The sequence below is a fragment of the Lissotriton helveticus genome, chromosome 10, assembly GCF_964261635.1.
Source record: "Lissotriton helveticus chromosome 10, aLisHel1.1, whole genome shotgun sequence".
NCBI classification, from domain to species: domain Eukaryota; kingdom Metazoa; phylum Chordata; class Amphibia; order Caudata; family Salamandridae; genus Lissotriton; species Lissotriton helveticus.
In genome coordinates, this window is record NC_136071.1 from 53,880,962 (window position 1) to 54,025,140 (window position 144,179).

Sequence of the window (144,179 nt, forward strand, 5' to 3'; positions counted from 1 at the left end):
TATTGCTTCCTAAATAGAGATATCCTTCACACTATTTATCTGCACACTGGTCAAATTGTACACAACCTCTACTATTCCACTATTGCCGGCTAAACAGCAGATATAAGGTACTGTTTCCCAGCCACTGGCGAAATAGCAGAGATTTTGTACAAATTGGCAATCAGTGGTAGAGAAATGTAAACATGGGGTTAAGCGAAGGAAGTTGCAGTCAGAAGGAAAGTGGGAATTCAGAGACTGGAAAACATAATGTAATCGGAGAGCGATCACAGAATAGCAATGTTTACACTTTAGCTGGCTTCATAATCTTGCTCTGTCCTGTTTTAAAATCGCTGGCTACGGGTCACCACTCCCGGTGGCTATCCGGTGCACTACACTCACTATGCGCCGACAGAATCTTCTGAGTCTCCGAAACAAGGCGCTGTATTGTTCAAATCCTACTTCGCCAATCCTAGACTTGTGATGTTACAAACTGACGCAGATGGACATAAAGCAAAAACCCCACAGTAGACAATGGGCAGCATCCCGTGAGTGCTGTGTGAGGCTGCCACTATTGTGAAACTTAAAGCATGCATGGCGCACTGAAAGAAAAATAAGAATAAAGTGTTTCACATAGTGCCTTGCACCTCACTCAAGCTCTCTCTGGGCGGTGTAAATTAGTTACTATGCAATTAAAAAAATTACACGTGAAAAAGACGACTTTTTAAAGTGAGGAATGGATTTATAGCACAAGTCCTAAAAAAAGAAGTAGGGGGACGCTGTCAGCGGAAGTGACGTCACGACAGGAAGTGACATCACGAAAGTTGGCTTGCACCATCGGGCTCATTGCCTCCCCTCGCTCAACCCTTAGATGCGATTGCATCTGAGAAGCCAGCGCGTGTGCAGCGTGCTCTGAGCACCTATCTCGTCCCAGAGAGGCCAAAGAGTGAAGTCCAGCTGTTTGGCAGGGGGGACGGCGTCCACCCGATAAAATAAGTGGGGGGACGCCATCCACCCGCGTGGTACCCCGACTCGAGCCCTGCATGGATTATTCCAATTGCGTGCAGGCCTTGAAAACTGCGGAGTTTGAGCCTTGCTATCAGAATGCAGTGGCTGAATGCTGCTAAACTATTACAATGATCTCCTATGCTGTACTGAGGAGGTTCATGATTGCCTGCAATCTTTTTGCAAGCTCTGTTCGGGCCTTTGCAGGTGTGGCTCTTTGTACCAGTGGGGAAAAATCCATTACAATGGCATGATAATAATTACCTTGGGAGTAAATGCGACACCTTCGCAAACCCTCGGAACAACCGGAGGCTTTTGGATTGTAGTTGCGGGTGTCTGAAAAGCGCTGGGGCCTTCTTTGAGTTAAAAGCGGTCTGCGTGGTCTCCGGCGTCACAACCTTGAGGTGAAAGCTGCCTCTGTTGTCTTGGAGGCGGCACCCTGCACTGGATTGCAGTGAGCCTCGAGCCGTCCTGCCTGCAGGAGCTCTTGAATTAAGTTACCGTCATGTTGCTCTGAAGGCGCCTAGTATAGAGAGCAGAATACTCAAGCTCTCTCTGGGTGCTGTAAATGCCAGCCGCCATTGACCCGGCTGCTTACTGCAGGCACGGCCTACTTTGCTTACATTCAAACACATAGTGCATGCAGTAAGGGAAAGTCAATAATAGTGCTCACAGAATAAAACAAGCTGTCGCCATTGCACAAAGGCAGGCGCTTGTTTACATCGCTCTTTCACTTTAATGAAAAAACAAAGTGCCTACACCAACTAATGAAGGAGAGAGTGTAACGCTGCAAGTAACCGATCCAGTCCGGATGGGTGGTCCCAAAAGGAGACAGGGCGGTAACAAGGAGGGACTAAGAAGCCTCATTCTCAATCAGTAGCCAGCGTTTACCATGGGTTATGACACCAGCCAATGAAAAAGATGGGCGGGGCTTCCATGCCACTTCTAAAACATACCCTAATATAATATAACTTGCAGAACGAGCAGGGCATGCACACTGCAACGTTAGGCTAGACCGACAAAGCTTGATGTTTAAAAATTGTCACTAATAAAACAGTACATAAGTTTGGTTTTTTTAATAAGGGGGTGGGCAAAATGTTTAGTTCCACCCATGGAATTGGCGGAATTTTGGTTACTTCCTGTTACTCTGTAAAGCAGACTTCTGGCCAAATTCAGCTAATCGCCGTTTGGCAGACTTTTTCTCCTAAAGATTTGGCATCCCCAGGCGCGATTTTCTTACACAGGACGCCGTTGTCAGAGGGCTGTCAATCAAGTACATTTGCTGACGCTCTAGTAGATTTTCCACTTGAGCTGCACCAAAATCAATTTATATGGCTGCATGCTTTTGTGTAACGCATGGTGCCATTCGCTCTGATTGTCAGGGCTGCTCTTGATACTAGCGCTAAATTGAAGCGCGGGCAGCACGAGCTGCATAATTTCTGCCAATTGGTGAAACTGCAGAATTCCATGGAGTGAAACTACCCACAAGTTCTGCCCACCCTTATTTTCCATTTAATTTTTTTATTGCAAACATGTGGAAGCCACGTTTAGGTGGCTGCATTTTATTTCTATATGTAACTAGCTGTACTCGGCCGTGCGTTGCTGTGGCTCAGTCTGGTTAAATGGAAGAGAAAGAAAAGAGTAAGCGCACGTTTCTAGTATGTTTAATTTCACAATGCTTGTGGGTATACAATATGTTTTTGTCCATCCTAATATATGTAGACTATTGTCTATATGCGTCCCTTGTATTTGTTGCGCAGCAACCAAATCGATAGGGTCTGTTTGGGTTGCAAAGGGAACCAACTCCTCCCCCTCCCTCCACCCACTTCCCAGTCTGCCATCCTGACACCAACTGTCCATCCTAATATATGTAGACTATTGTCAATATGCGTCCCTTGTATTTGTTGCGTAGCAACCAAATCGATATGGTCTGTTCGGGTTGCAAAGTGAACCAACTCCTTCCCCCTCCCTCCACCCACTTCGCGGTCTGCCATCCTGACACCAACTGTCCATCCTAATATATGTAGACTATTGTCTATATGTGTCCCTTGTATTTGTTCTGCTGCAACCAAATCAATAGGGTCTGTTCGGCCTTTCGATAAAAACACGCGCATATTGGACACGCGCGTATTTGAATCCAACGTTGTGTATATATAAACTTGCGCTAATGTTGCAAAGTGAACTAACTCCTCCCTCCACCCACTTCCCGGACTGATGCGCTAACGTTGCAAAGTGAACCAACTCCTCCCCCCTCCCTCCACCCAATTCCCGGTCTGCCATCCTGACACCAACTGTCCATCCTAATATATGTAGACTATTGTCTATATGCGTCCCTTGTATTTGTTCTGCTGCAACCAAATTGATAGGGTCTGTTCGGCCTTTCGATTAAAAACACGCGCATATTGGACACGCGCGTATTCGAATCCAACGTTGTGTATATATAAACTTGCGTTAATGTTGCAAAGTGAACCAACTCCTCCCCCCTCCCTCCACCCACTTCACGGACTGTCTTTTCTTAATGTTGCAAAGTAAACCAACTCCTCCCTCCTCCCTCCACCCACTTCACGGTCTGCCATCCTGACACCAACTGTCCATCTTAGTATATGTAGACTATTGTCTATATGCGTCCCTTGTATTTGTTGCGCAGCAATCAAATCAATAGGGTCTGTTCGGCCTTTTGATTAAAAACACACGCGTATTGGACATGCACGTATTCGAAAGCAAGATTGTGTATATATAAACACGTGCTAATGTTGCAAAGTGAACCAACTCCTCCCCCCTCTTTTTCAATTATCCCCTGATGATATCGGCCCAATTCACAGAACTAACTTAAGACAAAATCCTAAACTTACTACTATTTTGGTATTCACAGAAGGCACTTACTCATTTTGGTATTCACAGAAGGCACTCCTGTATTTCGGTATTCACAGAAGTTAGGAGTCCTAAATTTAGGACTCCTAAATACCTTCTGTGAATACCGAAAGTCTAAAAATAGGATTTTTCTCAGTTTAGGACTAGTAAAGTTAGGACTCCTAACTTTAGTACTCCTAAACGGAGAAAAATTCTAACTTTAAGTCTTAAAGTTAGGATTTTGCTTAGTTTAAGAGTCCTAAAGTTAGGAGTTCTAACTTTACTACTCCTAAACTGAGAAAAATCCTAACTTTAAGACTTTCGGTATTCACAGAAGGCATTTAGGAGTCCTAAAGTTAGGAGTCCTAACTTCACTACTTCTAAACTGAGAAAAATCCTAACTGAAGATATTCAGTTCATACATGCCAACAGACCTGATTCAGGTGGAATACTCCTTATTTTTTTAAGACAAAAATGGCTTCTTTGTAGCTGTCTCCCACCTGAACTTGCCTCTGATTCAATAAACGTCAGTGGGGGAAATAAATTCCACCGATTTATTTTATATACATCTCCCACTTAATTAGTCTAAAATGTTGGCATGTACGATAGTTTCCTGTAAAATATTAAAAATCCATCAATGCCAACAGACCCAATTCAGGCTGGAGACTCCTGATTTTTAGGCCAAAAATTGCTTCTTTTTGGGTGTTTCCTACTTGAAATTTACGTTTCAATCGAAGTCAATAGGGGGGATAGATTCTCCCGATTTTTAAAAAAAATTTTTATCTCCCACTTACCTCTTTTACAATGTTGCCATGTATGCAAAGTCCTCTACTTTTTTGTGGTATGCTTCACCATCAATGCCAAAAGCCGGCTTTCTCATTCTTTTTGGCCTGTTTAAATTCAAGTCTCAACAATGCTTTCTCTGACAAACTCAGATTGTACCAAATGTTGTAGAGTGTCTGTTGACCCTGTCTCTCTATATTGCAAAGTCATTAGTTGAATTTGCTGTTCATCACAGCACTCTGAAGGGGTGTTCACCCATTTTTATTGTCACTTTGTAAAACTGTTGACAGAAGAGAGGAAGAACACAGCTACTGACTGCACACATGCCAACAGACCCAGGGGGGACTCCCAATTTTGTAAGTCAAAAGTCTTTCTTTTAGTTGTCTGACATTTTCTCTGTTTCAAACAATCCCCCAATTTGTTTTTCAAAAATCTCACTCTTTCATGTTGTAAAACGTTGGCATGAATGTAACCCGAAGACTGTGAGAGGCCTCGGGCTGACCAATAATTATTATTTTAAGTCTGTTTTGACAAGTAGTGCTTGGAGACGCATCGTCGGTGGGGCGCGCTGAGTCAGACAGCGCCTACAGGTTCCAGGAGTCAGCGGGAGCCACAACGGACTGCCAGCCCCTCCCCTTCCCGCCGGGGCTTTGAAAACTGCTCGCGCCTCCCGCTCCGCGGGAGACGCATCGTCGGTGGGGCGCGCTGAGTCAGACAGCGCCTACAGGTTCCAGGAGTCAGCGGGAGCCACAACGGACTGCCAGCCCCTCCCCTTCCCGCCGGGGGCTTTGAAAACTGCTCGCGCCTCCCGCTCCGCGGGAGACGCATCGTCGGTGGGGCGCGCTGAGTCAGACAGCGCCTACAGGTTCCAGGAGTCAGCGGGAGCCACAACGGACTGCCAGCCCCTCCCCTTCCCGCCGGGGGCTTTGAAAACTGCTCGCGCCTCCCGCTCCGCGGGAGACGCATCGTCGGTGGGGCGCGCTGAGTCAGACAGCGCCTACAGGTTCCAGGAGTCAGCGGGAGCCACAACGGACTGCCAGCCCCTCCCCTTCCCGCCGGGGGCTTTGAAAACTGCTCGCGCCTCCCGCTCCGCGGGAGACGCATCGTCGGTGGGGCGCGCTGAGTCAGACAGCGCCTACAGGTTCCAGGAGTCAGCGGGAGCCACAACGGACTGCCAGCCCCTCCCCTTCCCGCCGGGGGCTTTGAAAACTGCTCGCGCCTCCCGCTCCGCGGGAGACGCATCGTCGGTGGGGCGCGCTGAGTCAGACAGCGCCTACAGGTTCCAGGAGTCAGCGGGAGCCACAACGGACTGCCAGCCCCTCCCCTTCCCGCCGGGGGCTTTGAAAACTGCTCGCGCCTCCCGCTGCGCGGGACGCGCGCGGGCTAAGCCCGGGCAAAGGGCGGGCCCTCTGTGGCCCTCGGAGGCCAGAGGAGGCCGGGGCGGGCCACCCCACTTGGTCCTAACATAAGAGGTACAGAGACACCATACAGTTTACATATTTATGTTCCATTGTCCAGTGTCGTCGACGGGCCATACATAGTCCTCCCATGATGTCTTATTGGGAAGAGCTCAATGCCGTGTGCGGCACTAACTATGTCCCTGATATATTAACCCCCCCCAGACTGGGCAAAGACAAAGATCTCATAAACTGTACCACCCAGATTGTGCCTGTATCCCCTGATTTAATCCAATTCAACAATGAGGAAACTCCATTAAATGTTAATCTAATGTGTTGTAGCTCCCCATCCCTCCCTGCCAATCCAATTGTGTTAACGCCACACAAAGCAGGGTCTACATTAAATAATCCTGTTTCCCCCTTTCTATCGACCCTATTGGCCGAATTTGAGCGATTGTTGAATGCTGCTTTGTTACCCCTGGTCACTAAAATTAAGGAGTTGGGAGACAGGTTGACCAGTGTTGAACTAATAGTAAAAAGGTCTTACCTACCAACTGTAAATTCTGCTGTTTCCCCACGTTCCACGCTCTGTATAAACCCGGACAAGCCTACTCCTATTGAACTCAGAAAAGCACGAACAATTGACCCTGCCCTGAGTATACCCTTCCAAAGGGGCCATAATAACACTCCTAACCCCACAAGTGCCTCTTTTAAAGCCCCTAGATATCCTCAGCCAAGAAGGCATAGAATTAATTTACCCCCTGAAGCTGCCCCCTATGTGTCCGTTCTTTCTGGGGTGCCTGAACTTGGTCAGGGAAATTACGAAACAAGCGAGGAGCTGCTAAATAAGACCATCTTTTGGCTTCACAACAACAGACCGCTGCCGCCCGCCCTAGATGGCGGAATTGTGAGCGTCAGGAGGGTGGGGTGGTTAGGCAGACTGCCTAAAGACATCTCGGGAGATCTGATATTGATCAGATTTAAACACAGGAACATTGTCCCCTTTTTAAGACTTTCTCAACCAAAACCCGGTGATGCCCCTATTTCTACTTGGGACTTGTTCGATTTTTACCCGGGTCCCAGAGTAATGAACAATAACAATTGGTGAAAGGGGACTCTGGCCACCATGTGTTTTATCATTTTCATACTCAGACATGTAAAATGGAAAAAGCCCATCATGTTTTTAATAATTGTATATATGTATCTTGTCGTACATGCTATGTCATTTTGTAAGGCCTAATTGATTGCTCCTTTTCTAGTTAACTTTTAATCACTCTAAGATTGGTTTGCCAGATCTTGCTTTTTAATTGGTTACCACTTACTTATTTTAATGAATTGACCAAATTGTTTGTTTTAAATTATTTTTGTAATTGTATGTTTGTATGATATTTTATGAAACTCTTCGCTTATATGATATTTCATTGCTGAATATCGAATAAAGCATATTTTGAACCTTTGAACCTTTGAACCAAGTAGTGCTTTTTTAACCTAAATATATATTTCTATGAAAATTGTGTGTGACTTAAAGGAGCACTGATGAAGCAATCACACGAAAAACAGAACTATGATCCCAAAACAAACTGCCATTTCTACTTGCGCCATGATTGGTTTCGTTTAATATACGTTTGACAATAAATAAGTTTCAGCTTGTGCTGATCAAATCAGAATACATTGCTACTGAGAAACACAGTCAACGTTCACAGCAGCAAAAACGGATGTACCGATCTTGCTTTAAAACTGCCTAATGCCTAATTCGGCCCAATTCTGAAAAATAACGTTTTGTAGTAATGTGTAACAGAATCAACGGGGTGCTGCAGCTACTGCCACACCCCTACTTCCACTGCCACTGCTATGCAGAGCGGAAGAATTATAGAAAAATGCAGCCATCTTGGAATGGCCTAATTAATTGAAATTATATCCCGACCTGGATCATTAGAACAGTGTTTCCCAAACTGTGGGTTTTTAAATGTCTTTAAATGCTATATTTACTTTGTCACGTTTTCTCCACTTCAAAGACACAGGTCAAATGTCAGGCAATGCTGTCTCACAATTTGCTGCTTATTTTTTAACTCCTCTCACTTTATGTTCATAAAAAGGAAAGTAAAAGTGAATTATGTGACAATCTTGCTGAGGTGCATGGAATATTAAAAGGAAAGAATGTAGGATGCCACCTCTGTGAGTAAGAGTATGGAACTGAAGCAGCGGAGGATTTGAGTACCTCAGGGGTTTAAATTAAGCAGATGCGGTGAGCATGGACGTGCCACTCTAGAAGAATGGTTTAGGGATGGTTAGAGCAAACCACAAAACATTTCTTTATAGTAAAGATGTTGAATGCATTGAGCAAGATTTCACTATTGTTATATGGCCATTAGGTTCATTGTCGACATTGCTAAGTTAGCATGAGCTCTGCTGCCATGATGCTGCTTTTGCACACATTACTGCATGACTTTATTTTGCAAGACTCTGTTTATGCCTTTCACATGAGAACTGTCTGCCTTTTGCATTCTCTGCTAGTTCCTGGAGTTTAGTCTGAACACGATGTGCAAGGTCGATAAACAATGCCCCTTGTTTTCCTGTTCTGGTCAGTCCCTAGCACCTAGACAAAACATGCTAAACACAGCTGCACTGCTGGAAACACGTGCTTTGATATTACTGGGATGCATGTTGTCCATACACACACTTGGATCTGACCTTTCCAGGGAGGAAAACTATGCTGTTCCCTTGATATAAAACTTCCATCTAGGCACTAAGGTATGGGGTCTGCTGACAAAGCCCAGAGATCTTCCTTTATATAATAAACTTCACCTCACCGATGGGAGAGTGCTTGGGCCTTATAGTAATTTTTCCACTGCCTCTATATGATGACATCCCCCTTTATATTCTAGGAATTATAACAATGCTAACTGTTTTAACGTTTATGCATTTCGCTGCTGGTAGTGGCTAAGATACTGCATTATAGTGACACAATAGTTAAAATAAAAGTTTTGAACTATAACAGTGACCCTGTCAATTCTTATTGTGGACAAGTACAAGTGAGTGAGCGAAAGGGTATGTCTTGCTACCGCAATTCCTGAGAGAGTCGGGAGTGTTGTGTTCTGGGTTGTCTAATCATTTGTAGCATTGTGATTATGTAATAGAACAAATGAGACACTATAGCTAGTTGGTTTGGGGACTTTAGGTGCCAAGGTGGTAGGAAGGTACAATCCCTATACATCGAGGTCCTGTTTTCCTGCACATAGTTCTGCGTATGTACAGAATCCCGGCAACACCATGTGTGGCAGTGATGCAGTCAATAGTAATTTTAAAAGCAGCCTAACAAGAGCCAAAAAGTGAGCAAAATCATTGTGAGAAGTGCACATTTAGTTTGGTATTCAAAACATTATTACTGAGGTGTTCAGAACATTTTTATGTGTTGTGATGTTCTTCTTGATACACTTTGGCAGACATTTGTTTGATTTGATGCCTTTAGATGAAATACCACTGTGGGGTGAGAAATATTAAAGAATGTTCTAGTGCACAGAGCATGTCATACATCCTTCATTTGGCAAATACATTGCTGCACCTAAACATTGTGAATAAGGTGTCACATCATAGTAGAGAATGCCTTTTGAATGATTTATGGAATGAAAATTGTCTTTTTCCAATGATGATGTGTGTTTTTCTAGGATTTTGTTGTTGCACCTCCTGATGATTGAGCCTGGAAGATAATAATACTTAACAGAGATAATTGGCATGAAGAATCTTGAAGACACATTTATTGAGAGAAATTCTTTATTGATGAAGACGCCTACCCACTCGCTTTGCAACCAACCAAGCATGCATTCAATCCTCCAGCAGCTCTGAACAGGGGATAATAACAAAATACCCGTAACCAGCCAAATAATGTAAACAGGAGGGACAGCCTTTGAACAGTGAGTTGTCTCCGGGAACAGTGGTACCCACAATGATGGGACTCTTGCCTGAGGTTAAAGCTCTGCCTTCAGAATAATTTGAGCCTTGCGCATGTTGCTGATGACTGAAAGAATAAAAAAGAAATAAAGTATACTGAGCAATGGTAAAAAACAAAGAATTTATCCACCGTGCATAGAAAGCCCAACACTCAGTTTATGAATTAAACAATCAATCAGACCTCATGTGTGAAAGCCCTAATTATGAATGGCCAAGAAAATTGTGGGTATTTATCACTCTTGATTCCCTCCAGAGTTTCAGATACAGATTTTTTCATTTTCCTCTGTCCTTCTCCCAGAGGTTTCACCTGGTTGGAGAAGGTGAGTAACTGGGAGGTAAAATGGATCCTAAATAAATCCATGGCCCTTCTAACCCCAATGAAGTATTAGTATTACTTATTAGGAGTTACTGGCCCCATCCAAATTAAGGGACAAATGATCAAACCAAGGGGTATATTTACAAGAATTGGCGCTAACCCATTTTTTAGCGTTAGTTAGCGGCAATTTTATTAACACTGTCTTTCACCGAAAGCTATCGCCCTGTTATCGACGTATTTTCAAACGTCACTACATGTCGATAGTATCAGCTAGCCGCTGTGAAAACTGCCACTAACACTAGCATCAAGGCAATAAAAAGTTGATGTAAGCAGGAGAAAAGGGATGAAAGGCCAATGAGCTGCAAAAAAACTTCAGCCTCTGGAGGCAAAAATCGCATATAAATACACCTCTAATGAAAAAAAGAAAATACAAATAATGGAATGCTGAATGGAGCAGCCAGGGCCAAGTTTAGCACTGGTCAACAACGCCAACAAACCCCCCAACAGCCAGGATGACCTGCCAGACTCCCAGGGGAAGATAAAATGCAGAATCAGGGCCTCATTTATGAAAAGAGGCACATCCCCGGGGAAAAACAGTGTTCCAGCATTTTGCCTTGCTCCATCCCTGCAAAACCATGGCAGATTATGCCTGGAAGGGTGGCAAGTCTCTGGGACTCAGACGCCTCACTGAGCCTGCGTCTGAGACCCAGAGTGGGAGGCAGCGCTGCTGTGGAGTCGTTCCAGCCTGAGGGTGGAGGCAGGTCATGTCGGGCCCAAGCCTGTTGTCTGTGGTGGTAGACATTGGGGCATCGGCGATTGCCCTTACCGGGTGTCGAAGTGTGGCAGGTCGCTTTGAGACCCATTGCTTACCTGTGTGAGAAGATTGCCTGGCACCCCTTGAAACTGGGATGGGTAGAGGGGCTCCTCCGCACCGACTTAGGGAGGGCTGTATTGCATAACATGCTACACCCAGTTGCATGGAGGATATTGCCAATGGTGGGCTGTGCCTCTCAGCATCGCAGCCTGGAGGATGTGGCACGGCCCATACGCTGTGGGGGGTGAGACGCCTGAAGTGCATCGAACTTGTGTGGCGAGAGCACTGCAACTTCACGCCTAAGGGGCCCTGTTGCATCACCTGCATTGAGAGGTTCCCTAGCAGACTTGGAGGCGACTGCTGTACCCAGGCTTGTGAAATCCGACCTGGCTGAGCCTTCTGCTGGCTTTGTCACAGATTCGGAGAGAGTGCAGTAGATTGAGCGCCTGTGTTGATGTCCGGGTGAGGATATGGTAGGACGCATAGCGGAGGAGGCCTGGGAGTCGAGTCGGGCCCAGGCCTAGAGCCTGTGGGTGGCGCACACCGTGCCCTGAGCAATCCCTGAGCGGCGGCTGACCTGTATCACCGAGGGCACTGCACAAGACTGGTGAGGGACTCTACCAACTGGTTCTAGTGGCTGATATCGGCCATTAGTGGGGGAAGGTGCCAGGGATATGGGGTCATTTTAGGCCCAGGCCCTCGGGCATACAGCTTGATCTGCCATCACTCACTGGGGCACTGGGGAACACGGAATCTTGTCACCACAGTTATATGGGAGGAGGGAGCCATGTGATGCTGCCTTTTCTCACCCCCTGGTAGTGAGCTCTTAGGTGTATGGTGGATTTCCATTGGTGCTGCCCAAACGGAGATTCCTGGCTAGTATACACCTGACTGGAGGAGAGGGGTTGGCTGGCCACACTGCCTTGCACCATATGTCATACATAGTGCCAGAACGTCCGGCACAACAATGGCCTTCCTGCAGATGGGGGCAGCGTCGACATTTGGCCGCCCCTCCGTGTCAGTGAATCTAGCGGCTGGTGATCTCTGGCCGCCGGGTTGGGTGACAGTGGACAGCCTGGACTCCAAACTGCACTCTGTACTCACAGTGGGTACCTCCCTCGAACAAACGGGCACTTACTTTGAGGACCGCATAGACAAAATCACAGTCAACTTCATCCAGGAGGGGGAACATCCTTTACAACGCGGATTTTACACCGCAGTTCCCTTACGACGCAACTTTTACAACGCAAGTTGTAACAACGAATTGCGCTGGGGGGCGCTCCAGGATAGTAAATAGTTTAATTTACTATCCAACTCCTTCCCTACTATCCACGGGGACTGGAGTTGGAATAGTAAATTAAACTATTCACTATCCAACCCCCAACAACGCAAGTCGTGGTAACGACTTGCATTGTAAAACATGCGTCGTAAAGTACAGCGATGTAAAACATCGCATTGTAACGACGTACACCCTCCAGGAGCGCACAGATTATCACAATCCGACTCAGAAGGTACATGACATTGAGCAAGAACTGGCCAAAGTCCCCCGACTACCCTTAGCACAGCGTTGGAGGTGCAACAGCTAATGGCACATGTGAAGTCACTGGCAAGAACTGCTGAGGATGTGGAGGGCCGCTCCTATCATAACAACGTGAGGGTGTTGGGTCTGCCTTAGGGAGATGAAGGAGCTGATGAAGTGGCATATACTGAGACATGGGTCCGTGACCTACTGCCAGCTGGTGCACTCTCGACATTCTTTGCTGTGGAGCTGGTACATTGAGTGCTGGTGAGCCACCCACTGCCGGGGACAGGTCCTAGACACTTTCGCTTCCACCTCCTACAGGGATCGTGACGCTGTCCTGAGGGAGCTATGCCAGCTGGAGGAGGGGAAAGTAGATAAAGCCACAGTTATTTTCATGTACGTCATTGGGATGCAGAGGCAATGGGGCTCATCTGAAGTGGTTAAGTGATGCCTCTCATAGTTGGGCATCAAATATTCCCTCCTCTAGCCGTAAAGGCTGTGAGTGATCTCAGATGCTGAAATGCTGACACGCAAATCATTGAACAGGTCTGGACCTGGCTGCAAACTACTGGTCTCCAAGTGCTGCGGACAGGGAGCAGGAGTCCCCGCTACAACTACAAGCCAACCCAAATCTGCACTAGTTTATTCAAGAGAGAGGTAAGGTGCCGCTTGGAGCAGTGATGATGTGCAATTGCACTCAGGGACAAAATCCAGACACTTCACCTGAACGCTCCCCCAGCGACGTGGGGTCCAATGTGATGTGCTCCCCCGGTGCAGAGTCTGTGCAACCCCCGGATGTGACTACTCAGAGTGCAAATTTGATGTTGACTGACTGTGCTTCTCTCCTTCTTCCACACTAACAAACAGCTCTGGGGGGTCTCTGGTTTTCTGTGGTTTCTGGTCTCTAGCTTCCTGTTGCTGAAGTTCTAGTGTACAGAAGTCAGTATTTAGAGGGGATCAGGCGCAGTTGTCGTCCAAAGTGAATGGAGCAGTTGTTCATGTGAGCGATTCCTGGCATTTCAGGGGTGGTGGTCTCCTTGATGTCCAAGCTGTAATGGCAAAAGGCCCCTGGTGCTGTTGACCTTGCCAAGGATGAAATATGGTAGTTCTTCTTTTATCCAAGGGCCTCATTTATGAGGCCCTAGAGGTACTCTTGCAATGCCTTGACATCAGGTGTATGACGTTCTGGTTGCAAAATGTGCCACAGCATGTTTACAAGGCCATGCAAAGTCAGTTTACGTGGCTTTTCATCTAATTATTAATATGTGCCCCTTTCACACTTTAAACAGTGCGGAAGGGGCATTCAATGGCTGTTGCTTTGGGCCTTCCCACACTAAACCAATGGAATCTGAAGCTTTCCCAGGCTTACGAGAAACTGGCAACTTTCGGAATGCATCAGAATCTAATACCGCCATAAGGGTGACATTAGGGAGACGCTACAAAAATAAATGTTTTCATTTCTCCTCTTTTTTAACTTTTTCTAAATGTGCAGCATTCTGCAGCACACAGGGAAAGAGAAATACCCTGGATTAGTAGGTTTTATGCAGGTAGGTGTCCCTTCTTGCACAACACCAATCAACTCCGCAACACAGTCACCTTTGCACCATGGCACAAGGGTGCCTACGTTGGCGCATGGCAGCCATTGTGTGTCAACGTAGGGGAAAAATACAGGGGGGCTTATTCATTAGCCCCTTCGGACAGTTTAACGCCACCAGTGCATAATTTTCTTGACGTACTGGAAGTGTGAATATTGCTCCACGTTGCACCGTATTTACAAAGTGACGCATCTAGGCATATGCGTGACAATGCAAAGCACTGTGGCCCATTATACCTGCATCACGTATGATGTATGCAGGGTGGACGTTCCCATGCAACAAAGCCTCGTAGGAGTGACAATTCTAGGACGCCACTGCGTCTAATTCTTATGCCAGTCTCACAACAGGCATAAGGGTAACGCAGTGCCATAGGGATAGGCTGGCCCTATGCATTGCTGGAATCACATCATGCTTGCGACACAACTGCAGCAATGTGTTACTTTAACACTGACAGATGCATCAGGATTCCAGACATATCCGTCATTGATTGTGACATGGAGCATCATACAGTAAATACAGTGGAGCCATGGTGTCGCAAGGAGGCCGCAGTGAAAGTGTCCATTCGCTGTTTTATCACAGTGATGCAACACTTTTTATGAATCGGGCCCAGGAATGCACCTTATCTTATTGATAATGCACATTCCTGACCTTTTGCTTTAGCGCAGGGCAGCTCAGCAATATTTCTTGCAGCCCTGTCCTGCATTCAGACTTCGTATGTGTGGACCCAACTGCCTTTAATTGAACTTTGTGGCAGTTTTTAGGGTTTATCGACTACTGGGATATCCTTATAAATTCTGTGTTGTGTGTTTAGCTGCAGTTTTTTCATGGGAACGCCTACCTTGCATCTCATTTTTGTTAAGTCCCTCTAACAAAAGTGGCGATCTTGAAAATTCAAGTTTCTGCTGGAAAACTGCCACTAACTGGAGTCAGCGGCAATTTGTAAATACAGTGATAACATATAAAGCCGCTGTAACATCAAAACATTTGATGATATGGCGGCGTTAAGTTCTTGTAAGTATGCCCCAAAATGTTTCAAACTGTTTACCTAGACATTTGCGAGACCATTAGATCATAGAGCACAAGTAACCATTCCAAAAATTATACACTGCTTTACTAGACATGACCCCCCTCCATCGGAATTGGATGGCAATGGAGCATGTCTTGATTAGACCTTACACAACAATACTTTAGGCAACTATATTTTAATTTCAACCATGGGTTTCCTCTTAGATTCGCTATTTCAAGAAACTCATTGTCTCTTCAGTACCAGCTTTACCTACAGTTCCAGGTTTAAGGAGGTTACAATTTTTACAATCCAGATGTACGTCAGTACAACGCGATCAAAATGATTGCGCTCCTTTACGATGCAGCCATTACAAAGCAAGTCGTTACAACCTCTTGTGTTGGAGGGTGCTAGATTGTGGATTAGTTTAATTTTCTATTCCAACTCCAGCCCACATAACAGTAGGGAAGGTGTTGGAATAGAAAATCAAACTATTCCTTTACCAAGAGCGCCCTCCAGCGCAAGTCGTAGTAATGACTTGCGTTGTAATGGCTACGTAGTAAAGGACGTGCGGTGTAAACACCACGTCGTAAAGGATGTTTACCTCCCTGTTAGACTACTGTATGATCCTGCAGATCCAACTATAAGTGGGTGTTGCTGGTCTGTCTCAAACAACTAACAGGTATATGCAATTCTACCTCCCAGGAAGATTTACCAGGATATATAGGAATTGTTATGAAGAAATAAAAAAAAATATCTAAGCATAATGTTGTTGTCACATTGTGGCAGCTACCAATCACACATGATTATACTACCATACCTTTTATGCATATGACGCAAACATTCAGTATTACATCCTTAGTCAAGTTTATGGGCTTTAAGAGCCTGTTTATGTATTCTATTTTACCTGTCTTCGTAGTCTGTTTCCCAGTGTGGGGAGTTATCTTATGTGAATATTTCCACTTAATAAGAGATGAAAGCCCTGATCTTTGGCTATATAATACCTATTGCTCTTAGTTTCTAATGTGTACTCTTTTTACACAAATCCACTTTTTCTCGAATGTACTTATTTTTAAAAAGGAGAATTTCCTTACTTTCAATCTTTCTTTCTGCATCGCTCAATGCTCTCAATCATGATATATTGGGAAAAGAATGAAAAAAGGTACTACATTTCTCATTAATCCATGAATGTCTACATATGTGCATATGTGCTTGTACCCCAATGCTAAATATTTGTGGATGAGTGCATTGTTCTAATGCATCTAGCTACTAACGGGCACATGCATCAAAGGAAATTGCATTCGCAAACGGTGCGAATCGCTAAATTCGGCCGTTTGCGAATGCAATTTCCATTTTTGGGATGCATTATGCATTTTGTAATTTTCGCAATTTCAGAAATCGCAAAATTGCGATTTCTTAAATTGCGATTGCATTTAAGGAATATCAAATTGAGATTCCTTAAATGCAATGCATCAAACTTTTAAAAATTGCGAATTCGCAAATAAGGGGTGCAAATTACCATGAAGTTTACCTTCATGGTAATTTGCGAACATTTTTAAAAATCCACAAAAGTGCATTTTTGAAAGTGCCATTTTACACACACACATGCCCTTGGGGCATGTGTGTGTGAAAAATGTACTTAATGGCAAATTTCAGGGGTGCAGCAGGGTGTCCTTTGGACCCCCCCCTGCACCCTTGAAATTGCATTCTCATTTTGCGATTCCTTAATTGCGATTTGCAAAATGAGAATGCCTTCCCATTCATTCCTATGGGGCTCTAGGCCCATAGGAATGAATGGGAAGGGATTCCTTGATTGCTATTCTTAAATTGAGAATCGCAATTAAGGAATTTTAGGAAATCGCAATTTATTTAGCGATTTCTTGATGCATTGCAGTTTGTGATTCCTTAATTGCGATTCCTTATTTTTCGCAATTAAGAAATCGCAAACTCCAATGTTGATGCATGTGCCCATTAGAGCATTATGTGCTGGATGTACAAAACCCTTTCATGCTGCAAACCCAATGAAAACGTAAATAAACGTGTAACACAAACAGAAAGTGGATATCTATACAACTAACACAATTTATTAAGAGAAAGGTGTTTTTACGGCATCAAGAAATGCGGCTATACTGCTCCGCTTTATTGAAAATGTGTACTTTTTACCCCTCTAGGGTATGTGGAAAAAATGCAGAAATATCATTTTCATATGGCTTTCTCCACTTCAATCAAAATCTGCAGTTATATCATTGATACCATATATGGCTACAAAATTACCAGAGTGTAGGTTTTACAACAAATGGAGAGACATAATAAGGGCCCAAATGTTTCTAACTAAAGGTGTTTCAAACTAAAGGTTTTAAAGAGTTCCATTTATGATAATGACTGTGCATTTCTTTTTAAATATAGCTTCCTTATTCTTTGTTTTCCATAAACAGCAATCACCTACTTTAACCTAAATGATGGTGGGATTTAATGCCCCCACCAAACCTCCAGAACTCACATACTTTCTGAATCTAATCATCTTTTGGATTTTCCCCTTGTTAAAAATGTATCTAGTGGACTGGATAGTCTCCAAATGTATGCTTTGTAATTTGACAAGCAGCGGAAATAAGGTAGCAATCAATAAAGGGGATTGGGGGTTCCGGAAGTCTTGACAACATTGCTTACATCTAGTGGGGATTTACATCTGGAAATTACAGAATTTCTTCCTTGCAAATATTCAATCTGAGGTCTTCAAGCTTTCAAGTAAGCAGTTCAGCCAGTAGACTTAATCTCAAACCTATCTTCGCCAACTCCTATAGCACCACTCTGTTAGAATTTTAGCACACTGCCACTATGTGACTCTCATGAAGGCCCTCTGTGGCCCTGCATTACATTCTAAATAGTAGTAACTACACTTACTTCTACATCTTGCAGTTCCAGATCCACATCATATTCCAGTAGAGACTTCTGCACCAGCTTCCTGATGCATCATGGCCCCTGTAGTCCTATCTGTCTCCAAACCCTGCCCCGGTCACCTCCTGGTGGTGGTACTTTATTCCTTCTCTTGATTCGTGTATTCTACAGCCTTTTTGGCCTCTTTATACCCGCCTTCTGGACTTTTCACCTTTTTTGCCTCTGACCCGTGCACTGTTTCTGAATTTCACATGTCCTATCTTGTGTCTACTGAGTTCCATGGTCTTCCCCTTTTCAAGTCCCAGTTCTGCTTTTGCATAATTAGTGTTTCCCTGATTCCTTCCACCAGGTTTGTTCCCTGTACCTGGCTATCTACCTGTACCTGTGCTCCTCCCCTGGGCCTTCAGCTATTTCAGTCAAGTGAGCCCATAGTGCAGTGGCTGGCAACTGACTTCTGTTGTGTCGCTTTGTGCTCTGCAGTGTTCCTACTGCTGCCATTCCAGGCTTGTTCTTTCAATATGTTCCCCTTATTTCCTGAACCTATGTCCCTTCTTTTTGGCTGTTTCTGTCTGTCTCTTGTTTTCCTGCATCTATGTTCCAGTGTTAGCATTTATTCCTAGTCTCTTGTCTTCACTCTTCGAGATCTACCCTGTTATACGCAGACACCAGTCCTGTTTTCCCTGAGCCCAGCTTCTCTTTTGTTGGTCCTTGTTCTGTTCCCTCTGATCTTGTCATGTGTACTATATAACAATCTTGATTATCATACTTACTAAGGGTGCCAGTATTATTTTGAGTTTTTATATAGCGCTAGCTATACCCGGAGGTATCTGAGCGCTTTACATAAGGTTCCACAAAATTACAAAATTACATGAGTTACAAGTTACATCAGTTACTAGAAAAACATTTCAAGAGCGTAGAAGAGGAATACAATGGAGCTTAGAAGGGTAAGAGGGTGGGGTAAAGGGGTAGGAGGGAGATAGGATGGAGAGACGAAGGAGAGTCTGCCCAAAGTCTGGATAGGTAGGTGACGGCCGAAGGGGAAGTCCACAGCCCATCTCCTCTTTAGCTATCAGGTAGCTCCACCGGGCATCAGCTAAACAGATAGGTCTCAAGGGGAAAACAATTAAAAAGCAAAGAGTAGGGATGAATGGAGAGTAAAGGAGAAAGGGGGTGGAATAAAGGGGTAGGAGGGAGAATACAACGGAGTATGTTTTTGCTGTCCTGTGCCCCTGATACAGATATCCACCCAGTGCTCTTTTTCTATAAGAGCTGCTGGGTATCTCCCAGAACTCTGTCAGATTAATCTTCTCCTTGGCTTCTTATAAGATCTTCCTCTGCTCACAGAGAGATCACTTCCGAGAAGCAGACAAACTATCATTCATGATCGTTTGTCTATCCTTTCCCTGTTTTACTTTCCTGTTGTTTGTACATGTGTTATCTATGTAGTTTTCCCTTTAGACTTCCAGTTGCCTAATCACTGACTGATCCAACCTGCTTCAGCCCTCTGCTTCTGTATTGCTTCCCTTCCAGCCTTCAGGTACTCTGAAGTTCCTATTACACCCCTTCTGAGGAAATCCCTCTTCCTTTAGAGAACACAAACAACCCCAGTTACCCAGCCTCACCCCAATCGCGCCCAGCTAGTTCCCCGACACTCTCTGCAGAACTTCCAGAGCTTCAGAGACCCCTTATCTTGTAGAGCATTATCCCCAACACCAGAAACACTGCATCTCCCACAACATTATAACATGACTTGAGGCGAATACTCCAGATACCCACAGAGAGATCTCAATTATACTTTACTTACGCAGCGGTAGGTCCTTTGGCTCATAGGCAAACTGGCGGTTAGAATATGGCCCAGTGATGTCAGCTCGCACAGTCAAAGAAGGGTCTGAAATCATATGAAAGCACCATGAGTTTTACCAAACAAAAATGTTTCCCAGTTTTTGTTGCAATCTTGATTCCTAGTCTTTGCACCTGATTTTGAATTTGCAGGATTGTACTACATCTATCAATGTGGCAGAGAACACAACCTCTGCCATCCTGACAAACTACAGTCAGTTACATTTAGTTATAATCGCCTCCCAAGCAGCTAGCTCTATCCACTGAAAGGAACTGCTGTGCCAGTCCATATGCGAAAAGGTTGGTGCACAACTGGCATCAGTTTTGACAGACATGAAAAAAATTGCAGCACCCAATCTAAACATGCAAGGTTGGCACAGGTAAGAGTGGTGGGGCAGTGCGGTGGGGGGAGTTGACAGATGGCGGGACTTGGCGATGCCGCGAGCGCAAGGAAAGTGGTTTTATTTATTTTTTTTCATTTAATTTTTCCTATCCCATTGTCTGTCGACTTCCCCCCACCCCGTCCCACCCCGCCGCTCTAACCTGTGTCTTGGTCTGTGCAGGTAACAGCGGTGGGGCCAGGTAAGGGGGATTGCGAGGGACGATGCCGAGGGAAAATTGATTATTTATTCAATTTTCCCTCTGAATCGTCCCTCAAAATCCCCCCTTACCCAGCCCTACCGCCGCACTGCTGTTACCTGCACTGACCGCAGCTGACGCCTGACTAAATACGGCAGAAGGTGGTGTAATGTCCTTTGTGTTTGCAAAGTTTCACAGTTTAGCTTTGCCAAAACTAAGAATTTTCTTAATTAAAAATATATATTTTTTGCAAATACTTAAATATTTTCACTGTAGGTGATGTCAGGAAAGCTGGAAAAGGTACGCACAATGTTTCTCTGCAAGTTTAACTTTTGTGAATATTTTTTATGAACAATGAAACTGCAGGAAAAGAGCACTATGGCTCTCTTTCTGACTCTCAGTTTGGGGTCAAACTCCATTTTAACTTAAATTGGGATTTTTGACTGCGAGATTTTCATCAGATAAAAATGTTGGGTCAAAAAGCGCATATTTTGGCTTTGTGAACCTTGTAATGAAGAAAAATGTCTACTATTAGTTTGTTATTGCACACTGAGAGGTGAAAATGGTGTTGTAAATTGAACAGCCACTACTTATAGTACCCCAACGGTACTGTATATTGTTGTTGCACCTGAGCCAGAATGAGGGCCTAATTTCTTCTGAAAATAAAATAATGTTGTTAATGATAAGGATGTGTGTGAAATAGATAGTTACCAAAGTCACAGTTTCTAACATCTTTGTAGTAAAGTGAAAAAAATTGCAGCTTTTGCATAGTTGCACATTTTTCAGTAGACCGTCATAAAGGTTACAGAAACACCTCTGTGCACATTGCTAATCAACTCACACATTTAGGGGCCGATTAGGATGGAGGATTTTCCGCCACCTCCGGCCCGGAGGAGGCGGAAAATCCTCTACGGAGACCCACTGCCGCATTACGATGGCTGGTGGGTCTTGGTTTCTGTCCGCTGCTTTTCCGCCGTGGTCGGATTACAACCGCGGCGGAAAAGCTCTCATTTGGCTGGCAGTGTCTATCAGACACCGCCAGCCAAATTAGGAAACATTAGTAAACATGCTTTTCCGCGGTGGTTTTTCCGCCGTGGAAAAGCATGTGTACTTTTGATTTTGGGGGCCCGTTGCGGGCCCCCAGGGTGTGGACGGGTGGGGGGTGCACATGGGGGGTACCTATGGTACCCCCCAGCATTTACATGCACAAAGCGGCAGGCACCGCGCGGTGCCTGCCGCTTTGTGCATGTAAATGTAAAACATGCACTTTTAACATTGCGGCGGGTGCTGCTTGAAGCAGCACCTGCCGCAATGTTAAATATCCAGGATGTGACCGCCAGGGTGGCGCTCACATCCTAATTTGCACGGAGGGACCGCCGCAGCCCATGCGGACGGTCCCTCCACCTCTGGGATGGCGGACGGACGCAAGTCCGTCCGCCATCCTAATCGGCCCCTATGTGTCTACAGCATGAAATAAAAGGATGAAAAGCTTGTGATCTCTGATGTAGCTTCCGGGTGGGGATGGAGGATGTTTGGGGTGCGACACCCTCCACAAATAAATGCATTCTTGGCTTGGTAGTTGGGTATGGGGGGGAGTGGGGGGGCTAAGTCAGATCTGCAATGGCTGTGTAATTTTGCTTCTCATTGATGTCATTTCACTAATAGGTATTAACTTGTTCATTTTTTGGACCGGGAACATAAATATAGGTAGTCACAGGTTTTCAAAATAAAGTCGTAAATCTGCACCCACAAATGTACACTTGAAAAGGAGCAAACTTTCAAGATTTGGGAACTTTTAAACATTGGCAGGAGGAGGCCTGAAAAGCTGCTCCATTCTCAGGGTTCCAGGCATACTACTGGTAATCAAGCCACCAAAAGGTGATGGGACAAATGCTTGCAAATAGTCTAACCACTTACAATTGCTCAAGGTAGCATTTCAAGACATCATTATTCACCCACCGTGCCACTATAGACAGAGGCCCATCTAATGTAAATCACTACTCACCCTATTACTCATGGGAACCGTCCATCCCAAGCCTTGGTCATGTCACCCTTCCATCCTGCGACCCCCTGTTTCGAGTAGGGAATTTTGAGATTCAAATCCCCTGTATCTCACTGACTAAGCTCCATGTCTGCTTGCAGTGCAGTGTGTAAGGAACCCACCTCACTGCCCTCCAATCTACTAGAGCTGATCATGTCCCTCTGATCCAATGTACGCTTGTTGCTGCTCAAATGTATTTCCTCTTTGAGATCTGTACAGCTATGTTCCATACAGTCATACAAGTTATCTGAAGTACACCATGTCCTTGTACAGGGGCTCATAGTGGTCAAACTTTATTATACCACCTCTGAACCATGAAAGACCAAAACTACCGGTGACTGCACTTCAGGTATCAGAAACTAAAACAAGACATTCAGTGATACTAAGTAAAAACCCTAGAGGGGCCAAAAAAACTGGAAAAACATTAACATTCAGCTTCATGAAGTCATTCTTCCCCAGTGGAACAGTGACAAACACAATGCACTTGGCACAGTCTTAATCAGGTGTATCTTGTTTCCAGAAAAAATGGGCCGTGATACATTACTCCTCCACACTGGCTAACAAGTGCTCTCTGCACATGCTCACCAAGGTGCATTTTATAATCAGAAAAAAGGGGCTTGCTTATAAGCCCATTCCGCAGCGGGTGTGTCACTTTTTTTGATGCACCGGCCACGCAGTGTGCCTTCCCATATTTACAAGGCCGCATAAAGCCACCCTGCGTGACTTTTCATGACTTTGTAAATATGGCCCCCTTTTACGCATTACTCTGCGTGAAAAGTGCGTTCTATGGGATTTCCCAACCAACATTCTTGGGGCCTGATGCATTCCCAGATTTACTAAGTTTCCGACAGATCGCTATGCCTTTCCAGGGGAAGCGTAAGGGAGGCACAACGAGAATAAATACCTTTATTTCTCCTTGTTTTTCCTTTTTCTATGTGTGCTGCAGAATGCAGCACACATAGAAAAAAAGAGGAAACCCTCTTGTTTTTGTGCCTTACAATGCAGACAACCTTGCACCATGGCGCAAGGGTGCCTGTGCCGGTTCATGGCTGCCCAATGTGCGCCATTGCAGGGGAAACGGACAAGAATGCACTGTATCTTGCAGATACGGCTTATTGCTGACTTTTTCTTTTGAGGCACAGCAGTGCAGCAGGAAAGCCTGCTGCACTGAGCGGCATCCGGATATTATAAATGAGGCCCGAAAGGGTCTACTCACAACAGCATTTTGGGGCATACCTTTATGAATTGGTTCCAAAACTTAGAAAATTTGAATAAAAAGGAGAATTTGCACAATATCCATATACCATTAGAAGAAATAAAAAGAAGGGTGCCTTACAAGCAGGGATATAGATGTGCCATGACGGCTTCCCAAAGGAATGTTAAGAGTATGAAAAAGTACTCCAATAGTATCTTTCCCGCACTCATTAAAGCTCCTGTGAATCAGTCCTTTAGAGTCCTTACTTTAGTTCCACACTCATCAAGATTTTTCCTGACAAACACATGCTACCACACCTGGTCAACCTTAGAAACCTTGTTCAACCCAAGCAGTGTCTTGCAAAACCATCAAATAAAGTTTACAGATCTCTAAATAATACCAAAGAGCAGGGCCAAGACTAAATCTGGAGGTAACCAGGGCACCAAACTATGGCGACACACTCTCCTCAGAGGTCACTCGACTCCGAAACGAACACTCATCCTGGAACTTGTGCATCAAACAATGTAACACGTGCAGTCTTCCATATACCAAGTGTAATGCACTCAGGAGTCTTACTACCAGAAGTCACGTGAACAAAGAACACTTTGATAGAAGCAGGAAACCAATTGGATAAATCACATGAACAAGAAGTACCAAAAAATAAATGACTGAATTTTGATCACAAGTCATGAAAAACTATAACTGACAAACTACATAAAACACAATAACTAAGACATTTCCACTTTTTAAAATATAGATAAGAAACACATGTACTCTAGGATAAGTGCATTTTATATCATCCCAAAATAGACCTCAACACATTGCAGCTTAAGAAATGTATAAGGCAGGAAGACCACTATTAAGCTGGATAGACTCCTTTCAATACTTTTGAAGCCGGAATAATAAGAAATGTGGCAGTAGTATCCTCTTACACTACACTGGCCACTCAGTACACATGGCCTAAAATGTCTTAATGCCCTCGCTGGTGAGGCATGCAGAACCTTACCGTGCATGTGTTTGTGTAAGAATGTGTTGGGACTGAAGAAAAAGTATCTTCTGTGTGTGTACTAACTAGTGAACCCTCTTACACACACAGCACTATGAATTGTCTTAAGTAAAAGGCACAAATCTGCCATCCACTCCTTTCTTTGTCCCTGAAATTTGCTTCCTTTCCTCCTTCTCCTCGCCTTGGCCAACTATACTGTCTTGGTATAAGACAGTGTGGGTGACTCCTGTGTAGTGACATATTCCATGTGCGGGAGTCTGTCATGAAGTCTTTGAACCATCCCTGTACTTGGACTTGCATCCTCTTCATTTGGGAGATGTGCTCCAATCCAGAGATGTCAAATGTCTTCTTCTTCATGTTTCTGGTACCTTATCAGCCAGAGTAAACGGATGTATGACGTTACAACGCATGCTATTACAACGCATGCCTTTACGACGCAAGTTTTACAACGCAAGTCATTTCAACGACTTGCGTTGGGGGCGCTGGATAGTGAATAGTTTAATTTACTATTCCAACACCAGTCCCCGTGGATAGTAGGGAAGGTGTTGGATAGTAAATGAAAACTATTCCCTATCCTAGAGCGCCCCCCAGCGCAAGTCGTTGTAATGACTTGCGTTGTAATGGTTGTGTTGTAATGGTAGTGCGTTGTAACAGTTGCGTTGTAAAGGATGTTTCCCAGAGTAAACTGATGGCAAGACCTTCCACCCAACCACTAGCTGAGGCATGGCTATCCCAGTCTACTTTCCATCTGCGCTGGTGATACCCTCAGGTATTGACTTGACACATATCACTACTTGGGAGCCGCCATTTTCAATGATAAGTTCAGCACAAGGTTAGGCCGGCAATTGTGACACTAGTATTTTCCCAAAGGGTTCATGTTAGGGCAATGCTTTGAGAACAGGATGGGCTTCCATGAGCCAGACACAAAAACTTGCATGGTCACATTATAGTCACAGCCTCAAGGAGTGTGGTTCTGTCCTGGGATTAAGAGAATTTATTTTGGTTTCCTTTCTGGCTGTGTTTAACATAATTCTTGTGTTTGTAAAAGGTCCTTTGCACTAATATTCGCCACAAAATTGATCTTGAAACTAGAATGTTTACTGTCATTATTCATTTTGAGTCATTGAAAGGTACTGTTCAAGGGTAAACAACATGTATAGATTTTCAAGCAAAGGTGGTCTGCTCTTTCTAAGATCTTGAAACTTTGTTAAAAAGAATGGTAAAGTGAGGTAACAGTGAGTTACTTGTCAGCATGACCACCTGACACGTGTCTGATTTTGGCCCAGCCCTATCAAATCTCCACTAGCTCTGGAAGGCCAAGACATTTATTTTTTGTAGCACATTTTAAAATAGATTTTGAATGTGAAGAGTACAGCAACTCATCATGAATGGGAATTGGGCACCGTTTTAGATAACACAAAAAGAATATCAAAGATCCCCCCTTGTTCTTCAAAATGTATATAAATTGCAGACATTTTTTTCTCAACTAATCGAAACCTCTCCAGGAACAATGCAAAAGGAGCATTTATTAACACTGACAGAGTCATGAGTAATTATTTGCCGGATGTACCAGTCAAATAATACTTTGTAGTGCACTTCCAAAACCCAGCACACAACACTGTACAATGTTTTACTTAGATCTCTCCATGAGTGTGACCATTCTTGATCCATAGGCATTGTCCCCAGTAATCCAGACGATCTATCAGCATGGGGATGTGTTGGAGATGCCATTTCATTCAGGAGTGTCTGGCATAACTCAGAGGTGGTCCCCTCTGTGCCCTTAGCCACTCTAAGAAACTTCTCCATTAGTGTTGAGTCCCTGGAGATATTCTCTTTAACCCCTCCCCTGCGGGTCTAATTCCCCCGCTGTGTTAAGGGGCGGGGGAGCGCGCAGCGCCCCGGTGCTCATGACGAGCTCGGCTCGTGATGCAGCACGGTGGCGCTGTGCTCATGATGAGCTGAGCTCGTCATGACCACTCCCGTTCCAATGGAACACCCAGCACAGCAGGGGAAGTATCTCTACTTGAATTATCTCCACAACGGTCATGACGAGCTGAACTCGTCATGAGCACAGCGCGACCGTGCCTCATGACGAGCTGAGCTCGTCATGAGCACGCAACGGGTTAATAGTTGGGTGGGGTAGGCAGTGTCTGATTTGAGCATAATGTAATTTGTCTGATTTTTCAAGAAGAAAGTCCTCCTTACAGTCCTCAAATGACTTAATGGTCCCGTTATTGAGTAAGTCTCTCACCATAACCAGTTCCATGCACGCCACTTGTTAAATTGTCCAGAAGTATAGGCCGAGTGAAGGATGGGTTGAACTTGATGGGCTAGTCGGAGGAAGGATATGTAGTTACAGGAATTTTTTATACATCCCAGACCTGTAGTGTAGTGTTTGCCCAGGTACTTAAGTAGACATTATGATGTCTTTTCATTGTAGGAACCTACACTAGATCCCAGAGATATCGGCCCACCAGATACCTGGCCACATGGAGACACGTTTTTTAAGAAACCCCGGTACTCTGGTCTGCCAAAATGTGATGTTGGCATACTGCACAGTACGTGCGGATACTGGGTAAGGCTAACCCTCCCTACTTTGGAGAACATTGTACCCTATATGCCACTCTCGGTCTCCCAACTCCCCAGATATATTTTAGGAAGCGTTTTTCAGGGATTTAAAGATGTTGTCTTGGATGAATATTGGAAGTGCTTGAGCTCATATAGTAGCCTAGGTAATATGTCCATTTGACATTTATTTTTTAAAAAGACGTATCTGCCTTTGTCATCTAGTTCCTTTAAGAGCTGAATGGCAAAATACCCAGTGTAGTCATGTAAACAAAACTGTAGCGATATGACACGTCTTTGTAGCCTAAGTCACATGTCAAGAAGAGCCATTACCTTCCTCCATCTTTAGTGTCCTATGGGTGCTTCTTATAGTGCAAATTGAAGAAACATTAATGATGGCAGAAGAACAGAGATCCCAAGATTGAAACTCTTTTAAAGCTTTCCATCCATTCAAGCAGGATTACTTTGGCAGAGGTCCTTCCCTACTGCTGGCCTTATTTTGTGTCGATCAGATCACATACTCAGCTTCCACTCACCTATGAACATAATCCTGGGTACATATTGGCCATCTGGAGACAGGTTCTTGTCTGTTGTTTCATACTGTGGGAATTACAAAGAGAAGAGATAAAGAGTACAGAAAAGGAAGAGGATCCCTTAGCAGTATGTACAGATAAAGGCATGTTTGCTGCATTCAGAAGGTCCTCCTTTAACTAAGAGACTGAGATACAGTTGGACAAAAGGAGACATTTAATCATTAGTTCCAAGTGGCTACAGTATAACGAATGTGTCAGCAGGAGCATACACCCTCCTAACTAAGCCTCCCTCAGTTACTATCAATTGGTCCATGTTAGCTTATTCACTGTATTTCAATTTGCATCACAGAATCCCAAAGATGAGCAAGGGACACACAGGGGGACAGAAGGCCGGGTTAAAATGCCTTTGCATTCTGTTCTTATAAAACATGTCCTTCCGAAGGGTAGGGAGAAATATTCGATACCCCATTGTAATATCAATGTTGGAATATCACCATGTCAGTAATTGGGAAGGTGGTGCTGCAGGTGTTGACTGACTGATGTATTGGTTATTTTGATTAAAGTGGGAAAATTACTGGATTTTTACATAAATAGAAAGGGTGTGAAATTGTTTAGGTATTTTTTCTTCCTGACGAAAACCTGCAAGGTGAGTGTTGGCGTTATCGTCCTCTTCTGTGGATTTCAATTTAAGTATGGTAAGAAGTATGGGCCACAAATGAGAATGTCTATTTCAGCTTTACATGTTGAACCTGAGGTCGAAGCTGATTGCTTCTCAATACCTACTTGGGTCCAATCAATGATCAGGTCCTTCTATCATGTCTCTCAAGCAACATTGTTTGCCTAACCACCTATTATACACAGCTGTGAGCCAGTAAAAAGATTTTACACTAGTATGGCTGCCCCCATCCTGATGAAGTCCCATTCAATGTTTATCTACGTGTTGAAAAATATCAGCACACATTTAAATTGCCACATTTCCAAATTGTTTAACTAAATATTTTTGACATAATAATGTCTGCATGTTTTTTTTTTAAATTTGTATTTCAGCTGCTGTGCAATGTCCTTGATGGATGGCCGTGCCAATAACAGCACAACTTAGCAGTCCCATTGGGAAGATATTCTGGATTGTTGATGATTTCTGGAAATACTCTATCGTGGTTCATTTTGCAATTATATACTTATCTTTAGAGTGATGCTTTTTCACACATTGATGAGTGTTTAGCTTTTTCAATCATGTTTACCTGATTCTCAAAAACAAAGAAACCTTTTCGGGTTTTTGATATAGCATATATATATATTATTTTTGAAATGCATTTTAACAAACGTTTTAACATAAACATGAATGCCCAACGCAGACTCTGTTACCTGACCATGGAAACTGGCATACCAGCCAATTACTCATTAAGACCCAATTGTTAAATCTGGTACTGAAATATCCCTGTGATACAGCTTGTATCTCAAGTGCTCTCAGTATATTTTTACCCAAACAAAGAAATAACATTTATTAATGGGTAATCACATACTCAATGGTATTGGCATTCATGCTGCATGTGTTATCACTCCTAGCACTGTGGCATGGCCAGGAACCACCTGGTGGCAGTTACCTAATAAAACACATTCTTGAGAACCATTTGCTTCAAACTACTTTCCCACTCATTTTACCACAGAGCTCATTGACTTTGTATTTTCACTACAAACTTGCATGAGTTTTTACTCACGGTGAGGTTGATGAGAATGAAATCTTCTGCCAGTTTCTGGGCTTCCTGGCTTTCAACAAACACCTTCTTCAGGGCTATGAGGGAAAAATACACTTAGTTAGCCACATCATTGCAGAATAGCATTATCCAAAGTTTCTCAAACAATTGTTTTACTTCACAATCCCTATTAAATTCACAAGGTTCTAATGATGTGCAATAAACTAATGACGTTGGAATGGACCGACCATTCTAAACTCTAATCACTGGTCACAGCTTGACCTGGTCAGTTCTTTGCCACTTCTTGTCAAACAGCTGAATTTTGCTATGGGTCGTCTGTAAATGTCTCTTTATTTCACACATCAATAGCTTCTGTAGATAATGACTCTTGTGACTTTGTAGACTGGCACATGAGCTAGGTTGACATAAGAGGCTGACTGGGTCATGAAGACTGGAGCAGTAGAGTTGCTTGGTTTGAGCACTAACATTCATTAGGAGCTGAGCACAACGTGTGCTCCTGAACTGAATCCAGCAGGCACCATTAGACACCACTAAAATTAATGTGCTGCGTTACATACTACTTGCCATATGCCTTAGTTAGACATTTTCCACAAAAATAGAGTAGATGTTAAAAAATCATATACCAGCAACAAAATCTAATGAAACTATTTGTAACTGGTCAACTGGAATTGGCAACAGGTTTGCATACCAAAACCCTAAACTGTAAATGAGGCTCATGAATTTAACATAGACAATGCAGACATGATGATGATAAGAATTTTACAGCTTATTGCTTCACTCCAAGGGTTGCATACCATAGAAAATACATTAGGGTAGAAAATGAATTATATACTTCACAAATGTTTGAAAACATGTAGTTTCCCTCCATAACTGTTCACTTAGTGAGATTTAACAAGAGAGAATCCTGGGTGTCCACAGTTGTAGTGTGTTCTGAGCAGGGTCCATTATAAGTGAGGTATCATCTCATCTCATTTCAGCCTGGCAAAATAAACCTTTTGCCGGTCATAAACCCTCCTTTTTATTACAGTTACGTCACCCCTAGGAAAAACCCTAAAAAGCCTATTGAGGAGGGTGCAGTGTATTTACAAAGTTGGAAGTGTACTTTTAACTTGTACTTGTCCAGCTAGTGAAAAACTCTTAAAATCTTTTCGGTGGCTGTGTAACTCACCATGCATTGATGCCAAACTGAGATGGCGCTGTGTTTTTTATCACAAATGCCATGATTTGCAATTCAGTTTCTACGGCGATACTTGAAAGTGACACTACTTATACCCTAGGCCTGTAACTTAGATGCTACTAGTGGGCCTGCCACACTCATTGTTCCACCTACTTAAGCAACCTTTTAAACATGCCTTGGGCCTGCCTTGCAGCCTGTATATGCAGGTCAAACTGCCATTTCAGCCTGGCAAAATAAACCTTTCGCAGGGCATAAACCCTCCTTTTTATTACAGATACGTCACCCCTAGGAAAAACCCTAATAAGCCTATTGAGGAGGGTGCCGTGTATTTACAAAGTTGGAAGTGTACTTTCAACTTGTACTTGTCCTGCTAGTGAAAAACTCTTACATTTGTTTTTCCCTATTGCAAGGCCTACCTCTCCCATAGGATAACTTTGGGTTACCTTATTACATTTCAAAAAAGTGGTAACTTCTAATTGGGAGCTGCTAGGAAAGTTTAGTTTGGTCTCTATAGAATTGCACTTTTAAAACTTCTTGAATGGTAAAGTTGGATTTTAAGTCACAATTCTGAAAATGCCACTTTTTGGTAGCTGTGTAACTCACCATGCATAGATGCCAAACTGAGATGGCGCTGTGTTTTTTATCACAAATGCCATGATTTGCAAGTCAGTTTCTACGGCGATACTTCAAAGACGCTTTGTGCTTTGTTCTAACTCAATCAAATATTGTGGCATAAATTTCTCAGGACTTGACAGTCTTTGAGGACAAATTGCCTTAAAGTTTCAATTTTGCTTGATTTCTTAAAGGATCCATTTTCAAATTAAGAAATCATCTTGTCCTGGAGATTGTCTTGTAGATGGACAACATAATTAGACCAAAAGGTCAGCCAACATACCCATTTTCATAATTGAAATATTATTATTGTACAAAAAATTCTTACCTGATGTATATGGACATTTCTGTGTAAATAGGTACTAGAAATGAGTTATTGACATGAGTCACAAGCAGACATTTTGTTGAAGAATTGTTAGTCTCTGTTACTCTTGTTTATGTGAATATTGTTCTGTACCCTTAAACTGAATCTATTTGAGAATAAACCTTAACCAAAGAATACACCTGGTCCTTATTTTTGTTATTGATCTATTTCGTTTGTGATTAAGTAAATTGATTTTCAGGATTCATGTTTTTGAGGCCACTATTTGGGCACTCACAAGTGTAACTAAAAAGTATTAATTATTTTTTGCATATCTAAATCAAATCCCTTCTAGGCACCTTTACTAGATAATATATTTTGTTACCCAAGCTCACAAGGGTTTATCGGGTTGCCCAATAAATATAAATAATCCTTTTAGAAAGTTGGCATTTTCCTTTCGCATCCATTTGGTGCCTACAGCCTATATCCTGTGACACATGATAAGGTGCAGCTGGCAGTTGGCCTTTGTGTGTTACTCCCAGACAGTGAGATGAAGGGGAAATAGATTTGCCACCCTGCCAAATAGATTTGGCAGGGTGGACCATCTCTGACATGATAGGGAGGCAGAGCTGTCATCTCCCACACTTGCAAATCCCAAAGACTCTGCCTCAAAACACTCACAACGGGTTTCACACCAGTCTTTGGTGAACCAAGACAAACTGGGCCCAGGGCAGGGGGACAGAAAATTACAGACACCTCTGTAGGGGAGGACTCTAGAAGCTTCTCACTTTTCAAAGTGGGCACCAGGTTTAATTAGCAGGCCCTCACACCCAACTCTTCAGATCACTTCCGGACCTGTGGAAGACTTAGAAGAAGGACTGCTGTGATACTCTGCAGCATGAAGGATAGCTAGTCTGCTGCCCTGCTGCCTAAGTAAGAAGGGCTAGACGGGCATCTTGAACCTCGGTCCACTCCAATGGCTTGTTGACTAGCCTCCTGATCAGAGCTCAAGGACAGAAAAGGCTCCAACCACTTTTACTCCTGCACCTTGACTCTGCTTGCTGTGAGTCCTATTCCCCCCCCAAAGTACTGTCTTTCCAGTCTTGTACCCTTAGAAGTCGGTCTGAAGGTTCTCTGCCAGCCTACCTGTGGTCCCCATCAGGAACCAATGTAGTGTGATGTATCTCCTCGCAGCTCCACATCAGAATCGCTGCTGCGTGACACATCACAGACACAGGACCTCGCATCACAGCCCCACAGCTCTTCATGACTGCCTCAACACGACACATCCCTGATGCTGGATTTTGCATCATCTGCAATGATGCAAGAGCTCACTCCTGAGCCCTGCTGATAGCTTCATTGACCTCGCCGGTGCGCGTCGCATCTCGACACCAGACACCAAAACTCGATACCCAGACCACGAGGTACTGCCTAGTGGCCTAACCTGACCCTTTATGCGGCCCGCGGTCCATCACAGTTGGTCTGAGCTTGTGGCTTTGTCCCTGTCCAGCATGACTAGATAACCACAATTGGCCCATTGTGCTTTGAAGCAATAGTCTTACTTGAATCTATAAAATTGCATATCTCTTTTTCCACTCATTTAATTTAGGCTGTATTGGTGTCAAATAATTTATTAAATTCCACTCTACTTTTTGAAATTGGGGTGGGATTTTTCTTGTGTTGTGTTTTCACTTTATTACTGTTGGAAGTGCTGAAAAAATACTTTACACATTGCCTCTAATTTAAGCCTAACTACGTTGAGCTATGCTAGCCGAGGGTTAAGCACAGGTTAGTTTTGGGTGTCTTGTGTGTCACCCTAAGGGGAATTGTGTTTGCTGCTTGAGTAGGTTTTCAACCCCCTTCAATCTGGAACCCAGTTTCCTACATGAGTTAATGAGGGTTTACCTTTGCCTTCTTTGAAAGGTGTTCACCGCAAGACTAACCAACTTCCCTATGCATGTGCACTGTGTAGAAATCATGGGATGCCATAGTCCCAGTTCTGATCTGTGAATGCCCTGACTCCAAGCCTTGCCTTACCTTGGCTGTGTTTGCAGTCCTCAAGATGGTGGATGACCATCAACGGCTTTTGGCTGAAAAGTAAGAAAGGTACAGTGTGAATTGTGACAGGACCACCAGGATTAATATGCCAGAGTTTATATAAAATGCACTGAATTGAGCCAATCTCTCTCTATATACCTACAATTTCTTAAATAAAGGCCTTAAAACAAGTAGGGGCCGTGTTGGAGATAGGACTTCAGGAGACTACATTACACCCCTGGTCTTAAGGAGGGTAGATTAAGGTAGCATGTGATAGTGACAGTAAAGCGCAGATCAGTTTAGGAATCCTTAGTATCCAATATGGCCTGCTGGACCTTATAACCCTCACCACATGGGCAGCAGATGTCCTTTAAAATGTCTACATGCCCACAGCAATTCAGCAGTTTATGCAGATCAACACATGTTCTTTAAAACTATACAGACTACATCTAAAAAATGGTCCTAGCTTCATACTCCCCTGGGGAGGTCCATTATTCTGGGAAGTAGGGAACATGTTTTTATGAGGAGTAGTGGTACCATCTGCTCAGATTAACCTCTCTTCTAGTTGCCCCTTTGAAATGTGTTTGATTGGTACAGTCACTCACTAGAGTTCTCTTGTGACTGACCAGAGACATTCAGCCACAATGGGGGCATCTACAACAAAAAACAGAATCGCCAGCCCCTGCCAGCACCCAGTATGATCCAGCTTGTATACCGCAGTACAGAGGAAAATTAAGGGTAGGTGTCTGTGGGGTTTGCTTGACCATAAGGGGATGGGTGGCGATGGGGCTAGGCCATTGCCAGGTTGTTGCCACCCAAACCATTGGCCATGCACAGATTGGGTTGACTACCTATGGGACGATGGGCACAGGGCCTGGCTGCAGGCCAGTCCCAGTGTCCACACCTCCACTGCTTATAGTGAAAAGGTATGCTCAATGAGGGAGCTGGTAGAATCCAATAAAAAAACAGAAATTCATTAAATTGAGGTTATAGTGAAGTATGGTAATAATATCTAACTTTAAGTGTAAAAATACTAGAAATTCACTGTAAAAAACAGAGTATATGTGTGTGTGTGTGTGTGTGGGTGGGGGGTGGGTGTGCGTGGGTGTGGGTGTGTTTTTGTGTGTTGCAACATTGTTTGCAGCACTGTGTACTCAGCGAATATGTATTTAGTTGCCGATGAGGCTACATTGACATAGTGTTCACTTTTTGACTTGCTTGTTCATCATAATTATCATCAACATGTTACTCTATGATGGGAAGACGTATTTTTTACCTGAAAGAAGTGGTTTGCTTTGAAATATAGTCATTTATAATCTGGGACATTAAAAGCTGCTTTTTTGTTTATTAATTGCTGATTGCTCTCTTAGAATCACCTCTACTCTTGCGTTTACCAGAATTTAAATGAGCATCCTAACTCCTCCCCAGACACAACCTTTGTTTAGTGATGCCCTACCCATCATGCTTGCCCCCTGCCTACAGAACACAAAAAGAGGAGTGAGGCCTCAGCATTTGGCTGTGATCAATAGAGACAAAAGACTGGATTTCACCTAACTGGTCCCCTTCACCTTGCATAAACAGCTTATGCAGACCCAAATCTTCCCCTTCCGTTTACTACAGGACAATGCTTCAGAAGTATATTCTGCTGCCTCTTTCTAACAAAGTCTTCAATTAATTTATACAGGGAGCCTGGTCATCATCATCCTCACCCCAGGGTCTGGATCTCTACCCATTTAGCCATTAGAATGAAGGCAGTACACTTCTGCTGTATGAGGAATCTGCCCTTGCCCTCCATCTTTTGCTGTGCTACAAAGAAAAGCATAAAAAATGGATCCGTATTTGCATTTATAATGAAACCTGTTAGGCACACTTAAGGATGAAAATCACCAGCTATATACTCCAGCATTTGCAGAATCTCCTTCTCGATGTTTCCTTTATTTACCCTTTCCTTTTCTCACATTGATATGATCTTGAGGTTACTACTACCTTTGAACAGAACTTTAAAGCTCTCCGTATTTCCATGTGTATTTGTCAATCCATTGTAAATGTTTCCAGGTCCTCAGATGGACAGCAGTCCTTGCTGTGCAGTAGACTAGTGTTAGCAGAGAATATTGGTTGCCTAATTGTAGTGCATATCAAAAGCACCCAATATTTCACCTTCTTTAAATGCAAATAATGCAGTTCCTTTCTACTGTCTTGCATCCCAAAAATGAATGGTATCTCAAAAAGCATCCTTTACATTTCAAATTCTGACTTAGAAAAGTGAACCTTACCTGAAACATATGATTACTGCCTCTCCTTTTTTTCTTTCAAATGTCCCTCTTATTGCTTTCCATCCTCTGCATGCGTCCTCCATCTGAGCACAACTTTCTCAAAGTCACATGCATGTTTACCTTAATCTATGATTGTTTTTCTGCAAATAACCCACACAACCTCTCCTCTTTGAAATTCATACCTATGCAACCTAACAATACCTAATCTCCTCAAGATCATCAACTAACATCACCAACCATCTCAAATGTCACTGACCATGTCATGAGTGATGTAATATGTGAGATCATAAGCAGTGCATTGCGGTGGCATAAGTTATAGTTAGCACAATGAACTATAACTGCTGAATTTTACTTGTTTTGTATGAGAGAAATCTGAGCCTAACTATAACATCCCTGTAACTTTTGTTTTTTTCAGTGAATTTCTAAGTTTTTTTAATTCCATTTCCTAACTATAACATCCCTGTTACCTTTAGTGTTTTCCATGAATTTCTAAGGTTTTTTAATAGAAAAATGTGTAACTGGTATTCACATTTGCAGAGTGGTGGAGAAAGGGGGTGGGGTCCCTGACTAGTTCGCAGGAATACCGCTGTAAGCTACTTACTGGAGGTGCCAGAAGGGCTACTTGGTCCATAGGTCCCTCAGCATCCAGGAGTACTATGTTCCCCTGACCAGTATGGCACCAGGAGGCGTGTTTGCAGAGTGGTAGAGAAAGGGGGCATGACCTCTGTAGTCTTCACTGTATTTGTACTCTGTGGAACTTACTGGAGGTAACAGGAGAGCTAGTTGGTCCCAAAGGACCCTCTGCAACCAAGGGGCTTCATCCCCCAACCAGCAGTGCGCCAGGAGGTGCATTTGCAGAGTGGTGGAGAAATGGGACGGGAATCCAGTGACTTGCTGGTTGTTTTTGGTTCTTTAAGGGATGGGGTGCGTGGCCCCCATTCCATGGGCCAATTTGTGCCCCAAGGACCCCTTCCCCCAGGGCCCAATCTCTTTTTAAAATTATTATTAATAATAATAATAATAATAATAATAATAATTGGAGGGGGCGTGTCCCCCTCCTCGTCCAGTTTTGGCCCTGGGTCTCCATCCACTGGCAGCTCAGCCTCTTTTGTGGCTGCTAAGTCACTCTCTTAGCAGTGTTGGGGACCACGGGGGAGCCTCAAGATCAAGACCCCTAGGGTCCCTGCCAGCTTGCCATCTCCTGTGAAAGTGAGTATTGCTTTTACACATAGGGAGCTGCTATCATGCAACTTCCTGTGTGTAAAAACAATTGTACTCCACTTTGAGAAAGCGAGAGCAAAATGCTCATGCTTGCGCAAAGTGGAACACAGTTTGCTATGGTTTAGCAGAAGTGGTAAAACTCTCGCCAAGCTGTAGTAAACAGCTATGTTCATGGAGTGGGCACCCCAAGTCGTAGCAGGGCCATGTATGGATTCAAGAGAGGGGCCGTGAGGCTCCCCTCTTTTCTTAGAATTTGCATGGGGGTCTCTGGGGAGGTGGTAGTCCCCAGGGCTGAGGGGATCCATGCGCCCACCCATTAATTACAATTAAAGCCCAGGGATGTGGCAGCCCCTAGGCTGCAGGGGGTCAATGCAGCCCCCAGCATTCTGTAAACAAAAAGCCCCTGGGCGGTGTTAGTCCCTGGTACTGGGGGGTCCACGTGGCCCCCAATTAATTACAGTTACAGCCCTAGGGAGGAGGCGGTACCCGGATTGTAGGGGGAGGTCTGTGCTGCCACCCACATTTTTACTTGTAAATCCCCGGGAAAGTGGCAGTGTCTAGGTCTAGTAGGGGTCCAAGAGGTCCCCATTTAACAAATAAAGAAGCCCCGGGGAGGAGTGGTCCCTTGGGTTTGATTAAACCCTAGGAGGGGGCCCCATGCTCACCCCTCCTTTATTTTATATATGCCCCCGGGATTTGGCCAGTCCGGGTCCTTCCTATAAAGGACGCGAGGGAATCTATTCTGGTTTTTTTCCAATTTTGCCATGAATCCACAGATCCACCCGCTAATTCGTGGCAACATTGGAAAAAATATCTTTTTTTAATGCATGGCAAGGTCCCTGTGGGGACCCCTCACCATATTTGGGAGTTCAGGGTATTCCTACCCTGCCCCCTTTTGTTCATATTTTGCTTTTTTGTGAGACTCGGATTCATGCCAAGTTCCAAGATGGCGGCCAACACTTCCTGGATAAAATGTTTGCAGCCAATCAAATTTCAGTAGGATCCGCGAGTCCCATGCAAGGACACACATGCCCAGATATCTATATTTTTCAAACTTAAATATCTCTGAAAGTCTAAAAACAGCTAATATGAATAATCCTTGCAAGTTCAAAAACAGCTAAAATGAACAATCCTTGTAAGGACTGTTCATATTAGCCATTTTTGAACTTGCAAGGATTGTTCATATTAGCTGTTTTTGAACAGTAATACTTTATTCAGGTTCTTGCAGAAACAATGGAGTATAAAGAACTAATTTTTACACTCGAGAAGCATTTTATTAGCGAGCACTGAGTGACGTTGGTAAATGTTTGTTAAAAGTCTGTCTGACAATTGTAGCCAAGAGTGTGGTGACTTCAAGCACTGGAATGTTGACAGAAATAGGTTTCACTAATTGCGCCTTTCGAGCGTGTGTCTGGAAAAGCATTCAGACAATATTTTGGCCATTTTTGTTGGGAAACAAGAAATACACTCATAATGCACTTTTAAAAGAGGAAGTCAATATGTGGATATTTAAATGTTGATTGACACTCAGGGTATGAACTTGCTATTGTAGCATGACACGTAATTTAGTTTAAGTTTTAACTACTTATGTGCAATAGCATGTCGAAGTTCAAGCAGGAAGGGATTATAACATTTGTTTGAATTTATCCCATGACCTCGAGCGTTGCAGAATTGTATAAAGAGAAATGAGTGCAAGAAACCCACAAGTATTTTGTCTATGTTTATGCGAAAAAAGAGTATATAAAGGGTTTTAAAATGGTGCTCATTAGGTGACAAAGGCTGTTGTGTACAGCCAAAGTGTGTCCTGTCCAGAGTGGCCTGATGGAATAAACTTAATGCAATAAAAAAATGGCGGGAGGTAGAGGTTAAGGTTAGGTTCACCCTCCTTACTAAATGCAGTTTCATAACATCCGGAATACCGGAATTAGAAACCTAACCATAGGAAGAACAGGGATTCCACTGAACATGTGTGACCCCTCTTTCCAGACAGAAAAATACTTTTCTAGAGTCCCCTCACCCACCAGAGGACACTGGAGGATTGAATGATATCCCATGGGGGCAATTTGCTAAATGATGCATTTCAAGTCTAGTTCCAGCCTTTAGCAAAAAACTGCCATAGGCTACAATGAAGTGGTCCTGATGCTGGGGATGCAGGATGAAAAGATGTTCAAAGATACTCCTGGTGCTGTGGGGTCGACGGGGGGAGTTGGGTGCGATTCTTTGGTCCACTGGTAAGGTGTGGTGATTTTGGTTACTGAACTTAGGGTCCCATGGCGTCCTCTTGGTGACAGTAGAAGGTCAGCTGTGGCTCAGCCACACAGAGGTCACAGAGAATGTCCTTGGTGGCGACTAGTTCCCCTCTTGGGTAACCAATCTGGAATCTGACAGTTGTCTCGTGCATAGCAGACAGTGCAATTTTTGACTATGTTACTATTGTGGATTAGTTTCTTGGGATGCCCAGCAGTGGTCAGTAGCGATTCCTTAGAAGTGGCTACTGCTTTACCGGTTCAGGTTTCTTTTCTTCAGGTTTAATGTCCCTGTTGCTGTTCCAGGGAGCCTGCCAACTGACTCTGGGAGTCACTGCTTCAATCTGGGGCTGAGAATCAACTTTTCCTTGAGCCAGGAGCCACAGGCACAGTTCAAACTTCACTAGCCCAAAGTGCAGCCGTCTTCCTGATGGTGCAGCCTCTTTTGCAGTTTCACAGGCAGGTGCGGTCCTTCTTTGGTCCTTTCTCCAAATCCAACATGTACCAAGGTCTAGGGTGCCAGGGGTGCCTGTATTATCCTGGGAAAGTGCCCCATGGGTACAATAGAGTAACTAACCAATGGGCTAGTAGATCCCCTTTCCTTTGGTGGCACAGTTCCTGTGATGTGTGGCATTTGGCAATCACAGAGAGCAATATTCTTGCCAATCAAGTTATCAGGACCTTTTCTCATCTTTGAGGAGCCTGGTAGCCCACCCCAGAGGTATGGCTACCTAAGGGTTTCACACCCATGAAAAAACCAGTCTGGGGACTGCTATTCGCTCTCTGTCCCTGCCCTCAAATTGTCTATATGAACAAAGGCAGCCTGCTCAAGAATGTTATCAGCATTTGCCCTTTGAAGACGACTTCCCCTTTGAAGCTTGTCTTCAGAGTTAACACCCCGAGTGGCTTTCTGAGAGAAAAGGTAACACCTCACCCTGCAGCAACTGCCTTTGTTCCTAAGCCTGGGAGTCGTTTACACATCTCCCTAGGCAGGCAGAAAGCTGTCTGTTCACCAGAGCCTGTCTGAGGCCCCTGGAACAGCTGGGGCACAGAGAAGCAACTTTCTGAAAGTTGCTTAACTTTAATAGTAACATTAATTTTGACTCATATTATGTCATATTTAATGCCATGATCCGTTTGATACCTTACAGTACCTAGTTACTTAGATTGGCATACAAGCCAGTAACCCTGTGAGGAGCCAACTGGGCTCCTAACTTTTCTTTAGTGAAACAACAACTTTAATATTTTTGCTACTAAGGCAAATATAAACCAATATGTCTTGCTCAATAATACACAACTCCCTGCCATAGGGCTTGGAAGGCTTTTCTTAGGAGAGACTTTAATTAATTATTAAGGTAAGTGGTGGCTTTGCCATTAGTTTAAATGGCGAGGGTAAAATGGCAGTGCAAACACTGACTTTCCAGTCTGTGGTGGCAGGCTGGGAGATATTTTGTCCTTTGTCACACTGGCAAAAACAGTGCTGCATCCCTGGTTGGACAATGTGCCTTATATGCCTTTGGTACCCTGGGTACCATATAGTAGGCCTCAGTGAATTCTCAAGGTCGAAATACCAGCCTGTTTCTTTACAGTGTCCCCCTTATATATATAAAAGAACTGTAATTTAAAGTCTGACTTCACCATAGGTTAGGATTTTAAAGTAGGATTCCAGAGATACCAAACATGAAACAGTCATATCTTCCTGTTTGGAAATTATGCTTATAAAATGGAATAAGGTAATCCCTATTTATCCTATGGGAGATATAGGCCTTGCAGTAGTAAAAAACAAATGTAAGAGTTGTCCACTACCAGGACATGTAAAACTTAAATGTACATGTTTGCTTTTTAAATACACTGCCCCCTGGGCTGTCCAGGGCCTACCGTAGGGTGACTTATATGTATTAAAAAGGACGATTACCCCCTGGCAATAGGTCTTTCTTGCCAGGTTGATATGGCAGTATAAAACTGCACACCCAGGCTCGGCAATGGCAGGCCTGAGACATGTTTAAAGGGCTACTTAACTGGGTGGCACAATCAGTGCTGCAGGCCCGCTAGTACTTACATAGTAGGCCAACCCAATATTCTCCCAGGGAACTGGGCAATCAACATAAAAGAAGACTATGTTCCCGGAGGAATTTTTTCTGCTCAATTACAACATATGCTGCTCACTTGATCCATCTGTACAAAGCAAAGCATAAAACAGGTGTATTGCTATCACAAAATTATTTATATATTAAAACATATAATACATTGCATACAGTCAACAAAGAATATTACATGGATGAAAACAACTTACCCCACTTATCTGATCATATTAATATTACTTGAACAAATATAAGGATCATTGGGAAGTGGAAGGTCCTCTTAACGATGTAGGTTAATAAATCCTGAGTTGCATCTGATTTGATATTGATTATTGCCATGATGTGAACTGTAGCATGACACAATCATAAAATCATGGTTATTGAAGCAAACCTGTCGACATTGTTGTCTCTCATGGCCACACGGTCCCCGAGACCATCATCAGGGCTCAGTGTTGTCAGTGCTCAGCAAGAAGAGAATACCTAAATGCAGTGTTCACTGTGGCCAAAGCACTCAAGTAACATAGCGCTTTCTACGTTTGGTAAACATATTAATCAACAGCGAGACGCTGTGTGTAATACGTCAATTGGTTGCTACTGCCTACTATAAACCCTAGAATAATTGCCACAGTCCAATGACCATGTGAAACATTGTCTCTATTTGTTGAGCATCTTTGTGGTGGGCTCACTGTGGTGAATACCTTGCTGTATTGAGAACAATTGTTGCTAATTCAAGGAAAGATCTATTATTGGCCACATCGGTTGGAAAGGGCAGCTCGTAGAGTGCTGCAAGTTATGTGAGGTCCGTCTGCATTCCTTTTGAGAAAAAATGGGACTAAAAAAGTGAGTTCTTCTTTCTCCAGTTCATACTAATAAAAGTTCACATCAGGCCAGTCATTTAAGATGATTTTAGACTTTGTGTGGTGCGTGTCCTGTTACTCTTTGGATTGACCAAACACAAGAAAGTCGTAACAGTAGTTGAAGCAGACCTAAACTCTCTTCCATAGGCTTGGGTAAATTGTTGAATACTTGTTTCTGTTGATTGATTTTTTTGCACTATTTTGTGTGAAATTTGTATTCAATTCAAAAATTGACATGAGGACACATTGTGCAATAAAATACAGTCCAAAATGATGGATTTACATTTCGCATAATTTTGAGTACGTTTGAGACATTTGCCAAAATTTCACACAATTACACGAAAGCAAATTCTCATGGTTTCTGGGAAGATCCCTGCCACTGACGGCACTACAAAGCTGAATTAGAAAAGTCCTATTTGTGTCGAGAATGTGGTTATGAAGTGGAACTGTGTGTCAAGTTCTAGCTGATGATAAAGGTCTAACTTGGATAATTCACAGGCCCCATTGTGGCAGCTAATCATGCCAGACAAATGTGATCCTTTTAGCCCCTGACTGTGTTCAGTACCCGCAGGTCTACACTGTACAGGTTTTCTTTGCGGTACACTTCGAGGCCACCATGATGGGAGGTGGCCAAAGAATGAGTCCTTTGGTTGGTTGTTAATATCTTCTTCCACATACTGTTGAAGGTGCACTGGTACTTGGTGACGAATTTGAGATAACCTGTGAATGGCTTTATTAACATGATTAATAGCAGGGGCCGTTTTGATGGAGTAGCGTTGTCCCTATGAAAAATAAAATGATAATAAAACCACTTTATTATCATTTTATTTTTTATTGCTTATCCCCTTCCGCCACCAAGTTGCCCTACCATCCCAAAATTGGAGCAGTAGCCACTACTTAATATTTATTCAGCTTTTCTATTCCCTGGAATAGAGCTAGCTATTTGCTCAGAACTTTGTGCGGTGATGAGATAGTGTTGGTCATCGCAGCCCGCCCCATGAGTTGTGATGATAGGACTTTAATGAGAAGGCTTGGTGCTGATACCCCACTTCTGAGGACCTGACTTGCTCTTGAAGTGAGGTGTTGTTATACAGGAGGGTCTCACAGAATGTTCCCTTGTTCATTACCTGGATTGCTCATCAGTGTGACTCTTGCATGTGATACTTCAGCGGCAAAAAGCTACACCGGGGGTTGCAGGTCAGACAAGGTGAAGAGAATGTTGACTTTTAATATGTGAGGGTGCGGTCCAGCATTTTTTTCTGTTTTTCCATGATATCCATCCCCACGTCCACTTTGGATGGAAAGAAGCATTTCATGTAAAAAATTGCATATTGTTTGAATTGTTCCCAAAAAATCTCCTGCTTCAGGGTTTTTTACCAGAACAAAATCTCAATTATGCAGCAGAGCATAATGACATAATCTCAGAAATTTTGCATAATATCGTCTCATGAAATGCCAGATATTATGCCAGACCACGGTGTGAGAAACTAAATTTCCTCTGGGCTTAGCTGTTACCCATTGTTATCAGATGTCTCACGGACAGCCGCAGAAAGTCACAGAGACAGCGATGAGGTCTCAGGAGGTAAGTCAAGTCGAAAGATAAATTCTTCATCTCTCAGTTCCCTTACTCGTGGAGTCGGTTGTCTACTTCTGGGGGAGCTTGTCTTCAACCATGCCGTTCTCTTTTTCTCCACTCCTGGACGCTCTTTTGTCCCCCTCCCCCTATTTGTCTCTCCATACATCAGGTGTCCAGGGGAAAGATGTGACCTGGGGCCATATGTATCAAGCTAATTAGCATTCGCAAAGGCCGAAATTCGCAGAATTTCGGCCTTTGCGAATGCTAATTAGATAAATGGTATGTATCAAACATGTTTGATGCAAAATAAGGAATAGCAAAATTTGCTATTCCTTATTTTGCGATTGCACTTAAGGAATCGCAAATTTTGCGATTCCTTAAATGCAATGTATCAAACAAAAAATATTCAAAAATTGCCATTAAGGATTCGCAAATTACCACCAACTTCTAGTTGGTGGTAAGTTGCGAATTCTTTTCAAAAAGCTTTTTTACAAAAAAGCAAAGGTGCCATATGACGCCCATACATGCCCTTAGGGCATGTATGTGCGCCATATGCCCCCAAATGTCTTTTTCAGGGGTGCAGCTGGGTGTTCTTGAGACACCCCTGCACCCTTGAAAAAAATCCTAATTTACGATTAGCAAATTGCTAATCGCAAATTGCACTTTCATTCCTATGGGCCTCCTGGCCCATGGAAATGAATGGGTAATTTGCGATTAGCAATTTGCTAATCGCAAATTAGGAATGCTAAGGAATCGCTATTGAAAAGCGATTTTGTACATACATACCGTTTTGCATTTCCTAAATAGCGATTCCTTAAAATTTGCTATTTAGGAAATGCAAAATAGTTTGATGATACATATGGCCCTAAGGTCACAATGGCTGCAAGGCCCTGTGGATATAGCATGCTATGCAACACAAAAGGGGAAAGAGCGTGTGAAACTCAGTTGTCAAGGTTTGATGGCTTCCCAAGTGGAGTCAACCCTTGCAGCTATTTAGGAACCACTCAGGATATTCTTCAAGCATTGAAATATTATACCAGTCTTATGGATAAGCATTTTGTACTAAGGGTAGGGGGCAGGGTGGTTACCTGGTCTGGCTTCGGTAAAGAGCCTCTTCATAGGTCTGGGTCCAGTACAGATTGTCCCCCCACCCTAGAGGAGACAAGATTGGAGACGAGAAGAATGAGCAGTGGCTTTCAAGATAGATGAAACCATGGAAAAACAACATTGACAAAAGGAGAAGCAAGGTTAGGACTACACTTTAGCTCCATTGTACTGGGTACATTTGCCCCCCCCGCTAAATGAATTGCCACTGATGGGCATTTTCAGTAACCAGAGTGTGCGTGGGCTTGTCAGCATAGTGGACATTTGACAATCATATCCTCATCTTGAACCACCATCACAAAAAACAAAGATTATGGTTTTCTCAGGTCTCAGCTGAGGCACCAAACATGAAATGGGAAAGTAGGACAGACGTGGACTAGTAGGATGAATCCAGAGGAAACCAATTACTGCCACGGTGGCGATGTGGCACCAGCTTTGCTTCTAGGGGGTATCTATGCTCAGCATCTTCCTTTGCTCCTGCCTGTTACATGTGCAAGGATTTCTTGCACTAATGCATCAAGAGGTGGGAGAGGAAGCTACAGTGTATGCGTGTGTGTGTGTGTGTGTGTGTTTTGGAGGATTGCATTTTGTTTGTCCAGGCTGCACACTGTTTAATGTATCAAGTTATCCACTTTCAGGGAAACAGGCCAAACCACTTAATCTAAGTTATATAGTGTTTAATGTTTGCATTTAGCTCATTTTTAAGTGCTTCAAAGTTTGGCAAATGTGACAAAGGAGGCACAGAATGATGGCAAGATTCAGTGCTGATCTCAAGTGTTAAGGTGAGAAATGCACATGTCCCAGTCCGGTGGCTTTCAAAGGGATTCACAGCAGCGCACCCAAAGAGCTCTCTTGTATTTCTGACTGTATTAATGTGATGGTGTATGTCTCTTTTACAAGAAACAAATCCCCAGCCTAAGGCAGAAGTGCACAAAGATACTATGAGGCATATTTACAAGAAGCTAGAGCTACCGCAAAGTCATTTTGTTTGGCACAGCTTCGGCACAATCAGTGCTCCACGCTGCTCCATATTTACAAACTGACGCATCGGGCCCAATGCGTCAGTTTGTGGAGGTCTGCATCACAATATACCTGTGCCAGGTATAATGTATGCAGGGTAGGCATTCCCATGTTAAAAGCCACATAGAACTGACGCTGTGAAATTTTCAACTTTTCACTGTACCACTCTCCGACTTGACTGTGTCAAAATCCCTACGCCTTCTCGAACCAGGCGTGAGGATTGACGCAGGGCTTTTAAAATGGGACTTGCTTCTGTGTTCTGACACATTGCTGGAGTTGCCTCAGTCTTACAGCCAACTCCAGCAGTGAGTCACTTTAACACCAACAGGTGTGTCAGAATTTTGGACGCATCCGTGAATCCTTGTGCCACGGAGCCCTGTATTGTAAATACAGCGCATCCATGGCTTCGTTAGGGTATTTGCGGCAGGTGCAAGAAATAGGGAGGCACCATACAGGAAGTGTCCACTGAACTCCTGCTGTCCATTAGCAATGCCTCTGTGCTTTGTTATTGTAACACAACGCATGCATCTGCACCAGGCTTACACAACCACCCCTTCTATATTACAATTGACCACTAGGGTCTGACAAACCTGGCAGTGACCAAGTCAAAAGAGCGTAAACAATGTCTGCACACTGGTCAATACTCATAGCACACGGTGAGCTGTGCTCTCATTCACACCCTACCTCTGGACATTGTCTGGGCTGCTTTCTTTGGCTTCCTCGAAGTCACTTTATCCTGGGCCAGGCAGCAAGAGACCCCCAAGATGAGCAGGAGGATGATCACAGGAAGTGTCTGCATGATGCCTGCAAATACAAGACAAAGCTTGAGAGATGGGAAGACTCAGGACCTCTGGAACTGAATAGGGTTGTTGACATCTTCCAAGTGAAGTGAAATAGTTGTAATATCACAACATCCCAGTAATGTGTGTTGGCACATCCAATCTCCCTGGCCTAGAGGGGAAACCACTTCCCTAGACTCCTAGAACCTGCTCAGTTAACATTCACATAACAAGCATGTCGCCCACTTCCCAATCTGCTGAATATTCTGCAAAATTTGCAGCTTTGGTGGAAATGCCCACAATCAGTTGATGTGAGCTTGTCACAACCCTAAATATCGTGACATCCTATCAGCTACTGCTGCTCCTCAGAACATGTGATTCCACTATAATGGTTGCTCTATGAAGCACCCATCCATCAAACCCACCATTCAGATGTTCGTGGTAGAAGGACCACATCTTGGACCCCTGGTGGAGACCTCCTATGAGACCCAGTAGCGCACTGGCACCTCCACTCCACACCCCTGGTCCTAGAGTCTAACTGCACACAGACAAACCAAGAGTAACTAGCAACCCTAGTCTTTATGGCACAGTCATTAGTTGGTAACATTGTGCCTGTTTATTGTTAACACTAGCTGTACCCGGCCACGCTTTGCTGTGGCTCAGTCTGGTTAAATGGAAGAGAAAGAAAAGAGTAAGCGCATGTTTCTAATTTGTTTAATTTCATAATGCTTGTGGGTATACAATATGTTTTTGTCCAACCCCTCCGCCCTCCCTCCATCCACTTCCCGGTCTGACGTGCTAATGTTGAAAAGTGAACCACCTCCTCCCCCCTCCTTTCACCCACTTCCCGGTCTGCCATCCTGACACCAACTGTCCATCCAAATCTATTTAGACTATTGTCTCTATGCGTCCCTTCTTAATGTTGCAAAGTGAACCAACTCCTCCCCCCTCCCTCCACCCACGGTCTGCCATCCTGACACCAACTGTCCATCCTAATATATGAGGGCTATTGCCTATATGCGTCCCTTGTATTTGTTGCGCAGCAACCAAATCGATAGGGTATGTTCGGCCTTTTGATTAAAAACACGCACGTTTTGGACATGCGCGTATTCGAATCCAATGTTGTGTGTATATAAACACGCGCTAATGTTGCAAAGTGAACCAACTACTCCCCCCTCCCTCCACCCACTTCCTGGTCTGCCATCCTGATACCAACTGTCCATCCTAATATATGTAGACTATTGTCTCTATGCGTCCTTTCTTAATGTTGCCAAGTGAACCAACTCCTCCCCCCTCCCTCCACCCACTTCCCACTCTGCCATCCCGACACCAATTGTCCATCCTTATATATGTAGACTATTGTCTCTATGCGTCTATTGTAGTTGTTGCGCATTAACCCAATCGATAGGGTCTGTCCGTCCTTTAGATTTAAAAAACGTGCATATTTGACACACGCGTATTCGAATTCAAGGTTGTGTGTATATATAAACTCGTGCTTATTCGAATTCAACGTTGTGTCAAAATTTCAAATCAATCCTTGAAGAACTTTCTTAGATTTAAGATTTTTATCAAACGCACATTGACATTTTTATGTCTGTGCTTTCGATGAAAAATATGCGCGTATTCGACATGCGCTTTTTCGAATCCAACGTTGTGTATATAAAAACATGCGTGTATTCGAATGCAACGTTGTGTCAAAATTTCAAAGCAATCGGTGAGGAACTTTCGTAGATTTAAGATTTTTATCAAACGCACATTGACATTTTTATGTCTGTTTGTGCTTTCGGTTAAAAACACACGCGTATTTGATAGGCGCGTATTTGAATCCAAGGTTGGTATATAAAAACATGCGCATATTCGAATGCAACGTTGTGTCAAACATTCAAAGCAATCGGTGAAGAACTTTCGGAGATTTGAGATTTTGAACAAACAAACAGTTACATTTTTATTTATATAGATTTTACCAGTTGTTACCTGTGTCCAACAGCATTGCAGACTTCACACTGAGAATGATCATATTCACCCAATAAAATCCTTACAAATTAGTATTTTTGGTCTGAATCTTACAGTCAGCCAGAGGCAGGATGTCCTGGAGTGAGACAGAGCCATTCGCTTCAATGGCTACGGACTCCATTTTTTTGCGGGAAGCCGATCTGTGCCAAGGGCTCTACCTGTTCAAGCTAATATGCTTTGAACTGGTTCGGCTATCTTTGACCCTCAGAAACAATTGTCTTCAACTGCATGTGCTTGGCAGTACAGATGCCTGCCAGCGAGAAGAGTTTCTGCTTTCACGGCTGTGGGAAAAGTTTTTATATTAGCTGGGCTTCTCGTACCGTGCCCACAATGATCTCTTGAGGAGAAGTGTGGCTCAATGGTTAGAGCGGCAGACCCTGATGCAGAGGTCTAGCCCGTGACCAGGGTTCAATTCCTCGGCGGGTCTTGGGCTCAAAAATTCCACGGACCTGATAATTCTCGCCTCGGTGCCTATTCCAATCATAGAGTCCCACTCTGCAACTCTGGGCAATAGCTTGCTTAATCTCCACAACGGCCCCCACAACGCTAAGGATGCCTGGCCTCCACCTTGGGGGTGCCCAGGAGTGGACACCTCACAGGAAAAGCCAGGATGGGTTCCACAGCGGTATTCGTACAAGCGCCTTGAGACCCTTGCGGGGGAGTAGTGCGCTATACAAGTATCAATTTACAATTTTGAGAGAGGCGTGCCACAAAGATAGCAAGCACATTTTGGGCAGCACCAGTGTCACACAGAAGCCAAACTTAGAGGCAAGCAAACAGTATATGTAATAAAAATGTAGAACATATCTCTAAATTAGACCACTGGCAAGATATATGGAGAGGCCAAAGAATTTCATTCACAGAAATGTGTTGCAAAGTAACGCAGAAGTGAATGATTATCTAAAAGGAAAGAAAACTGGCAGGGACCGGAAGTGAATGGCCACCCGGAAGGCATGAATATTAGATATCCCTAAAGTGAGGGATCGCTGTAAAGTTGTGAATGTTTACAGTCACCAGAGTTCAAGAATCACTCAGAACGAATGAATGACTGTTTAGAGGTGAGGGAAATGAATGATCATCTGGAAGCTATAAATGTTTGGAGGCACTGAAGGGAGCGATTAGATGAAAGGAATAACATTTTAGAGATGTGAGATGTTAGAGATCCCACAAATGTTTAAAGGGAACTGGGAGTCAGAAGGAGTGCATGTTGATGGGTGCCGGAAGTGAATAAACACTGGAAGACATGAATTTTAAATATCCCGGAAGTAATGTACCGGAGGTTGAGAATCATCCAGATGAAATTAATGAATAGAGGTAAAGAAACTGAATACACACGTGGAAGGTACAAATATTTAGAGCCACCGGAAGTGAACAATCCCAGTGAAAATACAAATATTTAGTGGACCCAGAAAAGGGAATGCCAGGGAGCAAGGTTGAGTGGTAATTATGACAGTGCCAAAATGTTGTTACACTGGTGTATTCTTGCATAATGCCTGAATTTCGTGTTTTGTGTATGTGTGGGATTTTCGCTATTACTCGTTAAGTGACATTTTACTTTAATTGTGACCGCGGGACTGACAGGAGTAGAAAACATTTTACAGGGAGGCATTGTTTCCTTTACATTTTATCAACAGACAAGTTTCCTGTCGGTTTCTTGTGCGCGGTCTACACTCAGAGAAAAGTTACTTCAGGTACCGGTGAACTGTATTTCATGCAAAACATTTAACTTCATAAAGGTTGTGCATATAATACTTCACAATAGAAATACCACATTCCCCAGTGATCACCCGAAAGGCACAACGTTTAGAGTGTATCGAAAAGCAACAGCAAGTCTGTAGGGATTATTATAACTAAACAACCAGCATTGAAGGCACAAGGGCTGGTATTGAGGATACCTACAGCAGAATAAATGGCAATAAACCAGCTGCCTCTATTCTTCTGAAGCACACCAGTGTGGTTAGATTTATTGGGAACTGTGAGGACAAAAAACAGAGCGAGCCCATCTAAGTGCACTGATGCTCGTTCGCCAATGGTGTGAACACTCCTGGAACCCTTGCCAGACCCTGCAACCTGATCCCTTTCTGGAGCCTGGATCAGCACTGTTTACACATTCAAGCGGCTGCATTTAGCAGGCTGTGCAGGATATGTGTCCAGGACCTGGGCGTCCCTGGGTCACTGTGACCTTTCCTGTTCTGGGGAGGGAATGGGCAGAGATGTAAGCTTTCAGCCTCTAAGGAGTGGTTCCTGGGTGGAAGGAGGACATGTCCAGCCGGAGGGCAGAGCTTTAAACATCTATAGAGAGGTCAAAATGTTTGTGACACATGTGGGCCGTCAGCATTAACTGAGTGGTTACTGTAGTGTCGTGTGAGCATGTAATGACGGCACATTTGTGGCTCCTGATGGACTCTGTAGAACTGTGATGTAAGCATCAGAATGTACTGAACTGAACGCAGGTATAGAATGTTGCTTTTATGCTTATACGCAGCAGAATAAAGACGTGTTATACTAAGATCCACGTGTGGCGTAGTCATTGATGAGTACCGGGGATGGGGAGGACGCTACAGTTCCAATGTTGAGAGAGGGGAGAACACGAGGGAGCTGAGCAGTCAGAGCTCAAGATAAATTCCCAAGGTGGGCTAACAGGACCAGCCAGAGACATGAGCACACTTGGGTAAGTGACAGGGTTGGGTGCCAGCCAGAAACACCATCCATCAGCACCCACAGAGAGATCCCAGGGTGTTGTTTAAGCAGCCAGAAAGGTGCACCTTTAGCACTCACAGAGAGGTCACACAGCAGTGGCGTAACATTAGCCCTTGCATCCCTCATGGTGTGCGGGAGACACAGGCTCCAAGGGGCCCCCGTGGCACTGTGTACAGGGGCACTCTCTATGTACCTTGTAGGGAGGCTTCCTAATGTTTCATTGCACTACTGTCTCAGAGTTGGGGTCTGCAACCAGCAAGACAAGCCTTTTGCTCACAGGTAGAGGTCCCACAAGCGGAAAGGCAGCCATTAGTGAACCATCAGCACCCATCAATAGGTGCCAAAGTTACCAGCCATAGAGGCGAGCCTGCCACACCCAAGGGGCGATCCCAGAGTGTGCTAGGGCAGAGGTTGAGGGGAGGTTACTGGATGCCAGGAGAGGTCCCAGCTTGAATGCATCTATCCCACCTACAATTAGTGAGCTTGTTTTGGGCCTACCCCAAGGAAAAACAAATTTTAGTTGCGCTAAGACTGTGCGATGGGTTGCACGCCTACTGCAAATAACCCAAAATTCACTGACCTCAATGACACGAGGGCTGAATTGGGTTTTGAGTCTTAAAATCACAATAAAATGAAGACCACAGCAACGAATAATAATAAATTCCATTATTAAGAGAAAATATTAATTTAGGTTTGTGGTATATATTACATAGACATTTTTCTTATTGGTATTGCTATTGTTATTGTTAACGGGTATGTAGGAGAGTAGGGTCTGCTTTCCTATGGTCACCCCAATTTTTGCTTTTTGCTTCACTGGTTTTCGACTTTAATGTGGCCGTGGGCCTGCTAATCAGACCCACAGCCCAGCTGTTCTCTCTCTAAATTCATACCATGTACTTTAGGTACATCACCAATTGGGAAATGGGTCACTCTTATGAGTCCCTGTACAGTGTACCATAGGTACCCAGGGCATAGGTGCACCCAAGGCCTACCAGGGGCTGCAGCATATCTTTTGCCACCCCTGGCTGGCCCTCCAAACTGACACAACTGGCTGATCACTCAGCTGGGGCAAGGTTGTGTAATCACCCCTTGCTTAGATATAGTATCCCTATATCTAACCTTATATCTAGACACATATACACCTATAAGTCACTCCTATGGCAGGCCTTAACAATCCTGGAGGCAGAGTGCTTGGTTTTATGTGAGATGAGGCTCTAGCATGAGCTGAGCCTGACTGCAGCTTTCGGAACCATGTCCTTATAGCTGTTCTAGGATATAGCCATACCATATACTCTTAAGTGCATTATGAACCTCGCGTTAAATGCTAACTTTGGTTTGGCTTTATCAAAACATGTTGTGTAATGTGTCATACGCTTTGGAATACTACCCCCTCGCCAGTTCTGGTGACAGGGTAGCATTCCACCCTTCTAGAGGGAGAAGACATGTTGTTCCTACTAATCCCGGTTAAAGTTAACCAGAGCCTCAGCATCACAAAATGGATGCTGCTGCCACAGACACAAGTCTGACCTCCTGCTGCTGGGAGTCCTTCCAGCGAGGGAGGCTTGGACAATAGGTTTCCTGTCTTGGGAGGTGCTAGCACCACCCCAGACAGGCTATAGTGTATTGGGGCAGGGAGGGCTGAATGAAATGAGACACTGCCTGGGGCACACAAGGTGTCCCATGCATAGTCTGGTTCAAACTGGTGCTGGGGCACTCCAGGCCCAGCTCTGGTGCGAAACTGGACAAAGGGAAAGGGGTGTAACCACCCCCTTCCCTGGTCCCACCCATAGGAGGGACCTAGCAGGTAATCCAGCCCCTAAATTTGGTATATAGGTAGGAGCTGAGTCCCAAGACTTTAGATTTATCCTGACTGAAACTTGAAACGCAACTCTGGACCTTCGATGTTCTACCTGAAGATAGAAGACTGAAGAATCTCCCTATGGTCAAGGAGTGACCACCCTGTGCAAGCAGGCACCATCAAGCGATCAGCGGTTTGCTTTGTCGACGCTCCCGCCGAAGCCCAAGCACAGAGCCTGACAAGACTGGGACTTCTGGACTTCCAACAGCCCGATCCACAGCCACAGCAAAGCTGAGACCCGTGGAGGCGACGAGAGACGTGGGACCCGCCATCTTGGAAAGCCAGCAAATTGCTTTCCGTGCAACTTCTGAGTCACCCTCGAAGTTGTGCATTGGGGATTCAGAAGCCCCAGCCCCGAGCACCAACTGCACCGAAGATCAGCCCTCCACACTCCACGAGTTCTGTGCAGGGCCCTTCTGCAATTTCCTGCTTGACCCGTCTGTACTGTCACTTGCTCGTTGGCTAGTGGCCTCTGTGATGACGAACCTACAAATTTACACTGCTGGTATGGTTGCTCCAGATTGGCCCCATCTTCCCTGAAAAGGAGAAGCCCATCAGACCTTGCTGGTCTGATCCAGAAGCCATCTTTGATTCCTGCGTGGGTTGCCTTTGCCAAGGCTTGTTGACTCCAATCCGGAAGCCGACACTGCCGACAGCGAGATCCTTTGTGGGACAGTCCGTATCCAGCTCCTGGTTGTCGTCGACACCTCCTGGTCTACGTGGCTGCAGAGACAAGCTTCACAACATCACCTGATTGCTTCGCAACATCGCCTGGTTCCGTCCTGGTTCCATCCTGGTAACTGTCTAGTGACCCAGACTCTGTCCCCTCTGCTTTCAAGTACTCTTCAACCTCGATCCGCCTTTGGATCCAACCGGATACTTCCCTCCTGGTCGCCTGCAGCATCTTTCTTCACCGCTCCATAGGATTCAGCGACGAAACCCGACACACTTTGACACCTATGCACCCGCTTCCTCTGGGTGAGGTAACGCGAGTATTTCAGTACTCCTGTGGGTATTGACTATCCTAGTGTCCCACTTTCAAGTAGCTTTCTCCTCGTCTATTTGGAAGTGCCCTAAAAGAACTAGTTTCCAATTCTTTCATTCTCATTCTAACTCTATGGTAACTCGCGTGTGTGTAAAGACACTGCACACGCATCCTGTGGGCCACCTGCTCCCTATCCTTTGGTAGTACAGCGTAGCCCAAGCGATTCTCCAGGCCCTAGGCCTATCCTTTATTCGTGACGTGGTTCTTATACCACTATTTTAGTATATGGTTCGAAGTACCCCTAGGGCATTACTGTATTTTGTGTAACCTATTGTATGATAATTAAGTCTCTTGTGATGTGCTTGTGCCTCTGACCTCATAAAGAGTTCAGAGGATTAATTTAGTAATAAATACATATATATTTTATATATATAACCTGTGTGGTGTCCTTTCATTTGGTATTAAAGGGGTTACATATGGTAAAACAGCTGGCTTCACATGCCCTCTTGAGTTTAGCTTAAGACTGCTTTGTCCATGCTACCACTAGGATAGCTGGTCTATAAGGTTGACTTTACAACCATCACCATAAGGGTTGTTTGGACTGGTGCAAGGTGCTCACTAGAATAGTGAACATCATATACCAGGCCAACTTTTCACAGGGTATAAAGAGGAATCCATCAGCATTTGGTTGTTGAAACATTCACGACTGTTCGTAAAGGCATCATAGACAAGAAGAACACGAAGGGGATGGAGAAAAAAGAGGAGAGAAGAACAGAGAAGAGGCGACAAAGGGGCAGCGAGGTTTAGTTTGCAACTCATTAAACGGTTGCCAACTTACAAGTGCACATGGTAATCATTCAACGTAATTGTCGGCTGAATACTTACCGAATTTTCCATTTGCACTGTGACATTTGACACTGTACCTTATCTTCAAAATGGCCTGTCTGGTGTCCAAAATCTTTTATCAAACTCCCCTTACTACTTATCACATACATCTCTCTGCCAAGTTAAGGAACTCCTTTAGAATGTTCCAGCTTTGAAAAACACATTAAATTATGACCCACTCCATCTAAGGCTCATAACATCCTGATTTACATCCTCCATGCCAGATGCACCAATCCACACCTTACTTCTTCCAAATCTGAATTAAAATATCTCTTCAGCAGATTTCTGATTTCTTCAATACCCTAATTTTATTTTTCTTCTCTGCCCCTGCATTTCCCTCAACTCCTGCCCACTTCACCCTCCCTTAAGATGTGAGCTGCTAGCTCTGCATATTTCTACACTGTAACACTGCGTCTTCCCAAATTCAGAGGATCTAATTCCTATTAGATGAACATGTTTCTGTCAGAAAAATCAGCACAAAGAGCGAGGGCTTCTTCAGAAAATACTGCATATGATACATGAAGAGCTGCACCAAAACAACCTTACATTTAATAAACATAGGGCCAGATGTATGAAGCTCAAATGGGTTCGCAAACGCCGAAATTCGCATTTCGGCGTTTGCGAACTCATTTGAGCAAAATGGTATGTATGTAGCAAATTTCAGTGCAAAATAAGGAATTGCAAATTTGCGATTCCTTATTTCGCGATTGCATTTAAGGAATCGCAAAATTTGCGATTCCTTAAATGCAATGTATGATGCAAAACATTTTTGCTAATTGTCCATAAGGAATCGCAAATTACCACTAACTTCAATTTGGTGGTAATTTGCGAATTTCTTGAAAAATTCCCATTTTTGCATTTTTCAAAGTGCCATGTGATGCACATACATGCCCTTAGGGCATGTATGTGCACTACATGTGCACCCATGCTTATTTCAGGGGTGCAACAGGGTGTCCTTTGAGAATCGCAAATTGAGAATAATTTCACATTCATTCCTATGGGCCTCCTGCCCATAGAAATGAATGGGAAATTATTCCTTAATTGCGATTAGCAATTTGCTAATCGCAATTATGGAATTTTAGGAAATCGCAAAAAAATAGCGAATTTCTACATACATACCATTTTGCAATTCTCAAATAGCGATTCCTTAAAAATCACTATTTGAGAATCGCAAAAGTGTATCTTGATACATCTGGCCCAAAGACTCAATTACCCAAAATGGCACAAAACCAATTCACTTGTGTAGTAGTGAGTTATCTTAAGAAATTAATCGATATGCTGTTAAATCAATATCTGCGTTGGGAGTACACAATGAAACCCACCAATGAGCAAGCTGGTATTCTCAAATAGGGCTGCGGTGCGTTTGTGTTTGTCCCTGAAACAGTGTCCTGCATGATGCATCAAGGTCTTGACGAAATATGAACCCCCCCCCATGGAACTTCAGCTGCACCCACAGGAGGCAGGTTTACCAAATTATAGGTGGCTCCCACTTTAATGAGCAGTTACGTGTGGAGGTGACATAAGGAGTGAGGCCATAGGATGCTTTCACTCACAAGCATGATGGTCCATGGAAAGAATGAAAGACCTCACCCTAACACAAGACCAATAAATAAGGAACATATTTACTTACTTTTCATCATCAACTACATCATTTTCAGTAGAGCCAGCCAGAGCTGGACGTCCAGGTTTGCATCCCTTGAACCCCCAAATCAGAAAACAAGTCCTAATAAAACTAGGAGACTGAAAAATGAGCCTAGGCAGTGTGCGTCAGTGTCCCGTCATCACTGAAAATGGCTGCCACAGCCTTATCAAGCCCTCCTTTATAGTACAAGGTAAGGTAAAAACGTAACAATGTGTCTTATGTATAAAAGTACATATACAACTTTATTGTGCTTTTTATCATACATAATTCAAGCAGGGATCACTTTTTCAAAATTTTGTATTGCTGACCTGAAGAGGACTCTTGATTATTTTAGCACTCTGAAAAATGAACTAGATGTTATGGCAAATGGAAATGTGAAAAGAGCATTCAAGTTGTAGTGGGCATATTGCGGGCTACTCACCCCTGACTTTCTGACCTCCTTACAACCCCATCCGCTGGCCCTTCCCTTCTCCCACCACAAAGGGCACTATACAAGTGGTTGGTCTTCACTGCGTAGTTTTACTACTTCTCACATAATGTCACCATTATTTGTTGATGCACTATCAACATTAGACCAACTTTATTCAATTTATTACATCAAACCAATACACATAGGTAAACATATGGTTGTACAGTATTCATTTTGACCACAGGTTATAATTGTATTTACAATTCAGTACCTCCAGCACTGCATCGGATGTGTGTAGTGCTAGCAGGCAGCAACATCCATCTCCACTACTATTCTGTACTTCCACCACACCTGATGCGGGTTGTGCCAGCAGGCAGCAACACCCATCTGAACTGTTTCCATTCAGAGGTGACTACCCACCATCTACCCCCTAGACTCAGCCTCTAGAGCACTGCCTTGACCCTTGCTTACGCACCAGCTCTTACACAAATTGCTTCTTCCAAACACCGGCATTGCGGGTAGGGCCGGAGAGTCCAGGACCACCAGCAGGACAGCCCCCTCTCCCGCAAGCCCGGAGCCCCATTGACTGTCCTCCCTGCTCAAGGATCTGACAGATCCCGCTACTAAGGTGTCCTCCACCATTCCTCTTGCCCAGGACCCCACCACAGGGCAAAGAGCCTACTGGCTCCTTTGACCTCCCCCCACCGGCCCCTTCATGTTCCAACTCCATAGCTATAGCTCCCATTATTGTTAGCACAAATAATTCCAAGCCTGCGTGCCACAGATGCACCCCATCTGCCAAATACCATTCCGACTTAGACGCTTGTATCAGGTTATGCCTGATGACACGTATTGGTGAAACTGCTATCAACTTCCTCACTTCCTGATTCAACTTTCTCACTGACTTGTTCACTGTGCTCGGAGGCGCATTATCACCCCAAACTTGGCGCGGGATAACTTCCGACCAAAATATGGTGGTACCCGGCAAGGACCTCCTTAAACATGTAAGTGCCCAGAACAGTGCCTCCTTCACCACTCTCCTGCCCGCCGGAATCATGTTGTTACACCCTGAATGAATCACTATTACATCTGGAACTGGCAAGCCGTTCTCCAGTGCCCCCATCAACTGGCCTACGAGCTCCCCCAACTGTTGCCCTTCAATCCCTATCCAATGATGATCCATTCCTTTCCCTCTTTGTGCTGTTTCTTCCCCGGATTCGACAAAGTATTGCCCTGCTCTGCATATAAACGATTCTCCACATCAACATATCTGCGTCCGGTGCCCTGCCATCACTGCATAAAAGTGAAAAGAATAACAAACAAAAGGGGAAAGAAAACAAAGAAGGGAACACCATTAAACTGTCGCCATCCTAGTTTTAAATCAGCTGCGGCTGACATAACGTTCAAAACAAGACGAGCACCATCTGCCCACCCTTTTGATTGTTTCCACAGATAGACCCAGGGTGACTGCTGTTGTAGCTGCCCCAAAACAGAATGAATGGGACGTGAAATGGGCAGTTTGCATTACTGTGTGAACTGAAATATTGTCAAAGGTGTTCCGTCTGGATGCAATAAAAGCCTGACATCACCTTTATCCGGCCGCATCCGCATTAAATTTACCCACAATGCCACTGGGCAATAAACCGCCCCCTGCACCGCCCTTAGCTGGACCCAAACACCTTTGCCTAACACATCTGTTTTTGACCTCCTCACTCTGACCTGGAGCACATCACCCAACAGTACACATCCATCATGCTGAGTCCTCCTTTTTCATCCGTTTTTGAGACTGGAACCAGTTCTGATATGCGGAAGGCCTCAAAAAAGGCCAAAGAGTAAGCTAATCTAAGCAGCTGCACTTCATATGAGGATATGCAGACTTGCGGCAACAACCCCAAGATGTTGGCCAGTCTACTGGCGTCTATGGGTCTCCTGATGTCCTTGACCCCCGGGAACATGCGCTCCCACCCTTTTATTGTACGCCTGACTCGAGGGTCCTTAGTAGGATCCGGCACCCTATGTAACCCCGCAAAGAATGCAATTGCTGACAACTGCCGCCTAACCAGAGACAGAGATCACCCCTTCTCCTTCTGCTGCAGTATGAACATAAGCATACAAAAACGCAATACCCATGCACACTCCAAATTAAATATACAGTAGTATCGTTGACGTCACGTAAAATGTTCGTTGAGACAAAGGCTAGTAACACACACGGTAACAGTTATGTAACTAGACAAATCAGGCGTTGATGTATTGTGTCTTTAATTGTTCGGACATGGAGAACCAGCCGACACGTGTTTAGTCGCGTGTGGCACAGTCTGTCTGCGACTCTTCAGGGCTGTATTAAGCAAGTATAAAACAATAGGTCGCTCTGTCGGTGATAATTCCAACCCGACAGGGCCCAGGACCGGGTACAGAACAATTCGTCAAAAGGTGAAGATCCTCAAGCAGGTATCATGATTGAGAAACCCAATAGTCATCCCTGGGCGTAGTGTAATATGAATCAAAAGAATAAGCTTATCCGGCGCACACAAGGGATTCCACTTTCGGACGCACCCGTCCTATTTCTCGCGCCTCCTACTGGGAACACAACGAATGATGTGCACTTAACTCGCTGTGCACTGCCTGATATCCTTACAACTAGAAAAAAATTATTTTCATTAATATCCGTGAAGGATGTCATCTGATTTGTTTGCTTAGGGCCATCGCGCCCTGAATTCTGTCATCTTAAACTGAGACAAGGAGTCAGCTACTGTGTTGTCCACCCCTGGGATGTGCTTTGCTACAAAATACACATTGCGTCTGAGACACTCCCTGACCAAGTCTTTAAGCAAACGCAACACCCATGGACATTTTGCCTTTTGATTGTTCACAGCCGGGGAACAACCTTTATGACACAACTTTTAGCACGCAAATCATTACAACGCATTACACTGGGGGGAGCTCTAGGATAGGGAATAGTTTTAATTTACTATCCAACACCTTCCCTAGTGTCCACGGAGACTGGTGTTGGAATAGTAAATTAAACTATTCACTATCCAGCACCCCCCAGGTAATCTTACCCATGCCTTGGACTGACCATCATGCAATTTTTGCTACTATACCCACCAACCCTTGCAATAACAAACCCACTCCTACCCCTAAACAGCCTTTCAAAGATTGGAAAAATATCAATCAGGATGACTTAAAGCTAATACTGGATCACACCCGCCCAACGCTGTCCACAGAGCCCAACTTAGCACTTCAGCAATTTTACACCTGGCTGGGTCAGGCCACGAATCAGTCAGCCCCTACCAAAGAACTATCCAGAAACAGATCCAAACCTACTGCTCCCTGGTATAATGAAAAACTAAGGGCACAAAAGCAAATTAACCGCAATAAGGAAAGACTATGGAGAAAAAACTATGATACAGCTAGCAAAGCAACTTACAAGGAAGCTCTGGCACTTTACAAAGCCATGATCACTAAAGCCAAAAAAGACTATTACACTGACCAAATCCAGAAAGCCAAAAATTCTAGCAGACAATTGTATCAAATTACCAAATCACTTTCAGGTAACTCCCCGGACCTCACTCCTCCCCCATCGCAACTTTTATGTGACTCTCTAGCTTCCTTTTTCTTTACCAAAGTTGATGACATTTACCAGGCATTCTCTGCAAACTCACTTTCCAGGACAGCCAACCCCCCCATTCTATCTCCAGCCAACATGTTCCCCAGCTTCCAGCCAGTTACCACAGACCAAATAAAAACTATATTGTCCACTATCAAATCAGGATCAGCCCTGGACCCCTGCCCACTCTCAGTACTCCTGCCGGTAATGGACTCTATTACACCATTACTCACTCAGGTCTGCAACTCCATTCTCCTTTCAGGTACCTATCCAGACCCCCTAAAAAACACCCTATTAAAACCCCTGTTAAAAAAACCTTCCCTGGATAAAAACGAGCTAAAAAATTACCGACCCATTGCGAGTCTCCCATTCATGGCGAAGTTGATCGAAAAAGCCATGAACATTCAGATTTCTGAATTCATTGAAAAACACCATCTCTTGGACAACACGCAATTTGAATTCAGGAAATATCATGGGACAGAGACAGCCTTGATTAAGGCTGCCGATGACATCAGGGTAATCAGGGATCAGGGGGGAACAGCCATTTTGGTAATGCTGGATCTATCAGCAGCTTTCGACATGGTCGACCATACCATCCTGGTCGACCGTGTCGAGGGATTTGGCATCTGCCACACTGCCAAAGACCTTATTGCGTCCTTCCTAGCCAAAAGAACGCAGGCTGTTATCTTAGGACCCTTTCAATCGGCCCAACTTTCATCTCCTTGTGGAGTAAATCAAGGCTCATCCCTGAGTCCGACACTTTTTAACATTTATGTGTTGGACCTTGCTAAAACCATCAAAGCACACGGGATGAGCCTAACCTCCTACGCCGATGATACCCAACTAGTGTTGGCTATCAAGGGGGACGGAGATCTAGTGGCTGAAAAATTCAAGAAAGGACTTGTAGACATAGGAGAAAAAACCGAGGTGCTCATCTTCGGACCCCTTCTTCCAGCCTGGCCATCAAGCTGGTGGCCAGATGCCTTTGGTACCCCTCCCACCCCAACCGCTAAAGTCAGGAACCTCGGAATCATCTTCGATGAAGGTCTAAATTTCATGGATCATGCTAACAAAACAGTGTCCACAGCACACTTAAAACTGAAGATGATAAGAAAAATACGTCCTTTTCTTCCTGATTCAGCCATCAAAACACTGGTCACCTCTCTTGTCCTTTCTGCTCTGGACTACTGTAACGGCCTTTTTCTCAATGCCCAATCCAGAGTAATCACCAAACTACAAACTATCCAGAACGCAGCAGCACGTCTGCTTTCTGGCAAAACAAAATACGAATCAATATCCAACAGTATTAAGGATTACCACTGGCTCACTATTCGAAACAGAATCCATTTCAAGTCCCTCTGTATCGTGTTTAAGGCGCTCAACAACCAAGGACCCCATTTTTTGAAAGAACAGCTACAACGATACAAACCTAACAGAGTTCTACGCTCAGCTACCCTCAGCCAACTGGTCATTCCCCGCACAAAAACGGTTTCATGGGGCGATCGACGCTTTCTGGTGGCTGCCCCAAAGCTTTGGAACACGCTACCCCTAAACATCAGGGAGAGTTCCTCTCTCCTTCAATTCCGCAAGCTTCTAAAAACTTGGCTGTTCGCTCAATGATTACTCTTTCCTCATGTTAACCATCACAAATAACTGGTTTTACTAGCGCCAAAACGCCTAAGGGTAAATGATGCGCTTTACAAATATCAAAAATAAATAAATAAATAAATAAATAATGTGTTGTAATGGAATGCGTTTTAAAACTTATGTTGTTACAGCATGCGTGGTAAAAGCATGCGTTGTAACAACGTACATCCTTCACAGCCATCACTACTGACTTTTTGTCTGACCAAAACACAATGCGCTTGTTTTCCAGCAGTGCACCCCACAAAATGCAGTGCCACAACGATGGGGAATAATTCTAGGAACGTTATGTTGCGCATCAATCCTGCCTCCACCCACTCCTTTGACCAGTGCTGTATACACCATCTTGAGCCTAGCACTGCCCCAAAGCCTACACCGCGAGCTGCATCCGTGTGAAGCTCAAGTTCTATGGTTTCTTGCCCTGACTGCTGCCAGATCACTGTCCCATTGAACCTTGTCAGAAAATCCTTCCACATACCCAATTCGCCCTTCACTTCAGCAGACAGCCTGGTGTGATGGTGTCTCACTTTTAAACCTGACATTGCCCTGGCAATATTGCTGGAAAAGGCCCTGCCCATGGGTATAACCCAAAGTGCAAAATTAAGCTGCCCCACCAAGACCTGTAATTGGTATACCATGACCTTACGTGCTGCTAAACACTGCGTTATAGCTGATTCAAAAGCTTTTACCTTCTCCATCGGGAGTCTGCTCACTCCCCGCACTGTGTCAATCTCAATATCAAGGAAAGTTAAGCAAGTTGTTGGGCCCTCCATTTTGTCCTTTGCAAGAGGTAGCCCTAATGCCTCTGCCACCCGCTGGAAGCCCAGTAGGGTCTCCCTGCAAGCTGGCGAGCTATGCGGACCCATAAACAGGTAACAATCCAAATAATGCACCACATCTTTTGTAGCCATCAGGTCTTTCACTGCCCATTCCAAGTAGCGACTGAAAGTTTCAAACACCGCACACGCGATGGAACACCCCATTGGCATGCATAAGTCCACAAAGAAATTCCCCTCAAACGTAAAACCGAGCTACCTTGTGTCATCCGGATGCACCGGCAGGAGTCGAAAGGCTGCCTCAATATCAGATTTTGCCATTAGGGTTCCCCCTCCTAAACTCTGCAACTTCTGAATGTCAGTATCAAAAGTGGTGTACCATACTGCACACAGCTCCCGATCCAACATGTCATTGACTGACAATCCAGGCGGACTTGAAAGGTTATGAATGAGGCAACATTTTCCCACCTCCTTCGTGGGCACCAGGCCCAATGGCAAACACGCTAAATCCTTCCTTGGTAACTGTTGAAATGGCCCGACCACCCTTCCCAAAGCTACTTTCATGATCTTTTCCCTAGCCACCCCCAGATTCTGTAGAACTGACCGTTGATTGCGTGGAGGGGCCATGGAAGGTGGGGCACTAGACAGGATATGGAAGCCAAATTTAAAACCTTGAAACAAGAAATGAGCCTCTTTCCGGTTATTATACCTGCTGAGAAGGCGGGCCAGAACATGCAAGCGTATTGGAGTGGGCAAGCTGTTATGAGGACTGGGCCGGCCGAGCCTTGCTCTGGGCACTAACTGGTGTAATGGTGCCCTGTTCTTTAGGTTTCCATCCTTTACTATAACATTTGTTCTCTGGGTGACCTTGCTTTCCACAGAATTAACGCATATTTCTGAACTTGCATGCTGTTCCCCTGCTGCATTTGTTCTTGTTGAACTGCCAGCATGCTTGTTTCTTGTCACCTGCCACCTTGCCACCCCGAAAAGAATGAGTAGGCTTGCTGATTGGCACCGCCATATAGAACTTTGCATGCCATATATTGATCTCCTGCTGGTCCCAAGTCACTTCCGGCCTTACCACCTTCAACTGTCTGAATTTGGTGTCATAATGCAGCCAGGTTGTGCCCTGAAATTCAGAAGCTGTCCCATAAATCAATGACATGTAGCTTATTAACTGTGCCGCCAGCGCTGGGACCCGCTCGACCATAATGGCCGCGTAAATAGCGAAACCCGTCAACCAGTTCTTGATTGACCAATCCACCCAAACTTTCTTATGTTTAAATTCTACCTCCTTGCTTGATCTGCTCTTCCCTTGAACTACTCCTGCATTGATCAGATAAAATACATCGACATATTCCCCCTGAAAATCTTTTCCCGGGTTTCCACTGGCACGTGCCTTGTGAACCACTGCCAAAGACGCGGACCCATACAGTAGTGGGCTCTGTGACAGGGGGGCTTGTCCTGCTGTCCCGACCCCCAAGTTTATAGATGGGGCCACTGTGGTAGACCCACCCCCCTCTGGTGAACTCATATTATGGATTGGGCCCTGTGACGTGGCAGCCACGATCAATGGAGATTGCGCCACCCCTCCTGACTGGACCCACACCTGTGCCACCCCGCCACCCTGATGCGCTACCACTGGCTTGGGAGCTTGTGCTGTGTTTGGCGCGGTGAACACCCCCGACCCCCGCACTGTTGTACTTTAGTGCATATGTGCCAAGCCGGCGTAGTTAACCCAGAGGGAGCATGTTGCAGATCGCCACCTGTGACCAGTTCTACCTCTGTCTGAACATTGTGCGCCGCAGCGCCAGTAACCTGACCAATGTCTGTACACAACAGATGCTGACCCAAGGCCACTGCCTCACCTGAAGTGCTCGCCTTCGATATTGCGACCTGTTTGGTCTTCTCCTGTTGTGCATCCTTAAAACGCTCAGGCACCCGTCTTGTGACCTCAGACCCCTGCGTTAAGGTCTTCTGCGGCCAATCAATGCTTCCTTCCTGTGACACCTCACACAGCGCTGACAACGATTGAAATTCCTCTGCAGACGCTGGGGCCTTCTTGCCCCCCTTTGCTCGCTTCGGTGCCATCCCGCCGACTAGAGAGATAAGAAAATAGAATTAAAAGCTGGCCCCTGTTTCTCCTTGTATTGTGGATATATGACGTGCGATCGCACGCCTCCCTTCTTCCCCATGCCATGCTTCATGCTTGTATGCGCGTCAACACCCAAGCAATAGGGATACTCACCACCCCATTGCCCTCCTTCCTACTCTGTCATGCAACATAAGCAAACCCCCCCCCCGCCCGAGACATTCAGCATACCTACTAACTGAATGTCCGGCAAAACATGCTCCTCCTCATGCTTCTGCCCCGCCAAGCACCCCCATCGCGGAGGATGCCCTGCCCACCCATCCACATGCCACACTTCTCCTTGCGTCATGCATGCAGACATGTGCAAGCCCAGCAATGTCGATGTTTCTGGAGAGAGGCAAAGATAACAATATATACCCACGCTGGACTAATTCCTATCAGTGGAGATATTTCACAGGCATTGTACATCACTGTACCTATCACCCACCGGTTCCTTTGACCTTCCCTCCCTCCCTGGGTTTTGTTTGTGGTGATTGTTTTTTGGTTTCTGGGTTTCTTTGGTATTCTCAGGATATGATGTTACGCACTTCCCCCTTTATCCTCACCGGATTGGTGGTGCCATATTGGGGAAAGTGCTGAAAGCTCTGCTAGGTTTTAGGTTTTCGGGGAGCAGACTAGCTGCTCACTGTTCAGGAATGAGACAGGAAGACAGGACGAGGAGGTAATGGGCCTCAAGTCTGTTCAGACAGGCAAGAGTGTGTTATGACTGCTTCTTTAGAGCAAGCATTGACAAAGACAACAGGCTTGGGAGTTGTATAGTGCAGGCACATTGTGACGCAAAACATGCCCACACATGCAGACATAGTTTACAACACCCAAACATGCCCACAACCCAATTGACATTCATGCTGCCATGCATAAAGACAGTCCTAAACACACGTGCCACACAGATGTCACACAAAGATGCACATATGTATAAGAAGGATACTGTATAGAAGCATGGGTACAATACAACTGCAGTCACAAAGATTATAAGAACAATGGGTGGATGAATCTTCAGATTGAGTCCCTGGATTGGGGAGAGCACTGGTGTGGATGATGTATGACTGAATGTATATGGATATATTCACGCAGAATACATTATGAGATGTGTGAACGGATTGTGTGGATGGATAGATAGAAGTATGGAGGGATGGTTGAGTTGATGGTGCTCAAATGGATGGATGAGCAGAAAGATCTAGTGCGTGGATGCATCAATGTATGGATTTGAGAGGATGTAGGAGTGTGGGTTGAATGCATGGGTGTGGGTGTGAACAGATGTATGGATGAATATGTAGATGAATTCAAGTGTTTCAGCTGACAGATGGTTTAATCAGCTCAGGCAGAAAACATCGAAAATGGTTGGCTGTGGGCAGGTGTGAGTGAATGGGTAGAAAAAAGGTTTCGTTTGAGTGTGGATGAATGAATGAATTTGTGCTTGTAAAGCGCACTGATACCCCAATAATGGATGAAAGGTTTCCACTCTATAGGTAGTTGGATGAAAACCGCATGGGTTTAGCTGGATGACTTCATGAGTGTCAGTGTACTGAGGTATGTTGGTTATTTAAGGGTCATTGGGTGTTTGAGTGCGTGGACTGAAAGAGAATACGTGGATGATGGTTGATGAGTTTGTAGATGCATGCGTAAATTCAAGCAACGACAAAAACACACTGTGACTTAGTACAGGACACTGCTGTTTTACACACGAACCTATCCTGACCACAGCCATGTTCAGGAAAACACAAAAGAGATGGGTAGGATGCTTGTAAAACATTCTTAGACCCAGGCAATTTCATTCCATTGTTTTTCACCCACTATGCCAATGCAGACAAGGTCCAGCTATATGCAAATCAGCCTTGGGTCTGCTCCAATTGGAACTCACACAGAGCTGCAGTCGGTCATGGTACACTTGTGGTCAAAACCTGATGATCCAAGCAAGAATCCTCTACTCAAGAAATGTAATGTCTTTTACAGACGAATCCTCACCCACACTTAGGTGGCATGCTTCGTCATCAGGCCCCCCTCACCCTAAGAATGGAAGTTCAATGGTGTAGGCTACTACTTTCGACTCACTCCACCAGAAAGGGCAACAGCAGGATCCCTCTGAGGTTTTTTGAAGTCTTTTTGAGAAACGGTCTGCCTTTGAGGACTAGGTGGGGGTGGGGGCAATTTCAAGTGATGACGTCAAAGTGAATGTGAAATATAACTAGATTAAAGCTACCTTCCAGTGGACCAGTAACTTTCTTGGTGTTCCCCAGATGGCCGAATAAAAATCAATGGGAGTAAAACCTTCAACCTAATCAGAAGCATTTTCAGGTCATCACTCTGCTGTAAACTGTAAATCAGTGAGGAAAGTGAAAAAAATGTTTATTGCTTAAACATTCCAGGCTCCTCGCTAAGGTGGACTAGGAGAGCAGCGGAGGCGTAAAGCCACTTCAATGGAATTTATACATATATAAACCATTTATTCCCACTGATATACACTTTACAGCAGAGTGACGCTCTAACTGTCCTGATGAATGCCCGGAACCTCTATATAAGGTGCTGAGAAGTACAGAAACATGTCGACCTACACAATTTTTTGATTGGATTGAAGGTTTCACTCCCATTGATTTTTAACCTGCCTTCTGGTGGCCGCCAATAAAGTTATTGGGCCACTGGAAGGTAGTTTTAATCTAGTTGCTTTTCACATTCACCTCGCAGTCTGTACTCACAGTTGACCCCACCCACACCTATCTCCCAAAGGAGCACAGACTCTCACAAAAACCTCAAAGAGCTCCTTCTGCTGCCCCTCCGGAATTGAGAATCAGAATTAGTAGCCCACACCTTGGATGTCGAGTCAGGGCCGGCTTTAGCGCTGGTGGTGCCCTGTGTGACAATGTTTCTTGGAGCCCCCCACGGGTGTTCCCCACAGACTCCCTCACTACTACCTTTTAACAGTGGCCCCACAAGTCCCAATATGTACTCTCTCTCAAATGTATTTAATAGTGGCACCTATACCAGTGTATCACTACACAGGAACAATCAATCATAGGTGTGTAAATCAGTGGATAGGAAATGTTACATCAGACAGAGGTTTTGAAGGTGTAGGAGTCGCATGTCATCCATACTGGTAGGCAGTATAGTTTAAGAGTGCTTGGTCTGGAGAAGCACACACTCGGAATGTAAAACTTAACACCGTGGTTGGGGGTTATATTTAATAATAAGGATTTTTTTTACCCAAATGAACTCTTTTTGAAGCATTAAAATAATGAAAGACGGAGGAAAACATCATAATGCTCTAATCTATACCTTGCAGTCTGCATGCAGATCTTTGATAACAGTTATTAGCTCGCTGTTCCATGTTAGGATTTAACATCTACACTGCAAGTAACAAAAGGATCTCTTTGGCAAAAGCACTGACCTATTTAAACTATATGCACTTTGTTATCTGCATGATACACATTCTTTGCAGCACGCACATTAACGATCTGATCCTGACAAAACTCCTTCTCTCTCCAGGAAGATCATTAATCACAAAGTTATCTTGACATTTTTATTTTTGTATGAGGCCAGCAATGTAGCATCAGGGGGTTTCAAAACCATAAAGTACTTCCAAACACGGCCCCCCCTGGAAGAGCCAGCACCCGGTGCGGTGGCACCGGTCTCACCGCCCTAGAGCCGACCCTGTTTCTAGTTTGGTGTGAGGAGGGGGCCTGATGATGAAGCATGCCACATCAGGGTGGGTGAGGGTTTTCGCCCTCAAAAAGTTTTTTTTCTTGAGGTACAGGATTCGTGTTTGGATCATCAGATTTTGACCACAAGCGTAAAATGACTGACTGCATCTCTGTGTAAATCCCATTAAATTTATTGAGGATTTGATTAGACTTTGGCAGAACTCGCAGAAAAACTCTGCGAGCCTTGGCGGAGTTCCGCGAGCAGCAGAGTTGCGGTACATCGCACTGCTCACACTGATTTGTATCACCAGAAGCTTATCCTCTCTGTAACATCAGCACGAGCGGCACCACATGATATGCCGAGGCAGCTGCTTCTTTCTCCTGGTCGGGTGGATTTTCTACTCGAGCGGCAACTTTCACACTGTGAGTTCCAGCTTTCTCTACGTGAGCAGTAGTGCCCTGTTGTAGCAACCAATATTGAGAAATCTTTCAGAGAGGTGGTCAAATGCTCAATTTTCTGGCTCGCGCTCGCCAACTTACCCTTGGTGAGCTGCTTGTGTGAGAAAAAGCTCTGTCTGGTGGGGGTTGGCAGAGCTTTTCCAAAACTGCGGGCTCCAAGCAGAGCACTAAGTGGGTAAAACTCTATGAGGTGGTAAACTCTGCCAGAGAAACAGAGTTTGAAACCCAACCCTAGATTTGATGGATGTCTTGGGCAATAAATTCCCCTGACCCCCTTGTGGTGTGAGTTGTCTGCTCCAATTGGAACAGTCCATCCTGAAGTACCAAGCTAGGTCCTTTCTGAATGAAAGCACAAGCAACCCTACCCAGGTGTTGACCTACGTAGGCATTCCGAGACAGATATAGCCTCGGTTTTATGCCAGAGTGAGAATAGTACCAATATTATAAATGGGGAGACCCAGAGAAAGTCAAAGGACCTGGGTATCAATTGGTACAGAAAACAAAGTGGTCCTAGTCGTTCATATTAGATGTTACAATAAATGATACACGTATTTTTGTATGTCTTATGCGATTAAATCCTGCAATGGAAAAAAGAGAAGCAATAGTCAAATACATTTGCAATAGAAAACAGTACCCACTGATATGGTAAGTGCCAAAAACACATTTAATTAATTTTCAGCATGTATTCACATTGATTTTAGAACACAATTGGACATATATTGAGGGGGTTACTACCAAGTAGCGTGAAGAGAAGTGAAGAGATTGGTGCTCGTGTGAAAAGGAGAAAGAAGGTCCGAGAGAATAATAAGAACACAATAATTCTTCTGTATAATATCAAACTAAGGCCAAGGTCCTTAGTTTATGGAAGGGCCTGCCCCTGTCTGTCATTCAAAACACAGCCATTTATCCTTGTTTTGTCGTGACACAGCGAAAGTTCATCTGTGATCATAATTGAGGGGAGGGGGGTACATAGGGTACAGACCCCAAAGGGGGATTGTCGTCGACGTTTCGACCCTGGCGCGATAAGGGTGAGTAAACTCCTCAGCTGGAAATGTATTTGGCTATTGCTTCTCTTTTTTCCATTGTAGGATTTAATCGCATAAGATATACAAAAATACTTGTATCATTTATTGTAACATCTAATATCAACGTCTCGGACCAGAGTGAGAATAGTATGCATGCACAGGCATACTTGTCACTCCTAGGGATGGCACAATGAGGCTAACACAAGGGGATTGGGTCGAATAATTGCAAAAAAAACCTGATGCTGCTCTCAAGCAAGAGAGCAGCATCAGGGTTGGCCACAGGGGAGGCTGGGAGCCTGTGCTGCTGTGAGGAAGAAACATAAGAACGGTGTTTTGGCGGGCGCAAAGTCTCAGGTAAAGTTATTTTTCTTTACATTTTATTTTTTTATTTTACTGTTTTCTACGACCGTGCTCCTCACTCCGACGGCACACCAGCCGCCACTGGGTTCTCACCCACTATGCTACTTCAGACAGAGACCAGCTGAATGCAATCAGCCTCATCCCCTTCCTATAAGCTTAAAGCCAAACCTAATCAAACAGAAAAGAGCACAGGAAGGGAAAGCGAAGACAGACAATGTGGGCTTCAGTGAGTGGCATACCTCCTTTCGGGAGCAGCCACAATTAGGGGTGAGCAAAGTTTGGACTCTTTGCTGCTGCCCACTTCATGAATATAATTTTAAAACTTTACCAACCTTTTGTCCTTTACGAAAGTTAGCGAAGATTGGGAAATCATTCAAGAAAGCTATCTTGCAGGATGAAAAACGCTAACGTTCTACTACTTGGAAGCAACAACAGAGAAGAGAGAAAAGTAAAACTATGGAGGGAGTTGACATAATAATAGAAAAAAAAGAGAATGGGACAGAAAGGAACAGAAAGAGGAGAGCAGCAATGCTAAGAGGTAAAGAGTGGGATATAAAGTCTTTAAGAAGCAGAGGAGAGAGAAAGAGCTAAACAAAGAGAGACGGGAAGCAGCAACGGAGAAGAGAGCGAAAGAGGTGCAGAATTAGACAACGGATGTAGCAATGGAGGAGAGAAATAGAGAATAGACAGAAAGAGTCACTATAAAGAAGAATGGAGAAGAGAAAGAGTTTGATTGAAAAGGAGATTTAAAGCAACAAACGAGAAGAGAGAAAGAATCAGCAATGGGGCAGAGATAACGTCAGCTGGATGGAGACTGGGAAAGGAGGCCGCAACTGAGAAGACGAAAAGAGTGGGATAAAAGGACTGTGAGAAGCCAAGAGGGGAGAGAAAGTGTGAGGCGGGACTGGAAGTACCGATAGAGAAGAGAACTAGACAAAATGAGGAGAGAGAACAAGTAAGACTGAAAGTGGGAGGTAATGAAATCAGAAAGTGCGCTTGGACCGGTACTGCTCTGAGGCTCGGAAGAAGCATCTCCTGGGGAAACCTTTCTGCTTAGCGCTTGCTGGGACGCGCTCACCTTTGGCTGCTTACTGCGTGGAGGACTTTCAGCCAGCTACTCGCCGCACCCGCTCCGCGGGTGCCGCTTCGCCGACAAGTGAGGAGGAGTGGGAGCCTAAGACCACCAGAGGGCTGCAGGGCTGCGAGCGTATCAGGGACTCCAAATCCCAGGAGTCCCTGAGTGACCGCTGACCACTTCCGGTCCGCTCTCCCTGCCGGCCCGCCCACCGCCCACCTGAGGGTTCGTTAAAGCCCCACCAGCTGCATAGACTCTTGGGAAACCTTTCTGCTTAGCGCTTGCTGGGACGCGCTCACCTTTGGCTGCTTACTGCGTGGAGGACTTTCAGCCAGCTACTCGCCGACAAGTGAGGAGGAGTGGGAGCCTAAGACCACCAGAGGGCTGCAGGGCTGCGAGCGTATCAGGGACTCCAAATCCCAGGAGTCCCTGAGTGACCGCTGACCACTTCCGGTCCGCTCTCCCTGCCGGCCCGCCCACCGCCCACCTGAGGGTTCGTTAAAGCCCCACCAGCTGCATAGACTCTTGGGAAACCTTTCTGCTTAGCGCTTGCTGGGACGCGCTCACCTTTGGCTGCTTACTGCGTGGAGGACTTTCAGCCAGCTACTCGCCGCACCCGCTCCGCGGGTGCCGCTTCGCCGACAAGTGAGGAGGAGTGGGAGCCTAAGACCACCAGAGGGCTGCAGGGCTGCGAGCGTATCAGGGACTCCAAATCCCAGGAGTCCCTGAGTGACCGCTGACCACTTCCGGTCCGCTCTCCCTGCCGGCCCGCCAACCGCTCTCAGTCTTTGCTATATCCGGGGCAACTCCTCCCGCAGCGCGGGACGCAGCCCGGAGCGAAGACCGGGCTAAGAGCGGGCCGTTTGAGGCCGTTCGAGGCTGGGAGAGACTGGTCTGGGCCAGACCACTAGTTCCCAATACACGGGTTCTTTGGTAAACTGTAGATATCATGTCATCCCGGGAGTATAAGGAGAGGGCTGCAAAATCCAAATTAAAAAATGGTACCTTAGATGACTTCATTACCAAAACTCATTCGGCAATAGATAACCAGATTGCCAAAATGCAACGCCGAGTTTCATCTGAGCTAGACGCTGCAAGGAGGTTGTCACAGGATTTAGCTGCAGCCAAAAGATCTTCTTTAGGTGCCATTGCTTTCGCAAAATCTCCTAACCGTACCACCGGCCAGCCATTGGTATTGCTTGAAATAACTGCAGATATCCATCAGCCAGCTACCCCCACTAGATCTATACTTAAGGAGGTTTTACCATCATCATCCTTATCCCCAAATCCTTTAAAAACATCCATCTCTGAGCTAATAGAGGAAACAAATGAGTGTAAGAAAGGTGTCCGGGCGCTTGGTTCAAATCTGACTCCCACAGAACAGACCGGAAAAATTCCCAAAACTACACAGCGAGGGCCATACACCAAAAGGAAGCGTGATAAACAAACATCGTACGCTAGGAAAAAAGTGAAACTCGCAAAGTCTCATTTATTTACCAAGCTGCCATCCCCGCCCCCAGCGATTAATACACATCCTTCTGATTCCATATCTGAGGTGGATGTATATTCGCTGGCGATAACTCAAGATAAGGATAAATTGAGAATAGAGAAGGGGAAAAATGAGGGGCCACTTTGTGTTATAAATGGGGTTGATGTTGAATTCCTGACTGTAGTTTGGGAGACGCTAAAAAAGCTCTTAAATCCCTTTGAGGACAGATTAGCACAGATAGGATCCCAACTCTCCAGTATTGAAAAGAACTTCTCGCACCCAGGGGGAGAACCCCCTGGCAAAGAAGACAAAGATCTAATGGTTGGATTAGAGAAACTAATAAAAAATCTACTAAATCCCCTGATGTTGAAAACCCAAATAATAAATTCAAAATTAGATCAACTGGAGTTTCTAACATCTAAAAATACTGTTCTATTGGAGAGTTTGGTAGGAGATAAAAAACAACCAGTTACTACCTTTGGTAAGACCAGTAATAATACTAATATTACCAACTTAGAGGAAAAGGGGCCAAAGATCAACCCAATAATTCAACCTCCAGTGGTAAAATTTGTAGGCTCTAGTGGTACCACTGTTGGTTCCACCTCCTGTGCAGCTCCAGCACCTCTAATAAAAATCAAGCAAGTGAATACATCGGGCCAGAAACCAAGTATTTCGCTGGGGTTAATTACATCAGTCAACGCATCTGTGCCTGCCCCGATTAGCACTGAAGTGAAAGAAACTTCGTCGAGCAAATCACAGGTCCCTAGTAAAATTCCACCGCAGGGCAGACAGATTTATGTAAACATACCCCCGGAGTCTGCCCCTTTCATGGCTATCCTTACAGGTGTCCCGCTACTCCTTGAAAATAAATACGAGAAAAACGAGGACCTCTTGAACAAAACAAAATTCTGGTTAAATAAAAATAGGCCATTGACTGAGGATACTGTTACAGAAATATTAAGTGTACGGAGGGTCCCCTGGGTTGGACCTAGTAAAAAAGACCTGGAGGGTGATTGTATTTTGATAAATTTCAGAGATAATTGGGTCAGGGACATTATTTGCAGTAAGGCTAGGTTTGGGAGGATGGGGGATATTCAGTGTGTGGGGCTTGAGTATTTCTATCCCAACCTCTATCAGACCATCCCTGACCAAAATCCCTTCCGTCATAGACACAGTACAAATGGCAGATATCAAACGAGTTGGTCACAGAACCTGAATATGAACCAAGACCCGCATTATCACTATACCCCCTGGCATGAGACATTTCAATTTATGGGGCCAAGAAGCATGGGTAACTTTACACAAGTCCCTTACAACCCACGAAGAGCAAGATTTAGGGGCTCAGACGATCCTGGCTGGTTCCCAAATAATAATAATAATAATTACAACAACAACATCCCACTAAGGAATCGCTTTGACCCTCTAATGAACTTGGAAGAGGTAGATTGACCATCATTCAGGATTGATGACACTGTATCAACTTCTTTAAACGGGGGAATGATTCAAGAACAAGTGATAGATAATTATGATGATGATCCAGCGCAGGTAAACCTTGACTGCGAAAATGTAAATGCTGTACACCTGCACATGGGGACTACTGTCATGTCAACAGTTAACATCATTGAGGGCCAGGAAACGAATGGTTCACCATTGCCTGAACAAAATACTATTCTTGTAAGAGATACCTTGGGATGTAACCATGGGAAACAAGGGCTTTCATCATCATCTTTGATCTCTCTACTGTCCTGGAATATTTCCGGAATTAACAATAAACTAGAAGATGAGATATGGTTAGATTTTGTGGAAGCCCATGGAATTCTGTGCTTACAAGAGACATGGTCCAGGACCGCATGTGACATTGAGGGTTTTCAATCATTTTCTACCCTAGCTGTTCCATCTACATCGGGGAGGGCAAAGGGTGGAATAATGACAGCATTGTCAACAAAACTACAAGAACTTAAAATGCAGACATTGGTTGAGACTAATTGGTATCAAGTGCTTTTATTGGAACAACTCTTCCCTGAACCAGTGTTATTAATTAATTGGTATTATAACATTTTTAATGGATATGATACCTCAATAATTCAAGGTTTAGAGGTCTCTTTGGGTGAAGTTCGCAGCAGTCACCCTTCTTCACCTCTTATTTGGGTCGGTGATTTTAATTGTACATTGTGCAGTTATGGAGGGTCTAATGTATGTGGTCTTGAGGATCTGAACGCCCAGCCCCTAAACCATTTCAGGCATACACCACAAGGGGATGCCTTGAACAATATCATCATCACAAATGATTTGTGTTTAGTAGACCCCTGGTCTCCACCAGATACTCTGCATATTCCAACTTTTCAGGGTTTGAGGGGGGAAATGAGTACGATTGATTTTGTTTTAGTATCGAGCAGTTTTCTTAAGTATGTGGAGAAGTTGGAGGTGGTGGCAAACCCCATTAGTGATCATAACCCTTTAATGTTATCATTGTGGGTGCCAACAAAATCTCCACCAAGGACTTGGGAACAGCCGATTAAGTATAACAAAAATCAGGGTGTTACTTTGAAATGGGGGCAGGTTAATGCGTCGAAACTGGAGGAAGACATTATGACAACTTGTAAATCCGCAATAGAATCATGTTTAGCACCAGGACCTGACCCTAATAAGGTTATAGAAAGCTTTGAGAAGTTGTGCTGCCATGTAGGACAGTGCCTGAAAAAACCCAAAGGGAAGGGGGGCCAAAAGGCTTTGAGATGGTTTGATCCCGTATGTTCTGCCACACACAGGTCATTGAAACAAGCACTGTGCCAAAAGCCAAGGAACAAAGAGCTTGTAAGAAATAGCAGGAAGGCTTATAAGGACGCTATCAAAAAAAGAAAACAGGATCTAAAAAGCATGGCGTGGGACGACCTCGAAAAGGCAGCAGAATTAAAAGATAGCAGGCTCTTTTGGGAGGTTATTAATCGTCCACTTTTTAAGAGCGATGATAAGGAATCCATAGTTATGCAGGTTTCTGCTGAACAATGGGTTCAACATTTTAGCATGATTTTTAATCCCAATTCCCATGAAATAATGACAAGCAGTGAAGGGACAGGGGACTGGATGTCGTCTCCCTCGGCCTTGACCCTCAGCTCTTCAATTACATTGATTGAGATTGAGGAAGCCCTAGGTAAAGGTGCATCATTAAAAGCTCCAGGCCCGGACGCTGTCCCTCTGGATCTTTTTAAGTCCAACGTTAGGCTGTGGGCACCCATTTTACTGAATGTTTTTAAAGCTGTTGTTATTGGGCGTATTCCTGGCACTTGGAAGGAGGCAACTGTAGTGCCAATTTTTAAGAAAGGTAATAGGTCTGATCCACGTTGTTACCGCCCGATCTCTTTAATAGATGCCTCATGTAAAATTTTGGGCAGGGTAATCTTGGCAAGATTAGAAAGTTGGGCAGATTCTACGGGATTGATAATTGACTCTCAGTATGGTTTTAGACGTGGAAAGGGGACAAATGAGCAATGCCTTAACTTAGCATTGATTATGGGCAAATACATGAAGGCCAAAAAATCTTCGGTACATTTGGCCTTCATGGATTTGACAAGTGCTTTTGATACTGTTTGTAGGCATAAACTGTGGAGTATGATGCGTAATATGGGTTTTGAGGAACCTTTAGTCACTCTGCTCCGTAGGTTACACGAAGCAACAAATGTTTCCATCAGATTTGGAACGGGAGGGGAAATAACGAAACTAATACCTTCTACTGAAGGTGTCCGCCAAGGATGTATCTTGGCACCTTTTTTGTTCTTGGTTTATACCAATGGATTAGAACAGTTTTTATTAAATCAGGGTTGCGATTTCCCAAAAATTAATGGTAAAAGCGTTCCCATGCTTTCGTATGCGGATGATACTGTCCTAATGACACTGACAGGAAACAGCATGCAAGTGTGTTTAGACGCTTTTAACAAATTCATGCTTGATCTTGATTTAAAGGTAAATTTTGAAAAATCCTTTGTAATGTCCTGTGGCCCAAAGGGGTCATCCATTAGGAAGTTCATGGTAAATAACCGCATAATTGGGAAAGTGGGAAATTTCAATTACCTTGGTAATCTGTTTGATAGTAAACTAAGTTGGACACCGGTAATGAAGGTCAGAGCCCAGAACATGACAAGGGCAATAGATGGTATTTTCCGCTTCTGTAGTAAATTGGGGCAAAAACATATTATGCATCTCAGAAATCTTTATGCCTCAAAATGTTTATCTGTAGCTACTTACGGGGCAGGGGTGTGGGGTACCGAAACGCCTGCCGTGATACAAGTGGTGGAAAACAACTTTATAAAAAGGGTCCTATCAGTTCCAAAAAGTTCTTCAAATAGTTTTTGCCATGGAGAAATTGGTATGGCTAGTGTTTCTGACACAATTCGCATGTCCCCTTTACTGTTATGGGGTAAAATTTGGCAATCGGAAGACCTTAAATTAACCAAGGATATCATCACTGATTGCATGGCCCTAGAAAATTCAAAACAGATCCCCTGGTTGTCTTATGTTGGTAAGACGTTGAATAAAATTGGACTTAGCTCCTATTTTGACAACCCTGAAAAAATTGAGGGGAATTATAAGGTGGACATAAAGGTAAAATATCTGAAGTCATTGAACCAGGTCTCTATGGATAATGTTACTGATTACAGTATTGTTAGTGTTTGTAAACCCCGACCACAGTTTTATTTAACATTCACGCTTAACGTACAATGGCGATTCCTCTTAACAAGGCTTAGACTGGAGATCCTTCATTTTTTACTTGCATTTCCGAAACAAGGGGGTTGGTGTGAGAGACTGGACCCTTGTCCGTGTAATAACATGGATAAGCAAAGTACTTTACACTTGGTTCTTTTTTGCTCTCTGTATAGGGAGCCAAGACTCCGGTTTATTAGACCAATCTTGAAGAGGAGGCAACCCGGTACTTACAAGGAAGGGTACGATTATTTGTTATCACTATCCTCTGTGGAAATCTGCCGCGCAATGTTAAATTTTATTAGAATCTCTCTAAAAATCAGGAAGAATCATGGGTAGCACTACATGCATGGGAATCTCTTAATTGTAAATCATTTTCTCTGAATTCTTTTATTGTATCATCATGTCCTCATTGGTATAATCGTGATTTTAATTGTGTATTCCTTTTAAATATTATGAGGCGAGATGAATTGTATGTTCAATACTTTTATGATTCATTTTATGTATCGAATAAAGTTTTTGAAACGTGAAACGTGAAACGCATCTCCTGTGGGTGTGCGCGCTCCTGGCGCACTCTGCCTCAGGTACAGATCTCACCTGTTGCACTATACCCTGCACGGGCACAGCTCGTGCTGTGTAAGAGAAAGGCACGCAGGTGTGAGAAAGTTAAAGTGCATTTTCTGCATCACCTGTACTCCTCCAAGGCCCGGAAGGAGCAGCGCCGGGCCATGGATGTGCGCGCCTGTCTCACCCTGCCTTAGGTACAGATTTCACCTGCTGCACTGTACCCTGCACGGACACAGCACATGCGCTGTAAGAGAAAGGCACGCAGGTGTGAGTATGTTCACGTGCATTCTCTGCATCATCAGTTTTCATCTCGTACCCGGAAGCAACAGCGCCGGGCTGTGCGCACCTGGCGCACTAAGGCTCAGGTACTGATCTCACCTACTGCACTGTACCCTGCACGGACACAGCTCGTGCTGTGGAAGAGAAAGGCATACATGTGTGAGAATGTTCACGTACATTCTATGCATCATCTGTACTCCTCTGAGGCCCGGAAGCAGCAGCACCGGGTCGTGGGTGCGCGCGCCTGGCGCACTATTGCTCAGGTACAGATCTCACCTGCTGCACTCTGACCTGCACGAACAGTTTGTGCCCTTTAAGAGAAAGGCACACAGGGGTGAGAATGTTCACGTGCATTCTCTGCATCATCTGTTCTCTCATCTGAGGCCCGGAAGCGGCAGCGCCGGGCAGTGGGTGTGCGCATCTGGCGCACTATGGCACAAGTACACATCTCACCTGCTGCACTAACAGTGTAAGCCGCTCACCTGTTCTCTGGCTGCCGCCTGTCCTGAGGGAGTTGTTGTCCGTGGGGTCTGTGGCGAAGTGAAAGCCAGCGAGGAGAACGCACCTTGGATTAATACCCCAGGCCCTGCCTCCTGCGCGGCCGGCACTCCTCCTCAGTTTACCCTCACCCCTCCCTCTGCCTCCACACCTCTGCCGTGGAATGCACCTGCAGGCCCAGGGCCTGGGAGGGGGCCTGAGAGCACCACACTCTGCGCACAATGAGAAAGAAACACGTTTCCAAAACGGTTTCCTTGAGTGAAGTTTCACTCTGGCTTTGGCACCACCTTTAAACCGTTTCAAGAAGCTGTTGTTCCTGCTCAGCGTCCGGCACCTCGCAGGCAGGATTTGTCGCTGCCCCATTGGCTGGCTCTGGTCTCTCCTGGGCATGGGAGAGTTGGGTGTGCTGAGGGCACCCTGCCCTTCTTTGCCTCCTCGTGCCCTTGGAGGTGTTTTTGGAACATTCATCATCCCGCCCTGGTCCCCTTTACAGCTTTTGGGAGACTTTTTAGACACCGTTTCTATCCACCTTTCCCCTTCAATTTTAGAATTTGTGAAACAGCCTTAGACGGACCCCGTTGGTTCTACTGTGCACACTCTGTGCACAATATGTCTGTGCACACTCTGTGCACAGTGAGTGTGCTCTCCATCACAAACAACACCACAATTTCGGCACAAAAAGTGGCGTGCTCCCTGGCTTTAGGGGAAGCTAGTGAATGAAAACCCAGTCATGTGATGTGTCATGGAGGGACAGGCTCAGTTTCACCCCTCCCCCTCCCCTTAATCATCTTTGAGACAGAAGCAGGACGGGGTGCACCAGAGGCGAATCTATCCCCCTATTTCCATCACAACTTCAGACTGTGTAGATGAGCATAGCGGGGGTCCAGCCATCGGGGACGTATGTAATATGTTACAACGCATGCTTTTACCACGCATGCTGTTACAACGCAGTTTTTACAACGCAAACCTTTACAACGCATAGCGCTTTGGGGTGCTGGATAGTGAATAGTTTAATTTACTATTCCAACTCCAGTCCCCGTGGACACTAGGGATGGTGTTGGATAGTAAATGAAATCCATTCCCTATCCTAGAGCGCCCCCCAGTGTAATGCGTTGTAATGGTTTTCGTTGTAAAACCTGCATTGTAAAAGTTTCGTTGTAAATGATGTTTCCCATCGGGGACGAATGTTCGTCAGCCATGAGCTGCAGTACAATTTGTAGTTCACATGACTGTGGAACTCTGCCGCAGTGTGCACAGACATCTCACACGACTAGGGCTCCCACCTCCCAACAAGTCCTCAGCAAACGCTATTTGCCCAGAGACGTTTCAAGGTATGGGCAAAGTGGGCTGTGGCCCAGGGCCCCAACCTTTCAGGGGGGGGGCCTGATAGATTCGGCTCTGTCCTTCACACAGTCCTGCCCTGATGATTTTGAATACTTTTTAAACATAGATTGTTTTCAATACCGTGTTCCTGTATAGCAACAATATGTAGGAGTCTATTTAAGACATTTTGCAGACAAATGTTGTGTTTATGTTTTTCAGCACCAATCAACATCCATAAAAATAGTTCCTTTTTTATGGGAAATGGCAGTGAGTCACTGAGATTATCTGTAATATTATTAGTGAGCTGCTGCTATATTACAATATCGAAAACACACATCACTGTCACTTAATTTGAAATGGAAATACATTTAGAATTTGGACCAGTCTGCCTGTGCAGTGTCAGTGGCTGGCTTCAGAGGGCATAAAAAATCTGAAATTGGATCATAAATTCAAAGATGTTCTGAACAGGGGCCCCCAAAATATGCTTAGCCCAGGGCCCCCAAAATCTGTAAGATGTCCCTGTATTTGCCGTCCTGGAGTTTTTGCTATTAATCATTGTTGTCAGTTGTGATACTTCAACTGTGTCAATGGAAGACATAAAAGACTCTGAAACATAAAATACGCTAAATTATTAAATGAAAGGCCATGTACAACTTTGTGTAATTGGGTGCACACTCCCAATCTACATCAGTGTGTACCTCCAATGGGTTCGCCTAGCATGGAACTTTTGTCCTATTACAAAACAAGCATTTACAATGCAATAGGTCTCGCAACTGCAAATATTTGAGCTATTGGCAAGGCCTTTTAAAAAACGTAAAAGCCATTGTTATTTACAATATCAAAAGCAACATCTATTGCATTGCATAGAGAGTGTCTCTTACTGACCAAATCTTGTAAGTAGGGATGGTGCTTTGGAGCTGCAGGGTTGAAAATAAAAATTTCAGAGATCACGAAAAATCTAGGATTTAACATAATTTAAATGTTCATCCGTACAGCACTCAATAAGATATGCAAGAAACATGTTAATGTTTAATTATGATATATTCACACTGGTTAAGTAGTTTCCAGTCCTAACAATACCCTGGCTGCAGCATATATTCCATGAAACGTAATCACTGCCTTTTTTAGGTCTCGCCTACGCAGCGTGCATGCGATGCATAGGAAAAAGACGTTTGGCCACGGGCACAGCTTTGCGGGCAAAAACGTGCACGCGTTGCATTGTTTCCAATGGCAACCAGTGCACGTCTGGCGATTCCCTTGCGGGAGCGAGCCTTGAAACCATATGGTTCCTGCTTGCTCCCGCAAGGGAAACAGGCACAGGCCCCCTCCTCTCTCCCCTCCCCCCTGCTGCCAGCGCGAGGCACGCACGTTTGTCTTTTTTGGATCCTTTTCACAGGGAAGCAACTAAATGAAAGAAGGAAAGAGAGCTTGTGAACCGTTTCTTCAAGTCACGGTTTTAGTAAGTGAGGAGCAAAACAGAAAGAGAGGGAATAATAGGAAGAGAAGGGGGAGCTGCCAGCACAGAAAAGAAGAGGACATTGTCTGTGTCTTCTCTGAGCAGTAAGGAAGAGACAGAGTCCTTTTCCTTCTCTGCCCGACACCGAACGTCCATGAAAACAAGTGATGTCTCGCTAGTGTGCTTCTATTCCCAGCTCTGTATTCTATGTTGCTCATTGCCATAGGTGTGCTTCTTTCCCACCTCCTCCTTGATGTGTTCGCCCTCGTGTGCTTCTGCCCTCCCACGTTGCTTTCTGGCATGTGTGCATCTCCTCTCCTAGCCCCACGGTGCTCTCTCTCCCTCTCGCATGTTTGCTTCTCTACCCCGGTGCTCCACATTGTTCTCTCTCAAGTGTTTGCTTTTCTCCGTCCCCTACCCATGCCCTCTTTGTTGCTTCCCCCACATTCACCCCTGTGTTGCAATCGTCCCCAATCCCAGCACCCCATGTTGCTTCCCCCACCTGTACCCTCTATGTTGCTTCTGCCCTCCTGCTTTTCTTTTGCCCTCGGTTTTGTTTCCCCATCCACCCACCTGATTTAAAAAACGATTTTGCAGAGTTTTTTCTTTTATTTACCAATACAACAGTAAATAAAATGGGGAAAAAACGCCCACATTGTGTAGGCATGTGCAAGTCTACAAAGCGATGCAAGCTAAATCCTTAGCCATGCTGCACAACACTGGAGATGCTGTCCTGCATTGCTATAAACCATTGGCAAAGGAAGTAGATACCAAAGGAGAGACCTATTGGCTTCACTGAAGCTTGTTTTAAAATGCATGCAGCCCATGGAAGGCCACCTAAGCGTTATTTGCCACCAGTGGTCCATTCTTACTGGAACATTGTGAAGAGCAACTGCCCATCCATGCACCCCTGCTCACAAAATGTGCTCTCAAGGCAGCCGAACTTTGGGGCATATTATCAAGGGGGTTTATCTCCGCTTTTTTGGCTTTAAAAGCCAAGAAAGCGGAGATAAAATTATCTCCCTATTACCAAGCTGTCGCTAACACCAGTTAGTGACAGCTAATAGGAGATAGCGGCCATCTTGGGCCCGGCTTTGCATGTCAGTGATATTTATCACTAATGACATGCAAAGTGGGCGTGCCAAGATGTTAGCGACTGGAAACAGTCGCTAACATCGCTATCTCCTATTACCAACTTTTGGAGATATTCGCGATAAGCGCGAATATCTCCTAAAGCTAACACCTGCCCTGAGCAGTTCTTCACCATGTTATCCAATGGGAGGTGGATAACATGGCTAAGAGCATTTGCTCGATAATGCATGAATATCGCTGACTTTTCAGCGATATTCATGCATTGCGGCCGTTTTTTATCGCATTTGCGATAAACCTTGCTAATAGCAAGGTTTATCTGCGATAAAAATCGCCGATGTGCGGCGATAAGTTTTGTCTCTAAACAAGTTAGAGACAAAAATTATCGCTAGTTGTTGGTAATATGCCCCTTTGTCACTCGAACTCTAACTTCTAGCTAATTTAACTTAAGGTTTCCCACTCTTATTTCTACTTCTGACAAACAGTATAACCTTTCAATTGCTTTCTTCAACAAATGTTATTGTTTCGTGGTAAAAAAACAGCGTGCTTTTCACGCCAACAAAATCGCAGTAAAACGTAATACATGGACTGCACGATTGGCAAGGTGTAATATAGCTAATATATCCCACGCAGCCAACGTGTGGTGGGGAATGGGTGTTCACGTGCTATTTTCAAAACACTCGCCTTTGGGCTTCGTATATATTTATACATTTTGATCATGTCACCAGGCCCCTCTGGTGCACTTATTGGGTGTTACCTCAGTTGTCTCTTGTGCATGTTGTGTTTTAGTCCTGGCTTAGATTGTAGTTGCGAGTGACCTGTAGTTGCAATGTTACAGTATGAATGATATTATCCATGGCCTTCCTTCTCACATTGCATCATTCGGACATGTTGGGGCAGTGATGCAGCACAGCTACACATTTTCTTACAATCCTAATTGCAGGAGTATTTTAAAGGTATTGACTCTTCATCGATTCAAAATAATGGATCATGTTGGCAAAGATGCAAAATGTGGCTCAAAAGCATTTTAAAAACTGCAGATGATTTGGAAATTGGGAAACAGGATGTCACTTTAATACATTTTGGCAAACATCTTTATTCTCCATCTTGTTCTGCTGTACATATGTCAACCTTCTCCTTGTTCAGAGGGTGTGTGGATCTGGGGGATATTTCTTAGCTCAGTGGCCTAATGCACCTGATGCACAGAGAGGCCTGACACCACCCTGTAATGGGTTTGGACACGAGCAGGGCTCACTCCGCAGCTCATCTTTCCAAGGTGCTTACGGTGAGTACCTGGTGGCAGCAACGATGCTTCGAGAGAGTTCTTCTAAACAGTAGATTTTTAAATTGTTCCTTACTCCTCTTCGGTAAACTGTTTACTGTGGTCATGGGATTTCAATTAAAGATGATTTCTACTTTCAGAGGTTTCTTGTCGTTGTTTCTGTGCGGCGCTCTAGGCCTGTGCTATCATGACAATTGTTACCCAGTGCACCAGATATTTCCTTCAAGTGCACTGTGAGTGTTTTGGATTTATGAATCCGAGGAGATAATTGTTGTATAGCTAAAGTGTGTGTTCCTAGAGTGTAGTGTGTGAAAACCTGAACTTCAGTTTCTTGCTGAGTTGTATATCGCGTGTGTTTTTTTAAATTTCTTTATTTTTTTAAGACATGTACATGCCTACATCCATACGATTGCTGCGGCTGCCAGATTTGTGAAATGCTGCTGATCTATTTCAATGGCCTGATGCTGGGAGCCTTTGACGTGCTCTACAAAGAATGACATGAAGTGCTTTTTAAAAGTTCTTCACCCTCTCCATCAGGAGAGTACTCCACTAACTGGAGGGAGAGCCTACACCCTTCCTCCCAGAAGCCGTCCCTTCTCTTCTAGAATGAATGCCCCTGGCTCGCGCTGGTGTTCACGGTAGAGGGGCGCCGCGGGGGGTGATGGGTAAGAACCAGTGTACAATGAGGCCATGGAGAACTGCGGGGGAAAGTGGCGCCGGGCTACAGTGTGATCCAATTAAAAGCGGCGGCAATCCTCAGGCTTGTAACAAACAAGGGGCCTCATTTATGAAAGCCTTGCGCCACCGGTGCGTCATTTTTTCCCATGTTAAAAGTGAGGCACCGGCGGCGCAAGTCCTTCATAAATAAGGCCCAAGGAGCCTGCATTAGGAATTCTGAGCAGCCCCAATCGGCGCTCTTTATCTTTGCCTTGGAAGAATCTCATTCTGTGAGCCTGGTTGTTGTCTTGCTTTGTGTCAGCGAGACTTACCTCAAACTGTTGATGACGGCCTCCGTGAAGTGCCGCACACTTTCAAGTCCTTCCAGAGCTCTCCTCTAGGAGCTCGCTTGCACCCTCCCTTCTGAGGAGAGACCGCCGGTCTTCTTTAACCTCTTGTGTCTGTGGGCAGTGGTCGAGCCGGGCATGATGCTGGCTACCTCTTATGGCGGTCATAAATACACAAACAATACATAAGGGCATCAGTCACAGGACTTTCCAGGCAGGCGGAACCGATGTAGCCCCTTCATCTGAACATGTTTCCCAAGTCTCTGAAAGGTATTCCCTTCAGCAGCGGGCCTGCACTGAAGCGGGACACAGCTCCCACATGAAAAACAATACACGCCCACAGCAGACTCGGACAAAACAAAAACACAGATGGCCCCCCTAAGAATAAGAAATTGCTTTGCAACTGCTGCAAAGCAGGCGATCCTGTCCGGATGGGAAACGTCGTTTACAACGCGGTGTTTACACCGCACAACCTTTTCCACGCAGCTATTACAACGCAAGTCGTTACTACGACTTGCGCTGGATGGCGCTGTGGGATAAGGAATGTTGTAATTTTATATTCCAACACCTTCCCTACTGTTACGGGGACTGGTGTTGGAATATAAAATTATAAAATTCCTAAATCCGTGCCCTCCAACGCAAGTCGTTGTAACGACTTGCGTTGTAAAATCTGCGATGTCAAGTACCGCGATCTAAAAGATCGCGTTGTACTGACATACATCCGTCCGTATGGGCCACACGAAAAGGGGAAAGGACGGCAACAAAAAAAACTGATTTTCAATGGCAGGCCACCGTTTAGCATAAACGGTGACGCCAGCCAATGAAAAAGAAGGGCGGGGCTTCAAGTCCCATGCAGAAATCTCCTCTCTCACTATAGGTCTCGCAGAGCGGGCAGTGCATGCACTGCGACTCTAGGCGAGACCTAAAAATGCACTGTTCTCAATTCAAGCACAAACTCGTATCTGCACTGGGGACAGCACACCAGTGACAGACAGAATGCCAATGTCAAACAGTGGCTGTCCTTTTTACTGTAGGGTGCCTGGCCTTTACTGAGGAAGGGGCAGGAACCTTAGTGCAAATAGGTGTTGTGTAGGACATTACTGTCCTATGAAGCTTACCTGAGCGGTTTATGGGATCCTGTGATCCCAAAGGGTACCTTCAGAAGGCACAAATTGTATGCCACATCGTAGGTAGCACACACTTAGAAAACCTCCCTAGACCATGTGTTCATAATGTGGCATGACCACATAAAAATGAGGAAACCACACCTTGACAATATAACTGCATAAAACTTGGGTCCACTAGGTTGTTATTATAGATGGGGCCATGCAAGCATCTGGGGACCGCTCTCTAATACAGAATGTTGGAAATGACCATCCTTTGCATGGTATTCCCCCAGATTTTTTTGGGGACCTTTATTCACTGACCAGTTTTTGTTGGCCTTAGGACTCTGCACACTTTACAATTGCCAGCCAGTGGTAAAAGTGCTTGTGCTCTCCCTTTCAAACATGGCAATATTGACATACACCTAATTACCACAGCTAATTTACTTAGAAGCCCTTAGTATATGATACTACATGTACTTGGGACCTGTAAGTTAAATGCTACAAGTGGGCTGAAGCACTCATTGTGCCACCCACTAAAGGTGCACTGTGAAATGTTTCCAGGCCTGCCCCTGCAGCCTAGGCATGCAATTTTAAACTGCCATTTTGACCTGGCAAAATAAACTTTTACCAGGCTTAAACCAAACTTTTTAAGCAACCCCTAAGGTAGGCTCTAAATGCCCATATGCCAAGGTGCATCGTATTTAAGTCATAGAACATGTATATTAATTGTTTTGCATGTCCCGACAGTTAACTGTGTAGAAAAGCATGCTCTCCCATGAGAAAACATTGGGTCACATTATTACAACTTATAATGCTTAACTTCAACTCGGACAAAAACAACAAGGTCATGGATTGAATGCTTGAATTAATCTCAGCCACTGGTAAACGCTCTGGCTGCAACCCAGTCCATTGTTCTTTAGCTCATCAAGCCACCTCATTTTGGACTTAGACATATGCAAATAAGGTTGACCTTGCTCCTCTTTGGAACAGTCCAGCCCAAACTGACATGCCAGGTCCTCCCTGAACCGGAACACAAGCAACCTAGGACCACTTTCATCCTAGTTAGGGTTCTTCAGCCAGCTATAGCTTAGTTCCAATGATACAGTGATTCCGGGACCTACGTCTTGGCATAATTCGTTCACTTAGGGCAGCAAATGCAAAAACAAAGAAGGTTTTGGATGGAATGCTTGAATTAAACTCAACCACTGGCAACCGCTGAGGGCCTCCTCCCAATCAATCATTTTTTTGCCCACCATGCCACCTCAAATTGAACCCAGCCACATGCAAATCAGTCTTGACCCTGCTCCTCATGGTAACAGTCGAGGTCGAACTGCCAGGCCAGGTCCTTCTTGAACCAGAACACAACAAACGTAGGTACAGTTTTGCACTTGTTAGGGCTCTTCAGCCAGGTGTAGTATGGTTGCAGTAGCACAGTGCACCCGGGACACATGTCTGGGCATACCTGGTACACTTAAGGCGACCAGGTGATGTATGCAATGCTTGAATTAATCTCAGCCACTGGTAATTTCTCGGGTCACATCCCAACCCATAATTCTTTTGCCTACCATGCCACCTCAGTTTAAACCCAGCAAATACAAATCAATCTTGAGCCTGCTCCTCATGAAAACAGTCCAGCCCGAACTGCCAGATCAGGTCCTCCCTGAACCAGAACACAAGCAGCCTATTTCGCCCTTGTTTCGGCTCTTCAGGCAGGTATATCTCAGTGCCAGTGGCACAGTGAGCCCAGGACCCACGTCTGGGCATACCCGGCACACTTAGAGTGGCAAATGCAAAAACAGCAAGGTCATGGATGGAATGCTTGAATTACTGTCACTGGAACCAAGCTGTATCCGGTTGATGAGACCATAATTAGTGCGCAACCAGTCATGGGTTGCTTGTGTACTGGATGAGAGAGCACCTGGGTTGGCAGTTCTGGCTGGACTGTTCCGATTTGAACAGGGTCAAGACAGATTTGCATATGGCTAGGTCCAAACTGAGGTGACATGGTGTGCACAATTATGATGGATTGGGATGTGGCCCGAGTAATTATTAGTGTTGAGATTAATTCAAACATTCCATCCATCACTTTTTTTAATACTTTAGTAATTGCAGCTGAGGAGAAGCTAGAAAAATGATTCAATGACTTATTTTAATAGTAATTTAAATCAGACTTAATGGTAGAGTCAGGTCTTATATTACTATTTAGAAAATGTAACTTTTAAAAAGTTGTCATTTTTCCTGCCTAAGCCAAATGTGTCTTTCTGCCAGTGTCCAGTGTCATCTAACTGGTGAATGGCTTCCCTGTGGTGAGGTGTGTATTGCTCCAGGCAGTGGACAAAAGGCTTGGGTATGGAGAGCAGTAGCGGCGGGTTTTCTGAACTTGTGGAACGTTGCGGTGTCGGCGTATTTTGCCTACAGACCGGGTTACTACCTTGGAAATAATTTTCCTCTTGGATTTGGAATATTTACCCATACCGTGAAATATATATAGGGAAAATATATGGCTGTGGGTTCTTTGAGAACACAACACCGAGAATTAAGCTAAATTTGCGCTTAAATATAAAGATACAATTTTCAGAAAATATTCTGAAAATACACTTACCACAAGATGGATAATTCCTGGTATTGATATATCACTCGAAGCATGGAGTGTGTCTCAGATTGCCTGACATAAAGGATTTTTTTCGGATTAGACCGCGCTTTACACAACTTTCGCCCTGAAGAAGTTCTGTCTCAGAACGAAACGCGTTGGCTGGCTATTTTTTAATTTTTCCAAAGGAACATATAATAAGCATTGAAATATACACCAAGACTCAGTGTATCTATAAGGACATTAACCAAGACATTTGTCTTTTTCATTGATTGGACTTATTCATTAAGCGGTGCTTTTCCAAACTCAAGGGGTATGGAGAGGAGTGTTTAATCTTTGAGCCGGATGAATTGACGGCTGTGCCCACACCCTTACTGAGTTTCAAAGGGTGCCTACCCTGTCACAGGCAGATATAGCTCACTCCTAGGTTTGCCTCCTTTCGTCTTCGTAGTCAGCTTGGCTCTAAACCCAGTGGGAGGGGGGGAGCTGCCCCAGAACCAACTGGGAGTGGCCACAAGGAAGGGTTTGATCATTTCCATAGCAAACTATTCTGGTGGGCACAGTGAGCTCTGAACAGGGAATGGAGGGTTCTGCCTTGTTGGATTTAGGTAGAGAGGAGCACCTTGGAGTAGTGTACAATAAAACACACAGGAAGTTCTGACATTAGTTTGGAATGTTACCCCATTGGTTAGGGAGTGGCTAGGTATTTCCCCCACCCACAGGCTGGCACTCGGCATACATGTGGCAACCCAAAAACCTCGTCAGAACACTCCTTGACTGTTGAAGATCACAGGAAGGATTGCCCTGCTGTCTGAAGATACTGATTTAAGAAGGGACATGCTTGCCTTGAACTCAGGACTCCAGAAGTGATTCCAAGCGTCATTTGGCTGGCCTTCTATTTGAGCTACAGGGACACAACAAGCATCAAGTGTGCTTCGCTGTAACTGCCCAGCTAATCAGTCCCAACTGAACCTGCCCTAGACCCAGCTGCTGGCCTCTGCTGGAAACATAGAAACCTTTTCCCAACCTTTTGCTCTGAGAACTGATGGCAGACTTGGACCAACCTGCCAAACTGATCTAACAAAGGTGCATCTCCACTGGGTGAAAGAATGAGGTTGCTCCCACTACTTTCTTCTCTGGAGCAGCAAATCTGGTCCAGTAGTGCTTTGCGGAGAAGGCTTCCAGCCTCATGGAGCCCTCTCTGGCTACAACTTGCAGTCTTGCCCTGCTGAAAAAATCTGATCGCCATAAAGTGATCAATTCCAAAGGTAGAAATCTCCACCTGGCGAAGGCATGAAAAGTATCCGTTTGGTGAGGGGCCTTCTCTGGATGTGAAATTAAAATATCTCATGCTCTGAGCTTTCTAGCCAAAAGTCAATGGTTTCACCAAGACTTCATCCACTGACATTCCAATGACATAGAGCTATCTTTGGCAACATCCTGCTGAGGATTTTTGACTTTCAACTCAGAGACCGATTTCGAAGGTAAAACTTTCCCCTTGGGCAAACCTGGTCCCTGTATCCAACCAGAGTCACGTTTGACCTGTAACATACCCTAGTCTGGATCAAGTGCAACCAGATGAACATGGTTGGTGCTTAGTGCTTTTTGGTGTGATGTTAAACCTTACATTTTTAAATTTATAGCTCAGGCTTTTCTTATTGGATTACTATTGTTTCCATGTCATTTTAGTTTTTAAAATATTCTATATCTTACTAAATAGGTTTGGACTGACTCGTGCGACCCCGTTGTATGCGTCTGAAAGGTTGGGATGTCTCTGGAAAACAAAAGGGTTTGACAAATGGGATATGATTGGTATCAGCACAGTGGGCGATCTTTGGGTCAAGGGCAAAATCAAGTCCTTCGCCGTCTTAAAGACAGAATATGCATTGAGTGATAGGGAATTCTTCCGGTATGCACTGATTCACCATGCTTTAACTTCGGCTCTCCCTGCGGGTACCGACGTCCCCGAGTCCTCCCCCCTTGAAGATCAGGTCCTGGACGGCCATGTGCCCGACAGTACCATTTCTCTGATATATAAGAAGTTGATTAATACCCGGGTGGATCTGCTGCTGCGTCTCAGGGAAGTTTGGACCACTGATGGTCTGGAGCTGGACGACGAGGATTGGCAGGCTGCAGTATCCTCACCCAAAGAGGTCGCGATTCCTGCCCATCTCCGCCTCGTTCAGCTCAAAATCTTACACCGTGTATATGTTACTGGACCACACCTGATTCGTATGGGTTATTCCTCAGATGGATTATGTAAGCGTGGTTGTGGGATGCTTGGAACTTTCCTTCATATAATTTGGGAGTGTCCGGGGGTGGTGACGTTCTGGAATCGTGTGCATGCAGTAATGGGTAGGGTCACTGGAGTGGTGTTGTTGCCCGAGGCCAGGCGCTGTCTATTGAATGTGTGGGAGCCGAATGATTATGGTGTGGCACAGACGCAGTGGGCGACCCTTGGGAATATGATTGCCAAGAGAGATATTGCGCAATTGTGGGGCTCCCAACAGCTGCCCACGGTATCGGTATGGAAGGAGAATATGGATTGGTGCATGTTCAGAGAGAAGACTGTGTATGTGGCGCGGGGCAAACCTAGAAATGGAGCAACATTTGGAGCCAATGGAACGCATATCGTGGAAATGTGTGTACGCCTCCATTCGTGGAGAACCCCGATGTCCCCCTGTCCCCCTGATCAGACATTCCATATATTGTGTTCTTTATGTTATCTCTAATTTTGTTTCCCCGCTCGCCCCCTCCCCACTCCACGTGCTATTGATCCACTGTGTAATATCATGTTTAGGTGTCCTCCTCTGTGAACACATGTCCATGTACACTGTGTTTTGCCTTGTATGTTGTTTTCTTTTTTCTTCTTCAATAAAATTTAAATAAAAAAAAAAGTTTGGGATTTTACTTGTGTTGTGTTCTCACTTTAAAACTGTTTCGGTACTGCATATATACTGTACACATTGTGTCTAAGTTAAGCCTGTTTGCTCTGTCCCATTGCTACTAGTGGGTTGAGCTCACTTTCATTTAGTGACTTTTGAGGTTCACCCCAATGGAAACTGCTAGTGTGCAAAGCTATCAGAGGGTTAAGCACAGGTTTAATTAATGACCCTTGTGGTTCACCCTGACAAGGCTTGTTTTTAATATTTTAGGTGGGTGCTCACCCCCCTCAACTAATACTCCCTTTTCTTATATTAGTGTTGAGTGGTGGGATTCAGTACTTGTGTTTTTGCAGTGTAACTCAGTTATTTGAATACATCCAAAAATCCCTTTATAAAATCCATCATTTTGAATTCGCCTTATTTTGTAGTTGGTAATTTTCTTTGATTTTCCTAAATTCAATGCCTGCTTCATATGTTTGCACCTGTGATTTTTGCAAGGATGTAGATAGAGCTCAGAATGACTGAGATCTTCAAAGTGGCAGAACTGAAGAAGCTCTGCAATGAGCAGAAGCTACAGAGGTGGACTTTTTCAACAGCCCTCAGAGCCTCTGAAGAGGTATGCCTCACATAAGCTGCAAAATAGGAGGAGGGTGACAACACAGAGGAGGAGGAGGATGGGGAAGAAGAAGAAATTAACTTGGCCTCAGGCCCAGAGCCAAACCCAGAAGAGGAAGAAGAAGTGCTCACAGGGGTGAGGTCACCTGCGTACCTGTGGCTGGGAGCCTTGTTTCCTTTGCCATCCTGACCCAATGGGAGTTAAAAGACAGGAAGATTGAGAGGGACCGGAGACATCAGCTATCCGAGCTGAGACGGTAGGAAAAAAAAGCAACTGCAGAGAAGAGAGCAGAGATTGAGAGAGCCTAGGAGGAAAGACTGTGGGCTCTGGAGAAGTAGACAAGTCAGTTGGCCCATGGGATGACCCAGAAAGAACTTAAATTGGAAGCCAGGAGGGTGACAGAGCCCAGTGAAGATGGTGGCAGTGACACAAGAAGTGTCTAAAAGAGGCAAAAGGGGCCTAATCTTGGAGTGGGGGATGATATTGACAGTCGGTTTGAATCCTATGAGATGGCCTTGGAAATGCACAAAGTCCATGAGGGGGATTGGATGGTGAGTCTCCAGAAGCATGTAGCACTTCAGGGAGGGACACCTTATTGGACCTAGGTAAGATTGACAGGATAAAGTAAACTGCGTGGAAGAAAGCTTTATTTGTGAAATATGGCTTGACCCCAGAGAAGTTTCACATGAAGTTTAAGGTTAGACAGAAACTGACTCACTAGACTTGGATAGATTTCATATATTGCTCTAGGAACACACTAGAAAGTTGGGCAAAGTGAGTGACTGTAAAGGCCTGTGCAATCTAATTTTGAGAAAACACAGGTTTAGTAATTGCTTTGCAGAGCTGCCAAAGCTCACTATGCCCAGTGGGCTTGCAAAGGAAGTTAACCTTAGGATTAGTACCAGGAAATCAAAGAAGGTATCTGGGAGTGACCATCAGAAGGATGGGTAGCATTGACACCAGAAGAAGGAGTTGGGGAATAAAGAAAAAGCAGAGGTTTCTCTAAAGGCCCTACAAAAGAGTTTTCAGCAAAATAGATCACATTCCAATCCTGAGCAAAAGAAGGAGCGTTATAATAAAAACAGGCCCCTGGGCTACGTCTGGCCCAAGTGCTATGAGTGTTAGGGGATGCCATCTGCCCCCATATAAAGCACCCCCCCCCACTGGTGGGAATTCACCAGACATGGCCAGTATAGTGCTAGGGGGGAGTTTGTCAAGTTAGTTTTGGGGTAAGTTCAGTGATTACCCTAGTGTCCCTGGGTGACAAGGAAATGGTACCAAATGTTCACATGCCTGACAATACCAAAATGTATTGGCAGTGGGTCACCATGAACGGGAAGTGGAGTGATACTCTGAGAGACACAGGCACAGTACAACTACCGTTAGGTGTCATCCAGTGTCCTCAGAAGAGGTAGTCCACGGGGCAGTCCAGCAGACTGTGACAGCAGACAACTAGGTGTGCCACTATCCAGTGGATCTAGTGACTCTAATTCTCTTTGAATTGGGAGAATGGAGTTCAGGTTTCTTAAAAATAGCTGTGAATCCAGCCATACATACCAACTGTTTGTTGGGATGCAATTGTGAGCACACCATCGGGAAAGAGTTGGAGCTCAGGTCTTACTTGGAGATGTTTTGATTGCTTAAGTGGGTGTGCCAGAACATATGGTTTATGTCAGGTCAGACAGTTAAGTCAGAAGGACCTGGAGCCTGCAAAAAGGACAAGCTGCCTGCCAAGAAGAAGAAGGGAAGGGGGAATGGGAAACACAGTAGAAGGCTGATCCTGAGTGACTACCTGGAACCTACTAGGGAAATACATTGCTGCCCTTAGGGAGCTACCTGAGTTAGCTGGGTGGCAAACTGAAGAGGGGTCATCTGAGGGAGAGTTCTGCAAAGCTCAGAGGGAGTGCCCTACTCTTGAGGGCCCATGACAGCAGACAGAGGCCTAGGCAGCTGGCAACACCTGTGATGATTACCTCACTTTTTGGGAGAATGGTCTCCTATATAGCAATCCTAAGGTCCCTAAGCCTGGATCATCCAGTTGGTGGTCCCCCAGGTCTTACCAGGAACTCCTACGGGAACTGGCTTATGACACCCCTCTGTCAGGGCACTATTGGCCTCAGATGCAGTCTGATGCCTTCTTCAAATCTTCCAGGGCCTTCCAGACCAGTGGTAAGTCAGGGGCAAAACATAAGCCCCCCCTGCTTCCATTCTCTCAGTGAAAACTTCCTTTGAGAGGATAGCCAATGATAATGGTAGGCCTATGGACCCCAAAACTGCTTTAGGAAACAGATTAATCATGTTCTTGGTGGACCATGCCACACAGTACCCTGAGGTCATACCCCTGAGATTGGTGACATCACATTTGGTTTTCAGGGCACTAATGGGTATAATTACCCATGTGGGCTTGCCTAAGGAGGTTGTCTCTGACAAGGGCATCGACTTCATGTTTCTTTACACGAAGTTAATGTGGGAGAAGTGTGGGATAAGCTGCAAGTTCTCCACTCCGTACCACCCCCAGACCAATGGGCTTGTTGAAATGTTTAACAATGGGCTTGTTGAAAGATTCAACAAGACCCTGAAAGCATGATTATGGGACTACTAGAACCCATGAGGTGTAGGTGGGACGTCCTCTTGCCATGCTAACTATTTGCCTAGAGGGAGGTGCCTTTGAAGTGAGTAAGTCTCAGTCCCTTTGAGCTTCTGTTAGCCACCTACAGCATGGACCTCTTTGTCTTGTGAAGGGGCAGTTGGAGCAATCTCCCAAGATACACTTTCAAGATGTAATATGTTGTGAGATACATAATGGACATCCGGTCTCAGATGATGCTCTTGTCGAAGGAGGCCACTAAGAACCTAGATCCCTGCCAGGAAGTCATGAAGCACTGGTATCACCAGAAGGTCTCTCTGGTTGAGTATCAGCCTGGCCCAAAATTTTGTGGATGAAGCCAGTAGAGCCCTGGACAATAAATGGCAAGTGGAATGAGCACTATGAGGCATAGGAATTGAAAGGGGGTCACCTAATGGGTGGATTGTGAGGCCCCCATGAATCCTTTAAGGGTTCCGAATGTTAATTTCCTAAAGCCCCAATTTGAGAGGTCTAAAGTAACTGTTCTCTTGGTGATAGATGATTTGAGGTGGAGGAGATTGAACCCCTCCCCGACCTCCTGAAGTAAGATGGGCCAGTGGAAGAGTTGTGCTCTCCCATATCCTGACCACAGAAAGGAGCTGTCACCACTTACTGAGGCAGTTTGCCTCACTCATCTCACTTACCCTTTGTCTTGCTGATTATGTACCAACATTATAGTCACAGTGGACAGCATATCTGTCAATAATACAATCTACAGGCTGTCTGACAAAGTGAGGTCCAGCATCAAGGATGAGGTATCCACAATGCTGGATTTTGGAACAAGTGAGCCCTCCTTTAGTCCCTGGTCTTGTCCAGTGGCACTAGTACCCAAGACTGCCCCACCGGACACTGACCCAGATCTTATGTTTTTTGTGGATTACAGAGGCCTACACTCAGTCGCTATAACTGATGCTCACCCTATCTTCAGAGCTGATGAGTTCATTGATCGGTTGAGGGCTACCAAGTTCCTCAGTACCTTTGACATGACGTCAAGGTACTGGCAGATCTCCCTGACTGAGGGTCCCTAAGTGTTAGAAATGGGGGTCTCTAGCTGGCAAGGGCTTGCACCTTTGTCCAAATACAGACCCTTCTTCCTAGTCAGGATAAGAGAGTTACCCTCCTAAAATAACCCCTGCTAACCCCCTTGGTAGCTTGGCACGAGAAGTCAGGCTTATCTTAGAGGCAGTGTGTAAAGCATTTGCACATAACCAACAGTAACACAGTGTAAGCAGTACAAAAGGACACCACGCTAGTTTAGAAAAATATCCAACATTTCTATATACTTAAGACAAGAACAAAAACAATAAAAATCCACAAAACACTACTTTGAAATCTTCAGTTATCACAAATAACCTTGAAAAACAGTCCATTAAAGTTGATAGCTCTGTCTGGGGCTATCCCAGCATCGTGAACAACAAAATCCAAACAGTTCTGGCTGACCGCATTGTCGAAGGCCAGCTACGGTGTTGGGGAGCCCAGCAAAACAGTACCTTTGGAAATGTAGGGCGTCGGGGACGTCTCGTTGAGCTTCGAAAGCGTGGCGTCTGCAGGTGTTGGTTCTGGAAGTCGGTGCAGGAGTCGTTGGGCCCTTGAAGTCACATGCCTTGCAGATTGAGCTCCTTGCGGTTGAAGTCAGGAGCGCTGGCAGGTGTCAGGTGCTGTGTACAAAGTGCAGCGGTGCAGCGGTGCAGCGGTGCAGGGTGCGGTGCTCGTCGCGGTGCTGGCAGGTCACGGTGCAAGCAGCGATGTCGTCGTTGCTGAAGCGCTGTCGTCAGCTGACGAACTGGAGTCGATGGTGCAGGCATCGGTAGGCCAAGGCTGCAGTGCCAGATTAGGATGGTGTGTCGTGTAACTTTACGAGCGGTGTCCTCAAACCACGGTGCAAGCAGCAGCGTCGATGTCGGTGTAAAGCGATGTCGTAGGGGAAACCAAGACGAGGAAGTGAAGCAAGGCAATGCAGAGTGCTGTGCCCACAGGTCGCGGTGCAAGTAGTAGCTCGGTAGCGGCATCAGCGAGCATAGTCGGTGAGACCAGGGTTGTGGTGTGGCGGTGCCCTCTGTGGCGCCTTCAGGACACAGAGTCAGCAGCGGCGTCGTAGATGGTGTCAGGTTGCTTTTTATTCTGTTGCAGCACAAAACACACAGTCCCCAGTGCTGAGGGCTGAAGAACTTGAAGTCTTTTCTGTTCCTGAGACTTCTTGAACAGGGGGCAAGCTCTACCTCAAGCCCTTGGAGAAACTCACAAAAAGAGATTGCATACAGTTCAAGTCCACTGCTTTCACTGCCCAAGACAGAAGCAGCCACTGCAGGCCATCACATCTAAGCACACAGCAAAGTGCTAGTTCCTCCTCACAGCTTCTCTTTCTCTTCTTCTTGACAGTCTTCTTGGTCCAAAAGAGTTTTACAGTTCTGGGGTTTGGCCCCAATATTTATACCACCATATAATTTGTTCTCTGAAGGCAGAGAGTGTCTGTACCCAGCAAAAACCAGTTCAGTCCTCAATGGTGCAGCTTCCTGGCAGGGGGTGGAAATGGAATTGTGTCAGGCAGACCAGGCCCATTCAGGTGCAAGGAAATCTCCTCCCTCTACTCTAAATGCAACCCAGGTCTACACAGCCCAGCCCTGACCCGTCAGACTTCTGGAGCCACTGCCCCTCTCCTGCCCCTGTCACCCAAAAGCCAGACATGCAATACACAAACCTAGCAGAGGCACACTGGACGGTTAGGCAAGAAAATACCTACTTTCTAAAAGTGGTATTTTCAAACACAGAATGTAAAAATCCCCCTCAGTAAAAGATGCACTTTAACATTCGGAGTTAAGGCAAACTTTATTTTCCTATCTTTTTCCAGGGCCAGTTATGTTTATAAGATGTTATAAACAAACTCCCCATTCTGTCCTATGGGAACAGGCCTTGCAATGGTGAAAAACAAAATACACTGTATCCACAACCAGGAAATGTCACACACATACAGAGCACTCTGCCCACAGAGATGTTATCAGTAATGCCACTGATCATGTCATGAGTGATGTAATACGTGATGTCATCAGCAGTGCATTGCAGGGGTGCAAGTTACAGTTAGCTCAGATAACTATAATAACTGAATTTCTCTGGTTTTGTACTAGTGAAATGTCAGCCTAACTATAACGGCCCTGAAACCTGTTGTTTTTTCTGTGAATTTCTAAGGTTTTTTAAAATGCACATTTCTAACTATAAAGTTTCTTAAACCTCTGTTTTTTTCAATGAATTTCTAAGGTTTTTTAAATGCCAATTACTAATTATAACATCCCTGAAACCTGTGTGTTTTTAAGTGAATTTCTAAGGTTTTTTAATGCTTTTTCTAACCATGCCTACATAGGTAAGACATGCAGAAAGAGGACCAAAGGCGCAGAAATAAGCAAGAGAAGTCCAGAATGAGGCACGAGAGGTGCAGAAAGAAGCTAGAGAAATGTTGAAAGAGGCAAGAGAAGTACAGAAAGAGGAAAAAAGGTGCAGAAAAAAGCAATAGAAGTGCAGAAAGAAGCAACAGAGGTGCAGAAAGAGGCCTACTTCGACTGTACCTTTCCACATACTCATACAAAGTTGCTTAATTACTAGTACTTCTCCCAAGATGCCTTAAATGTCACTTTTCTCTTGAAAGTTCACTATTCATCGACCGCTCAGAATTTTTTATTTTTTTTTGGGTTTATTTAAACAACCGTCAGCGAGGTACAAGTAATCTTTCAACAAGCACAGTAAAGTACATTATCATCATAAGCAGGTTAATAATTGTAATCATTAAATGAGGAGCTGTCATGTATTCCTATAGGTTCTGAATCGATCCCCCTATTCCTGACCCTATTCTGGTTAAACTAACTATCAAGTCAAGTCAAGTCATAGTATTTGTATAGCGCACTACATACCCAGAGGGTTTCAAGGCGCTTAGGAAGGGAAGGATAATTACCTTTCAAATATCCACGTTTTAAGTTGTTTTCTAAACGCTAGGTGGTTTTGGGTAAGGCGAAGGTAAGCGGGGAGTGAGTTCCATGTTTTAGCAGCCAGGTATGAAAAGGATCTGCCTCCCATGGTGGTCTTGTTGATGCGAGGTACAATGGCGAGGGCTTGGTTGGAAGAACGTAGTTGGCGGGAGGGGGTGTAGAAGGACAGTCGTGAGTTGAGGCAGTCTGGTCCGATGTCGTAGAGTGATTTGTGTGCGTGGGTAAGCAGTCGGAAAGTGATCCTCTTATTGACGGGTAGCCAGTGGAGGTCTTTAAGGTGACCAGAGATGTGTTCGTTGCGTGGGAGGTCTAATATGAGCCTGGCTGAGGCGTTTTGGATTCGTTGGAGTTTCTTCTGGAGTTTTGCGGTAGTACCCGCGTAGAGGGTGTTTCCGTAGTCCAGTCGGCTCGTGACCAGAGCGTGGGTGACTGTTTTCCTTGTGTCGGAGGGAATCCAGCGAAATGTTTTTCTGAGCATGCGAAGAATGTTGAAGCAGGAAGAAGATACGGCGCTGACTTGTCTGTTCATTGAGAGTGAAGAGTCCAGGATGACGCCTAGGTTCCGTGCGTGGTTTGTCGGGATGGGTGCTTTTCCGAGGGCTTCCGGCCACCAGGAGTCGTCCCATGCAGAGGGGGATGAACCTAAGATGAGGACTTCTGTTTTGTCTGAGTTCAGTTTCAGACGGCTTTGTTTCATCCATTCGGCAACTTCTTTCATTCCTTCGTGTAGCTTAGTTTTGGCGGTGCTGGGGTCATTGGTGAGAGAGAGGATCAGTTGAGTGTCGTCCGCGTAAGAGATGATGTTGAGGTTGTGTTGGCGTGCGATGGTCGCGAGGGGGCTCATATATACGTTGAAGAGGGTGGGACTGAGTGAGGATCCTTGTGGTACGCCGCAGATGACTTCAGAGGCCTCGGACTTGAATGGAGGAAGGCGGACTCTCTGGGTTCTTCCGGTGAGGAACGAGGTGATCCATTCAAGTGCTTTTCCTTGGATTCCGATGTTATAGAGGCGTTGTAGGAGGGTGCTGTGGCAGACTGTGTCAAAGGCTGCGGAGAGGTCGAGGAGGATGAGGGCGACTGTGTCTCCTTTGTCTAGTAGCGTTCGAATGTCGTCTGTAGCTGCGATGAGGGCGGTCTCAGTGCTGTGTTTTGCTCGGAAGCCAGATTGTGAGGGGTCGAGGGATTTGTTGCTTTCGAGGAAGGCGGCGAGCTGGTTGTTGACAGTTTTCTCGATGAGTTTGGCCGGGAATGGAAGAAGCGAGATGGGGCGGTAATTTTTGAGTTCGGTGGGGTCCGCTGTTGGTTTTTTCAGAAGGGCGGTGAGTTCAGCGTGTTTCCAGTCTTCCGGGAAGGTGGCGGAGTTGAGGGAGCAGTTGATGACGTCTCTGAGGTGCGGAGCTATGACGGAGTCTGCTTTGTTGAAGATGTGGTGAGGGCATGGGTCTGTGGGGGATCCTGAGTGTATTGAATTCATCAGGCGGATGGTGTCCTCAGTGGAGATTGGGTTCCAGTCGTTGAGAATGTTCACGGGGGGAAGATGATCAGCAAATGGTAGGGTGGGTTGATTTCCGGGTTGGTTGTCAAAGCTGTTGTGGATGTCCGCAATCTTGTTGTGGAAAAATGATGCTAGGGAGTCGCAGAGGGTTTGAGAGGGGGTGATGTCGTTGGAGTTGGCCGAGGGATTGGAAAATTCCTTGACGATGTTGAACAGTTCCTTGCTGTTGTGGGCGTTGTTGTCAAGTCGATCCTTGAATGCTGTTTTCTTGGCTTTTCGGATCAGTTGGTGGTGAGTGCGGGTGGCGTTTTTGAAGGCGACCTTGGTGCTGGTGGTTGGGTCTTTTTTCCAGGCCTTTTCAAGGGAGCGGCAGAATTTCTTGGACTTCTTGAGATCATCGTTGAACCATGAGGCCTTCTTGCTGCCAGGTTTGCTTTGCCGTTTTTTCAGTGGTGCTAAGGTGTCGGCGGTGTTGGATAACCATAGGGTGAGGTTAGCGGCGGCTTCGTTGGCGTTAGAAGAGGGGGCTGGGGAGTTTTGAAGGAGCGATGCGGAGATTTGGTCCGTGGTGATTTTGTTCCAGTTTCTTTGCAGGGTAGGTTGGAGGTGGATGTTGGGTTTTGGTTTGTTGTAGGTGAAGTGAACGCAGCTGTGGTCAGTCCAGAGGAGGTCCGTGGTGTGGTCGAAGGAGACATGATTGCTGGATGTGAAGATGGGGTCGAGTGTGTGACCTGCGATGTGAGTGGGGGAAGTGACCAGTTGTTTAAGTCCGAGGTTGGCGAGGTTGTCCATGATGGTGGCGGTGTTGCGGTCGTTGATATTTTCAAGGTGAAAGTTGAGGTCTCCCAGAAGGATGTATTCTTTGGAGGGGAGCGCGTGTGGAGTGATGAAGTCCGTGATGTCTTCACTGAATTTTGCGCGGGGTCCTATCAAGTTAACTAACAGTCAGCCCATGAGGCAAGAACAGCCCCCATGATGCAGATACCGTTATCTGACGCAGTCACACTACGGCACAGGAACGTGTTATCTGATTAGGTCATAACGCTTGAGATCTAATTAGACAAGCGACATTCCTCCAGCCCCTGATAAGGCATACGACGTTCTCATAACAAATCAAACCTATGACAACCTGGAAAATCCGTGCGGCCATTGTTTTGATTTCACAGAGAACTTTAGTAAAGAATGTGCTAACGAGCAAGTCGTATGACATCTTTATTGACGTATCTATGTCCATCCTTACGTCAATCTCGGCACCTTTAAGGTATAAATATTGCCGATCTTGCCCTATGCAAACACACGCGTGGTGACAAGACGGAGCAGCCATACTTGCCGAAGCCGAGAGCAGGAGCAGACCCCGCTGGCAGCAGCCCCGCCTTCCTGACGCGCTGAGAGACGCGCTGCTATCTCAAGCCGAGAGACCCAGCCCCGGCGCTTCTGGGCAGCCCTCGCAGGCAGCCTGGAATATCGAGAGCAGAGAAAGAGATACCATTCCTCATTCATCCTAACTTCCAGGTACAGAACTGAATAACCCCTCACAGAGAATTCTTTAGTTATTCACTTGGCAAAAACAAACTTAACTTAAACTGTAACTTTCTATTCCCGCCCACGCATTAGACTTAGGTCAGGTACACGGGGTAGGCGTATTTAGAAACACCAGTTGAGTACGTTTAGTCAAATGTATATGTGTATGTAAATATATTTTAATCATTTTAAACATCATATGGCTCAGAAACCATATCAATGTTTTTACAGTATTATTTTATACTATTGCTTTTAATGTATGCACTTTACTTAACTATAAGTATTGCAATAATATCGATCCATTTCTCTTGTACGAGAAAAGAGACTGATCAATAAATAACACCTTTTTATTGAACACGCCCGTCTCCTCCTTTTCTCTACAAATCTGATGAGACTAAGAATGCATGTACTGACTGAGTAAAATAATTGCCTTGTGCTCACACGACTCTTGAGATTGACTCTTGATTAGGGGAGAGCAAAGTTGTCATGTTCTATGGTTGTCAGAAACTAAATCCCTTCTTGTCTAATCAGGGAAGTTAATTCCTCCTTGAACATTCGAGAAAGTTTCTAGCGAACTCTGAGCTACGCTGGCAAACCCAAAACTTAAGTCTAGTATCGACAGTAGTAGACCTAGTTAACGTCTGGCCTAGGCCTTTACTGCTGTAGGTATTATTCCAATGCGCAGAGCCTATTGGGAAAATAGGAGCTACACTACATGGCGCCCAACGCGTTTGGAAAGGGCGATAAAACTAACGTAAGACATTTAGAGTAACTCAGTCGTGCTATCTCACTCAGACCCCTTTTCCCACAATACTCCAAAGACGTCTGGAGTGGGTGAAAGGTAATATCCTCCAAAACCTGGCAGGAGGGAACTCCTATGTATGGTTCTTGGTTTAGTCAACGTTGAAGGATACACAGTTCCAAAATATTGTGCATCTAATCTCTGTTTCCATAAGAAACCTGATCTGCAAATAGACATAATACCATCCTGTCTGTAAAATGGCAGAGAGTGATGACGAAAGAGAGGCAGTTAGACTAGCAACTGAACTCGCAGCAGCGGATGCTGCTATGCAAGACGCAGACCCGGTGATAATACTCATCCCGGTCATCAAAAGGAGATCTATAACTCTAAAACTTATAGAAAATGGACTGACACCTAGAGGTGGCACAGTCATATTCGTAATTGAGGCACACGAATATCGGCAGACAGAGGTATACTATTCATGGATACATTTTCCAGCAGCAAATGCTGTAACAAAGTACTTCCACTATTACAAAATAGAGGAACCTCCTAATGAGTACACTCCTTTCGAGGAGGTGGAAGTACCACTCAAATTCCAAGAGCATTTACTCTTATTTGATGGCGCCCTAAAACACAATAATCACATCACCAGGCTCGGTCCTTTAGGTAGACCAGGAGCAACGTGGCCGGTCTTAGCCGGATACACACCACACCCAGACATCGAAGGGATGTCTACAGGAGAGCTGTTAATACAGCTAAAACAATTACTAAAAATTCACAGACAATTAGTTCAGTATGTAATGCGGACTTCAACAATTCAGCCAGCGATTAAACTTCCACAGCTGACCCCTCACCAGGGGAACACAAATAAGATTACACCACAGAACATCCAATCCTGCCTAGGTAAAGTTCCGGCTAAACGGGAACAAATACCATTCTGGTTGGCACAGAAAATCACCCAAATAGAGGCGGTGTTTCCTGACACCACCTCGCTAGAAAAACATAGGATTCTGACTATATGTCTCCCAATCGGAATCGTACCACACATAGAGGACTGTGACACTTGGGGTACAGTCTTTGCTTCCATCTACACAAAAACGCACGGTGTTCCATCCATTTCGGTAATACCAGATGTGCTAAAACAAATTCAAGATGAATACGGTCCAGAACCTGCTTTAACTCTTGGTATGAAATTACTAAAAGACTTCAAGCAGGTCTCGGCTATATTATTAGCCAACATAAAAGGTGAAGCAGCAAACGTGGCGATCCGCCAGAGGTTAAAAGAGACAGATATAGCAGACCAACCAGCTGAAATTGCCAGAATCATAGAAAAATCCTATGAAGAACTAGGTAGAGATAGTTTAGGTGGAATACCAGTAAAACCGCAACTGACTGAAAGTCCAGAAAAAATATTTTTTAATAATTCACCAAAAAAGAACTGGGATGGAAACAAACAATCCAATCCTAAAGAAAAGAAATTCCAGTCCAGAGGAAGGTCTCCTAGGCGAAGAGAAAAATCTCCAAACCGAAGACAGAGGTCACCGCAGAGTGACCCCTCTGGGAATAGATATAACCTTAGAAATAGGGATAATATTAAAAAACCTGATAGATATCAAGACATTGATACACGTCCCTCTCAATCTTTTCAGAATTCCTCGCAGAAATCGGAAAGAAGAGGACGATCAAAACAAAGAGAAGAGCACGCCAAGTCCAAAGACAAGGAACCTGCTCAGCTAAAAAAGAAATTACAATTTCCAAAAAAGAAGGTAGCCAGTATCAAGGTAGTTAACAATGCCGAGAATACTGAGGACACAACTGAAAAACGGAGAGTGGGCTCAGACAATGCTAGACAGCGCAGCAGAGGTGAGCATAGCTCGCAAAGTCCTTATGAATCATCTGGAGACAGTGGACACGAATGAATATCTTCAAGTGGAAACTGCAGACACCAGAGTTAGCAAACCCCACAAGATATACGAGATAACATTACGTATAGAGGGAGATAAGACTAGGAAAATAAGGGGACTATTTTGGGATAACCTCTCCAAGGGCTATGACATCCTTCTAGCTGAAAAAGACTGGCCACCAGAGTTTGTCAGGGAGTGCCCTCATGGCGAAGAAGTAATTATGCCTGCCTTCTCAAATCAAATCCCGATTCATGAAAAATACACACTTGCTAGAAAGTGGGCAGTGGCCTTAGCACCTGCTTTATATAAAAATCATGTAGGATGGGATGAGGATTCTCCTCCTCACAAAATCCAGTTAAAATCACAACCTACTGCACAAAGGCAGTACCCAATTAAGCAAGAAGCTAAAAAACAAGTAAATGAAATACTAGATCAGCTAGAATACCAGGGGGTGATTGAAACTTGCACCTCACAAATGAACAATCCTTTGTTTCCGGTGTCCAAACCAGACAACTCATATCGTCTAGTTTTGGATTACCGACATCTTAACACATGTTGCAAAACTTTTGCAGTGCAAAACTCACACAGTGCTGCACTAATGAATAACATAGTGCGCAAAAAATACAAAACAACCTTGGACATCTCCAATGGATTCTTTTGTCAAAACATAGCACCACAGAGCAGATATTTAACTGCATTCTCAGTAAATGGCACTCAAAAACAATTCTGTCGGTTAGCCCAGGGGTACAAGAACAGCCCGGGGGTATTCTCAGCGAGAGTAACAGAATTACTACAACTATATGATGATGAAGCATTATCTTATGTCGATGACATTTACTTAACAGATGATGACTTGGATACTCACTTGAAAAGAGTGAACACCATAATACTTGGGTTCGCTGCAGAGGGTTGCAAATACAACTTTAAAAAATCCAGAATTGCCCATCTGAAAATCCTGTACGTAGGATATGAATTATCAAGTATAGCCTGGTTGACAATCTTCTAAGAACGAGAAGAATTAAAAAATCTAAAATATGAAAAGACGTATCCTCTGCCGATCGACATTCTGCCTCTACGACATTACGCCTGTGTAATCTATACAGACGGACATGCTCAACCCTCCGTTTGGGGAGAACAAGCATACAACCCCACATGTGAGATTACAAAAGAAGTGTGGCGCGGAGGTAAACTAAGACCTCTATTAACAAAATCACACTCAGTAGAAACTAATTCAGAAAAACAAACTGAAATAATAGCTTTGAAAATGGCGCTAGATAATGCGGATCGCGAATTCCCGACACTTATAGTGTCAGATTCATATTACTGCGTCAAATCATATAACAGCGATTTGCAGACATGGATTCAAAACGGTTACAAAGATGACACAGATGCACCAATAAAGCAGAAACTGCTCTGGGAACAAATAGTTCTTTTACAGAAAGAACTACCAAAGACTCACGTGACTCACTCACTGAGTCATCAGCGTGATGGCGTTCACGTTGTAGGGAATTCATTGGCTGAAACAGCCGCAGCGGGAGCCACTAGATCGGCTCCCGTAGTTCGAAAAAAGCGTACATTAAAATACATTGACGGTGAAACATTGCTGGCGGTGAAAACGTCATCAAAAGGCGACTGCTCAGCGTTACCGATCAACTATCCACTCAATTATACATACATAATCGATGCAAACTCCGTCCCTTTTGCTCGAATCCCTGGAGTGGGGGATAGAGTGATTCCAAACATGGACAGGAGAAGCTTGTTAATCGCAGACGCACATATGGGCGAGGGTCTAAGACACTTCAAACTAAAAGATTCTCTGGAAGATTTACAATCACGGTACTGGTGGCCAGGCATGAGCCTACATCATACCATGTTTGTAAAAAACTGCCCAAACTGCAACAGAAATCGCAGTGGGGAGAGAAAAAATATAATACGGTGGAATCTAACTGCAGATAACATCACCAGTAAAAAGAATGGCTTGCGATTAACATATACAGGCTAGTTTCCACTTATAATGTAGACCCTCAGCACTCGGCTGACGTCCGGACTGTTATACAAAGATTTGCGAGTCTAAATGGCATATACGCTAAGAGCATGCTACGTTCGACCATTGTTTTCACTCAGGCACACCAGCCTGGGGGGAAACATGGCCAAATGAGCACAGCCCAGCGGGAATCTTCTCACTTCCTTCCTGAGGGTACGGGATGGTGTAAAGAAAAAACCAAGGCAGAAAGCAATCTATAATGGAAAGGATATTAGGTTCGGGAGCTGGGTGGGTCAAACATCTAATAAGTGTCCAACGTAGTCTAAATAACTTGCCAAGAAATTCTCTGAAGGGATTCAGTCCGTACGAATTATTATTTGGAACTAGAATGATTATCTCTGACCTCGACAGTCAGACTTCAGTGGTTAAAGAAAAAAGCTTTGATGTCAAAGACCGTTTGGCTATTTTGCAGGACTTAAACAAAACAAGAAAAGACCTGAGCAACATACAGTTGAAACAACAGCCAACGACCACTGAAGAATCACCACCTGTCCCAGCAAGACCTGTCTGGATTCCAAAAGTCGGGGATCTAGTCAGGGAGAAGATCGCGGTAAAGAAGGAATTTGGGCCTTCTTACAGAAAAGCAGTTCCTGTCTTGTCTGTCAACGGGACAAGATCAGTTGTACTACCGCCACTTGCTGGAAAAAAGGAGAACCGAGTTGTATCCATCGACCTGGTAAAACCACAACATGTGGCCGATAACAAACAGTAGGCCAAGTGGACTCCCAATAAGTAGCAGAACACCAAGGTTTGCTACCAGTACAGAGGTCCTAACGAAGAGGCTCATCACATTCGAAACGCCTACAGAAGAACAACAAGGACTATGCAACAATGCAATAGAACTAAGACCTCTGAAAACCCAAATAAAAACATTTAGCAGAGACACACCAATCTACAATGAAGTACCAAGTGACAATGCAAGAAACAAAAATCCTGAAGCAATTGGAACAATTGACAGAACTGCATCCGGCTACTTCATAAACTTCGATGATTCCTCTGAAAGCCTCAGTGAATCAAAGACACAGCCATCATCAAAATCCTTTAAAGACAAAGCTAAGGAACTTTTGAAACAACTGAAAGAAACATATCTGATTTCTCCATGGATTGAATTTTGGGTGGGTTTTGGTGTATTTATCCTCATACTTTGGCTCATCATGGTATTAACTTTGGGACGCTTCATTGAGGGAAAATATGCTAAAATGGACACAGCAAGTCAGAACATCAACTTGGTCCTCAAACCACACACATCTTCACACGTCGAGAAAAGAGAACTTTCTTCAGCCAACTTCACAGCCAATCCTATACCTGGTGGGGTAGCCTGGGACAACACTGACTATGAAATGTATGGTCCGGTCGAGATCCTGAAATATCCACACCAAATCAAGATCTCCTTGAGTGACTTTGCAAAACCAAACTCATTTGCTGATGATTGGGACTTCGAAAGCATTAATAACATGATGTCTGACTTAGTAATGCCTGCTAAATTTACAAAACATGATTATTTGCAAGGTTCTACAAATTATGATAGTATGTATTGCTATAACCACTATGGTAACCATTTTCTGCATAAATCTGCACAACCTAGAAATGTTTTAAATTATAATCAATGGGAACATTGTGCTACACCTCCAAAAGGGAGCTCAAGAACCGTTTATGACAAATATTCATATTTTTCAGGTTTTAACATAAGTAATGCTGAAACATTTTATTTTAAATTGTCAAACAAGACAGGGATGAAAACCATGATCACCAACACAAAATTGATATATTCAGATTCATTCTTCGAAAAAATGAATACTTTTGGATTTGATTATTGGGACAAAAATGTTGATTTGAAAAGTGTTTGGGGTACAAAAGAATGGCAAGTACAGGGTTTAGAAGCTTTGTTTAGAGCCTGCATGATCCCAGAACAAATGATATTTTTAAATGACACTGTTCAACAAACCACCTGTCTTGGCTTAGCCAAAATCAAAGATTTAAATAAACCGTCTATTCCAAAGCCAATAATGTTTAGCAATAGCTCTGATACAGATGAAGAGATAGACGTAAACCATATATTAAACCAAAACAGAACACACCCTGATTGGAAACAATGGTTGATCTGGCCCACAGATACAAATAACTGTCAAGACAGATTCCTGAATAAAACACAGGGGTTCAAAATGACCAGGCCAGACCCTAGATATCCCCAAAGACATCACCCAGGGATAATAACAACCTACAGTGTGGGCAAATTATGCCTTCAATGGCTACAAACTTCCACACTGCCTGAAATTAAGCAACACCTAACTTTACTTACTGATGGTGCTGACTTGCGTGATTTCATAATGGGACCACGCAAACAGCGTCAAAAGCGTTTCATAGCAGCCTCTGTATATGCAGCATACAATGAGGCCTGGAAGGTTACTCAAATTGAAACAGCAGAAAGAATACGGGAAATTGACCGTATTAATTTGGAAAAATCACTTTCTGTAGTGGACAATGGGTTAATGACTCTGTCCTCCAGAATTTTTTCATTGGACAGCATTGTGTCTTCAGCAATCGATATATTATCGCAAGACTTACTGTTATTACAACATGGACAGTCACAATTGCGTTCTATTGTACAGCTTGGCTGGACGTTACAAAATCTGTGTTCAGGCTATGTGCCTTGGCGTTTAATCAACACAACGTCACTATTCCAAATCTTTAACCTTACTGATAGACAAATCGGTATGGCGCAAAAGGGTGCTGATTATACAATCTTGAGCATTGAAAAACTAGAAAGATTACCAATGACAATGTCAAAACGACCTGTCAGTGAATGGATAATACACGGAATCATAAATATTCCAATCTCAACCTTCAGGTTTCAATACTGCCAAAAATATATACAGGCTGGCATGTACGAGAAATTGGGAAAGGGGTACCTTAAAACAACTTGGAACCTGCCCTATTCACATGCATGTGTCAGTAATAAAGGACAGAAAGTGTTTCTTAGTGGCAACAATTGTGCTATGTCACTAAGCGGCACGCTTCTGTGTAACGGAATTAGTTTGCATGGAGCCTGTGAAGGGAATTCATACAACCTTTCATGTCACCAGCAAGGCGCACCTGCAACTGAAATAGAACCATTCTTTCAAAGACTCTATAATGGGAGTTACATTCTTATTGTAGACCGCAGATGTTGTAGTCTTATGCCCGGGACTCCTTATCTAGTCACTATGACTGCGAAGGTCAAGTGCTGTGGACGTTCTTTGTTCCCCAGCTCCTTTCCAGACAGGGAGGCAAGGGCATGGCCCAATTTGAAAATTACTTCTATTCGAATAGATACTTTAAGCAGAATGAAAACAGTGCTTCTTCAGACGCCTACAAGGCTCACGTCATCAAAAGAAACGTATGATCTACAAGTCGCAAGGACGACTGCAGAGATACATACATTATTATCAACTAATTCCCCCGTACATTTCGCGGAAATCCTGAGCGAAATCTTAAATATTTCTGATACCACAGGGGTCTCAAAGGTATTTAAGACAGTATTTTCAATGGCATTAACACCATTCAAAGCCATACTGGGTATTTTTCCAGATTTCGTCCATTCGATTTTTGGCGGACTTCCCCTGATCTTAGGACTAATTGCAGGAATCCTATTCTTGGTCCTTATTTTTCGTTATGGCAACCCATGTCACAGATCAAACTCTCGCGACAATGGAAGATACTATCCTAGCCATTGGATAACGGGACCGGATATCAAAAATCCTGGGACTCTCCCGGCTTAGAGACCTGAACATGACTTGGTTTCTATCATTTCGACCAATGTGGCAAAGGTGTGTTTTACCTGTACTAAGGTGTCTGCTATGCGGAGAAGAATGCGTGTTAGACACCTGTCTGACGCTACAATCGGATGCGCCAGTGGATGCAGATACATTGTTGGTTCCTACCAAGGTTCACGCTTTGTGCTGCCCTCAAAGGCTGCCAATCCTGATGATGGCATTCCTGGAATCTTCACCACTACGATTGAAGAGTAGTGAAGTTCAAGATGAAAGCAGCATCGATCAGGTACGACCTTCTGTCAGCAATGCGAATCAGAATGTCAATGCAGACAATCATGCGCACGAATGCATGGTTACCCCTATTTCCGACTTAGTGGAACTTTCCCATGAAGCTGTTGACAGTTTTTTCGAAAGCCTTAATGATATGATGTTCTCTCCAGAACAGAAATAGAGACTTTTGAGCAAGCTCGCACACGGCGTTCCCTGAATTCGGCCTTCAACTTTAAAAATAAAGTCACATGAACAATTTTTCCCACCAGTTCACGGACAACAATTTTTTAGCAGCTCCAAATTAAATTTTACAAAATTTTCGGGACACTTATCTTCTGCTTAAAGTAAGAAACTATTCCTAGAGAACTAAGATTTCTATTTTTAGATACTTTATGAGCTTTAGTTGCCCGCTGGGATGTTCACAAATATTTTATTATGTGATGAAATGGTCTCGAACTTCCTTTCTGTATAGCCATATTAAGAGCCATTTCATGTGTATTTCTCATATACCAAATAAGCAATAATGCATACAAATGCGTGTTTACTTTTGCATTTAATTCATAGCTTAAGTGCATACAATATATATGACTGCAATTTTTCAGTATATTTGAAAATTTCAAAATGCATTTATGTATTTTGGGGTGGTAAGGTATACACTATACTCTATAGTATGTTGTACTATGTTATACTATGCATAGATTAGTAAATATGACCATAGTTAGCGTGGAGTGGGTGTCATGTATTCCTATAGGTTCTGAATCGATCCCCCTATTCCTGACCCTATTCTGGTTAAACTAACTATCAAGTTAACTAACAGTCAGCCCATGAGGCAAGAACAGCCCCCATGATGCAGATACCGTTATCTGACGCAGTCACACTACGGCACAGGAACGTGTTATCTGATTAGGTCATAACGCTTGAGATCTAATTAGACAAGCGACATTCCTCCAGCCCCTGATAAGGCATACGACGTTCTCATAACAAATCAAACCTATGACAACCTGGAAAATCCGTGCGGCCATTGTTTTGATTTCACAGAGAACTTTAGTAAAGAATGTGCTAACGAGCAAGTCGTATGACATCTTTATTGACGTATCTATGTCCATCCTTACGTCAATCTCGGCACCTTTAAGGTATAAATATTGCCGATCTTGCCCCATGCAAACACACGCGTGGTGACAAGACGGAGCAGCCATACTTGCCGAAGCCGAGAGCAGGAGCAGACCCCGCTGGCAGCAGCCCCTCCTTCCTGACGCGCTGAGAGACGCGCTGCTATCTCAAGCCGAGAGACCCAGCACCGGCGCTTCTGGGCAGCCCTCGCAGGCAGCCTGGAATATCGAGAGCAGAGAAAGAGATACCATTCCTCATTCATCCTAACTTCCAGGTACAGAACTGAATAACCCCTCACAGAGAATTCTTTAGGTATTCACTTGGCAAAAACAAACTTAACTTAAACTGTAACTTTCTATTCCCGCCCACGCATTAGACTTAGGTCAGGTACACGGGGTAGGCGTATTTAGAAACACCAGTTGAGTACGTTTAGTCAAATGTATATGTGTATGTAAATATATTTTAATCATTTTAAACATCATATGGCTCAGAAACCATATCAATGTTTTTACAGTATTATTTTATACTATTGCTTTTAATGTATGCACTTTACTTAACTATAAGTATTGCAATAATATCGATCCATTTCTCTTGTACGAGAAAAGAGACTGATCAATAAATAACACCTTTTTATTGAACACGCCCGTCTCTTCCTTTTCTCTACAAATCTGATGAGACTAAGAATGCACGTCTCACTGAGTAAAATAATTGCCTTGTGCTCACACGACTCTTGAGATTGACTCTTGATTAGGGGAGAGCAAAGTTGTCATGTTCTATGGTTGTCAGAAACTAAATCCCTTCTTGTCTAATCAGGGAAGTTAATTCCTCCTTGAACATTCGAGAAAGTTTCTAGCGAACTCTGAGCTACGCTGGCAAACCCAAAACTTAAGTCTAGTATCGACAGTAGTAGACCTAGTTAACGTCTGGCCTAGGCCTTTACTGCTGTAGGTATTATTCCAATGCGCAGAGCCTATTGGGAAAATAGGAGCTACACTACAGAGCCGTGGCAATCAAAGTAGATAGGTATGAAATTGCAATAAGATACATTACAAACATTCAGCAGTGTTATGATTAGCGATGGCAAAGCATTCTGTTCATGTCAACTCAAGCAACACGACTGGAGAGATTTTACACACAGGTATATCAGCTACGAAAGAAAGACAATCTGCAGAGCGTACAGAGTGTGTGGGCCTACGAATCAGCAGCAACAGGGTTTTTCAATAAATATGTCTGCAGCAGACCCATATATCGCGAGGAATGGGGGAGCAATTCAGCATATGTACAAATTTATTCTTGCCAAAGGATCATATCGTCTAACCACTCCTTAAATTTGGGTGCACGGCCGACCCCACCGGCAGGCCCCGCGGCGCTTAGCCAAAACTAGACAAAAGGACCAAACTTTCTGTGGGAGGCAGAGATATGTGCAGTATAGCCTAGGAGCGCAGTAAGCAGTGATTTGGGAATAGATGTCGAGATCATGGAGTCCAGGGCCTCGAGAACTTGTTGCCAGTAGTCATACACCTCAGGGCATGCCCACGCTAGATGTGGGAAATCTGCTTGTTCCGCCCGACATCTGGCACACCTATCTGATTCACGCAGGCCATATCTGTGTAGCTCTGCTGGGGTATAGTAGCTGCACTAGAAAAATCTGCAATGAATGATACACAGCCTGCTATTCGATGAAACCTTTTCGGATTGCTGGCAGCAGTAGGACCATTGTTCATCAGTTAACTCCTTGCCCAAATCTGCCCCCATCTATCTCGGGAGCTACAAGGCGGGTAGTCGCTGTCTACATACATTGAATGGTAAAGCGTGGACACTGAGTGAGAAGCGGACTCTGCCTGCAAGACGCGGTGCAAAGGAGTCAAGGTGGCCTGTTCAGAGGGGAACATGGAATGACAATCCCGCACACCATGCCTAAGTCGTGCATACAGAAAGGTGTCCATGGGAAACGGTGGGGGATCATGACATAACTGTTGAAGAGTACAGAACTTACCCTTAACGTAAAGATCTCCCAGGTGCGAATATTACGAGTGCGTGCCATGTTTCTAAATATACCTTCCTATAGCAGCGCCATATCAGGATGGTAGGTTAGTGGAAGAAGAGGGGAATATACGCTAGGTGCTGCCGTGTGTACTGACTGCTCAGAATGTTAGGCGTACCAAATGTAAAACAGCAATCCTAAGCATATCACAGTTGTGAGTCTCACCAAATTTGTGAGGGTATGCATGCGAGTGTCTGTTCTTTGACCTAGTGACATGTTACATAAAAATAAACATAAAAATACTTGAATACCTGTGTGTCAAACAGCATACTCTGTAAATTTGTGTACAAGAAGGTGTGATAGAGCGCGCGAGGCCACCCGGCCAATAGTTTTCGCCGTTTCCGGCTTCAGGGCCCATATACTTTCCAAATCACCATATACATCGATCGGGTGACTTCACGAGCTCTACCAGGTTGATGTGTGTGTGTTCCCTGCTACCAAATTTCGGTGCACCCGACTTACCATCCACCGATGTGGGTGCCTAATGACCACAATGAATCAGGGAGCTAGCTGTAAAAGAAAGGCAGCAAAATACAAACCCAAACAATAACATTCAAATACTGTTTAAATGACCACGGACAACTGGAAGTTTTAAAATGTTTATCTAAATTCAATATTTTCTTGCATGAGGTACAATAAAACAAGGCAATCAATAACCAAGATAACGTAAATCACATAGGCAGAAAGAAATAATGACAGAGTAATCATCAAGGTACTAATAAAATGTAACGAGAAAAGATACTATGCAAGTCAGTATTATCTAAACAGGGATACCTAAGTGTGAGTGACTATAGGAGAGTTTATAATGAATAACACGCTTCACTTAAGGTGAAGGGGCCTTTGAACAATCTAGGCAACGAAGTTCTAGACCATATCAGGAAATGACACACTGCTATGCAAAATATAATTTCTAACAAATGAGAAGACATAGGAATAAACTTTATGGAAAAATATAAATGACTTTCAATAGTTGCGGAAAGGCATGGAAAATATAACATATGCAATGTTGAACTTTATTAAAGCAAAAAGTTAGAAATTCAGAAGGTGCAAGAATTTCAAGAGGTTCAGAGCAATATTTACCTAGAAAGGTGTGGAAACCAAACCCTGGCCACGGGTCAGTTAAGGACAGGAAACCCTCAAGGAAGGATACCCCTCAAAGGACAGCAGGTGCAGAATGGACACCCAGGACAGGACAGGATACCCTTGGAATAGGAATCAGGACAGGACCCTCAGGACAGGACAGCAAACCCTCAGGACAGGACCCTCTTCAGGACAGGACCGGAACCCACAGTTCGGAAGCAACGCCTGCGCTCCACCCGCTCTGCAGCTATCGATCAAGACCCCGATTGGGTCAGCGAACTCCCAGCTAAGTGCTTTGCCAGCACTTTAAGGTTCAGTAGAACCTTAGTCTATAGTCAAATTCGGACAGAGTGCTCCGCAGCGCTCTGTATCTTCAGTCACCTATTGAGTGCGTTGGGTCAGTGACAGGTCAGCTAAACCAGACAAGTCGGACGGTTCACTAGGTGAACCCATGGTAGATATACAGTTTGGGGACAGTGTACCACCCCCCAATGTTGCAAAGTGTCAGAATCCCTCAATTTCGATTGGTCCTAAGGTAGGGTTTGGGTAACACACCAATCACAATACACGATTTGAAGCCTTCATTAACATATTTGGGTACCGCCTAGCAGGTTTGGGGTTCCCAGGAGAAACTGTGCAGAAACACAATGACAATTTAACAATGTATCATATGAGGAGCCACATTCGCTGTTCTCGCAGGGCAGAGGTGACTTTCTCAGGAGCATCTCGCCCATCACTGCCAACTGGCTATGTTCCATCAGCCAAGGTCCCTCGTGCTGCCGAATGTCGCACAGGCGCAGAAGGGACCTCCAATATGGCTCTCCTCTCACTCAGACCCCCATTTCCCGCGGTACATGAAAAGTAAGCGAAAACAAATTAATACATAATAATGTCATTATGAAAACACATCACAGGGTTTGTACTTTTAACTCATCATCAAGAAATAAACTTATTGCATCTAAATGTTAGCTACATTGATACGGACACAAGAGCAGTGGCACGAGCAGTACCACATGATAAGCACAGCTATGAATTACGCATGCGCATAACTTTCCCTCCACTTCTGCAGACGCGTCAGGACACGTGAGTGTGGCTGACGCATGCGCAGTAACTAAAATACAAGCGGCGGCCATTTTTAGGGACACGGATTAATTCATTAGAAATACACATAGGCAAGCTTCGGGAACTTTGCCTAAACAAAATAAATGTTAGTAAAACATACACTTTTGTTACCTTATTACACATAAACGAGGTTCTTGATTTCGGCAAGCCGCAAAATATGCGAAGCTTTGCTTCATCAGGTGTATGTATTTCTTTCTGCTCATAATACAGGGCACTTGGGTATTTAATAGTATATTTGAGGGGCTCTATAATGTAATATAAAAGGGTACTTGTAAAGCGCACAGCTACTTCACAGAGTGTCTGGCCCTAAGGACCACAAGACAGAGAAAAAGACAAAAAAAAACATGTTACGGAAAAGCATTATCAACTGTTATTGCTGAAACAACCAGGTCTTCAACTGTTTCCGAAAATAGAGCAAGTCCTCGACCTGCCTAAGTGGCAAAGGCAGACAATTCCATAAACGGGCAGCCAGCACTTAAAAGAGCGGCTGCCTAATCGGGAGTGGGAAAACTAAGGAATCGTCATAAGAAACTGTTGTGAAGATCTGAGGGCTCTTTGTGGCACATAATGCTGGATCCTATTTCTGATATAGATAGCGCCAGTATCATGGAAGGTCTTGAAAGCCATAACCAAAGCTTTAAATTGAATCCTTTGACGAACTGGCTGCCAGTGCAGGGTCTTCAAATGAGTGGGCATTCGTGCTCTGGGCCCTACCATAAGAATAGCTCTAGCCGCCGCACTCTGAACTGCCTCCACACGGTTCAATAAGTACTCCGGGAGGCAAAGGCACATGACGTTAGCATAGTCAAACGGTGATACAATCAGGGCCTGGACTACCGTCTTCTTGTGAGCATCCGGCAACAGGGGAAGAATGGTTTTAAAAAAAATGTTAGCAGGCGAAAGCAGGTGACGGCCACAGTTTGTACCTGGGCCTTCATTGATAGTTGGGAATCTAACTTGACCCCCAAGTTCTTAACAATGCTCATTACAGCTGCCGGGGGAGACCTGTCACGCCACCACCACTGATGTCATACTTCGCAAAGAGAGGGGCTAAAAAAACATCTTTCTCTTATTTTTCTGGATTACATTTTAATTGCTTTTGATTCAGCCAGGAAAAACCCCCCACCAGGCAAGTGTTGATTTCCCCACCTCTGAAATCGGTGCCCTTCTCACAGGTGAACAGCAGTTGAATATCATCTGCATATGATACTATTTTCACGCTGTGTGTCTCGGCTAACAGTGTGAGGAGAGCCAAATGCACATTAAATAGTGACGGACTTAAGATAGATCCTTGTGGAACCCCCACCTTCATAGGGAGAATGGGGGCTGCAAAAAGAGGGGACCAAATCGTTTGTTGACGGTCACTAAGGAAGGAGGAAAACCCCTTGTACGCCGCACTCAATGAGTCTCTGTAAGAGGCGGACATGGGGCACGGTGTCAAAGGCTGTGGAAAGGTCCAGCAGTATCAACACTGCTTTTCACCCTTTGTCCAGAGTCTTCTTAATGGTTTCCGAGACCTCCAGTAGGACAGATTTGATGCTAAAGTTAGCTCTGAAGCCCCGGCTGACTAGGGTGTAATACATGATTGGCCTCCACATATTCCGTGACAATGGAATTTACACATTTTTCCAAAACAGAAGAAGGGCAATAGAAAGATCGGCATATAGTTTGAAGCCACCGCAGGATCGGTGGCAGGCTTCTTAAGTAGAGAGAGGATTTTAGCATCTTTCCATCTATCTGTGCCCTTTTTGCAGAGAAGAGTTCAGGATCTGATTAATTGCTGCCAGCTATAGAGGAAACAACTTTAGCTGGACAGGGGTCTGTAGGGGAGCCAGACGTAAGCGCTTTAATTATCGCCAGTGTCTTCTCCAAGGAGACCAGGGGAAACTGGGTAAGACCAGCGCCTGACTCCCAATTAGCCATGGCTGCTGGTACTGTGACTGCTTCGTTTGCCTGAGATATGGTCTCAAAGGAGTTTTGAATGTTTCTGATTTTCTCATGAAAGTACTCCACCAGATGATTGGTCCACTCCTTTGTGGGTATAAACGGCCTTTCCACCATACTAGGGGAGGTGAAATCTTTCATAATTTTAAAGATTTATTGCTCCTATTCCCTGCTAACTAAATTTTAGAAGTAAGGAACTGTTTCTTTTCCTCACAGATTTTATTGTAGTGGGCTTTCAGGGGCTGTGTATAGCTAGCTTTTTCCCGGTTAGAAGATCTAGAATTATTAGGGCGGGCTTGTTATGGAAGTGTGGGTGACCAGCATACATAAAACATGTCTGCCTGTGCAACCAAATGACAGGGCAGAACTGAGAAGATTTTAACACATATAGGAGAAGCTATCTGCTTTGTAAGCTACCATCTCCACATGCATAACACATGTGTGAATACATGTACAAGTAGGCATATACCTGTCACAAGAGCACACAGACCTTTAAACTTGACAGCTTGCTCTTTCCATTTGAGTATAGAAAGAAGCAACAGAAGTGCAGAAAGAGACAAGACAAGTGTAGAAAGATGGAAGAGGGGTGCAGAAAGAGGCAAGAGGGGTGCAGAAAGAAGCAAGAGAGGTACAGAAAGAAGCAATAGAAAAGAAGCAATAGAAGTGTAGAAAGAAGCAACAAAGGTGCGGAAAGAGGCAATAGAAGTGCAGAAAGAAGCAAGAGAGGTGCAGAAAGAAGCAAGAGAAGTGCAGAAAGAGAGAAGAGGGGTGCAGAAAGAGACAAGAGATGTGCAGAAAGAGACAAGAGATGTGCAGAAAGAGGCAACAGAGGTGCGGGAAGAGGGCTGTGGAAAAAGGCAAGAGGAGTGCAGAAAGAAGGACGAGAGGTGTATAAAGAAGGAGCAGAGGTACAGAAAGAGGCAAGAGAGGTGCAAAAAGAGTGAGGAGGGGTGCAGTAAGAGGGATGCAAAAAGAGGCAGGAGAAGTGTAGAAAGAAGCAAGAGAAGTGCAGAAAGAACCAACTGAGGTGCAGAAAAAGGCAAGAGGGGAGCAGAAAGAAGCAGGAGAAGTGCAGAAAGAGGCAAGAAAGGTACAGAAAGAGGCCAGAGAGGTACAGAAAGAGTGAAATGGCATGCAGAAAGAGGCAAGAAAGGCACAGAAAGAGGCAAGAGAGGGGAGAAAGAAACAAACGTAGTGCAGAAAGAAGGAACAGAGGTGCAGAAAGAGGCAAGAGAGGTACAGAATGAATGAGGCTAGAGAGGTGCAGAAAGAGAATAGAAAGTTGGAGAAAGAGATAAGAGAAACACAGAAAGAGGCAATAGAAGTGCAGAAAGAAGCAAGAGAAGTGCTGTAAGAGGCAAGAGAGTGCAGAAAGAAGCTACGGAGGTGCAGAAAGATGCAAGAGAAGTACAGAAAGAGGGAGAGAGAAAGAAGACAGCGAGGTGTAGAAAGTGGCAAGTGAGGTGCACATAGAAGAGAGTGGTGTGCAGAAAGAGGCAAGTGAGGTGTAGAAAGAAGCAAGAGAAATACAGAAAGAGGCAAGAGATGCAAGAAAGAATCAAGAGAGGTTTGCCCACCATTAGTACCAATTTAAAACCCACATTTAGCAATAAGTAACAGGTGACCATTCCAGCTCTGCAATGGACCTTCCTCCAAGCTGTAACACATCTTGCTAAATTTTTGTCAACATTTGAGCTGTTTGAGCGAGAAACAAGTTTTTTTGTTCAAATCTGCAGATTATGCGACAGATGATGGATAATGTGGCAAATGCGGAAAACTTTTAATTTTTCAAAAATCGGTGTTGGCGAACAGTCGCATAATTCCAGTGGCCAAGCACATACCTCTGACTAGGTCCAGAAGTACTCCTCTGTGGTTGGAGAAAGGAAGTGCAGAAAGGAGAAACAGAGGTGCAGAAAGAGGCTAGAGAACTGCAGAAAAAGACAAGATATTTACAAAAAGAGACAAGAGAAGTGCACAAAGATAGAAGATGGGTTCAGAAAGAGGCAAGAGGCATGCAGAAAGAAGCAAATGAGGTGTAGAAAGAGGCAAGAGTGGTACAAAAAGAAAGAAAAGAAAGGTACAGAAAGAGGAAAGAAAATTGCATAAAGAAGCAAGAGAAGCACAGAAAGTGGCAAGAGAAGTGCATAAAGAAGCAAGAGAAGTGCAGAAAGAAACAAGAGAAGTGCAGAAAGAGGCAAGAGAGGTACAGAAAGAGGCAACAGATGTGCAGAAGAAAGCAAGTGAGGTACAAAAAGAGGCAAGAGAGGTACAGAAAGAGGCAAGTGAGGTGCATAAAGGAGAGACTGAGGTACAGAAAGAAAACAATGAGGTGCAGAAAGAGGGAGAAGAAGTATAGAAAGAGGCAAGAGGGATAGAGAAAGACACAAGGGAGGTACAGAAAGAGGACGAAAGGTGCAGAAAGAAAGCAGAAAGGTGCAGAAAAAGCAAGAGAAGTGCAGAAAGAAGCAAGAGAAGTGCAGAAAGAGACAAGTGATGTGCAGAAAGAGGCAAGAGAGGTGGAGAAAAGGGCAAGAGAGGTACAGAAAGATGCAAGAGAGGTGCATAAAGAGGATGAAAGGTACAGAAAGAGGAAGAATGGTGCTGAAAGAGGCAAGAGAGGTGAAGAAAGAGGGAAGAGAGGTAAAGAAAGTAGCAACAGAGATCCATAAAGAAATAGGAGAAGTGCAGAAAGATGCAAGAGAAGTATAGAAAGAGGCAAGAGAGGTACAGAAAGAGGCAAACGAGGTGCATAAAGGGGGAAGAGTTGTGCAGAAAGAGGCAAGAGAGGTGCAGAAAGAGACAAGAGTGGTGCAGAAAGGGGGAAGAGTGGTAGAGAAAGGCAAGAGGGGTGCAGAACGAGACAAGAGTGGTGCAGAAAGAGGCAATGGGGTGCAAGAGGGGTGGAGAAAGAGGCAAGAAGGGTGCAGAAACAAGCAGGTGAAGGGCAGAAAGAAACAACAGAGGTGCAGAAAGAGGCAAGAGGGGTGCAGAAAGAGGCAATGGGGGTGCAGAAAGAGGCAAGAGTGGTACCGAAAGAAGCAAGAGAGGTGCAGAAAGAAGGAACAGAGATGCAGAAAAAGACAATAGAGGTGCAGAAAGAGGCAAGAGGGGTGCAGAAAGAAGCAACAGAGGTGCAAAAAGAAGCAAGAGAAATGCAGGAAGAAGGGATAGAGTTGAAAAAAAGAGGCAAGAGGGGTACAGTAAGAAGCAAGAAAAGCAGAGAAGAAGCAACGGAGCAGCAGAAATACGGAAGAGAAGTGCAGAAAGAGGCAGTAGAGGTGCAGAAAGAGGCAGTGGGGTGAAGAGGGGTAGAGAAAGAGGCAAGAAGGGTACCGAAAGAAGCAAGTGAAGTGCAGAAAGAAACAACAGAGGTGCATAAAGGGGGAGAGGGGTGGAGAAAGAGGCAGGAGGGGCACAGAAAGAAGCAAGAGGGGTGCAGAAAGAAGCAACAGAGGCGCAAAAAGAAGCAAGAGAAATGCAGGAAGAAGGGATAGAGTTGAAAACAGAGGCAAGAGGGGTACAGAAAGAGGCTAGAAAAGCAGAGAAAGAAGCAACGGAGCAGCAGAAAGACGGAAGAGAAGTGCAGAAAGAGGCAGGAGAGGTACAGAAAGAGGCAAGAGGGGTGCAGAAAGAGGCAATGGGGGTGAAGAGGGGTGGAGAAAGAGGCAAGAAGGGTGCAGAAAGAAGCAAGTGAAGCGCAGAAAGAAACAACAGACGTGCATAAAGGGGGAGAGGGGTGGAAAAAGAGGCAGGAGGGGCACAGAAAGAAGCAAGAGAGGTGCAGAAAGAAGGAACAGAGATGCAGAAAAAGACAATAGGGGTGCAGAAAGAGGCAAGAGGGGTGCAGAAAGAAGCAACAGAGGTGCAAAAAGAAGCAAGAGAAATTCAGGAAGAAGGGATAGAGTTGAAAAAAGAGGCAAGAGGGACACAGAAAGAGGCAAGAAAAGCAGAGAAATAAGCAACGGAGCAGCAGAAAGACGGAAGAGAAGTGCAGAAAGAGGCAGGAGAGGTACAGAAAGAGGCAAGAGGGGTGCAGAAAGAGGCAATGGGGTGAAGAGGGGTGGAGAAAGAGGCAAGAAGGGTGCAGAAAGAAGCAAGTGAAGTGCAGAAAGAAACAACAGAGGTGCAGAAAGAGGCAAGAGTGGTACCGAAAGAGGGAGAGTGGTACAGGAAGCGGCAAGAGGGGTGCAAAAAGATGCTAGAGAAGTGCAGAAAGAAGTTACGGGGTGCAGAAAGATGTAAGAGAAGTGCAGAAAGAGGCAAGAGAAGTGCTGTAAGAGGCAAGAGAAGTGCAGAAAGAGGCAAAAGAGTTGCAGAAAGGGGGAAGAGTAGTGCAGAAAGGGGGAAGAGTGGTGGTGAAAGGCAAGAGAGGTGTAGAAAGAGGCAATGGGGGTGCAAGAGGGATGGAGAAAGAGGAAAGAAGGGTGCAGAAAGAAGCAAGTGAAGGGCAGAAAGAAACAACAGAGGTACAGAAAGAGGCAAGAGGGTGCAGAAAGAGGCAATGGGGGTGCAGAAAGAGGCAAGAGTTGTACCGAAAGAGAGAGAGGGGTACAGGAATAGGCAAGAGGGTTGCAAAAAGATGCTGGAGAAGTGCAGAAAGAAGCAAGAGAGGTGTAGAAAGATGCAAAAGAAGTGCAGAGAGTGCAAGAGAAGTGATGTTAGAGGCAATAGAAGTGCAGAAAGAAGCTACGGAGGTGCAGAAAGATGCAAGAGAAGTGCAGAAAGGGGGAAGAGTGGTGGAGAAAGGCAAGATAGGTGAAGAGAGAGGCAGTAGGGTGCAAGAGGGGTGGGGAAAGAGGCAAGAAGTGTGCAGAAAGAAGCAAGTGAAGTACAAAAAGAAACATCAGAGGTGCAGAAAGAGACAAGAGGGGTGTAGAAACAGAGGCAATGGGGGTGCAGAAAGAGGCAAGAATGGTGCAGAAGGGGGAATAGTGGTGGAGAAAGGCAAGAGAGGTGCAGAAAGAGGCAATGGGGTGCAAGAGGGGTGGGTAAAGAGGCAAGAAGTGTGCAGAAAGAAGCAAGTGAAGTACAAAAAGAAACAACAGAGGTGCAGAAAGAGACAATAGGGGTGTAGAAACAGAGGCAATGGGGGTGCAGAAAGAGGCAAGAGTGGTACTGAAAGAGGGAGAGGGGTACAGGAGGAGGCAAGAGGGATGCAAAAAGATGCTAGAGAAGTGCTGAAAGAAGCAACAGAGGTGTAGAAAGACGCAAAAGAAGTGCAGAAAGGGGGAAGAGTTGTGCAGAAAGAGGCAAGAGAGGTGCAGAAAGAGGCAAGAGTGGTACCGAAAGGGGGAAGAGTGGTGGAGAAAGGCAAGAGGGCTGCAGAAAGAGACAAGAGGGGTGCAGAAAGAGGCAATGGGGGTGCAAGAGGGGTGGAGAAAGAGGCAAGAAGGGTGCAGAAACAAGCAAGTGACGGGCAGAAAGAAACAACAGAGGTGCAGAAAGAGGCAAGAGGGGTGCAGAAAGAGGCAATGGGGGTGCAGAAAGAGGCAAGAGTGGTACCGAAAGAGGGAGAGGGGTACAGGAAGAGGCAAGAGGGGTGCAAAAAGATGCTAGAGAAGTGCAGAAAGAAGCAAGAGAGGTGCAGAAAGACGCAAGAGAAGTGCAGAAAGAGGCAAGAGAAGTGCTGTCAGAGGCAAGAGAAGTGCAGAAAGAAGCTACGGAGGTGCAGAAAGATGCAAGAGAAGTGCAGAAAGAGGCAAGAGAGGTACAGAAAGAGGCAAAAGAGGTGCAGAAAGGGGGAAGAGTTGTGCAGAAAGAGGCAAAAGAGGTGCAGAAAGAGGCAAGCGTGGTGCAGAAAGGGGGAAGAGTGGTGGAGAAAGGCAAGAGAGGTGCAGAAAGAGGCAATGGGGGTGCAAGAGGGGTAGAGAAAGAGGCAAGAGGGGTGCAGAAAGAGGCAATGGGGGTGCAGAAAGAGGCAAGAGTGGTACCGAAAGAGGGAGAGGGGTACAGGAAGAGGCAAGAGGGGTGCAAAAAGACACAAGAGAAGTGCAGAAAGAGGCAAGAAACGTGATGTAAGAGGCAAGAGAAGTGCAGAAAGAAGCTATGGAGGTGCAGAAAGATGCAAGAGAAGTGCAGAAAGAAGCAAGAGAGGTGCAGAAAGAGGCAAAACAGGTGCAGAAAGGGGAAAGAGTTGTGCAAAAGAAGCAAGAGAGGTGCATAAAGAGACAAGAGTGGTGCAGAAACGGGGAAGAGTGGTGGAGAAAGGCAAAAGTAGTGCAGAAATAAGCAAGAGCGGTGCAGAAAGAAACAAGTGAAGTGAAGAAAGAAGCAACAGAGGTGCAGAAAGACGCAAGAGAAGTGCAGAAAGAGGCAAGAGAAGTGTGGAAAGAAGCAACGGAGGTAAGAAAGAGGCAGGAGAAGTGCAGAAAGAGGCAAGAGAGGTGCAGAAAAAGACAGGAAAGGTGCAGAAAGAAGCAAGAGGGGTGCAGAAAGTGGCAGAAGAGGTACAGAAAGAGGCAAGAGAGGTGCAGAAAGAGGCAAGAGTGGTACAGAAAGGGGGAAGAGTGATGGAGAAAGGCAAGAGGGCTGCAGAAAGAGACAAGAGGGGTGCAGAAAGAGGCAATGGGGGTGCAAGAGGGGTGGAGAAAGAGGCAAGAAGGGTGCAGAAAAAAGCAAGTGACGGGCAGAAATAAACAACAGAGGTGCAGAAAGAGGCAAGAGGGGTGCAGAAAGAGGCAATGGGGGTGCAGAAAAAGGCAAGAGTGGTACCGAAAGAGGGAGAGGGGTACAGGAAGAGGCAAGAGAGTGCAAAGAGATGCTAGAGAAGTGCAGAAAGAAGCAAGAGAGGTGCAGAAAGACGCAAGAGAAGTGCAGAAAGAGGCAAGAGAAGTGCTGTAAGAGGCAAGAGAAGTGCAGAAAGATGCAAGAGAATTGCAGAAAGAGGCAAGAGAGGAGCAGAAAGAGGCAAAAGAGGTGCAGAAAGGGGGAAGAGTTGTGCAGACAGAGGCAAAAGAGGTGCAGAAAAAGGCAAGAGTGGTGCAGAAAGGGGGAAGAGTGGTGGAGAAAGGCAAGAGAGGTGCAGAAAGAGGCAATGGGGGTGCAAGAGGGGTAGAGAAAGAGGCAAGACGGGTGCAGAAAGAAGCAAGTGAAGTGCAGAAAGGAACAACAGAGGTGCAGAAAGAGGCAAGAGGGGTGCAGATAGAGGCAATGGGGGTGCAGAAAGAGGCAAGAGTGGTACCGAAAGAGGGAGAGGGGTACAGGAAGAGGCAAGAGGGGTGCAAAAAGATGCCAGAGAAGTGCAGAAAGAAGCAACAGAGGTGTAGAAAGACACAAGAGAAGTGCAGAAAGAGGCAAGAAAAGTGATGTAAGAGGCAAGAGAAGTGGAGAAAGAAGCTACGGCGGTACAGAAAGATGCAAGAGAAGTGAAGAAAGAAGCAATAGAGGTGCAAAAAGAGGCAAAACAGGTGCAGAAAGGGGAAAGAGTTGTGCAAGAGAGGTGCATAAAGAGACAAGAGTGGTGCAGAAAGGGGGAAGAGTGGTGGAGAAAGGCAAGAGTAGTGCAGAAATAAGCAAAAGCGGTGCAGAAAGAAACAAGTGAAGTGAAGAAAGAAGCAACAGAGGTGCAGAAAGACACAGGAGAAGTGCAGAAAGAGGCAAGAGAAGTGCGGAAAGAAGCAACGGAGGTAAGAAAGAGGCAAGAGAAGTGCAGAAAGAGGCAAGAGAGGTGAAGAAAAAGACAGGAAAGGTGCAGAAAGAAGCAAGAGGGGTGCAGAAAGTGGCAGAAGAGGTACAGAAAGAGGCAAGAGAGGTGCAGAAAGAGGGACGAGGGGTCCAAAAGGAGGCACAGGGTGTGTAGAAAGAAGCAAGAGGTACAGAAGGAACCAAGAGAAGAGCAGAAAGAAGCAACAGAGATGCAGAAAGGGGGGAGGGGTGGAGAAACAGGCAAGAGTGGTGCAGAAAGAAGCAAGAGAGATGTAGAAAGAAACGAGAGAAGTGCAGAAAGAAGGAACAGAGGTGCAAAAGAAGCTAGATGGGTGCAGAAAAAGGCAAAAGAAGTGCAGAAACAAGCAACAGAGATGCAGAAAGAGAGAGGGGCGAAGAAAGAGGCAAGAGGGTGCAGGACGAAGCAAGAGAAGTACAGAAAGAGGCAAGGGGAGTGCAGAAAGAGGCAAGAGGCAAGACGCTCCTTGGGAACGAACCTTTAATCAATGTCTATGAATTAAATAGCCATTGTATATATTATTGAATACTGTTTATATGGTCAATTCCCATTTCCTTGTAAATACACCTCTGTTGAAACCGTGTACATAATTGTCACTGCTGTCACCTTAATATGTGTTCAGATCACTCCTTGGATCACCTTTTACACTTGGGACACTTTTTCTAAATGTTTTCACACTGTTATATGATATGTGAAGTATGTGAAGTATTATATGTAAATAATTGAATATTTGTTTCTCTTGCAAAAATAACAAATAATGGTACTCATTTTGGTCATTTTGGTCATGAGTTTTGCTTTTCCTTCTGACATCCTCGGTAGCCTTCACATTATTATTATACATTGTTGTGTTTTCATCGAATATACACGTATTGTTCCACTGGAACCATTGTTCCTTGATATAAAATACACACTCTGGTTCCTTAGTGGGTAGGGTTCCCTTGTTTTCCTGTGTCAAATTAAGCCCTGGCATTTATTTATATGTCTCAATGTAAAAATATTCCATTTATTCCACACTAAACCTTTAGATTTCCAGTTACTCCTCTTTATTCAAACCTTTCCAGTTAATGAATATGAAAACCTTTTTTTAAGCAGTCAAAATTCAAGAACAGTAACATAACAGTGGACAACTATTAAGGGTGGGCGGAGCAGGCTTAGTGCCTCTTAAATGTGGAACTCCGCTCTCTCCCTCCTCCCAAAATAATCAGAATGTAAAATAAAAGCACTTACCAGCCATGGCTGCATCCTCCTCCCAATGGCCGCTCTCATCCATGTCCTTGTTGTCCTTCTTTGATAAACCCTATGCGCACATGTATGACGTACAGTGTAGGGGTTATCAAAGAATGATAGCGAGGACGAGGGAGGTGAGTGGCCATGGCCAGGAGGCAGCAGCCTCAGAAGGTAAGTGCTTTTATTTTACATTATAATTTCTTTGGTAGGGGGAGGGGCCGGCTAACTCCACTCTGCCACAGAGTTGGAGTTTTGGTTAAACTCCAGGTTTGCAATGCAGAGTAGGCAAAAATCTGGAAACTTCGCTGGCGGAGCGAAGTTACCCACCCGGCGTTAACAACTCCTACACGAAAAGAGCTGCCCTAATCTCTTATAGGTTTTGCCCACATTTCACACTGGCTTGTGATTTATCCTAGCAAATATTTGAAATTGTACACGTTGAAAGAGTCTAATTTTTTATTTACTAATGTGGTAAAACTGAAACCGCAAGCTATCTCTCATGATGACCTAAATGTGGACAAAAAATCACGGCAAACGAAATCTCCAAGGTGAAAAAACTTTTTTTCTCCAGGGAAATTTTGCTCCTGATATTCCCATAGGCCTCAGAATGAGGGTAACAATTGTGTATTCTTTAGTGTAGGGGATATGTAGAACTAATATATTACCAGCAACACTGCTATGTTCCCTTGCCCAGGTGGTTTCTTTGCTCTAGTAACAGTTGTATTAGAAATATTATGCTTTTTGAATAAAAGTAAGATTTTCAACTTTATTTCTGAAGAGTGACAAAGATCAGATTTTACAGAGTTCTTCAGGGAGAGTCCCAAAGCACAATGGTAAGAGCGGTCGCCAAAGCAAGTTTTTCTGATGCGGGAAACTCTCAGTGTTAAAGTAGTTTCCAGGGGATGTACCCAATGATGCAAGAGTAAAACAAATACGGCCATTGTCTGTGGAGGGATTGCTTGTCCAAACAAAGGACCAGATCATAGACATTAAATGAGACTGTCATGTGGGTAACTAGAGGAGAGATTTCAGAACAGGATTATCATTGAAGAACCTAGGTGCCATTGGAATTGTTCTTGCTGCCTGGTTCTGTATAGCTTGGAGAGGATGCAGAAATGTTTTAGAAATTACTAGGTATGGTGCATTGCAAAAGTATAGCATGTAACCTATGAGAGCAGTGATAATGCAGCGTTGACCCTTCAAAGTTAAGAAAGGCAGAATCCTTTGTAGTGTCTTCATTTGAATGGTGCAGGTTGAGACTATGCAGCGATTTGAGAGAACGTTTGAAGAAAGTTATCAATTTTGACTCCCAAACTTTTGATGATCTTATATGGTGCAATGTTTTAACCAAGTTCCATCATTAAAGATCAATGTGCAAGTGAAAAATAAAATGCTTTGGTTCTTTCATACATAACAGATCCTACTGTTGTAAAACCGGACCTAAAAATGTCCGGGAGTCTATCCAGTATAAGACCATAGAAAAATATTACTGCTCTCCATGACTGACTATAAAGATTTTAAGTCTGAGTTTAGCACATTAGCTAAAAGAATGAACTTGGCAAATTGACTAATTAAACTTGTTGATCTCCTAGATAAACAAAGGATTATGGCCTTGCGGCATGTTCTCACTTCATGGTAGATGAAAAAAGATTTCATCAAAGTTCACTATGCTGGAAGTAGACGAGGGCAGACATACACTGTACACAATGGAGATTCCTTGGAGGAACCACATAGTCTACAATTATTTGCTGACCATAGTTGTATCCATCTTTGAGTGCCATCTTTTGTTGGGTATCTGCCAAATCTTAACCTGAGAAATAAATCCTTTGTAAAAGGGTGTAAGGGAGACCATAAATACGGTTGAATCTCTAGTTTCTCAAGTATATTGATAACCATCCAGGCATACTTTTTTTACTACTAAAGCCTCTTTATCCATCACAAAAGATAAAACATTTAAAAGAGGGTTTCTTTTCATTTAAATGTCAGAAAGAATGAAGATTAAAAGTGTGTAGGCTCTCTGATAAGTAGGTTCTCCGAATTGCAAATTGTTAAAATGACATTTAAAAGACATTCCATCATCAGATGTTATTCCTAGATACTTGTAGGATATTCACTAATTCAATTGCTGTTCCACATACTTTCCATTCTTATAGTCTTCATTTAGATTGACCTATCAGTATAATTTTGGATTTATTTGTACTAATTTGTAAATGGTTTGCTATAATATAACTTTTTGTGTTGAAATTGTTTATTAGCATTTATTAAATATAAGACAATAAAAGCAATACAATACAAAAATATGCAATATGAGAACATAAATTACATTGACAGTAATGCATAAAGTAAAATGTATATGAATTCATAAGGATGAAGACTGTATCTTATTTTAATACAAGTAATACAATAATAAGATGAAAGGAGGATAAAATAATTCAGTTGTGAATAAACAGTACGCTATTTGAGGATTCTATTAGCCCTTGCAAGCCAATTAGCATATGGCTAAGTAATATGGTGTCATCAGCATACTGTAAATATTTTATTTTATAGGCTGGGAAATTTGGCAAATGTGCATTAACATTTTGCAGTTAAAGGGGTAGGTCAACCATGAAGAAATTAAAGAGAGATGAAGCTAGTATACCTTCTTGCTTTAATCCGCCAAAGGTTTCAAAATTCTGGGTCAAGCAACTACTTTGTATATAACAATATAATCACATCTAATAATTTTTGTGGCACACCCCATGCTACTGGATTTGACCAGAGTAAGTTTTGTGGCACAGTGTCAAAAGTGGGTTTCAAATCAACAAAACAGATATATAGCCTTTAGTTTTTGTGTATTGCCTTCTCTGACAATGTAAGGACCAGTAGATGTATAATTGTTGACTGGCCTCTTCGGAATCCTGATTGGTAAATTGGTATTATCTTTGAGGTTGTGGCCCACTCTTCCAGAGCTTTAAGTAGGCAGGTAGCAAAAATCTTCGCCTCCACATTGGTTAGGGCTATTAGCTGATAGTTGGCTATATTATCAGGCGGGTCTTTCATATAAATAGGTTGTAAAATACGCCCTTGCCATGATTCCAGAACCATTTTGGTTGCTCCAATGTCTTCAAATAATGGGGTCAGGATTCTTGCCCACAATTCTGGATTTGCTTTAAAAACGGCATTAGAGATTCCGTTGCGGCCGGGTGCTCCATTGGGTCTGATCCCAACTGTGGTTATGATGATCATTTCCTCAATTATTAACTCTATTAATAGTGGCTTTTCTTGGTGAGGCCTTTCATTACCCTTACTACAATAATGTATGTAATTTGAATTGCCTGGATTGGTCCATTGGATGTTTTTTCTGTATGACTTACAGGAAGAACCCCATACAGACCAGGGATAAAAATGTTCCAGCCAGATTGAGAAATGCTGGCACTATTTGCTCTCCTGTGACAATTTTTCAAGTCATTAATTATTCCCCATAAAGCTTTCATATTGTTGGCTTTGCAGGAATAATGCAGCTTTGACCATATGTCCTCGTGATATGCCATTTTTTTGCCTTCCTAGTCTCCTGTTTATATACTCTTCTAAAACATTTCAATGAATTCATTCTGGTAAATTTAGAATCACAGTTTGGTTGCTTGAATATTACCCTTGTTGCTTTATTGAGAGCCTTCTTTTGTAGATAAAGCTTTTGCATATACTGCCTATCATAAGTGGACTTGATGGGGTTTCCCCTAGCTGTGGTTTTAACCCAAAATAAATTCTATTAACGAAGAGAATAAACGTGACCAAACATCAACCATACCTTTTCCTTTGTGATAATCACAATGTGCAAATTCCATTTGACTCCAAACAAACGTTAGTATTTCGTGTTGTTTTATTGAATGCCACATTAGTCTTTTCAAGTTAAAAGTGGTTGGGATTTGCTGTAAGTTATCTGACTTCGGCTGATGATAAGCTGCCAGTGCTAGTGTTATCATAGGCAATATAATACCTCCTCATTCCAGATACTGAATCCTTTGAGATTATAGTGCAATCAATTATAGAGTTGTGCTTTTGAGTATTTATATGTTGGCACACCTATTGAATTGTGTAGGGGTTCTTCTTGCAACATCATTAGGACAAATTGTTGTAATTGGGCACAACATGACTGGATTGTGGCACTGTTTAAATTATCTGCAGAATTTCTAATGACCATATGCATGATAATGTCACCTGAGATAATTAGACTAGTTACCAGATGTTGTTGTATTAGAGCTTGGATTTTTCTCCAGAAGATTGTAAGATAGGTTGTTTTAATCGAACGTTTATCAAACTTATAATGCTTACATTAAGTTTGGGAGTAGATAAAAAATTATTTAAGGACGCTTTCTAAGAGTAAGTTCAATCCCAACTTAGTGGTCAAGTTTAAATGTATAAGAATATATTGTAAATTACACTGTTAGGAAGTTGTAATTTTTCTGCCTAAACAAAATGTGCCTTTCTACCGGTGTTCACTGTCACCCAGGATTTGAAGAGCTCTTGATTGGGAGTAAAGTGGCTCCCAGAGCTGAGAGAAAGGAAGAGGGGTTCACCTTCCCTTAACAAGATATGAACACAATTAATTCAAAGGATTCTTAAACTCTCACTGGCAATTGTAGCTCACTCTTAGGCCTGCTACCCTCTTCTGTCCTAATAGCCACTCACACACCACTCCCGGTGGGAGTAGAGCGGGCCCTAGAGCCAGTTTTAAATTATCACAAGCAAAGGTTTGCTCATTATCATAGCTGCACATTTAGTGGGCATAAGCTGCTCTACACAGGTGAAGAAAACTTCCGTCATCTTGGAATTTAGACAGAGAGGGGCACCTTGGGATAGCTTACAGTAAAACACACCGGATGTGCTGCAAAGGACACCTTGCTGTAAATACACAAACTATGGCATTTTGCTTTTTTCTATGTGCTGCACAAGGCAGCACACATGGAAAAAGGAAAAACTTGAAGAAATAATGCATTTCTCCTCGTTTCGCCAACTTAATACCAGGGTTTTCCTTGTCTTAATGTTGGCACTGCTTCCTATGTACGCCACCCTTGTACATAGGGGGCAGCGTCAAATACAAAGGGTGTTGCGATGGAACGCCCACTGCAACACCCACTGCTCGCCCCTTTCACACTAACCATAGCGTGAAATGGTGCCTTATGTACAAGGCAGCATTAAGCCACGTTAAGTGGCTTCATGCTGCCTACTACATAAGGCAATGCCCCTATTGCCACGAGAACATCACAAAAAGTGATGTTCCCTAGCGATAGGAGCTTGTACATATGCCCCTCAGGGGTATATTCACAAGGACGCAACTCGATTTATCCCCACTGTACCGCAACAAAAGCGGAGATAGATTTAACACCCCTTTCACAAGCTAGTGCAAACTGCAGACATCACCAGTATTCCCGCAATAACTGTCCAAAAATTTACCTCCGCGGTGGACACCACCAACCAACCCTAAAGAGATGTAGAGTATGCGTTTCTGTGCAAAAACACACAAAAAAACACATAAGCCGAGGTAGCAGCAGGTATTTAACACCGGCCTGCAGCAGGTGTAAAGCCGGACGACTACCTGCAGCAGGCAATGGAGCCCCACACACAGTCAGCACAGGCGTCACTGGATTAGTGGGCCTACCATCACATCCTGCAGAACCAAGTATTAACTCTTTTCTCCCTGCACTGTCACATGTGATCAAGGATGTGCACTCTGCCCTTGGATGATGACACACTTTCGAGACCCGAACACACCCGCCCAGAGGCAATGCAATGCGTCCCACATACGCACTAGGGGCATCGTTGAACGCTCATTTGGCATGTTGAAGTCACGTTTCAGGTGCCTGGACAGCACAGATGGAAAGCTCCTGTACAGCCTGGACATCGTGTGGAAGATGATCGTTGCATGTTGTGTATTGCACAACATATGGAAAGGGGCGACCGCTCGGTCCCCCCGAACGTATGGATGGGGGCCCGAACCTCCCGGGAAGCCATTTTGAGCGGGGTGGGCGTGGCCCGGCTGGTATGCCCAAAGCGGCGTAGCCGGAGCGCGCCTTCCCCTGCCCGAGAGGGGTTGTCCTAGACACCTCGAAGGAAGACCACGCCCAGTAGGCGTATCAGGGACGGGTACACGCCCTCCCGCAGAAGGATAAAAGAGCGGGAACCCAGAAGATCGTCCTCTTGTTCCTCGTATCGGAAGGCTGCACCCACTCGTTGCTCGTGAGCCCTCGACGGAACAAGCAGCAATTTTGAACGTGGTAATCCTGTTTTTATCTTTCAGTTTCGACACAGATTTCAGGACCTCGTGGATCGACCAAAGGCGGAGGACTCGAAACCATGCCTAGCAAGCAAGCAGGAAAGGGTTCCGAGATGGAGAAGATGTTACGCCTGTTGTCGAACCGGATGGCGTGTATGGACCGAAAGCTCGGTCAAGTCCAATCGCTCGGTAGAGGTTTGGCGGAGGTAAAGAAGCAATTGGCTACAATGACCGACCCAGGTCAGCCGAAAAAGGTAATAGGCCCGGCCTTGCCGGGAGTGGTTCCCGGGTTAAGAGGGAAGCGGGTCAAAGAAAGGGCAGTCTCGGGGGGGGTCCCGGCACCAGTGGTGCCGCCCATCGCTCCCCTAGTACCGGCTGGTAACCCGGTTCAGGAACCAGTTTTAGGCCAGCCTATCCCAGTGGTGATCTGTGGAAAAGTAAATTTTGCCATGTTATATGTGCCTACGTGTTCCCCATCTTATGTTATATGTGCATGATCGATATGCATGTATTCCTTCTGATCGATTAAAGACGCAATTACAGTTGTGTCCATCTCTAGTATGCCAGTTTCCAGTCTTCGTGAAAGCAACGAATATCAGGCCTATGTAAACCTACGTTGCCACGTTTTACAGTGTGCACGTTAATTCATTGAATTGTCCCCGTTTCTAGGCCTCAAAAGGGCCCGGACTCAGATTCAGCTCCTGTCTCCTGAACCCTCTCCGAGGAGCGATACAGCCCCCACCTGCATCCCTGACCCTTAGCTTACTTCATGCCTCGCAGTGCCCGGCCCGGCCTGGCTCTGCCTCCCAGTCTGCCAAGAGTATGTTATGTTTCTAGTTATCAGTTCAGCCCTCCTTCTCTGCATTCCTAAGCTACTGAATCGCATCAATAGTTTTCGTCATGGTCTAGCCCTTATGTCTCCATGTAAGAGAAATACTGTATCAATATTCATAGAATATTCCTCACACACGCACTACATGTAGAATAATGCATGCACCAGTCTTAGAGTCTGTTAGCCTTTGCCCTGATAACTTTTGGATTCTATCAACATGTACTCTAAACACTAGATACTAGATATGCCCGGGTACATGTCGCTCTGACACTCCAGACTTTAGTCTCCTCTTCTAGCACAAAAGTCATAGCCCCCAGTTCTCCCTGGTAACACGTCACTGCCAGTTTGCGCGCACCACTAGGTTAGAGGTCCCAGCTGCTCAGGTAGCCCCCTCCATGTTTCCGCCCCTTTTTATGACATATTCTGTTACGTTTACATCACATGTCTATGTATACGCCCTGTACACGCCTTCTTGTTACATCATTTTGCCCTTATCTTTCGCGACTGTTACGAAACCACGCCTACTGCTACGCCTACTGTATTGAATGTAATGTATTTGTTTAACTATAAATATTGTGCACTGTTATTAAAAGTTACCCTTATGCTCCCAGATCCTGCCCCCGGCAGCTGCCATCCTATTCCCGTACAGGCTGTCCTGTTCCTGTCCTTTATGCCTGATTAAAGCCTGTAAACTCCAGCTACCTCGAATCTTGACTCTTATTTATTGAGCTATCTGTTTATATGAGTATCCTGAAAAATAGAACCGGTAATTAATTATTTATTTACCACATAATGGCGCCCGAATAGGGACTTGCCCTTTCCCCACGCGCCGGAGAAGCCGCGCAGGCCCCCTGATCCTCTGCAGCCGTGACGGAACCATACCGTGCACGTGCAGATATTTCTGCTTCAAGTATCCCTCAGGCCCACGGAGGAGACGGAGGTTGCGGTCCAGCGTCCAGACGAGGCGGTGGAGGAACGCGGCGAGTCCCGACCAGAGCCCAAGCCGAGAGTCCAAGGTCCGAGGTATCCGGAGGCCCACCTGTAACTGAAGTCCGAAGTTCGTCTGTCCGTCGTCGTAGCAGTCCAGTCCAGTCCGAGGCCTTCCGTTCTTGCTGCCCGGTGAGTACCGTTGCTGGGGTAGTATCTAGACAGGGTCAATTAATTTGTCTCTGGTCCGTGGGTTTGGGTACACAGATCCAACACGAAGTGTTCACCTAGGTGGACGCGGGTCCTGACGTGTCTCTTTATGGGACCGGTAAGTTTCGTACTGTTTTAGCAGTGCATCTAGTCATTCTAGTAAGTTTCTGTTCCAGTAAGTTCTGTTCTCGAGAAAATTCATGTATTCTGTCCGAACTGTTATTATAAATGTTATTTCATGTGTTTTCAATGTCGTGGTATGAGTGATTCGTTTTTCAGTTGTTATTGTGTTTATTGTGTATTGTATTGTGTCCAGACTCCAGCCTAAATTATGCCTTTGTTCTCGAAATTACGTCAGTTAAGAACTAGAAAAGGTCTGCTCGAGGAAGCAGTTCCTGTCCCGCCTAGGGACAGTCCAGGTCATTTTATGTATCATAAGCATGGCATAAGTGCCATATTATATCTAGACTTATGGGTGGAGTTCACCAAGGAATTAGAAGAGAAATATAGATGGCCCGTATCAGGTACGTGGGATGCCGAGTGCATCATGCGAGTAGAAGAAGCATTATGGAAAAAGAAATCCAGACAGTCCCAGAAAGATGCCATCGAGTTATGGCGCAAAGAATCTCATAAAAGAACCGAAAAAGAAATCAGAAAATCAGAATTAAGTAGGGAATCCTCAGAAAGAGCCCAAGAAAAGGAATTAATCAAAATAGGTGAACGAGTTAAAGCCGAACAGTCAGACAGACAGAGAAATGCTCTTATTAAGGGTATGTATCCTCTTCTTGCCGAGGGCTTGCCGAAAGCAACCCCGGAAGCACCATGCAATTTTCCGCCGCCATTAGTTCCGATTAAGCTACGTCACAAACCGACCGCAGCTGATATTTTTCTCTCGTCCTATTTGGACGACACAGTCCCAGAATATGCAAATCTTGTTCCGCCAGCTCCAGCAAATAATGTAATTCCTGTTCCTCCAGCCACCGGGGCACCCGTTACAGCGCCTGTTACGGTACCCCCGGTCCAGCCCACAGTACAAGTACCCGCTACATCAGTCACTCTGCCAGCCCGTACGATACCCGTCGACGATTCCAGTTTAGGAGCCGCGGGGGGGGGGGGGGTCCTCCTTGTACCCCGCCGCAACACAAACGTCCGTCATTTCTCAAGTTACATGAACGTGCGTTACAGCGTACGCCCAGACCCCAGTCCGTTGCAGATATCAAGCGAGCTCTTACCGAATGCCGTTATGATCCAGTCCCAGGTGATGATGATATGGTTATATATTCATTACGTGTAAGGCGAGTAACCGAGTATTTGGACACCCTACCGAATATGAAAGAAGATCTAGACAGAATATATCGTTTCATCCGTACAGGAGACGATCCAGGAAGTATTGGCGAAGCCATGTCTCAAAGGAAAGCTGAGACTCAGCTCATGCTTCTAAAGTTTCTAATTAATTGTTTAATAAGGGAACAAGATTATCCGACTAAAGATCCGACCGAAATGAAAGTCCTGACAAGGTGGAGTGACCATATAGCCGAGGGAAGACACAAGACACTAAGTAGTATAGAGAGTATGTACAAGAAAATTCGTACGGAAATAATAAGGTTACACGAGAAACGCAAAGCAGCACAAGTGTCCGAGAAAGAAGACGACTCTCCTACCGAAGAGGTAGACGACGAGAATCCCACCAGAATAGCGTATGTAGGTAGAACTAGACTTCCCGACCGACATTCACGCCTAGAACACAAGAAAGTTTTTTCTTTTCCAGCACCAGAACAAGGTTCTCTTGAGCAAGTATTTCAAGCTACCGATCACATTCTGAAATCACGAATTGGTTATAGTGAACTTAGTACCATGCATGAACAAGAACTAGTCCGATCAGCAGTCCGATGGACTACTGATTCTACCACTTTTCCAGACGAAATAGTGGCACAAATGTTTCTGAAACTGCCCCCAGCCGAGCAGCGACTGGTGGGTATGTATATGATCCAGCACCTCATTACACTGTATGAGGGTCAACATTCTGATCCAGGACCGTTACATGATGTTCTGAACGAGTTACTGCAGTACAGATGGAGAGGTTTAGGTACCGATTTAATTAGTGTCATTCTAGAACAGCGCCACAAATATAGAACGTTTCTGAATCCGCATTTTGTTCATGTCTCACCTCCAGAAAGTAAATCATTTTACATAGATAGACAGCATCCGTTACGAGAAGTACATCCAGTTAGGACAGCGGGTGGTGAAATGCAACGAGTATTTGTTTACACCCCTATCACAAAGATGGATCTCTTAGAGATGAAGAAATTAATTCCCTGTCACGACAAAGATCCAGCAGGGTTCCATCGAGAATTAAAAGACATGCTCCGTATGGGAGAATACACGTATCCAGATATCATTAAAATGCTAAAGGTCCTGTTGCCCGCAGGGGTATATGAAAAACTCAAGGAAAAAGAATGGGAGGTGGGAGAGAAAAAGATTGATTGGACAGCTCTAGAAGCTGAAGATAATATACGAGTACCAGGTACCGGTCTTGGGGACAAATGTAAAGAATTGCCCGAGTTATTGATACAGGTTTTGCCTAGATTACTAGCCACGAAAAAGGAAGATTGGGATGCAATCTCAGCATGTAAACAGAAACAGGATGAAGACACTAGTGATTTTTATTCTAGATTTGAAAAATGTTTTATTATTAACAGTGGTTTGAAGACAAGTAGCGAGTCATACCCTCATCTTTTTGTTACTAAACTAGTCGAGAATTCAAGTCCACAAGTTAAAAATCGAGTATTGAAAGTCGAAAGTACCTGGCAAGCTAATACCCCGTCACAAATGCTCCAGATGCTCCAGTATCACCAGAATAGAATCAGGGAAGAGCAAGAACACGAAAGGAGACGTATGAAAGATACAAAAATGAAAGTATTAGTTGCACAATCTGTTCCACAAGACAGTCAGAAGAGGGGTCCGAATCAAGCCAGTCATCCTGCAGCTCCCGTTAAAGGGACATGCAATTATTGTAAACAGCCAGGTCATTTTATAAACGAGTGTGCAGTTCTGAAACACAACATAGCAACTGGTAAGACTAAAGAAAGACCACGTCCGCCTAGACAAGAACAAGTTTCACAGACTTCTCAGTCACCACAGAATGCACAACAGACAGTTCCAGCACCGCAGCCTATCGCTGCAACACAGCATGTTACACAGCAGATGTACCAGTATGCTCAGTCAGAGTATCCAGAGTATCAACAGTATTCATGAAACAGCCTAGAGAGGGAGGTAGGCTTGCCTCTCATCGAGATACCTGTAGATCAAGAGGGTCCCTATGTACACAGTCAAGTATTGGGGAAAGACAGAAAGTTTTTGATTGATACAGGGGCAAGTAGGACTACTATCAGTCATGACGAGGTTCCAGGGGCTCCGCTCTCAGGCTCTAAAAATGTTTCCCTTGGATTTTCAGGAAAGCCTATTGTTAATGAAATTTCAAAACCAGTTTCCCTAGAAGTTGGTCCATTGTCCCGAACTACTGATTTGTTACTTACGAAGTCATGTCCAGAAAATTTGTTAGGCATTAAAACACTGAAAGAATTAGGTGCAGTAATTTGCTGCTCCCCAGAAGGAGTCCGATTGTTTTTACGCGACTTTAAAGGTCACTATGTATTACGTGATTTTGATCCAAGACTCTTGAATGTTCCGCAGCATTTATGGGCGCAAGGTCCAACTGATGTAGGATGTGTGCACATCACACCCCATCGTGTGACTCTCAAACAAGGTATAGTTTTGCCACGAATCAGACAGTACAGATTGCCACCTGAGGCTGTAGCAGCCTTATCCAAAATTATTGACGAGCTTATTGCTCAAGGAGTGGTTGTAGAAACTGACTCCAATGTATGTAATTCTCCTATCATTCCAGTCTTGAAACGTACTGATCCAAATGCACCTCCAGTATATCGATTAGTGATTGACCTTCGAGAGCTTAATAAATGTATCATACCCCAGTATCCAGTAGTCCCAGATATTTCTTCCCTACTGACAGCCATTGATTCTGAAGCTACATTTTTCACTGTCATCGACCTCAAGAATGCATTTTTCAGTGTCCCCATTCATCCAGAGAGCCAGTACCTTTTCGGTTTTTGTTTAAATGGAAGGAGCTATAAATTCACACGAGCTCCTCAAGGTTTCACAGAAAGTCCTAGTATTTACAGTCAAGCACTTAAGAGACAACTAGACAATATTCACATGCCAACTGACACTGCCCTGCTCCAGTATGTCGATGATCTACTGATCACAGCCCGTTCTGAACGTGACTGCGAGCGTGCGTCGCTTACCGTCCTGTATTTCCTGGCCGAGCAGGGGCACAAGGTGTCCCCTTCCAAATTACAATTCTGTGTCCAGCAAGTGATCTACTTAGGCCACTTACTGTCCAAGTGGGATAGGCAGTTGACACCAGACCGTATCCAGTTGATAGCGAGTCTTCAACAGCCCAAGACACAGAAGGAGGTACGAGCTTTTATTGGCCTCACTTCTTACTGCAGACAATGGATTCCTCAGTATGCATTTCTAGCCAAGCCACTGATACAGTTAACGACACAGGAGGCAGCCGTATCGACTGTCCTCCCTTGGACCCAGGAACATACACTTGTTTTCAATGAATTAAAGAAAGCCTTATGCCAAGCACCTGTTCTAGCAACACCGAACTACAGTAAGCCTTTTACACTTTTTGTCACAGAACGTGATGGTACTGCATTATCTGTTCTCACACAAGATCAAGCAGGACAGTACAAGCCCTGTGCTTATTTTTCGAGCACATTAGATCCAGTAGCCCAGGCTCTGCCTGCGTGCCTCAAGTCAGTTGCAGCCACAGCTCTAGCTATCAGACAAAGTGATTCCATAGTATTAGGACACTCCCTGACAGTACAAGTTCCACATTCCGTGGAAGTTCTTTTAAACCGAACACAGACTCAGCACTTGACAATTGCACGTTTAACAGGTTATGAACTGACACTGTTCCAGCCACACATAGAAATCAGACGCTGCAACATTCTAAATCCTGCTACACTGTTACCGTCAGTTACTTCAAATCCTGCCACACATGACTGTGTGGAAGTTGTTAACACCATGACCAAGCCAAGACAAGACCTGACAGACATTGCATTACCTAATCCCGACCTGACACTTTATGTGGATGGTTCATGTATGAGAACAAGTACAGGAGAACTAGTAGCCGCGTATGCAGTGACCACTGAAACTAAAGTTATAGAAACACATCGTATTGACACCCTGTCTGCTCAAGCAGCAGAGCTAGTGGCTCTGACCCAAGCCTGCATACGTGCCAAGAACCTGAAAGTAAACATATACACAGATTCACGTTACGCATTCGGAGTTGTACACGACTTCGGAGTGCTCTGGCAGGAGAGAGGTTTCATGACTTCTCATGGAACCAAGATTCAGCATGGTCTCCTCATCCAAGCTCTGTTAGATGCAATCCATTTACCGACAGCTATTGCTATCATGAAGTGCAAAGCACATACGAAAGTTACTGACATCATTTCCCAAGGTAACGATCTAGCAGATCGAACAGCCAAGCTTACAGCTCAGACTCCAGACATTCCAGTTAACACGACACAGACACTCATTCCAGATCCGACCACTTGTATGACAGTTAAGGACCCTACACAAGATGTCATAGACATACAGTTACATGCTACTCCCGAGGAAATCAAGAAATGGTCTGAACAAGGAGGGGTCCAGACAGATCAAGGATGGGTGACGAAGGGAAAAGCCACATGGTTTCTCCCCGACTCTATGGTTCAAGTCATTATTAATACCGCACATAGTCCAGCACATCTAGGAGAAAAAGCTATGTTAGACAGTATCCAGAACCTTTGGTTCAACAAGCACTTACGATCTGCAGCCAAGCAGAAAGTCCGTACCTGTATGATATGTTGCCAGTTCAATCCAGGTAAAAGTGTCCCATGGAACAAGGTGGATTCCAACCTCCTGACCACCCTTTTGAAGTCCTCCAGATGGATTATATTCAGATGGAGCGATGTCGAGGTTTCAAGTATGTCCTCGTAGTTGTATGCGCTTTGTCCAGGTGGACAGAAGCATATCCAATTCCAGATTACACAGCTGCGACCACTGCCAGGCAGTTGGTTCGTGAATTCTTTCCCCGCTATGGACTCCCTAGGGTCGTGTATTCTGATAACGGCCAGCCATTCTCATCTGAGCTCATGAAACATGTTTCCCTTTTGTTAGGGTACCAGTGGAAGTTCCATTGTGTGCGCCATCCTGAAGCAGCCGGTCTCGTAGAGAGACATAATCAGACCCTGAAAATTCGTATTGCCAAGACATGTAAAGAGAAAGGTGTAGACTGGCTAGTTGCCCTGCCAGTAGCCCTATTTTATATGCGGATGGTTGCACATTCCAGATCAGGTCTGTCCCCTTATGAGGTCGTATTCGGCCGCCCCCCAAACATGTGGGGTACACCTAGACCCCGCAGTATTACAGATGTTTCCAGTAATATGCTGACAGATTACCTAGCTTCCTTGATGTCTGCCCTACACTCTTGTCGTTCACAGGTTGCCGCCGCTTTTCCAGACAACACCGAGGTGAAACCGCATGAAGTCATTCCAGGAAGCCTCGTGTTGGTCCGGAATTTTTATCGTTCAAGTCCGCTGGAACCCCGTTGGAAGGAGCCTCGCCTAGTCTTATTAACTACAAGGACCGCCGTGAAGTTGGAAGGCAGGAAGGGATGGGTCCACCTGTCCCACGTTAAAAAATTCCATGGACTTCGTGAAAAATCTTTTGCAAAGGACTGTTCCATTACTAAAGACTGCCTAAAAACAGACTCTGAACTTGATTCCGAACTCAAGCCTCCTCTGTTAGAGAAAACTCCGCAACAGGAGTATAAAAAGAAACTCCGGTCTAGTAAATTAAGTCAGCCAGTTTAATTGTCTAAGTCCCTCTCGGGTGAAACGGTTAGACAGGTTTCTGACATGTATGAGATAGACCCCCATAGTGAGAGAGTTAGTCAAAACTCTATCAGATGTATCGTTTTTCTAAGTTTCTTATTGTTTCTAAGTCTTATGGTTACCTGCACAAGTTATGCATTACATTTATGTTTTCCAAGTTCACATGTAAACAAGTTTTCTAACGCTACAGTAGAGCACACATTTAGTGATCTGCCTCCTCACGAGCTATCCTATCGTCTTGCAATGAGAAATAATACATTCATTAGAATGTTACACTATTCACACCAGACCAGCAATGCCACTAATTGTTGGGTGTGTGGTCGACTCCCCCCTTTTCAGACACCGAAGGGAGTTCTGCCACTCTTTCCTTATCCGTTTTCACATAATGGTTCGTGTGGAGCATGGTCCACTTTAACGTCCTCCTCCGATGATATGTCCCTTCTGAACAGAACATGTTTTCCAGACAAGCAAGGTCTCTCCCATAGAACAGGGTTAGATCTAGAAAATGAAGTATATGATTTAGGTAATTATTCTTCGAATTTTATGGTCCTGAATGTTCAGTCTGATACTACTCCAGATTTACCTGCTATTTCAGTATTACCAGTCAAAGGCGAATTATGTGTCAGAAAGAATGGTTCCGCACATGTAGGACATAGTGATTGTACTACTACTGTCGAGTATAGTGACAGTGGGAAATCTATTTTCAAAGCCTCACATCATTCTTATTTTGTTTGTGGTCAGACCGCATATGTTCGTCTGCCCCTCGATTGGGATGGAACATGTTACATTGCCTTCCTACTGCCACCAGTTTTTCTAGCCCCATCTGATTATCACAGAAACACACATCTAGTACACATCAGACATAGAAGGGAGATCGAGTCCCCAATTGTCGATCAAACTGAAACTACTCTAGAACAGTATCAAGACTTTAATAAAGGTTTCTTCTTCTTTATAGGACCCGTCCAGAATAGTAAGTTAATACGTAGGTTAACCAGAACCCTTGAAGCAGTAGTGAATGAGACTACTTCTGCTCTAGGTAACTTAACTGAAGAGCAATCTGCTATGAGATTTGTCGTGCTCCAAAATCGTCTCGTTCTTGACGTCATACTGGCCGACAGAGGAGGAGCATGTAGAGTCATCGGATCTAGTTGCTGCATTTTCATTCCTAATAACGCGCCGTCTGTTTATTCAGCCATAACCAGACTTCACAAAATTGCCCATCAGTTACACCAGAATCCAGGCACCTGGACATGGTCCGGTTGGCTCTGGAGTATTATATCTGCCTGGGGATGGAAAGTATTGTCATTCCTAGGTATTGCAGTAATGATCATATTCAGTTGCTGCCTCTGTATACAATGTGGCCCTGCGATTTGCGGCATTTGTGCTACCTCTTGTATTCCTAGTCCTAAATCCCGTTCCAAGACAATTTGAGACGAGCGAATGATGCTATATGAAATGATAGATGGTATCATGAATATTGATGTTTCCTGATGGAAACGTAGG

The 144,179-nt window shown here is 44.6% G+C and overlaps 1 protein-coding gene across 2 annotated transcripts; it reads right to left on the minus strand.

Moving 5' to 3' along the window:
• Positions 1 to 9,764: 9,764 nt before the first annotated feature.
• Positions 9,765 to 79,746, minus strand: LOC144785886 (anterior gradient protein 2 homolog). 2 transcript variants are annotated; one of them, XM_078664753.1, is made up of 9 exons: positions 79,602 to 79,746; positions 65,249 to 65,479; positions 46,767 to 46,886; positions 45,047 to 45,110; positions 33,705 to 33,757; positions 29,581 to 29,654; positions 27,866 to 27,929; positions 19,909 to 19,992; positions 9,765 to 10,026 (listed from the first exon to the last, which is right to left on the minus strand). In XM_078664753.1, the coding sequence occupies exons 2-9, from the start codon at positions 65,469 to 65,471 to the stop codon at positions 9,977 to 9,979; spliced, it is 732 nt and encodes a 243-aa protein (XP_078520879.1). In that variant the 5' UTR covers positions 65,472 to 65,479; positions 79,602 to 79,746; the 3' UTR covers positions 9,765 to 9,976. The 2 variants fall into 2 exon arrangements, with proteins under 2 accessions (XP_078520879.1, XP_078520878.1); XM_078664752.1 differs by lacking the exon at positions 65,249 to 65,479 and having other exon boundaries at positions 79,602 to 79,734.
• Positions 79,747 to 144,179: the final 64,433 nt, after the last annotated feature.

Excerpts from the sequence above, each read along its gene's own strand:
- LOC144785886 (XM_078664753.1), bottom strand. The coding sequence starts at position 65,471 with ATGGCACCGAAGCGAGCAAAGGGGGGCAAGAAGGCCCCAGCGTCTGCA. Across the intron at positions 46,887-65,248 it reads ATCGAAGGCGAGCACTTCAG|GCATCATGCAGACACTTCCT; the intron begins GTGAGGCAGTGG and ends TTGTATTTGCAG. Across the intron at positions 29,655-33,704 it reads GGACTGCAAACACAGCCAAG|CCCTGAAGAAGGTGTTTGTT; the intron begins GTAAGGCAAGGC and ends TTTCCCTCATAG.